Source organism: Triticum urartu, chromosome 2A (assembly GCF_056163025.1).
Source record: "Triticum urartu cultivar PI428250 chromosome 2A, HENAU_Tu73, whole genome shotgun sequence".
NCBI classification, from domain to species: Eukaryota; Viridiplantae; Streptophyta; class Magnoliopsida; order Poales; family Poaceae; genus Triticum; species Triticum urartu.
The window spans coordinates 742869483-743013661 of record NC_141874.1 but is presented as its reverse complement, the minus strand read 5'-3'; the positions used below and the strand labels follow the sequence as shown (position 1 = coordinate 743013661).

The following is a 144179-nucleotide window of genomic DNA, read 5'->3' as shown; positions in this document are numbered from 1 at the left end:
GTGTCGCGCTTTGACGATGGCGATCATGACGGTGCTTCGGAGATGGAGATCACTGGCACAAGATGATGATGGCCATATCATATCACTTATATTGATTGCATGTGATGTTTATCTTTTATGCATCTTATCTTGCTTTGATTGACGGTAGCATTATAAGATGATCTCTCACTAAAATTATCAAGAAGTGTTCTCCCTGAGTATGCACCGTTGCGAAAGTTCTTCGTGCTGAGACACCACGTGATGATCGGGTGTGATAGGCTCTACGTTCAAATACAACGGGTGCAAAACAGTTGCACACGCGGAATACTCAGGTTATACTTGACGAGCCAAGCATATGCAGATATGGCCTCGGAACACGGAGACCGAAAGGTCGAGCGTGAATCATATAGTAGATATGATCAACATAGTGATGTTCACAAATGAAACTAATCCATCTCACGTGATGATCGGACATGGTTTAGTTGATTTGGATCACGTGATCACTTAGAGGATTAGAGGGATGTCTATCTAAGTGGGAGTTCTTTAAGTAATTTGATTAATTGAACTTAAATTTATCATGAACTTAGTACCTGATAGTATCTTGCTTATGTATGTTTGATTGTAGATAGATGGCCTGTGCTGTTGTTCCGTTGAATTTTAATGCGTTCCTTGAGAAAGCAAAGTTGAAAGATGATGGTAGCAATTACACGGACTGGGTCCGTAACTTGAGGATTATCCTCATTGCTGCACAGAAGAATTATGTCCTGGAAGCACCACTGGGTGCCAGGCCTGCTGCTGGAGCAACACCAGATGTTATGAACGTCTGGCAGAGCAAAGCTGATGACTACTCGATAGTTCAGTGTGCCATGCTTTACAGCTTAGAATCGGGACTTCAACGACGTTTTGAACGTCATGGATCATATGAGATGTTCCAGGAGTTGAAGTTAATATTTCAAGCAAATGCCCGGATTGAGAGATATGAAGTCTCCAATAAGTTCTATAGCTGCAAGATGGAGGAGAACAGTTCTGTCAGTGAGCATATACTCAAAATGTCTGGGTATAATAATCACTTGATTCAGATGGGAGTTAATCTTCCAGATGATTGCGTCATTGTCAGAATTCTCCAATCACTGCCACCAAGCTACAAGAGCTTCATGATGAACTATAATATGCAAGGGATGAATAAGACTATTCCCGAGCTCTTCGCAATGCTGAAAGCTGCGGAGGTAGAAATCAAGAAGGAGCATCAAGTGTTGATGGTCAACAAGACCACTAGTTTTAAGAAAAAGGGCAAAGGGAAGAAGAAGGGGAACTTCAAGAAGAACAGCAAGCAATTTGCTGCTCAAGAGAAGAAACCCAAGTCTGGACCTAAGCCTGAAACTGAGTGCTTCTACTGCAAGCAGACTGGTCACTGGAAGCGGAACTGCCCCAAGTATTTGGCGGATAAAAAGGATGGCAAGGTGAACAAAGGTATATGTGATATACATGTTATTGATGTGTACCTTACTAATGCTTGCAGTAGCACCTGGGTATTTGATACTGGTTCTGTTGCTAATATTTGCAACTCGAAACAGGGACTACGGATTAAGCGAAGATTGGCTAAGGACGAGGTGACGATGCGCGTGGGAAATGGTTCCAAAGTCGATGTGATCGCAGTCGGCACGCTACTTCTACATCTATCTTCGGGATTAATATTAGACCTAAATAATTGTTATTTGGTGCCAGCGTTGAGCATGAACATTATATCTGGATCTTGTTTAATGCGAGACGGTTATTCATTTAAATCAGAGAATAATGGTTGTTCTATTTATATGAGTAATATCTTTTATGGTCATGCACCCTTGAAGAGTGGTCTATTCTTATTGAATCTCGATAGTAGTGATACACATATTCATAATGTTGAAGCCAAAAGATGCAGAGTTGATAATGATGGTGCAACTTATTTGTGGCACTGCCGTTTAGGTCATATCGGTGTAAAGCGCATGAAGAAACTCCATACTGATGGACTTTTGGAACCACTTGATTATGAATCACTTGGTACTTGCGAACCGTGCCTCATGGGCAAGATGACTAAAACACCGTTCCCCGGTACTATGGAGAGAGCAACAGATTTTTTGGAAATCATACATACAGATGTATGTGGTCCGATGAATATTGAGGCTCGTGGCGGATATCGTTATTTTCTCACCTTCACAGATGACTTAAGCAGATATGGGTATATCTACTTAATGAAACATAAGTCTGAAACATTTGAAAAGTTCAAAGAATTTCAGAGTGAAGTTGAAAATCATCGTAACAAGAAAATAAAGTTTCTACGATCTGATCGTGGAGGAGAATATTTGAGTTACGAGTTTGGTGTACATTTGAAGCAATGCGGAATAGTTTCGCAACTCACGCCACCCGGAACACCACAGCGTAATGGTGTGTCCGAACGTCGTAATCGTACTTTACTAGATATGGTGCGATCTATGATGTCTCTTACTGATTTACCGCTATCGTTTTGGGGTTATGCTTTAGAGATGGCCGCATTCACGTTGAATAGGGCACCATCGAAATCCGTTGAGACGACGCCTTATGAACTATGGTTTGGCAAGAAACCAAAGTTGTCATTTCTGAAAGTTTGGGGCTGCGATGCTTATGTGAAAAAGCTTCAACCTGATAAGCTCGAACCCAAATCGGAGAAATGTGTCTTCATAGGATATCCAAAGGAAACTATTGGATACACCTTCTATCATAGATCCGAAGGCAAGACTTTTGTTGCTAAATTCGGAAACTTTCTGGAGAAGGAGTTTCTCTCGAAAGATGTAAGTGGGAGGAAAGTAGAACTTGATGAGGTAACTGTACCTGCTCCCTTATTGGAAAGTAGTACATCACAGAAAACTATTTCTGCGACACCTACACCAATTAGTGAGGAAGCTAATGATAATGATCATGAAACTTCAGGACAAGATACTACTGAACCTCGTAGATCAACCAGAGTGAGAACCGCGCCAGAGTGGTACGGTAATCCTGTTCTGGAAATCATGCTGCTAGATCATGATGAACCTACGAACTATGAAGAAGCGATGGTGAGCCCAGATTCCACAAAATGGCTTGAAGCCATGAAATCTGAGATGGGATCCATGTATGAGAACAAAGTATGGACTTTGGTTAACTTGCCCGATGATCGGCAAGCAATTGAGAATAAATGGATCTTCAAGAAGAAGACTGACGCTGACGGTAATATTACTGTCTACAAAGCTCGACTTGTCGCAAAAGGTTTTCGACAAGTTCAAGGGGTTGACTACGATGAGACCTTCTCACCCGTAGCGATGCTTAAGTCTGTCCGAATCATGTTAGCAATTGCCGCATTTTATGATTATGAAATTTGGCAGATGGATGTCAAAACTGCATTCCTGAATGGATTTCTAGAAGAAGAGTTGTATATGATGCAACCGGAAGGTTTTGTCGATCCAAAGGGAGCTAACAAAGTGTGCAAGCTCCAGCGATCCATTTATGGACTGGTGCAAGCCTCTCGGAGTTGGAATAAACGCTTTGATAGTGTGATCAAAGCATTTGGTTTTATACAGACTTTCGGAGAAGCCTGTATTTACAAGAAAGTGAGTGGGAGCTCTGTAGCATTTCTGATATTATATGTGGATGACATATTACTGATTGGAAATGATATAGAATTTCTGGATAGCATAAAGGGATACTTGAATAAGAGTTTTTCAATGAAAGACCTCGGTGAAGCTGCTTACATATTAGGCATAAAGATCTATAGAGATAGATCAAGACGCTTAATTGGACTTTCACAAAGCACATACCTTGACAAGATTTTGAAGAAGTTCAAAATGGATCAAGCAAAGAAAGGGTTCTTGCCTGTGTTACAAGGTGTGAAGTTGAGTCAGACTCAATGCCCGACCACTGCAGAAGATAGAGAGAAAATGAAAGATGTTCCCTATGCTTCAGCCATAGGCTCTATCATGTATGCAATGCTGTGTACCAGACCTGATGTGTGCCTTGCTATAAGTTTAGCAGGGAGGTACCAAAGTAATCCAGGAGTGGATCACTGGACAGCGGTCAAGAACATCTTGAAATACCTGAAAAGGACTAAGGATATGTTTCTCGTATATGGAGGTGACAAAGAGCTCATCGTAAACGGTTACGTTGATGCAAGCTTTAACACTGATCCGGATGATTCTAAATCGCAAACCGGATACGTGTTTACATTAAACGGTGGAGCTGTCAGTTGGTGCAGTTCTAAACAAAGCGTCGTGGCAGGATCTACATGTGAAGCGGAGTACATAGCTGCTTCGGAAGCAGCAAACGAAGGAGTCTGGATGAAGGAGTTCATATCCGATCTAGGTGTCATACCTAGTGCATCGGGTCCAATGAAAATCTTTTGTGACAATACTGGTGCAATTGCCTTGGCAAAGGAATCCAGATTTCACAAGAGTACCAAACACATCAAGAGACGCTTCAATTCCATCCGGGATCTAGTCCAGGTGGGAGACATAGAGATTTGCAAGATACATACGGAGCTGAATGTAGCAGACCCGTTGACTAAGCCTCTTCCACGAGCAAAACATGATCAGCACCAAAGCTCCATGGGTATTAGAATCATTACTGTGTAATCTAGATTATTGACTCTAGTGCAAGTGGGAGACTGAAGGAAATATGCCCTAGAGGCAATAATAAAGTTATTATTTATTTCCTTATATCATGATAAATGTTTATTATTCATGCTAGAATTGTATTAACCGGAAACATAATACATGTGTGAATACATAGACAAACAAAGTGTCACTAGTATGCCTCTACTTGACTAGCTCGTTAATCAAAGATGGTTGTGTTTCCTAACCATAAACAAAGAGTTGTTATTTGATTAACGGGATCACATCATTAGTTGAATGATCTGATTGACATGACCCATTCCATTAGCTTAGCACCCAATCGTTTAGTATGTTGCTATTGCTTTCTTCATGACTTATACATGTTCCTATGACTATGAGATTATGCAACTCCCGTTTACCGGAGGAACACTTTGTGTGCTACCAAACGTCACAACGTAACTGGGTGATTATAAAGGATCTCTACAGGTGTCTCCAAAGGTACATGTTGGGTTGGCGTATTTCGAGATTAGGATTTGTCACTCCGTCTGACGGAGAGGTATCTCTGGGCCCTCTCGGTAATACACATCACATAAGCCTTGCAAGCATTGCAACTAATGTGTTAGTTGTGAGATGATGTATTACGGAACGAGTAAAGAGACTTGCCGGTAACGAGATTGAACTAGGTATTGGATACTGACGATCGAATCTCGGGCAAGTAACATACCGATGACAAAGGGAACAACGTATGTAGTTATGCAATCTGACCGATAAAGATCTTCGTAGTATATGTAGGAGCCAATATGGGCATCCAGGTCCCGCTATTGGTTATTGACCGGAGACGTGTCTCGGTCATGTCTACATTGTTCTTGAACCGTAGGGTCCGCACGCTTAAAGTTACGATGACAGTTTCATTATGAGTTTATGTATTTTGATGTACCGAAGGTTGTTCGGAGTCCCGGATATGATCACGGACATAACGAGGAGTCTCGAAATGGTCGAGACATAAAGATTGATATATTGGACGGCTATATTTGGACATCGGAAGTGTTCCGGGGAAGTTTCGGATAAAACCGGAGAATCGGGGGGTTACCGGAACCCCCCGGGGGGTTAATGGGCCTCATGGGCCTAAAGTGGAGAAGAGGAAAGGCAGCCAGGGCAGGCCGCGCGCCCCCTCTCCCCCTAGTCCGAATTGGACAAGGAGGGAGGGGCGCCCCCCCCCTTTCCTTCCTCTCCTCTCTTCCTTCCTTCCCCCTCTCCTACTTGGACAAGGAAAGGGAGGGGAGTCCTACTCCCGGAAGGAGTAGGACACCTCCTACGCGCCTCCTACTAGGGCCGGCCGCACCCCCCCTTGGCTCCTTTATATACGGGGGCAGGGGGGCACCCTAGGAGACAGAAGTTGATCTTCGTGATCGTTCCTTAGCCGTGTGCGGTGCCCCCCTCCACAATATTACACCTCGATCATATTGTAGCGGTGCTTAGGCGAAGCCCTGCGACGGTTAAACATCAAGATCGTCACCACGCCGTCGTGCTGACGAAACTCCTCCCCGAAGCTTTGCTGGATCGGAGCCCGGGGTGCGTCATCGAGCTGTACGTGTGTCAAGAACTCGGAGGTGCCGGCGTAACGGTGCTTGGATCGGTTGGACCGGGAAGACGTACGACTACTTCCTCTATGTTGCGTCAACGCTTCCGCTTCGGTCTACGAGGGTACGTAGACAACACTCTCCCCTCTCGTTGCTATGCGTCACCATGATCTTGCGTGTGCGTAGGAATTTTTTTGAAATTACTACGTTTCCCAACATAAAGCGCATGAAGAAACTCCATACTGATGGACTTTTGGAACCACTTGATTATGAATCACTTGGTACTTGCGAACCGTGCCTCATGGGCAAGATGACTAAAACACCGTTCTCCGGTACTATGGAGAGAGCAACAGATTTGTTGGAAATCATACATACAGATGTATGTGGTCCGATGAATATTGAGGCTCGTGGCGGATATCGTTATTTTCTCACCTTCACAGATGACTTAAGCAGATATGGGTATATCTACTTAATGAAACATAAGTCTGAAACATTTGAAAAGTTCAAAGAATTTCAGAGTGAAGTTGAAAATCATCGTAACAAGAAAATAAAGTTTCTACGATCTGATCGTGGAGGAGAATATTTGAGTTACGAGTTTGGTATACATTTGAAACAATGCGGAATAGTTTCGCAACTCACGCCACCCGGAACACCACAACGTAATGGTGTGTCCGAACGTCGTAATCGTACTTTACTAGATATGGTGCGATCTATGATGTCTCTTACTGATTTACCGCTATCATTTTGGGGTTATGCTTTAGAGACGGCCGCATTCACGTTAAATAGGGCACCATCAAAATCCGTTGAGACGACGCCTTATGAACTATGGTTTGGCAAGAAACCAAAGTTGTCCTTTCTGAAAGTTTGGGGCTGCGATGCTTATGTGAAAAAGCTTCAACCTGATAAGCTCGAACCCAAATCGGAGAAATGTGTCTTCATAGGATATCCAAAGGAAACTATTGGATACACCTTCTATCACAGATCCGAAGGCAAGACTTTTGTTGCTAAATTCGGAAACTTTCTGGAGAAGGAGTTTCTCTCGAAAGATGTGAGTGGGAGGTAAGTAGAACTTGATGAGGTAATTGTACCTGCTCCCTTATTGGAAAGTAGTACATCATAGAAAACTGTTTCTGCGACACCTACACCAATTAGTGAGGAAGCTAATGATAATGATCATGAAACTTCAGGACAAGATACTACTGAACCTCGTAGATCAACCAGAGTGAGATCCGCGCCAGAGTGGTACGGTAATCCTGTTCTGGAAATCATGCTGTTAGATCATGATGAACCTACGAACTATGAAGAAGCGATGGTGAGCCCAGATTCCGCAAAATGGCTTGAAGCCATGAAATCTGAGATGGGATCCATGTATGAGAACAAAGTATGGACTTTGGTTGACTTGCCCGATGATCGGCAAGCAATTGAGCATAAATGGATCTTCAAGAAGAAGACTGACGCTGACGGTAATATTACTGTCTACAAAGCTCGACTTGTCGCAAAATGTTTTCGACAAGTTCAAGGGGTTGACTACGATGAGACCTTCTCACCCGTAGCGATGCTTAAGTCTGTCCGAATCATGTTAGCAATTGCCGCATTTTATGATTATGAAATTTGGCAGATGGATGTCAAAACTGCATTCCTGAATGGATTTCTAGAAGAAGAGTTGTATATGATGCAACCGGAAGGTTTTGTCGATCCAAAGGGAGCTAACAAAGTGTGCAAGCTCCAGCGATCCATTTATGGACTGGTGCAAGCCTCTCGGAGTTGGAATAAACGCTTTGATAGTGTGATCAAAGCATTTGGTTTTATACAGACTTTCGGAGAAGCCTGTATTTACAAGAAAGTGAGTGGGAGCTCTGTAGCATTTCTGATATTATATGTGGATGACATATTACTGATTGGAAATGATATAGAATTTCTGGATAGCATAAACGGATACTTGAATAAAGAGTTTTTCAATGAAAGACCTCGGTGAAGCTGCTTACATATTAGGCATAAAGATCTATAGAGATAGATCAAGACGCTTAATTGGACTTTCACAAAGCACATACCTTGACAAGATTTTGAAGAAGTTCAAAATGGATCAGGCAAAGAAAGGGTTCTTGCCTGTGTTACAAGGTGTGAAGTTGAGTCAGACTCAATGCCCGACCACTGCAGAAGATAGAGAGAAAATGAAAGATGTTCCCTATGCTTCAGCCATAGGCTCTATCATGTATGCAATGCTGTGTACCAGACCTGATGTGTGCCTTGCTATAAGTTTAGCAGGGAGGTACCAAAGTAATCCAGGAGTGGATCACTGGACAGCGGTCAAGAACATCTTGAAATACCTGAAAAGGACTAAGGATATGTTTCTCGTATATGGAGGTGACAAAGAGCTCATCGTAAACGGTTACGTTGATGCAAGCTTTAACACTGATCCGGATGATTCTAAATCGCAAACCGGATACGTGTTTACATTAAACGGTGGAGCTGTCAGTTGGTGCAGTTCTAAACAAAGCGTCGTGGCAGGATCTACATGTGAAGCGGAGTACATAGCTGCTTCGGAAGCAGCAAACGAAGGAGTCTGGATGAAGGAGTTCATATCCGATCTAGGTGTCATACCTAGTGCATCGGGTCCAATGAAAATCTTTTGTGACAATACTGGTGCAATTGCCTTGGCAAAGGAATCCAGATTTCACAAGAGTACCAAACACATCAAGAGACGCTTCAATTCCATCCGGGATCTAGTCCAGGTGGGAGACATAGAGATTTGCAAGATACATACGGAGCTGAATGTAGCAGACCCGTTGACTAAGCCTCTTCCACGAGCAAAACATGATCAGCACCAAAGCTCCATGGGTATTAGAATCATTACTGTGTAATCTAGATTATTGACTCTAGTGCAAGTGGGAGACTGAAGGAAATATGCCCTAGAGGCAATAATAAAGTTATTATTTATTTCCTTATATCATGATAAAGGTTTATTATTCATGCTAGAATTGTATTAACCGGAAACATAATACATGTGTGAATACATAGACAAACAGAGTGTCACTAGTATGCCTCTACTTGACTAGCTCGTTAATCAAAGATGGTTGTGTTTCCTAACCATGGACAAAGAGTTGTCATTTGATTAACGGGATCACATCATTAGTTGAATGATCTAATTGACATGACCCATTCCATTAGCTTAGCACCCGATCGTTTAGTATGTTGCTATTGCTTTCTTCATGACTTATACATGTTCCTATGACTATGAGATTATGTAACTCCCGTGTGCCGGAGGAACACTTTGTGTGCTACCAAACGTCACAACGTAACTGGGTGATTATAAAGGTGCTCTACAGGTGTATCCAAAGGTACATGTTGGGTTGACGTATTTCGAGATTAGGATTTGTCACTCCGATCGTCGGAGAGGTATCTCTGGGCCCTCTCGGTAATGCACATCACTTAAGCCTTGCAAGCAATGCAACTAACGAGTTAGTTGCGGGATGGTGTATTACGGAACGAGTAAAGAGACTTGCCGGTAACGAGATTGAACTAGGTATTGGATACCGACGATCGAATCTCGGGCAAGTAACATACCGATGACAAAGGGAACAACGTATGTTGTTATGCGGTCTGACCGATAAAGATCTTCGTAGAATATGTAGGAGCCAATATGGGCATCCAGGTCCCGCTATTGGTTATTGACCGGAGACGTGTCTCGGTCATGTCTACATTGTTCTCGAACCCGTAGGGTCCGCGCGCTTAAGGTTTCGATGACAATTATATTATGAGTTTATACGTTTTGATGTACCGAAGGTTGTTTGGAGTCCCGGATGTGATCACGGACATGACGAGGAGTCTCGAAATGGTCGAGACATAAAGATTGATATATTGGAAGCCTATGTTTGGATGTCGGAAGTGTTCCGGGTGAAATCGGGATTTTACCGGAGTACCGGGAGGTTACCGGAACCCCCCGGGAGATATATGGGCCTTAGTGGGCCTTAGTGGAAAAGAGAAGAGGCAGCCAAAGATGGGCCGCGCGCCCCTCCCCTCCCTTGGTCCGAATAGGACAAGGAGAGGGGGCCGGCCCCCCTTCCTCTTTTCCCCCCTCCGCGAATCCTATTCCAACTAGGATTGGGGGGGGGGATCCTACTCCCAGAGGGAGTAGGACTCCTCCTGGCGCGCCTCTCCTAGGCCGGCCGCACCCCCCCTTGAGCCTTTATATACGGAGGCAGGGGCACCCCAGAGGAACACAAGTTGATCCACGTGATCATATTCTTAGCCGTGTGCGGCGCCCCCTGCCACCATAGTCCTCGATAATATTGTAGCGGTGCTTAGGCGAAGCCCTGCGACAGTAGTACATCAAGATCGTCACCACGCCATCGTGCTGACGGAACTCTTCCCCGACACTTTGCTGGATCGGAGTCCGGGGATCGTCATCGAGCTGAACGTGTGCTAGAACTCGGAGGTGCCGTAGTTTCGGTGCTTGATCGGTCGGGCCGTGGAGACGTACGACTACATCAACCAAACGCTTCCGTTGTCGATCTACAAGGGTACGTAGATCACACTCTCCCCTCTCGTTGCTATGCATCACCATGATCTTGCGTGTGCATTGGAATTGTTTTGAAATTACTACGTTCCCCAACACTTTTAGCCACCTGCCGGAGTACCCAACATGCTCTAAGGCTGTGTGTTGGTATGGTATCCGCTGTACTATGAATTTTGCAGGGTCCGTTGAGCCATCCCTCCAATACGGTTCCACGCCCTGTAGAGGGTTTTTGCTTCTTTGTAATTAACTCGGGTGTCTTATGATAGTGCACTCTTTTACTTCGGACTGGGTGTATATTCGGAGCCGGATTATCCCAAAATTTCGTTTTGGTTTTCCAGGCGCTTTCCATCGCACAGTACTTTCGTACTATGGACGCCAAGTCAGCGAAGCATGATATGTCACGGCGACTTATGGCGTTAAGGATTCCGTTGTCCGTGCAATTATTGCAGAAAAATGTGACTGCGTCTGCCTCGCGACAGTCCTTAACCTTGTTCATCACAAGGAGGAATCTGGCCCAATAATGATGTACTATTTCCTGGGGCTCTTGCCTGATGTGGGAAAGATCGTTTATGTTGGGTGGGTGGGTGGATTTGAGTCCGAACCCTTACCCGATCTGAGACCCAGGGGCCGAGGAGTTTCCAATCTTGGAAGTTCGGGTTCCAGGATGTTGCCCGATAAGTCTGGCCCGCTGCTTGACTCTAGGTTCAGGGCTTGGGTAATGTCCTCCTGTAAACGGGTATCCGGCTCGGAGAGCTCAGGAATCCGGACATAGTTAGTCCTCAAGATAGAGGAAGAATCGCCGCATTGTTCCTCCACCACCGCAATATGATGGGTGACCGGTGGAGAGTTAATCTCCCTTTGATCGGGTTTAAGCCCAATCCGATCATAGTCCGTAGCGACTCCCAAGGCGGCAATGCGATCCAAGAGCTTGTTTAGGGAAGAGAGCTCCATTGGATCCATATGCTCGGCAAATTCCGAGCCGACGTGGAGGCTATTTTCGATGACCCGAGAAGTCATCATCGGTGCAGCAGCCGAACGGGCGATCATGATGAAACTGCCTACCCGGAGAGTTTGGCCGACAGTCAGGGCTCCCCCGGAGGTAATGTTGTTTTTGACGACAAGACGAGGCATCCTCCCTTACGGTGACGGCACAGTGGAACTCTCAATGAAAGCACCAATGTCGGTGTTAAAACCGGCGGATCTCGGGTAGGGGGTCCCGAACTGTGCGTCTAGGCGGATGGTAACAGGAGACGGGGGACACGATGTTTTTACCCAGGTTCGGGCCCTCTCGATGGAGGTAAAACCCTACTCCTGCTTGATTGATCTTGATGATATGAGTATTACAAGAGTTGATCTACCACGAGATCGAAGAGGCTAAACCCTAGAAGCTAGCCTATGGTATGACTGTTGTTCTTGGTCCTACGGACTAAACCCTCCGGTTTATATAGACACCGGAGGGGGTTAGGGTTACACAGAGTCGGTTACAAGGAAGGAGATCTACATATCCGTATTGCCAAGCTTGCCTTCCACGCCAAGGAGAGTCCCATCCGGGCACGGGACGAAGTCTTCAATCTTGTATCTTCATAGTCCAACAGTCCGGCCAAAGGATATAATCCGGTTGTCCGGATACCCCCTAATCCAGGACTCCCTCAACCACCGTCTCTCCTCCCATCTTCCAAAGCTAGCACCGGACCACTCAGAAGGACATCTATGGAGAGGATGCAGCAGCGAATCAGGCAGATCGCCGGCGGCGACCAGGCAAAGTTAGCCAGGTTGAAGGAGATCATTAGTTGGTTTGACAATGAGTGGGAGATTTTGAGGACGGTGTGGGCCATGTGGCAATGTATGCGAAAGAGCGAGACGGTGGCGATGAGGGCGGCGATGTACATGTACTCCTCGGCTGCAGTCACGCCGCAGTCCTCCGAGTTCATCGAGTATCTCCTCTGGGCGATGGAGCAGACAGATTCGCCCGAGGCGACAGTCAGGCGGAGGTGGTGGGCATACAGGTCGAAGGTCGAGCACCCAGAGGATAACGAATCGATCGAGTATGGTGTGCCGTTCGTGAGGGTGCAGAGCCAGCTGGAGCCACAGGAGTATTCGTTCTCCCACCGCAAGAGGAGGCCGGATGGCGCGACGTCGCTTACCCGCCGTTCTCCACGGTTCCCTCGATGCTCGCCTTGTTTCAACGGCGGCGGTAGGGTTTAAGGTAAGCTTCGCACTAACCTAATCTTTCACCTGCTCATGCTTACAATCAGTGTGACAGCTAATGAAAATCATGCTTACAATCAGTCTCCGAGTACTACGCCAATTACCCTAAAATAGCTCTGGACCTTTGGGTCAAAGTTGTGACACAGTGTACAAATAAAGAAAAATAGATTGGTGCTTCTTTCAGAAAAGAGTACTCCCTAGAAAACCGCCAATATAAGCTACTAGTATTTGGCTAGATGATTTGTTTCCGAGAAAGATCCGTCCACAGAGAGCGCCACACATCCCACTGGTGGTGGTGGATGCCAATGCGTGCATGCAGCATGGTTGGTGTCGGTAATTTTTTACTTGGCACACCTCGCACTCTGCATATATGCCGGTTCCATACGTACATTTGTGCAGTTCCACCAAAATGCAGTTGAATAACCCTGTTTGCACATATAATGAAAAAGCATGATTACATTATAGTGGCACTAGTTGATGAAACACACAAAATAAATAGAAGAAAAATATTGCGATAGTATCATAGTATGCCATGCTGCGAGGGCGAGATGGGCCCTGTGACGCCTCATACGGTACGCCTCATACTAGACATCGTCCCAAGTCTCCCAGATACACCTTCTGCCAGTGATGAACATCAGTGTATAGCGGTAGTACAAGGAGGCGCCTTGAGACATTCAAATCTCTATTTTTGTACATATCAACTAAAATTAAGCACCCAGTTTGCAGAAACGCTTAAACATTAACAATTGGACTAGTTGATGAAACATACATTAACAAAGATAAGCACTTTCTTTATCTACATTGGAAATGAAATGATAGAGATGACACTCGCTCTATTTTAACTGTATTATTACTTCATTTTATCAGTGACACTAGGGTCGAGCAGGTGGCAAACGAGGTGTACCGTGCGTCGCAAGGATGGAGGCCGGGGGTGCTTAGACTGGGATGCTGAAGCTGGCTCTTTCAGTCACCAACATGGATGATTCAATTCATGGGACCTTTTGGTGTAGTTCAACTAAAATGAAGCAATGTCCCGTGAGCTAGCAGCTTCTTCTTCAAATTTTTTTAAGAAAAGGGCTCCAGCCCCGGTTTCATTTCCATCAGAAAACAAAACCCGCAGAGCTCCTTCTTCATTAGTTGCAATAAAATTGAGCAACATCAAGGTTGATTGTGAAGCTCCTAGAATGGTCAACTATAATTTGGATATCATTTGTGCAGTTCAACTAAGATCGAGCGTGAAATGTATATCTCTGTTTGCACAAAAAAGGTGGAAAGGAGGGTGACTAACAAGTGATGAAACATGCATCAAATGAAAAGAAGCATGTTCCTTATCGGAATGGCAATCCTACAAGGACCGTAGCAATTTCTAAAGCACTGGCATTGCTAGATATTAGTGTGGGCATTAGGATTAACTATGACAACCGTTAAATACGACATTACTTTGGGCACGGGAGAGTAGGCGGACGAGGACAGTTGCATTTCTAACGAAAAGAACCAACTTATCTTAATGGGAAATTTTAGCAGGACATGTAAAGAAGTGCCATTGATTCATATTACTGGAGGCATTACACTGAAAACAACATTGGTTTAATGTGTCCTTACTTTTAACAGTGCGACTGCTACATTTTACCAGTGGCATTACATAGAGTGGCTCGGGGCAACAAACATCAGAACAGGATATCTGGGTTGGTCCCATTTTTGTTCGGTATAGCCACCTTATACTGTGTGAGGCTAGCAAATCTAGTGCTAGACTTACTCTGTTGACTTATCCCCCAGTCCCCACTTTCTTTCGTTTTTCAACCAATAGATCGGGTTTATATTGAGTTTGTACTGTGTTTCCCTTTATTTCCCCATTGGACCTAGAGACCAGTTGGATAGCCAATCTCTGCTACTTTTCGCCCCCATTATTTCCTCTTTCGACCAAGTCCTAGATTCAGGTAACAAATCCTCCCCCACCCCCTCCCCCTTTCTTCCTTGTTTGAACCAAGTAGTACTAGATTCGAGTGCATGAACTAGTTTTACCTCTTAAACATAGAAAATTAGGTGGTTTTCGAACAACTGATCGATCCTATCTACGAGAACGGCAAGGCAGGCTGATCGGGACGCGCCCAGCAGTGGGTAAGAGCCGTCGCCGAGGACGACCGCGTGAACGTTGCACCTTCTCACCTTCCCCGGCGGAGAGGATCCAGCTGGATCTGTGACCAGCGGTGAGCAGAGAGAGAGAGAGAGAGAGAGAGAGAGAGAGAGTGGCCACCGCTGTCGTGTTTAGATCTGGAGAGTCCGAGACAGTGTGAAGAGAGCAACACTAGCAAGCAAGCGCGGAGGCTCCTGCCTATATAGTGGAGTAGTACTAGTTTTCTTTTGTCTACCGGAGCCGGCTTGACCTCGTCAATGACTGTCGAGAAGTCTTCATGCACGTGGCCCGGAGGCGCAATTGTCGTCATTTAGATCTGAAGCGTCGGATTATAAAATATAACACGAAAAAATGCCACATGACAAGAAATCATAACCTCACTACCCAAAGGAGACAACCTGAATCCCGACGGACAAACTAGACGAGGAACAAATCTCAAATTAAAGATAAACTCGTAAGAAAGGGGTCCGTCGATAGATGTCCTAATTAACATAGCCGGCTTGACCTAGATGGCAGCCGAGTAGTCACTGTTCATGCATGTGCCCCCAATGACCAGCCCAACTTAGTTGTCGCTGTTTAACCCTCGCAGTGATCCGAAGCACATGGCACCTAATTTTGCGAGATGACAAGAAACCTTTTTTTAGATTTCTCACCACAACTACAGCCATGTACAGCACAGCCTGCACGATATGTAGACGATAGCCAATCCAGGCGTGTCTGCTGGAGTCTGGTCACATGCATGGACGAACTGATCTTCCGTGTCTTGCAGGGATCGTCCAGGCACCAATGTAGTACAACACTTCTCTAGTACTATCGCTCGTCTCCCTCTTCTATTAAGTCACCCAACTTGCGGGGCCGGGGAGTGTGCCTATGGTCGGTTCTCAATTGCCGTCCCACATGTGTGTGCAAACGTAATATGACGCGCGTTCCATTCGGAGAGCAGCGTGCCAGACCGACCGACCGTCCGGGGTGCGACGCGAACGCGACGGGCGTGCCGTATACTCCGTACATGCGTACTGCCGTTTTCTAGATGCTTTGCTCCATGGCGCGGGCGCAATCCATGGATACAAAATTAGTATACTGTATACTATATAAAAGTCGAGGGCGGGGCTTTTCCTGCGCGGTAGGCGGCGGGGCAGTTCCGCCTAGTCGGTTCGACAAAGACGTGAGAAGACGAGGGAGTAGACTGCTGCAAACGTAGGGCTATGTGATTTGACAGCGAGTTACTGCTGGACAGGTGCCCCCCGTGATTTGACTTTCCATTATCATTTTAACTGCGGCGCTACGACCGACGTGAGTCTCCCGATTCCTGACCACCTCCATACAGGTGCCTCTCCCAATGCTCCACCATGTAGTAGAGGTTGGCTCTTGCATGAGAGCCCACTTCTCCACTTTTTCCTTGCCTCTCTTTCCTCCACATATGCAAAAATGCCATGTAAAGCGCACTATTGTACTTACTTTTACTTGCTCCTACAGGTGCTTAAGCTTGCCACATAGGCATAAAGTCTGATGTGGCAAGTTAATCAAGAAGATATCCTAATGCACCGTGTTAAATCTCCAAGGGCGCGACCGCACGAGCGACGCGACGGTCGTGGTAGGCGCCGCCACGATACGGGCTGCTCGCAGCCCTTGGATCTGAGATCAAACGGTCGCATGCTAAGTTGCTGAAAATTTGCAGAATAACCCTCCAGGATACGATATTCACCCATAGGTCTAGAATCACGCCATGCAACCGTTCGATCTTAGATCCAAGGGCTCTCGGAAGCCCGTATCGTGGGAGAATGGAAAACCACTACCCTGCCGTTCGCACGCTGGCAGTTCGCTCCTACTCGTCCCCGCACGTCCTTCAATACTACGACGGTTCGCTCCTAGTCGTCCCGTCCATTCACATTACGGTAGTTCCACTAATCCTAACCCTCCTCCCAAATCCATGGCGTCCCAAATCTCCCCGATCGGCGGTGAGTACAAGGTTAGAACCATCACCGGCGATGAGTTCGACGTCATCTACACCCGTTCTTCCGCGACGGTGAAAGGATGCCTTTCTCGCTTCAGACGCATGTTCGAAGACTCAGATGATGAGTGGGTCGCTGGGCTAGATGTTGAGTACACCACAGTCCTAGGACGAGAGAAGGATCTAAAGGACGAAGAGAGGAAGAAGCCCGCTGCTACCTCTTGAGCTTGCGTTGGATTTCCCCGAAGAGGAAGGGATGATGCAGCAGAGTAGCGTAAGTATTTCCCTCAGTTTTTGAGAACCAAGGTATCAATCCAGTAGGAGGCCACGCTCAAGTCCCTCGTACCTGCACAAAACGATAGCTACTCACAACCAACGCGATTAGGGGTTGTCAATCCCTTCACGGTCACTTACGAGAGTGAGATCTGATAGATATAATATTTTTGGTATTTTTGGTATAAAGATGCAAAGTGAAAAGTAAAAGGCAAAGTAAAAAGCAAAGCAAGATTAAAGTGATGGAGATTGATATGATGAGAATAGACCCGGGGGCCATAGGTTTCACTAGTGGCTTCTCTCAAGAGCATAAGTATTCTACGGTGGGTGAACAAATTACTGTTGAGCAATTGACATAATTGAGCATAGTTATGAGAATATCTAGGTATGATCATGTATATAGGCATCACGTCCGAGACAAGTAGACCGATTCCTGCCTGCATCTACTACTATTACTCCATTCATCGACCACTATCGAGCATGCATCTAGAGTATTAAGTTAAAAACAGAGTAATGCCTTAAGCAAGATGATATGATGTAGAGGGATAGTTTCATGCAAAGATAACCAAAGCTAGGCACTTCTCCCATGGCAAGAACTACCAATCTAGTTGGCCAAACCAAACGGATAATTCGAAGAGACTTGCAAAGATAACCAATCATACATAAAAGAATTCAGAGAAGATTCAAATATTATTCATAGATAGACTTGATCATAAACCCACAATTCATCGGTCTCAACAAACACACCGCAAAAAGAAGATTACATCGAATAGATCTCCACGAGAGAGGGGAGAACTTTGTATTGAGATCCAAAAAGAGAGAAGAAGCCATCTAGCTACTAACTATGGACCCGAAGGTCTGAGGTAAACTACTCACACTTCATTGGAGGGGCTATGATGATGTAGAAGCCCTCCGTGATAACGGCCCTCTCCGGCGGAGCTCCAGAACAAGCCCCAAGATGGGATCTTGTGGATACAGAAAGTTGCGGCGGTGGAATTAAGTTTTTGGCTCCTGTTCTGATCGTTTGGGGGTACGTAGGTATATATAGGAGGAAGAAGTACGTCGGTGGAGCTCCGAGGGGCCCACGAGGCAGAGGGCACGCGCTAGGGGGGGGGGCGCCCCCCACCCTCATGACCGCCTCTTTGATGCCTTGGTGTAGGGTCCAAGTCTCCTGGATCACGTTCGGTGAGAAAATCACGTTCCTGAAGGTTTCATTCCGTTTGGACTCCGTTTGATATTCCGTTTCTTCGAAACACTGAAATAGGCAAAAAAAAGCAATTCTGGGCTGGGCCTCCGGTTAATAGGTTAGTCCCAAAAATAATATAAAAGTGGAAAATAAAGCCCAATATAGTCCAAAACAGTAGATAATATAGCATGGAGCAATCAAAAATTATAGATACGTTGGAGACGTATCAGGCATCCCCAAGCTTAATTCCTGCTCATCCTCGAGTAGGTAAATGATAAAAAGAGAATTTTTGATGCAGAGTGCTACTTGGCATAATTTCAATGGAAATCTTCTTAATTGTCGTATGAATATTCAGATTAGGAAGATTCAAGACAAAAGTTCATATTGACATAAAAATAATAATACTTCAAGCAAACCAACAAAGCAATTATGTTTTCTTAAAGTAACATGGCCAAAGAAAGTTCATCCCTACACAATCATATAGTTTAGTCATGCTCCATTTTCGTCACACAAGAATGCTCTCATCATGCACAACCCCGATGACAAGCCAAGCAATTGTTTCATACCTTAATAATTTCAAACTCATAAAATTTCACGCAATACATGAGCGTGAGCCATGGATATAGCACTATGGGTGGAATAGAATATAATGATGGGGGTTATGTGGAGAAGACAAAAAGGAGAAAGTCTCACATCAACGAGGCTAATCAATGGGCTATGGAGATGCCCATCGATTGATGTTAATGCAAGGAGTAGGGATTGCCATGCAACGGATGCACTAGAGCTATAAATGTATGAAAGCTCAACAAAAGAAACTAAGTGGGTGTGCATCCAACTTGCTTGCTCACGAAGACCTAGGGCACTTGAGGAGGCCCATTGTTGGAATATACAAGCCAAGTTCTATAATGAAAATTCCCACTAGTATATGAAAGTGATAACTCAAGAGATTCTCTATATGAAGAACATGGTGCTACTTTGAAGCACAAGTGTGGAAAAAGGAATAGTAGCATTGCCCCTTTTTATTTATTTTCTTTTTTTGGGCCTTCTTTTTTAGCCTTTGTTTTGTTTTTGTTTTTGTTTTTTTGGGACAATTCTCTATTGAATGATGATCATCACACTTCTATTTATTTACAACTCAATGATTACAACTCGATACTAGAACAAGGTATGACTCTATATGGATGCCTCCGGCGGTGTACCGGGATATGCAATGAATCAAGAGTGACAAGTATGAAAAAATTATGAACGGTGGCTTTGCCACAAATACTATGTCGACTACATGATCATGCTAAGCAATATGACAATGATGAATGTGTCATGATAAACTGGATGGTGGAAAGTTGCATGGCAATATATCTCGGAATGGCTATGGAAATGCCATAATAGGTAGGTATGGTGGCTGTTTTGAGGAAGATATAAGGAGGTTTATGTGTGAAAGAGCGTATCATATCACGGGGTTTGGATGCACCGGCGAAGTTTGCACCAACTCTCAATGTGAGAAAGGGCAATGCACGGTACCGAAGAGGCTAGCAAGGATGGAAGGATGAGAGTGCGTATAATCCATGGACTCAACATTAGTCATAAAGAACTCACATACTTATTGCAAAAATCTACAAGCCATCAAAAACCAAAGTATTACGCGCATGCTACTAGGGGGATAGATTGGTAGGAAAAGACCATCGATCGTCCCCGACCGCCACTCATAAGGAGGACAATCAAGTAACACCTCATGTTTCAAATTTGTTGCATAACGTTTACCATACGTGCATGCTACGGGACTTGCAAACTTTAACTCAAACACTTCTCAAATTCAAAATTACTCTACTAGCATGAATTTGATATTACTACCTCCACATCTCAAAACAATTATCAAGCATCCAACTTTTCTTAGTATTCAACACACTCAAAAGAAAGTTTCACAAATCTTGAATACCAAGCATGTTATTATTAAGAAAATTACCATGCTATTAAGACTCTCAAAATAATTTAAGTGAAGCATGAGATATCAATAGTTTCTTTAAAACAAATCCACCACTGTGCTCTAAAAGATCTAAGTGAAGCACATAGAGCAAAAATTATAGCTCAAGAAGATATAAGTGAAGCACATAGAGTATTCTATCAAATTCTAATTCATGTATGGCTCTCTCGAAAGGTGTGTACAGCAAGGATGATTGTGGCACACTAACAACCAAAGACACAAATAATACAAGACGCTCCAAGCAAAACACATATCATGTTGGTGAATAAAAATATAGCTCCAAGTAAATTACCGATGGAAGTGGACGAAACAGGGGATGCCTTCCGGAGCATCCCCAAGCTTTGACTTTTTGGTGTCCTTGGATTATCTTGGGGGTGCCATGGGAATCCCCAAGCTTAGGCTCTTGCCACTCCTTGTTCCATAATCCATCACAAGAATTCACCCAAAACTTGAAAACTTCACAACACAAAACTTAAAGTAGAAAACTCATGAGCTCCGTTAGCGAAAGAAAACAAAAAACCACTTCAAGGTACTGTAATGAACTCATTCTTTATTTATATTGGTGTTAAACCTACTGTATTACAACTTCTCTATGGATTATAAACTATTTTACTAACCATAGATTCATCAAAATAAGCAAACAACACACGAAAAACAGAATCCGTCAAAACAGAACAGTCTGTAGTAATCTGTAGCTAGCGCAATATCTGGAACCCCATAAATTCTAAAATAAATTTCTGGACGTGAGGAATTTATCTATTAATCATCTGCAAAAAGAATTGACTAAATATCACTCTCCAAATAAAAATGACAGCAGTTCTCGTGAGCGCTAAAGTTTCTGTTTTTTACAGCAAGTTCAACAAGACTTTCCCCAAGTCTTCCCAACGGTTCTACTTGGCACAAACACTAATTAAACACAAAAAAACACAACCAAAACAGAGGCTAAATAATTTATTTATTACTAAACAGGAGCAAAAAGCAAGGAATAAAAATAAAATTGGGTTGCCTCCCAACAAGTGCTATCGTTTAACGCCCCTAGTTAGGCATAAAAGAGAAGATAGATCAAGGTATTGCCATCTTTGGTAGGCAATCCATAAGTGGCTCTCATGATAGTTTCATATGGAAATTTTATTCTCTTTCTTGGAAAGTGTTCCATGCCCTTTTTTAATGTAAATTGAAATCTAATATTCCCTTCCTTCATATCAATAATCGCACCAACCGTTCTAAGGAATGGTCTACCAAGAATAATAGGGCAAGAAGGATTGCAATCTATATCAAGAACAATGAAATCTACGGGCACATAATTTCTATTTGCAACAATAAGAACATCATTAATCCTTCCCATAGGTTTCTTAATATTAGAATCCGCAAGATGCAAGTTTAGAGAGCAATCATCAAAATTACGGAAATCTAGCAAATCACACAAAGTTTTGGGGATAGTGGAGACACTAGCACCCAAATCACACAAAGCATAAAACTCATGATTTTTAATTTTAATTTTAATAGTTAGTTCCCACTCATCATAGAGTTTTCCAGGGATAGAAACTTTTAACTCAAGTTTTTCTTCATAAGATTGCATCAAGGCATCAACAATATGTTCGGTGAAGGCTTTCTTTTGACTATAAGCATGTGGAGAATTTAGCACGGATTGCAACAAGGAAATACAATCAATTAAAGAACAACTTTAATAATTAAATTCCTTGAAATCCAATATAGTGGGTTTAGCAACATCTAGATTTTTATTTCTTTCAATCCCACTTTCATCAATTTCATCATAAAGATCTAAATACTCCAAATTTTTAGAACGCCTTCTAGGTAAAGGAAGATCATATTCAGTTTCATATTGCAAAACAAAGGTTTAATAGGAGACACATCAATAACTTTTAGATCTTCATCTTGATTTTCATAGGAATTGGAAGAACACGCTTTAATAAAGGCATCTTTAGAAGCACGCATCCTAGCGGTTCTTTCCTTGCACTCATCAATGGAAATTCTCATGGCTTTGAGAGACTCATTGATATCATGCTTAGGAGGAGATCTAAGCTTTAAAGAATCAACCTCAAGAGAAATTCTATCAACGTTCCTAGCCAAATCATCAACTTTAAGCAATTTCTCTTCAAGCAAAGCATTAAAATTCTTTTGTGAAATCATAAACTCTTTAACACTATTCTCAAATTCAGAGGGCATCTTATTATAATTTCCATAAGAGTTGTTGTAGGAATTCCCATAATTATTAGAAGGATTACTAGGATATGGCCTAGGATTAAAATTCCCTCTATAATCGTTGTTACCAAAATTATTCCTACCAACAAAATTCACATCCATATATTCATTGTTATTCTCAATCAAAGTAGACAAAGGCATATCATTAGAATCAGAAGAAACACTCTTAGTAGCAAATAATTTCATAAGTTCATCCATCTTTCCACTCAAAACATTGATTTCTTCTATCGCATGCACTTTTTTATTAGAAGATCTTTCAGTATGCCATTGAGAATAATTAACCATAATATTATCTAGGAGTTTAGTAGCATCTCCTAAAGTGATTTCCATAAAAGTGCCTCCCGCGGCCGAATCTAAAAGATTTCTAGAAGCAAAATTCAATCCGGCATAAAATTTTTGTATAATCATCCACAAATTCAAACCATGAGTAGGGCAATTACGTATCATTAATTTCATTCTCTCCCAAGCTTGTGCAACATGTTCATGATCAAGTTGTTTAAAGTTCATAATATCGTTTCTAAGAGAGATGATCTTAGCGGGAGGGAAATACTTAGAGATAAAAGCATCTTTGCACTTGTTCCAAGAATCAATACTATTTTTAGGCAAAGACGAAAACCAAGCTTTAGCACGATCTCTAAGCGAAAAAGGAAATAGCTTCAATTTAACGATATCATTATTGACATCTTTTTTCTTTTGTATATCACATAAATCAATGAAGCTATTCAGATGAGTAGCGGCATCTTCACTAGGAAGGCCGGCGAATTGATCTTTCATAACAAGATTCAACAAAGCAGTATTGATTTCACAAGATTCAGTATTGGCAAGAGGAGCAATCTGAGTGCTAAGGAAATCATTATTATTGGTATTGGTGAAGTCACACAATTTGGTAGTATCTTGAGCCATCGCGACAAACAAGCAATCCAACACACGGGCAAACAAAAGCAAACGGGCAAAAGAGGCAAATAGAGAGGGAGGATAGAGAGAGAGGGCGAACAAAACGGCAAGGGTGAAGTGGGGGAGAGAAAAACGAGAGGCAAATGGCAAATAATGTAATGCGAGAGATAGGGATTGTGATGGGTACTTGGTATGTTGACTTTTTGCGTAGACTCCCCGGCAACGGCGCCAGAAATTCTTATTGCTACCTCTTGAGCTTGCGTTGGATTTCCCCGAAGAGGAAGGGATGATGCAGCAGAGTAGCGTAAGTATTTCCCTCAGTTTTTGAGAACCAAGGTATCAATCCAGTAGGAGGCCACGCTCAAGTCCCTCGTACCTGCACAAAACGATAGCTACTCGCAAGCAACGCGATTAGGGGTTGTCAATCCCTTCACGGTCACTTACGAGAGTGAGATCTGATAGATATAATATTTTTGGTATTTTTGGTATAAAGATGCAAAGTGAAAAGTAAAAGGCAAAGTAAAAAGCAAAGCAAGATTAAAGTGATGGAGATTGATATGATGAGAATAGACCCGGGGGCCATAGGTTTCACTAGTGGCTTCCCTCAAGAGCATAAGTATTCTACGGTGGGTGAACACATTACTGTTGAGCAATTAAAAGAATTGAGCATAGTTATGAGAATATCTAGGCATGATCATGTATATAGGCATCACGTCCGTGACAAGTAGACCGAAACGATTCTGCATCTACTACTATTACTCCACTCATCGACCGCTATCCAGCATGCATCTAGAGTATTAAGTTAAAAACAGAGTAATGCCTTAAGCAAGATGACATGATGTAGAGAGATAAATTCATGCAATATGAAATAAACCCCATCTTGTTATCCTCGATGGCAACGATGCAATACGTGCCTTGCTGCCCCTTCTGTCACTGGGAAAGGCCACCGCAAGATCGAACCCAAAGCTAAGCACTTCTCCCATGGCAAGAACTACCAATCTAGTTGGCCAAACCAAACGGATAATTCGAAGAGACTTGCAAAGATAACCAATCATACATAAAAGAATTCAGAGAAGATTCAAATATTATTCATAGATAGACTTGATCATAAACCCACAATTCATCGGTCTCAACAAACACACCGCAAAAAGAAGATTACATCGAATAGATCTCCACGAGAGAGGGGGAGAACTTTGTATTGAGATCCAAAAAGAGAGAAGAAGCCATCTAGCTACTAACTATGGACCCGAAGGTCTGAGGTAAACTACTCACACTTCATCGGAGGGGCTATGATGATGTAGAAGCCCTCCGTGATAACGGCCCTCTCGGGCAGAGCTCCGAAACAGGCCCCAAGATGGGATTTCGTGGATACAGAAAGTTGCGGCGGTGGAATTAAGTTTTTGGCTCCTGTTCTGATCGTTTGGGGGTACGTAGGTATATATAGGAGGAAGAAGTACGTCGGTGGAGCTCCGAGGGGCCCACGAGGCAGGGGGCGCGCCCTAGGGGGGGCGCCCCCTACCCTCGTGACCGCCTCTCTTATGCCTTGGCGTAGGGTCCAAGTCTCCTGGATCACGTTCGGTGAGAAAATCACGTTCCCGAAGGTTTCATTCCGTTTGGACTCCGTTTGATATTCCGTTTCTTCGAAACACTGAAATAGGCAAAAAAACAGCAATTCTGGGTTGGGCCTCCGGTTAATAGGTTAGTCCCAAAAATAATATAAAAGTGGAAAATAAATCCCAATATAGTCCAAAACAGTAGATAATATAGCATGGAGCAATCAAAAATTATAGATACGTTGGAGACGTATCACCCCCCGTGATCCAGGTTTGCGTGCATGACTTGTGCTTGGTCTACCACATATGCCATGCCGACATTGAGTGCCAGGATTTTAAGGACTTCCTCGAGAGAAACCTAGTCAAATTCGTTACTGTAGACTTTGGTAACGACAAAGAAGTCCTGCGCCGGATAGGCCTCGTTGTAGGCAACACCTTCGACCTCCAGAAGAATCGACTGGTGTCCTCTCGTCAGCCTTCAATGCTGACCCTGGCAGGAGCCATGGTTCATCCTTCATACGGTAAACTGGAGAAACCTCCATACACGTTTCATCGTTATGCATGGCAGCGGAATGTACTAGATATAGACCACATCCACTACGCTGCAATGGATGGCTACCTTTGCTTCAATATCTACAAGGGTTGGATGAAGAGCAACAGCCAAGTGTGCGGTTCAAGCAAAGAAGTATCGGCCAAGAGGAAGAGGGACAAGGACGAAGTCGAGGACGTGGACGAGGACTCCGAGTAAGGTGGCAGTGTCGTTGCTCATGGTGGTTCTAATGCAGTGTCTACCAGAATAGTTGCAAAGTTTAATTTCGGGTGTGCTTAATTTAATTTGAGGGGTGTGTTGTGCTGAGCCCCCAGCAGAACTATGTTATGTTTCTTCTCGTTACTTTAACTCTTCAGTACGTACATACTAGTATTTCTTACATTTCATCATTTAGTTGGTATAGTACTACCACTCGTTTCTTCACATTATATACGTACAATATATATGGCCAACATCATATAGCCAGCAGTTTAGTTGTCAAAGAATTTTAGGGTGATTAGTTTTGTCAAAGAATTCCAGGATGCTTAGAGGGTGATTGGATCCAAGGGACTTATTTTAGTCTGACTAAAAATAGTCTCCTTAAGAGGCTAAAGTTCCAAGCACCCCTCACTAAAAAGGGCTAAAACTAGTCTTGAGACTAAATTTTTTTAGTCAGGGGTACCCCTACTAAAATGTGGATTAGTCCTCTCTCTACTCATTTAACTCCTCTCCTTTAACACATGCGAGTTCTGGATTGGAGGGTTTGGAGGATAATAAATGCTCATTAACTTGATTTTAGCCTTTTTAGTATTTGGATCCAAGCATGGGTGAGGCTAGCATGTTTTAGTCCCGTTACTTTTAGTCATGGGACTAAAACGTATCCAAGCACCCTCTTAGTTTTATTTTAGGGGTGTGTTGTGCTGGACACCATTATTGTGACTAGCCTTTTTAATAGTACTATATGCATAATTTGGCGACGAGCGCTCTCTATATGTACCACCGTTTTTAATTTCAAGTTTTGCTCCATGGCGCAATCCATCGATACTACTGTTGTACAAAAGTATACATTTTTTAAAAGGCTAGAGGGCGGGGCAATCTAGCTTGGTCGGTTTCACGAGAGGCGAGGGCCTTTGTGATTTGACGGCTCATTACTGCTGGAAGGCGGGGCCTTGTGATTTGACTGCTTGTATAAAAGCGCCGGCGACCTGATCGAGGAGGAGCAAAGAATCGTGCGGTATACTCAAGTTTTCCACTGGAGTAGTACTACGACGGAGGAGCATGAAACACGGCAGCCCAGTGCCATATGGTGATAAAAATGATCTAATTTGCTAGTCATCTCATTGTTAGCATTGTTCTATTCATTCCCTAAAAAAACCATTGTTCTGTTCATGCCTCGCACAGAATGTGACACGTGCGGCGAAACACCCGAAGCAAAAGATGAAACACAGGAGCAAAAGAAGAAGGAAGATTATCACCCCAAATGATCTAATTCACCGCGGAGTCGTAACTGCTTCTTCATCGCCTCCACGACCTCCATCTCCTTGCGCGTCACCTCCGCCATCTTCTTCATTCTGTCCATGACGCGGGATTTCTCGACGCAAGCCTTCATCATCTGTTCCACGGCCGCATTACGTACCTTGACAGCAGTCGGGTGCTCGATGCGGCTTCGCCAACTCCTCCTTCTGTTCCATGACGAGGGCCTGCAGCATCTTCATCGAGGAACTACTATTCTCATGCAGCTTCTTCTAGCCGGCGTTCTTTGTTGGAAATATGCCCTAGAGGCAATAATAAATTGGTTATTATTATATTTCCTTGTTCATGATAATCTTTTATTATCCATGCTAGAATTGTATTGATAGGAAACTCAGATACATGTGTGGATACATAGACAACACCATGTCCCTAGTAAGCCTCTAGTTGACTAGCTTGTTGATCAATAGATGGTTACGGTTTCCTGACCATGGACATTGGATGTCGTTGATAACGGGATCACATCATTAGGAGAATGATGTGATGGACAAGACCCAATCCTAAGCCTAGCACAAGATCGTGTAGTTCGTATGTTAAAGCTTTTCTAATGTCAAGTATCATTTCCTTAGACCATGAGATTGTGCAACTCCCGGATGCCGTAGGAATGCTTTGGGTGTACCAAACGTCACAACGTAACTGGGTGGCTATAAAGGTGCACTATGGGTATCTCCAAAAGTGTTTGTTGGGTTAGCACGAATCGAGACTGGGATTTGTCACTCCGTGTAACGGAGAGGTATCTCTGGGCCCACTCGGTAGGACATCATCATAATGCGCACAATGTGACCAAGGAGTTGATCACGGGATGATGTGTTATGGAACGAGTAAAGAGACTTGCCGGTAACGAGATTGAACAAGGTATCGGGATACCGACGATCGAATCTCGGGCAAGTACTATACCGGTAGACAAAGGGAATTGTATACGGGATTGACTGAATCCTTGACATCGTGGTTCATCCGATGAGATCATCGTGGAATATGTGGGAGCCAACATGGGTATCCAGATCCCGCTGTTGGTTATTGACCAGAGAGATGTCTCGGTCATGTCTGCATGATTCCCGAGCCCGTAGGGTCTACACACTTAAGGTTCGATGACGCTAGGGTTATAGGGAAAGTATGTATGCGGTTACTGAATGTTGTTCAGAGTCCCGGATGAGATCCCGGACGTCACGAGGAGTTCTGGAATGGTCCGGAGGTAAAGATTGATATATAGGAAGTGTGGATTTGGCCACCGGAAGTGTTCCGGGCATCACCAGTAATGTACCGGGACCACCGGAAGGGTTCCGGGGGTCCATCGGGAGGTGCCACCAGCCCCGGAGGCTTTCGTGGGCCAAGAGTGGGAAGGGACCAGCCCCTAGCTGGGCTGGGGCGCCTCCCACCAAGGCCCAAGGCGCCCTCAAGAGGAGAGGGGGCAAACCCTAGGGGCAGATGGGCCCTAAGGCCCACCCTAGGTGCGCCCCCTCTCTCTCCCCCTTGGCCGCCACCCAGATGGTATCTGGGGGCTGCCGCCACCCCTAGGTGGGGGCGCAGCCCCTCCCCTCCCCCTATATATAGTGGAGGTTTTGGGTCTGCCCGACACGCGAGTCTCTCTCCCCAAGGCGTAGCCCTACCTCTCTCCCTCCTCGTCTCTCGTAGTGCTTGGCAAAGCCCTACAGGAGTACCGCGCTCCTCCACCACCACAACACCGTCGTGCTGCTGCTGGATGGAGTCTTACCCAACCTCTCCCTCTCTCCTTGCTGGGTCAAGGCATGGGAGACATCACCGGGCTGCACGTGTGTTGAACGCGGAGGCGCCGTTGTTCGGCGCTTAGATCAGAATTGACCGTGATCTGAATCGCCACGAGTACGACTACCTCATCCGCGTTCTTGCAACGCTTCCGCTTAGCGATCTACAAGGGTATGTAGATGCACTCCCCTTCCCTTCACTGCTAGATTACTCCATAGATTGATCTTGGTGATGCATAGAAAATTTTAAATTTCTGCTATGATCCCCAACAGTGGTATCAGAGCTAGGTCTATGCGTAGTTTCTATGCACGAGTAGAAAACAACTTGTTGTGGGCGTCAATTTTGTCAATGTACTTGCCGTTACTAGTCTTATCTTGATTCGGCGGCATCGTGGGATGAAGCAGCCCGGACCAACCTTACATGTACTCTTACGTGAGACAGGTTCCACCGACTGACATGCACTAGTTGCATAAGGTGGCTAGCGGGTGTCTGTCTCTCCCACTTTAGTCGGATCGGATTCGATGAAAAGGGTCCTTATGAAGGGTAAATAGAAATTGGCATATCACGTTGTGGTTTTGGCGTAGGTAAGAAATGTTCTTGCTAAGAAACCTGTAGCAGCCACGTAAAATTTGCAACAACAATTAGAGGACGTCTAACTTGTTTTTGCAGAATATGCTGTGTGATGTGATATGGCCAAAAGGATGTGATGAATGATATATGTGATGTATGAGATTGATCATGTTCTTGTAATAGGAATCATGACTTGCATGTCGATGAGTATGACAACCGGCAGGAGCCATAGGAGTTGTCTTAATTTATTTATGACCTGCTTGTCAACATAAACGTCATGAATTACTTTACTTTATTGCTAACCGTTAGCCGTAGTAGTAGAAGTAATAGTTGGCGAGACAACTTCACGAAGACACGATGATGGAGATCATGGTGTCATGCCGGTGACGACGATGATCATGGCGCCCAAAAGATGGAGATCAAAAGGAGCAAAATGATATTGGCCATATCATGTCACTATTTGATTGCATGTGATGTTTATCATGTTTTACATCTTATTTGCTTAGAACGACAGTAGCATAAATAAGATGATCTCTCGCAATAATTTCAAGAAAGTGTTCCCCCTAACTGTGCACCGTTGCGAAGGTTCGTTGTTTCGAAGCACCACGTGAAGATCGGGTGTGATAGATTCTAACGTTCGAATACAACGGGTGTAAGCCAGATTTACACACGCAATACACTTAGGTTGACTTGACGAGCCTAGCATGTACAGACATAGCCTCGGAACACGGAAGACCGAAAGGTCGAACATGAGTCGTATAGAAGATACGATCAACATGAAGATGTTCACCGATGATGACTAGTCCGTCTGACGTGATGATCGGACACGGCCTAGTTGACTCAGATCATGTATCACTTAGATGCCTAGAGGGATGTCTGTCTGAGTGGGAGTTCATTAAATAATTTGATTAGATGAACTTAATTATCATGAACAATAGTCTAAGTTGTCTTTGCAAAAGGGTTGTAGATCAATAGCTCGCGTTGTAGCTCCCTGTTTCAATATGTTCCTAGAGAAAGATTAAGTTGAAAGATATTGTAAGCAATGATGCGGACTAGGTCCGTTGCCTGAGGAGTGTCCTCACTGCTACACAGAAGGCTTATGTCTTTGATGCACCGCTCGGTGTGCCAACCCCTCCAGCGTCGTCTGTGGATGTTATGAACATCTGACAGATACGTCCTGATGACTACTTGATAGTTAAGTGCATCATACTTTACGGCTTAGAATCGGGATTCCAATGACGTTTTGAACGCCATAGAACATATGAGATGTTCCAAGAGCTGAAATTGGGATTTCAGGCTCATGCCCGTGTTGAGAGGTATGAGACCTCTGACAAGTTCTTTGCCTACAAGATGGAGGAGAATAGCTCAGCTAGTGAGCATGTGCTCAGAATGTCTGGGTGCTACAATCACTTAAATCAAGTGGGAGTTAAACTTCCAAATAAGATAGTGATTGATAGAGTTCTCTAGTCACTATCACTAAGCTACTAGATCTTCATGATGAACTATGACATGCAAGGGATGGAGATGATCCCGGAGCTGTTCGCAGTGCTTAAGACCGCAAAAGGTAGAAATCAAGAAGGAGCATCAAGTGTTGATGGTTTAACAAGACCACTGGTTTCAAGAAGGGCAAGGGCTAGAAGGGAAACTTCATGAATGGAAAACCAGTTGTCGCTCCAGTAAAGGAACCCAAGGTTGAACCCAAACCCGAGACTAAGTGCTTCTATTGTAAGGGGAACGGTCACTGGTAGCGGAACTACCCCAAATGCATGGTAGATAAGAAGGCTCGCAACTTCAACAAAGTATATACGTGTTATTAATGTGTACCTTACTAGTACTCCTGGTAGCACCTGGGTATTGGATACCGGTTCAGTTGCTATTATTGGTGACTTAAAGCAAAAGCTACGGACTAAACGGAGACTGGCTAAGGGCGAGGTGACGATGTGTGTTGGAAGTGTTTCCAAGGTTGATGAGATCACCATCGCACACTCCATCTGCCTTCGGGATTAGTATTGAACCTAGATAAATATTATCAGGTGTCTACGTTGAGCATGAATATGATTAGATCATGTTCATTGCAATATGGTTATTCATTTAAGTTAGAGAATAATGGTTATTTTGTTTACATGAATAATACCTTTCATGGTCATGCACCCTATGTGAATGGTTCATTGAATCTCGGTCGTGGTAATACACATGTTCACGCCAAAAGATGTAGAGTTAATAATGATAGTACCACTTTCTTGTGGCACAGCCGCTTAGGTCATATTGGCGTAAGATGCATGAAGAAACTCCATGTCGATGGATGTTTGGAGTCACTTGATTTTGAATCGCTTGACACATGCGAGCCATGCCTCATGGGCAGGATGACTAAGACCCCGTTTTCAGGTACAATGAAACGAGCAAGTGACTTGTTGGAAATCGTACATGCTGATGTGTGTGATCCAATAAGAATTGAGGCGTGCGGTGGACATCGCTATTTTCTCATCTTCACTGACGATTTGAGTAGATATGGGTATATTTACTTAATGAAGCACAAGTCTAAAACGTTTGAAAAGTTCAAGCAATTTCAGAGTGAAGTTAAGAACCATCATAACAAGAAGATCAATTCCTACGATCTGATCAATGGAGAATTTCTAAGTTATGAGTTTGGCAATCACTTAACACATTGTGAAATTGTTTCACAGTTGACACCACCTCGAACACCACAGCGTAATGGCGTGTCCGGACATCGTAATCGAACCTTATGAGATATGGTGCGAGCTATGATGTCTCTTACCGATCTACCGCTATCATCTTGAGGTTATGCATTAGAGACAGCTGCATTAACTTTAGATAGGGCACCATCTAAGTCCGTTGAGACGACGTCGTATGTACATTGGTTTGGCAAGAAACCAAAGTTGTCGTTTCTTAATATTTGGTGCTGCGATGCTTAAGGCTTCAGCCAAAAAAGCTCGAACCCAAAGCGGACAAATAGATCTTCATAGGATACCCAAAGGTAATAGTTGGGTATACCTTCTATCTCAGATCCGAGGGCAAAGTGTTTATCGCTAAGAACGGGTCCTTTCTCGAGAAGGAGTTTCTCTCGAAAGAATTGAGTGGGAGGAAGATAGAACTTGATGAGGTTGTTGAACCTCTACTTAAACCGGAAAGTGGTGCAACACAGAAAGATGTTTCTGTGGCGCCTACGTCTGTTGGAGAGGAAGTTAGTGATAGTGATCATGAAGCTTCGGATCAAGTTGCTATCGAACCTCGTAGGTCGACAAGGATATGTACTACTCCTGAGTGGTACGGTAATCCTGTCTTAGATATCATGTTGTTAGACAACAATGAACCTACGAGCTATGGAGAAGCGATGGTGGGCCCGTATTCCGACAAATGGTTAGAAGCCATGAAATCCGAGATAGGATCCATGTATCAGAACAAAGTATGGACTTTGGTGTACTTGCTCGTTGATCGGCAAGCCATTGAGATAAATGGATCTTTAAGAAGAAGATGGACGTGGACGGTAATGTTACCATCTATGAAGCTCGACTTGTGGCAAAGAGTCTTTTCACAAGTTCAAGGAGTTGACTACGATGAGATTTTCTCACCTGTAGCGATGCTTAAGTCCGTCGGAATCATGTTAGCATTAGCTGTATTTTTCGATTATGAAATCTGACAGATGGATGTCAAAACAAGTTTTCTTACCATTTTTCGTAAGAAAAAGTTGTATGTGATACAATAAAAGGTTTTGTCGATCCTAAGGATGCTAAAAGGTATGTTGGCTCCAGCAATCCTTCAATGGACTAGAGCAAGCATCTCGGAGTCGGAATATATGTTGTGCTGGAGTGATCAAAGCTTTTAGGTTTATACAATGTTTGCTAGAAACTTGTATTTACAAGAAAGTGAGTGGGAGCACTACAACATTTCTGATAAGTATATGTGGATGACATATTGTTGATCTGAAATAATGTAGAATTTCTGGAAAGCATAAACGGTTGTTTGAAGAGTGATTTTCAAAGGAAGACCTGGATAAAGCTGCTTACATATTGGGCATCAAGATCTATAGAGATAGATCAAAACGCCTGATGATACTTTCAAAGAACGCACACCTTGACATGATTCTGAAGGAGTTCAAAATAGATCAGTCAAAGAAGGGATTCTTACCTGAGTTGTAAGGTGTGAAGTTGAGTAAGACTCAAAGCTTGACCACGGCAGAAGAAAGAGGAAGGGGGAAGGTCGTCCCCTATGCTTTTTTCATAGGCTCTATATGGCATGCCATGCTGAGTACCGCACCTGATTTGTGCCTTGCCACATGTCTGGCAAGAGGGCACAAAGGTAATCCAGGAGTGGATAACTGGATAGTGGTCAAAATTATCCTTAGAGGAATAAGGAAATATTTCTCGGTTATGGAGGTGATAAAGAGTTCGACGTTAAGAGTTACGTCGATGCAAGCTTTAACACCTATCTGGATGACTATGAGTAGAAAAACCGGATATGTATAATGGAGCAACCATTTGGAATAGCTCCAAGTGGAACGTGGTAGCAGCATCTATGATATGACATAAAGTTTTGTGAAGTACATGCGGATCTGATTGTTGCAGACCCGTTGACTATAACCTCTCTCACAAGCATAACATGATCAAACCCAGAACTCATTGAGTGTTAATCACATAATGATGTGAACTGGATTATTGACTCTAGTAAACTCTTGGGTGTTAGTCACATGGCGATGTGACCTATGAGTGTTAATCACATAGCGATGTGAACTAGATTATTGACTCTAGTGCAAGTGGGAGACTGTTGGAAATATTCCCTAGAGGCAATAATAAATTGGTTATTATTATATTTCCTTGTTCATGATAATTGTTTATTATCCATGCTAGAATTGTATTGATAGGAAACTCAGATACATGTGTGGATACATAGACAACACCATGTCCCTAGTAAGCCTCTAGTTGACTAGCTCGTTGATCAATAGATGGTTACAGTTTCCTGACCATGGACATCGGATGTCGTTGATAACGGGATCACATCATTAGGAGAATGATGTGATGGACAAGACCCAATCCTAAGCCTAGCACAAGATCGTGTAGTTCGTATGCTAAAGCTTTTCTAATGTCAAGTATCATTTCCTTAGACCATGAGATTGTGCAACTCCCGGATGCCGTAGGAATGCTTTGGGTGTACCAAATGTCACAACGTAACTGGGTGGCTATAAAGGTGCACTACGGGTATCTCTGAAAGTGTCTGTTGGGTTAGCACGAATCGACACTGGGATTTGTCACTCCGTGTAATGGAGAGGTATCTCTGGGACCACTCGGTAGGACATCATCATAATGCGCACAATGTGACCAAGGAGTTGATCACGGGATGATGTGTTATGGAATGAGTAAAGAGACTTGCCGGTAACGAGATTGAACAAGGTATCGGGATACCGACGATCGAATCTCGGGCAAGTACTATACCGGTAGACAAAGGGAATTGTATACGGGATTGACTGAATCCTTGACATCGTGGTTCATCCGATGAGATCATCGTGGAATATGTGGGAGCCAACATGGGTATCCAGATCCCGCTGTTGGTTATTGACCAGAGAGATGTCTCGGTCATGTCTGCATGATTCCCGAGCCCGTAGGGTCTACACACTTAGGGTTCGATGACGCTAGGGTTATAGGGAAAGTATGTATGCGGTTACTGAATATTGTCCAGAGTCCCGGATGAGATCCCGAACATCACGAGGAGTTTCGGAATGGTCCATAGGTAAATATTGATATATAGGAAGTGTGGATTTGGCCACCGGAAGTGTTCCGGGCATCACCGGTAATGTACCGGGACCACCAGAAGAGTTCCGGGGGTCCACCGGGAGGTGCCACCAGCCCCGGAGGCTTTCGTGGGCCAAGAGTGGGAAGGGACCAGCCCCTAGCTGGGCTGGGGCGCCTCCCACCAAGGCCCAAGGTGCCCTCAAGAGGAGAGGGGGCAAACCCTAGGGGCAGATGGGCCCTAAGGCCCACCCTAGGTGCGCACCCCTCTCTCTCCCCCTTGGCCGCCACCCAGATGGGATCTGGGGGCTGCCGCCACCCCTAGGTGGGGGCGCAGCCCCTCCCCTCCCCCTATATATAGTGGAGGTTTTGGGGCTGCCCGACACGCGAGTCTCTCTCCCCAAGGCGCAGCCCTACCTTTCTCCCTCCTCGTCTCTCGTAGTGCTTGGCAAAGCCCTGCAGGAGTACCGCGCTCCTCCACCACCACAACGCCGTCGTGCTACTGCTGGACGGAGTCTTCCCCAACCTCTCCCTCTCTCCTTGCTGGATCAAGGCATGGGAGACGTCACCGGGCTGCACGTGTGTTGAACGCGGAGGCACCGTTGTTCGGCGCTTAGATCGGAATCGACCGCGATCTGAATCGCCACGAGTACGACTACCTCATCCGTGTTCTTGCAACGCTTCCGCTTAGCGATCTAGAAGGGTATGTAGATGCACTCCCCTTCCCTTCGTTGCTAGATTACTCCATAGATTGATCTTGGTGATGCGTAGAAAATTTTAAATTTCTGCTACGATCCCCAACATTCTTCTCCTTCAACAGGTCGATCTCGTGGTAGAGCTTCGCCTTGTCCTCCTGAAGTCGCAGGATTTCACCGGTCGCCTTCTTCTCCAAGGCATTGCTCTTCTTCAGCAGCATCACCAAGCCGGCGGTCAACTCCCCCTGCTGATTGAGCTCAGCGGGCATGTCGTCGAGGCTCTCCTTCAGCAACTCCATCAAGCCTTGGATGAACTATTTTTGCTTATTGAGGAGCTTATTGAGCTGATCGGGCATGTCGTCGAGGGATAACGACTCCAGCTCCGCCGGCTCGGCATGTTCGCCTCCGCAACTAGGGCGCTCCTGGGAGCCATCGCCTGCCCGTGAGAGATTTTTCGAGGTCTCTGCGTGGCGGCGAGCCCTCTTTTTTTTCCACAGCCTTGGTTGCCGCTCCCTTGTTACGAGTAGTTCTCGACCTAGAGCTCTGCTCACCGACCATGGCAACGACGGACGAAGAAGATGCACTTATGAGGAGGAAAGGTAGAGTAATTTTCGGTTAGGTAGTTCCCCTTTTTATAACCTAAGTACTAGCACTAGTACTAATACCTGCATAGTGGGAACATGTTCAGGTTTGGTACGTACTAGTAGGTGTGAGCAGGCTTTTGAATGTGATGGGAACAAGGTAAAGATTAATTGATAGTTTTAGTTTCGAGGCCCGAAACGGCTCCCGATGAGTTTAGCGGAACATAAATTTCAAGTACTACACTGCTCAAATGCGTAAATATTATGTTACTGTCAAAAATTGGCACAAAATACGAAGGAGACCAATGGAAGTACTACTAGCAACCCACGATTTAACTACTCGCATGCGTGCTATATTAATTGACCATCAATGAAGTGAACGACTTTACACGCGTCAAATTATCACATGGGGTGGATCTTGGTACAAAATTGCGTCTACCCATGTACCCGCGTGTGCGTGCGAGGGAATGAGTGCGTGCATGCACATCTTCACTTCGTGCATGTACCGCCAGTATGGCTCAGAGAGGACGAGTACATTCTTCTGGAACCAGTAGCACGTCACTGTGATCAATCCACGCAAGGAGGTTGCGACAACGCCTCCACATGTGCCACATGGCTTCATGAACTGTAAGAGAGACACTATGTAGCATGCCATTGGTATTCTAATTTACGTGTTCTGCACATACTCAAAGTACTAGTAAGGTACACGTGCATTGCACGCATCAGATTTTGCAACCAAATTATGAATAAATACCACACTATAGCATGTAAGCTCTGAGTCATATATGCCTGATGTAGCCCTTCGTTTAATTCTTATAGTTCATCTCATTCAAAATCAATTAGTTTTTATAAAAAAACTAAGAACGCGGGAATAGGAAAAACATGGGATTATAGTGGAATGTCGTCTTGAATCCTACAGGATTGTACGAGTGTTTGATTGTGCATAGAAAAAACGCAGAATTCTTTCAAAGAGGTTTGAGTGGATGGGATGTTTCCTAGGAAATCTAGTGCAAATGAATCATATGGAAAAATTCCTATGGTTTACAATCCTACGAATCAAACAACCAAGATAGGAAAAATTCCTAATGATTAGAATCCTGTAAAATTCCTTTGAGAATCCTTTGAATCAAAGAAGCCCTTAATCTATTTTATGATACATGGAATTGTGCGTTGTAAAGCATAAAGTAAAAAACAAATAATGGCAATTCAACTAGAAAAAAAGTTTGAGCAGTTATGATACGGAAGATTCTAGAACAAAAGAGAACCACTGTTGTTTTGAGATTTGTGCATTATGCTTAAGTTCAACCATGGAGTCTGCTAGATTGTACATGTGGCAAAATCCGGTGGGGAGCTAGAAGATGGTGCGAGGGGCTGAGTGGAGGGAGACTATGAAGGAATGCACAAGTGCGAGATCGATATTTAGAGAGATGGGGCGAACACGTGCGCTGTTGCGCGCAGTGGCGGAACCATGAAAAATAAATGAGCTAGGGGCCAAGCATTGCTAATCCTTTACGAGGAGGGTCAATTCATGAACTTAAACCATTTTTAGCAGCAATTGTCTAATGATCACATTCATATTAGCCTCGATATATAGTGATGTTAGGGGGAGGGGGGCAGGGCCCTTACTGCCCCCTGTCTTCGCCATTGCGCACGCGTCTGAGAGATGAAGCGGAAGGCATGGATGATGAGAGAGGGACATTGGATATATAATTAATGTGGGTGTATTAGCTATATATGTTAATCCTATATAGAGAGGTATAGATTGATCGATGTGGACGTGGGAAAGAGGGTGAGACCTCACTGGATATATCGATTGATCGGTTTGTGTGGAAAACTATGAAAGACCTAGATATATACACACATACATAGAGGAACATCGATCGTTGCGCATGCACGCGTAAGAGATAAAGAATGCCCGATATGATAGAGAGGGGGATGTGTGTGGGTGTGTGCCTTCATGGGAGACCGACCTGAAGAAAAAGATTGCATGCGTGCGATGAATAATGCCGACTGGTAGTGTGTGTGTGCATGCATGCACGAGAGAAAGTTAGTGGTACAATTATAAAGAGAAGGCTACTTTGTGGGTGTAAAAGAATATGTGAGGTCATAATCAATGTAAACTTGAATTCAAATATTTGAATAAGAGATCTTGATGTTTGAAACCCATGCATGCATGAATATAACTGAGATCTACGCGGTGTGGTTTGGAAACGAGCATGTTGTAATGTATACACATTGAACAAGGTCAGACTGATTTGAATTTGAGATATCGATGGCAGACATCATTTGGCCACGTCGCATTCGTGCATGGACACACTATTCTAATTGGAGATGATGGGCGGCTTTCGCATCACATATCTATATCTATACCCCTATATACATATATATTATATATTATATTTTTTTATATTGTGTGCGGGTAAATTTAACTTTGAAAGATGGTCGTTGGATGAGGCCAATCCGATGGTTCAAAGATGACAAATTTGAGCACTACTGGCCGTTGGATATCATCTAGATTCCACCAGATTTCGCCACATGTATAATCTAGAAAACTCCATGGTTGAATTTAAGCATAATGCACAAACATCAAAACACAAGCACTTCTTATTTGTTCTAGAATCCTCCATATCATAATTGTCCAAATGTTTTCCTACATGATTTGCCATTATTTGTTTTTACTTTATGTCTTACGACGCACAATTCCATGAATCTTAAAATAGATTAGCTTTCTTATAAAAACTAGATGATTTTGAATGAAATGAACTATAAGAATTAAACGAACATCTACATCATGCATATATGACTCTAAGCTTGAATGCTATAATGTGGTATTTATTCATAATTTTGTTGCCAAATCTTATGCGTGCAATGCACGTGTACCTTACTCTAGTCTAAATGGTGTTTGTGTGTGTGTTGTGCGTGTTGAGGCCCAAATTGTCTTTTTTGGGGTACACGTTAAGCTTGTTTTTCCGAAATTTCAAGCCGCGCCTTGTTATGCCGAAAATTTCAACACGCGCCTTGTTAGCCCGAAATATTTAAGATATACCATCTTTGTCTCGTTGTGCTCCGACAACTCCCTCCATCTCAACCCGCGCCTTGCTATTCCGAAATTACAACGCGCGTGAAAACTCCCACCTCCTGTGAAATCCCGGCACGCGAAATGCCAGTGGTACCCCTGAACCGAAAGAACCGCCTCAAATCGGTGGGGGTACTTTCGTAACTTACCCCACATTTCGTACAATCGCGTCTCTAAGCCATGGTTCCCCACTGCCATCCCATCCGCCCACCCATTCATACACCGAGGCCGCGAAAACCCGCGACGAAACCCCACACCCTGCTCCGTCCGCCACCCAGCCGGAGCCTCTTCCCCGATGACGTCGTCCACAGCAACACCTCGACGTCCCTCATCCACTGTACCGGATGAGGATCCATCGTCCATCTCGTCGTCCCACCGGTTCAGCCACCCCGTCCTCCACCTCCAAGGAGCTGCCTCGACGTTCCCCTCGTCTTTCGCACCACCTCCATTCCCACACCGCCGTCTTCACCTGCACCACCGGAAGAGCATCATCATCACCGTTTCCTCAGATGAAGCTGCGGCCTAATCGGCGCCACCAAAGAGGTTGTACACTAATTGCCGCATTTTCTTCTTGATTCGATCTCACGGTGCTGCCGGCGCTCGGTCCCGAGCCGACACGGCGCGGCTCCATCCACGACGGCGTCGCCGGCCACTTCCTCCACGGCGTCGCTCCCTCGGCGGTGATGTCCACATCAGTAGGAGTTGCTGCTTGTTTAGCTCTCGCTCGCGCTGCTGCTCTGCTCTTGCTCTCGGTCCCCTACTTGGTCTGCTCTTGCTATTGCTCTTGCTCGCGCTGCTGCTCCAATTTAGCTACACTTCAGTCGACTGAATCGACTTTTGGGTCAGTCGATTTTCAGGGGGGGGGGGCTCGCCGGGGTGAAGGAAGAACTAGCCGCAGCGGGGAGGGGGGCTCGCCGGAGAGGTACCCCACTATCTATCTTAGAGTTCAGGATGGGGGCGGTGGTCGCCGGCGGTGGCGGGGCGGTGGCGTGGGGATCACCGGAGAAAAAGCTCGGCACGAGGGGGCCTAGAGGGATGGCCGGGGCGGCGACGGACCGGCGGTTGGGAGTGTTTTCGAGGCGGGTGGGGCGGCGCACCGCCGACCGCGGGCGGCGGGGGGCTGCTGTTTGGCCGGTGGTGGCTGGCGGCTCAGGGGGGTGGAGGTTGAAGATGAACCGCAAGCCCTTGATTTCGTATCCAATGGCTGCAAAATCGACTGACCAGAGATGAAAAAGTCAGTCGACCGACGTGTAGCCTCACCTTGCTAGTGCGTTCAGTTTCGACAGCAAAATTCAGTTTCGACAGTTAAGTTCAGTTTCGACAGTTAAGTTCAGTTTTGACAGTTAAGTTTAGAGATGAGCGGCTGATGTATTTTACATCTAGCACTTTGTGGTTATGTATTTTACGTCATGTATTGGAGATGCTATTAGAATTCCACTCAGGTTAACGTTGTTCGTTGTCTCTCTTGTCCTGCTTCAGCCTCGGCGTCGTACAACTCACCGGAGCTGCTCCAACGATGAAACCCTCCATCACAGCGGAGCAGTACCTCGGGCTCCATCTCCAGACGCCTAAGATCTTCTTCCCCTCCTCCGACAGCAAAGTCATCCGGAGCATCCTCACCAGCCAACCCAATCACGCTGAGATCGACATGGCTTTGCCAAAGAGGTTGTACACTTGTTGCATCTCTTTTTTTACTCTACATGTTATATATATTGTCCACTGAGCACACGGATTTGTTCCTTTAGTGTCTCCTTGAAAGAAAAAACGTAGGAATTTTAATTTTCACTTGTCCTTCTTTTCAAATTCCTATTCATGAAGCACAAGACTAAGAGATAGTAGCATAATAGCATTATAACCGTAAATTTTCTTGTGGTTTGACTTAATCTCACCATGCTTCTTTGCATCATGTGATCTTCCAATTGTTGTGAATCAAACACCCAGATTGGAAGAAATCATGTGTTTTTAAATTCTCTGTTTTGCACGTGCATTCCTATCCTATTCCTGTCTATTTCCTATCCCTGCATTGTTGGAATCCTCCAATTCAAACGAGCCCCTACATAATTACTTCTCTTACAGATAGTTGTCAAAGAAAACCTTGCGTGGTTTGTCCCACTCCTGCTGTGCTGTCGTCCACCCCAGCTCAGCTGCTCCAACGACAGAAGGGTCCAGCACAACAGGGATCCGGCCTCTAGACTATCTTTCACCGCCTCAGATCTTCTTCCCCGCCGCTGGCAGTCATGAAAACTGCATTACCATCATCAATTGAGCAGATGACCTCGAGGACTACACGGGTCCGCAAGAGAGGTTGCACTCTTTCATGTCTGCTTACGTTATGCATCGCTTAATATTACATGCTACTTTATCTTCCTGTTCACCGATTAGACTCTGAGTCAGCTCCAAACTAATGGTCAAACTTGAGTTTTTAAATGGTTGTGGGGTACATATCGGGGCCGCTATCAATAGTATCTATCTACTATCTGGTTAATCTCCGGTGTCTACTATGAGTTTCATGTTGGGTGGGAAACAAACAACAGAGTAGCCATTATTTGTATTTTTTAACTGAAGCCATTATCTGCCTGCTATTATTGGTTTTGGGTCTATCCACAGGTTGCTACCATCACTCTGAATTTCTGCATGCACTCCTTACATAATCTCACTATGTTTTATTCCTATGCATGACAGTTATTGTAAAACAATGGAACTGAACATGTAGAGCAAAAGAGATGAGCCTTGCGTGGCAATAAAATTTCATGCAGACGTCGCTCCATGGTAGGCCCAAAGGCAGCCCCCTCCACGCATTTCGGATTGTAATCGAGAGGAAGATATCTATTTTGAGGGGGATTCAGAAGGAGAAGACAACTCCTATTTACCCCCTAAGGTCTTCGCTCTAACTTGGCATGCTGATGTTGGTTATATCATGCATATGGTGTCTTGCATTGCTTACTTTATACATCAAATATGTCATCTGCTTAGTTTAGACATCCTTTGTGCGAATGCCATCTGTTTAGTTTATTCACCGTTTATGTGAATTATGCAACGCCATCTTGTTTAGCCAGGCATCATATATGTGAATTTTGCAATGCCATCCTGCTTAGCCAGCCATCTTATATATAAATTATATCAGGCCATCCTTTTTTCTCGTTACATATTACATTTGTCAACAATGTTAGTATATTCAACTGCTCTTCGTGTGCATCAGCCATTTGACATGGTGATGGCAAATTCTGGAGTGAAAACAAGGTCTTTAGAGCAGACTATGCTATCTGACGAAGCGCATATCTCGCTGGTTACGGATAGCTCCTCAGAGGAGGATTCAGAGACAGATGACCAGTCCTATCCCCCCCCGAGGTGTATGCTCTAACTTGGCAGGGTTATGTTGCTCATATCGTGCGTATGGTGTCTCGCATTGCTATGTCATTTGATTACTTTAGACATGCTTTGTGTGAATGCCACCTGTTCAGTGTCTAATTACCATATATGTGAATTATGCATTGCCATCTTGTTGCAAGACATTATATATGTGAATTATACAATGCTATCTTGTTGCAAAGGCATTATATATGTGAATTATGCAATGTCATGCTGTTTAGCCAATTATCATGTATGTGAATTATATCATGCTATAATTTTTTTGTATTACGTGTTCCATTTGTCGACAACGTTTCTATATTCAACTACTCTTCCTTTGCATCAGTCATTTGAAGCGGTGATGGAAGTATCTGGAGTGAAAACAAGGTATTCAGAGCAGACAATGCTACTTGCTGAAGTAGACATCTTGCTGGTTACAGAGAGCTCCTCAGAGGAGGATTCAGAGACTGATGACCAGTCCTATTTCCCCCCTGAGGTCTATGCTCAAACTTGGCAGGGTTATATTACCCATGTCATGCATGTTGTCTTGCATTGCTTAGTTTTTACATCATATATGGATTGTCATTTGCTTAGTTGCTTACTATATAAATCATATATTTGAATTATACCATGCCATCATGTTTACATAGTACATACACATCATCTATCTGAATTATGGCATGGCAACCCATTTAATAAAGACATCATATAGTTATATCATCTCATCCTGTTTAGTGTTTACAGTCATCATATTTTGAATTATGACATTCTATCCATGAATGTATGTGAATTATGGCATGGCAACCTATTTAATAAACACATTATATAGTTATGTCATGTCATCCTGTTTACATAGTCTCATATTTTGAACTATGTCTTTCTATCTTTTTTAGTTAGCCATCATAATGTGAAATTGTGTCATGCTATCCTGTTTAGTTAGCCATCATATATGTGAAATTGTGTCATGCTATCCTGTTTGGTTAGACAACATAAATATGAAGTATTTCATGCCCTCTTTTATTCCCCACTATCCATTGCACCTGTCTATCATACAATGTCTATACTTTCAATTACTTTTCTTGTTTACTAGCCATTTGAATTAGAGAGCGTGATGGCAGTATCTAAGGGAGTAACAACATGGTCTTCAGAAAAGATAGTGCTACCAGTTGATGCAGATAGAACACGGTTGTACTTGCCCAAGGACCAGATCCACCACACATAACCCAGACTCTCGCAGATTGTACCCCTACCCAGTTGGACAGAGAACCAGCTACACCCCTTCTAACCCCAACCCCGGTAGATAGTAACCCAGTTCCACTTGACACAGCACCGTCTCCACCATAGAGCACCCAAACACGAGCAGTTAGTAAGGGAACCGCAGTGCCCAAAGCACGAGGACCACCACTCCGAATCCCAACTCAACGCTTAAAGGAGAAGAAGATTTGTTCTCAGCTCAGGTTCTGTAGCTATGGTTCATACTCCTTTGCTCTTGCATTACTGTATTTACTCATACCAACTATTTTCAAATTTGAAGGATGGAATTGAAACTCCAATGGCGCAACAGGTATGTTTTAAACCTGTTTCTTTAACTGGTTTGCTGTTGTAACCTGCTCTATGTTGATTTCAGTTTCAATTGAATAAACAGTTATGTTCTCATGTCATGCACATTACAAGTGTTGTTATTGCTCTATAGTTACCCACACTTATATTCTGTCTATTCTGCTTTGTCTTGAACAAATATTATTTGAACTGTGTCTCTATCTTGATTTGGCAACAAAAACTAGAATGATATAGACCATAAAGTGACCATGGTACATAGATATATGTTTGTTTCATGCTGTTATCCTGTCCACTTTACTACTGAACTCATTTACCAAAATGAGTTTCATATACAACATGGTAAACATGTGATGTGTCTGCTTGTTTCTCTTTTAGAATGCGGACAAAATATTGGAGAACAGTACCGCGTTATCCAATGGTAAAGGAAGTAATGCAGATAAGGTTCAAGATAGTGAGACATCCCTGTTGGTCTCCAAGAAAGCTGATAAAAATTATCTTGATGACAGTGAGGGAACCCAAAAGTCCTATCTTGATGTAGTGTTCGAGTTACTGGCCACTACTGCTGGCACAAGCTCTTCGAACTTGCTGCCTGAATCAGTTCGTCTTCTTGAGTCTCAACTTCAAGTTGAAAGACATCGATCAGTTGTGCTGCGACAGGAAGCTAAAGGACTGAGGAAGTCCCTGCAGAATTCAGATGCATATTTTCTGGTGCAACAGCAAGCGCTGGAGGATTTAAGCGCCAAACAAGAGAAAGTTAATAAGCTTGCTAAGCATCTTGCCAGCATTATGGGTACCCAAGATATTGTTTCTTGAGATCTTCTGAAGTGGTTTCAGTTCTGGATTTGTTTTGCTGCGGTGTTTATTTGCGCTGGTCGCCAACTTTGACAACCAGTGTATATGATATGCTGCTTTGTTCCCTATATTTGCACTGGTGGCGAACTTTGATGCCTATTGGATGTAATGTGTGTAATAGCCGTGATAGCCTAGCGTTAGTTGCTTGCTTATTTATTTCCTTGTTGTCTTGTTTATTTGTTTGCTTGTAGTCATTGCAGTTCTTTTTCCGCGGTTAGCTAGTGGCTGCAATAACCTATTTTTTAAAACTAGGCCACAATAACTATGGGCTAATATTTACTGTAGTGACACTGGGCCTCCTACTGGCCGTAGAAACAGTGGGCCTTCTACGGGTCGTAGAACCAATGGGCCTTCTACGGGCCGTAGAAAACAATGGGCCTTCTGCTGGCCGTATCATCAATGGGCCTTATACGGGCCGTATGATCGATTGGCCAAATATGGGCCAAATAGACCGCATTATGGCCGTAAACGGGCTAGAATTGGAATCGTCCGTTTATGGGCCGACCATAACGGGCTATCGTTAATAGGCCGTATTTGATGACGCTATGAAAACGACCCAACGTATTAACGGACCACAAACGGGCCGACTGTAACCACGGGCTGAATTTGGCCCACAAGCAGAAAATGACAGTAACGGGTCGTAAGTAAACGAATGCTGGAAATGAGCCCAAGAATAAATGGGCTCTGAGAAGGCCGAAAGATAACATGGGCTGGAAACGGCACAACGGAATAACGGGCCGTTAATGGGTATAAAGTGATACACTGTTCATTACGGGCCAGTTTCACCACGGGCCGTTAATGGGTGGAAAGTGATACACTGTTCATTACGGGCCAGTTTCATCACGGGCCGTTAATAGGCCAAGAGTTACATAGGGCCTCATATGGGCCGAAAGACGTCATGAGCCATACATGGGCCAGAAGTGAAAACGGCTGGAATCATATTGGGTGACCCAGATGATGCTACTGGGCCTAATTCGGATAGGGCATAACGGGCCTTGGGTTAGCGGGCTGTAAATGGGCTATATGCGAACAAGCCGTTAACATGCTTTACATGGGCGGACCCGCCACCTTTTGACCAAGTCAAACGGGCCAACATTTTCACAGGAATGAGCCTCTGTTGGGCCGTGCCACGTGTCGACGTATCATAGGCGCCTTCTGTCCAATGAGTGGATGACATCTGTCCCAACGATGAGCCGACACGTGTTTCCTCCAGCCAATGATGATTTTACACGTAGAAAATTCCCATTGGTTGGGGCTGTTAACGGGTTATCGGATCCAAAACCCGACCCGATAGCTTAACGACGTTCCGTTACGGCGGATGCCACGTGTCGGTCACCCTTGACGAAAGCACTTCTGTAACGCGGGATTTATCGTCATGGAACTGTACACTTTCGTGATGATAATTTTGGTAATGTCATGGAACACTTCTACGACAGCACATGTATGACTGTCTTGATTTCTATCATAAAATCGTCATGGATTTACATGCATGACAGAAAATGCGACCTACTGTGACAAACATGTATCATCACGAAAGTGTATTTTTTTTTGTAGTGATGAAGGCCTCTGCTCGAGCACCCTCCATCGCCTCCACAACAAGCCTCCTCGATCTAGACCTCCCCGCCGCCGCAGGCTCCATGCGGGCTTTGCCCGATGACGTGCCCCGGTGGCGGCGAGAGGGGCAAAGTACAGGTGGCTGCTAGGGTCGTGTATTCTTCTCATGAAAACGATTCGATCTCGCGTGAATATGCTAGAACTTGGTCATGCTTGTATGCGAATTTTGAATACGCTAAAACTAATTTGAATTTAAGTTAGGAACCACGCCATGTTATTAATTCAATCTTGATATATAAGTTCGAAATCTTTAGCATGGTTTGCTCTTTGCTGCAGTCGAGTAGAACTTCTCTACGGTGCGACCGGTCGCTATGCTACGAAATGAAACGCGCGACCCCGCCACCGCTCCACCAATGCCGCCGCCGCCGCACCCGTCGCGCCTCGGCTTCCACCCGCTGGAGCCGGCGCTCTCCGCCGCGGCCGACGCGCTGCACCGCTCCTGCCCGAGCTCCCCGCGCCGAGCCGTCCTCCGCCGCGCGCGCGCGCTGCACGCGCTCCTCGTGGTCTCCTCCACGCCCTCCGCGCACACGCCCGGCACCTTCCTCGTCAACCAGCTCCTCGCGCTCTACGCCCGCCTCTCCGCGCTCCCCGACGCGCTCGCGCTCCTCCGCTCCGCGCCGCGCCCCAACGTCGTCTCCTTCAACACCGTCCTCTCGGCCCTCTCCCGCGGGGCCCCGCGCCACGCGCCGCAGGCCTTCCGGCTCTTCGGCCAGCTATGCGTCTCCGGGCTCCGCCCCACCGCGCCCAGCCTCTGCGCCGTCCTTCGCGCCGCCGGAGCGCTGCGAGACGGCCGCGCGGGAGCCCTGGCGCACGCGCAGGCCGCGGCGCTCGGCTTCCTCGCCAGCGACATCGTGCCCACCGCCCTGCTGCAGATGTACTCCGAGTGCGGGGCGCCGCGGGACGCCAACCGGGTGTTCGACGAAATGGCGACGCCGGACGTGGTCGCGTGGAACTGCGCGATGCACTGCAGCGTGCGGTACGGCTACCTCGGGCGTGCTCTTGGGCAGTTCTGCAGCATGGTGAGGGCTGGGCTGGCACCCACTGAGAGCACGCTCTCGTCGGTCCTCAGCGGGTGTGCGCGCGCTGGGGATGGCCGCGGAGGGCGCGTGCTACATGGCTGGGTGGTGAAGTCGGAGGAGCTTGACCCTGACACGCCGCTGCAGAATGCGCTGCTCGGCATGTACTCCGGCTGCGGTGATCTGGACACTGCGTTACATGTGTTTGACAGGATTGAGACGCCTGACTTGGTGTCATGGAATACTCTGATTGCTGGGTTTTCTGCTGCTGGGGATGGATGGAGTGCTATGGATGCTTTTGTACGGCTCAAGGATGTGCAGTTCGGCGAGCCGGTTGTCCCTGATGAGTATACATTTGCAGCTGTGGTGTCTGCTGCTGCTGCTTTACCTGCAATGCGTAGTGGAATGCCACTTCATGCTGAAGTGGTCAAAGCTGGGTTGGAGACCAGTGTCTTTGTAGGTAATACATTGATCAATATGTATTTTACAAACGGGGAGCCAGGCTCAGCACGAATTTTGTTCGATTCCCTTCCCGAGAAAGATGTAATTATGTGGACCGAGATGGTTGCGGGCCATTCTTCGTCGGGTGAAGCTGAATTAGCCTTGAAGTATTTCATTAGCATGCTTCAGGAAGGGTACAAGGTCGACAGCTTCTCTCTCAGCAGTGCTTTGAACTCCACAGCAGAGTTTGCAGGTCTTAAGCAAGGAGAGATGCTCCATGCTCAAGTGGTAAAAAGTGGTTATGAGGGGAATATCTGTGCCTCCGGAAGCCTGCTTGATATGTATGCTAAAAATGGTGCTCTCCAAGGTGCCCATTTGGTGTTCTACACCATACCAAAGCGAGATTTGAAGTGTTGGAATTCAATGATAGGGGGATATGGCAATTATGGCAATTCAGAAATGGCATTTAAGTTATTTGGTGAGATGATTCGTGATGAGCTGCAACCTGACCATGTAACTTACATATCCCTCCTTTCAGCATGCAGCCACTGTGGACTAGTTGAGAAAGGAAAGTTCTACTGGTTTTGTATGATGACGGATGATATTATGCCAGGATTCAAGCACTATACTAGCATGGTGAGTTTGTTAGGTAGGGCAGGTTTATTGGAGGAAGCAGTTGATTTACTGCAGAAATCCCCATTTGCCAAGAAATGTCCTGAACTATGGAGAATTCTGCTAAGTTGCTGTGTTGCATTAAATGATTTGTCCGTTGGTGTTCATGCTGCTGAACAGGCACTAGCGCAAGACCCAGATGATATGTCAACACATGTATTGCTTTCAAACCTTTATGCTGCTGCAGGAAAATGGGATGTTGTAGCTGAAATTAGGAAAAAAATCAGAGGGATGATGGTTGAGAAGGAACCTGGGCTGAGTTGGGTTGAGATAAAAAGTACGATTCATGTGTTCTCAGCAGATGATGAATGCCACTCACAGATCGATGACTGTCGTGCCGAGTTGCTTCGACTTAAGGGGAACATGGAATTGTTGTATAGTTCTGAAAATGAATTGCTTTCAAGTGGCTAAGTTCCATGAATAGATTTCAGTGAAAGAGCATTTGACTTGCTTTCCATTGAGGATTGATTATCGATAAGGACCCTCTGGTGAGTTTATTAAGATTAACAATATGGTGCATGTCTTCTCTGCAGTGCTGAAGTTTAAACCCTAACTGGTTTAAAATATAGTTGTGAAAATGATCTGCTGCCAAGTGGCTAAGTTGCCATGAACGGATTTTTCTTAGAACTTAAAAGCGGTTTTGACTGCTTTCCCCTGTCACGGCTACTAAACTGGCTTATATGATAAGATATCGAGTGTAATAGCTTAGCAGAAGAAATGAGAAATTATCAAGGGACAATCTATCAATTTAAGGTTCACACTTAGTACTGTTAGCACCATTGGATCAAAGAAGGTTTACAGTCAAGCTGCATCAAACAAGTTATTGAGGTGGAAGTAACTCACAGTAACTGATCATAAGTTTGACTTATGTTTGGTTCCGACAGAGACTAGGTACATACTAAACATTGGATTGACCAGCTGACAATTGCTCAAGTCTGCTTATAAAAAGGGAGAGAGAAGTTTGAGCGAATGGTACCGTGTCTCTTATATCGACATATCTGTGTGATTCTGTTTCAGTCTGTCTATGATCAGCAGCAGAATTTCAAACTATAATTTTATACTTACCTAAATGTCCCGTCTTGCCATCTTTCAGCATTTCAGAGAAATTGTTGTTGTTTGTTGAGTCGTTTGTTTTGATTAAGGCTTCTTGAAATTTACAGGTTAAGCATTTTAGGGGTGTGCTGTTTGCTTCTGTGAATGACATGAACTGATGAATTTTGAAGATTACAGGGGAAGATATCCCAGAGCTTACATTGGAATTGCTTTAACAGAACAAACAAATTGGTCAGCATTAACTAAGGGCGTGAAGTTCCAGAGTTACCTGTCCCAATCAAGCCCTTCCAATCATGTAAGCTGCCTGAGGCCTGAATATTTGTTCCTTTGTGGATGAAAACATGGCATTTAGATTTGATGCATTAATATTCTTTGGTTTCAGAACTTAATACATGTATGATTTTACATGTCACATCAAGGTAACTAATAATTCTGAAGTTTTAATTGTGGAATTCTTCTAATTGGAGCCTTATCAATGCATCATTGCTCTGTTAACACAGTATGCAAAGTTTGGTTGTGCTCATGTTGCACCAAGGAATTATAATGTGAATCACAGGTCAGTCACTAGCTGATGGATTGCTTAAAATAGTAAGATGATAAGTAAATTTCAAGGAATCGCATTTGTATGGATCTTACATAATTCTTGAGCCCCCATTCATATATCCATTAGATATATATTCAGCAGGCGGAGGAAATTAGGAAATTGATATGACCTGCATTGAAGTACCAGGATATACTTATTTACATGACGATTATTTTTTAAATTTAACTCTGACTATTTTTAGAAAAGACACCCAAAGGGCATCTTATAACTGAATATTATCAAGGAAAACAGTGGACGGTACAATGGAAAGACAACAAGACACAGAACGACCAGTTTCACTATTGAGCTTATAGTTAGCCAATGCTGATATGTAACTTGCACTATTCAGTTTATTGTTCAGCCCAAATATTCCAAGGACTTCCTGAGTTTACACATTAATCATTTTTCAGGTGTGCTGTTTGCTTCTAGGAAAGACATGCACTAAAAAATGTTCAAGAATACGGGGCAAGATTTCCCAGAGCTTATACTGGATTTTTTTTAACAGAAGCAATTTTTGTTCAGCATAACTAACGGATGACCATATGAATGTCAGAGTCAAGCCCTTACAATCATGTAAGCTGCCTGAGGTCCAGATGTTCCTTCCTCAGAATTCAAGAAAAAAAAAATCCTTCATCCGTGAAATCATGTCGTTTTGACTTTGATTCATTAATTAATTTTCTTTGGTTCAGAACTTAATACATATGATTTTACATGCCCTTATCTAGATTGCGGAATCCAAAGTTTTAATTTAGCGTGTTCTTATAAATTGGGTATCCATAGCGATCCATCATTGCTCTCTTAATACAGTTTCGTAGTTTGCTTATGCTCATGTTGGACCAAGGAATGATAACTTTGACATGAATCACGGCTTAATTGCTAGCTGATGGATTGCTTAAAAACAGTAAGGTGGTAAGTAAAATTCAAGGAATGTTGTTGTTAGGAACTGTCATGTTGAGGGCATGACAAGTCAGCTCAGGAGGAGGGCCACAGCTGCAGCACTGGGCCCAGGAAGGGACATTAGTTCTTCCAAGGAACAAAGATAGGAAGTTATGATTTGGGTAGCTTCGGCGCCGATCCAGGCGCACTGAGATTACGAACCTCGCCCCCCTGTTGACCACCCCTACAACCTGTGATCCAGTCAACCAAATCCCAAAGAACATGACAGACACTTTATGCAGTTCCAGCATGATAGGGCAACATAACTGCCTAGAAACTTAAAAAATCATATGTGAAAGATCTTACACAATTCTTTATCCCCACACATGTACAAAAATTGCCTTTGGAGCTCGGCCTCCATGGAGGCCTCCAAATTCAAATTTCGAATTTCATCAAATTTCATATTTTTACATTTCAAAAAATTCTGAAAAAATACAGATATACATGAAGGCATAACACATGTGTGTAAATTTTCAGGGCAAAATATGTTGAAATGAGGGCTGTGCAAAAAAGACAAATCTGGGCCTTTTTTAACACATGATACTATTCATCCTCCCAGGCCATGAATTTGTCTTTTTTGTATAGGTCGCATTTCAACGCATTTCATTTTGAATTTTTACACACATACACATAACATCCTTGTTTACTTGCACAATTTTTTTCAGATTTTTTTGAAAGCAAAAAGTTTGAATTTTGATTTTTTCAGAAAAAGGCCTCCATGGAGGCAGAGAGCCAAACGTCCGTTCTCCACACATGTAATGCTATATACTCCCTCCGTTCCTAAATATAAAACGTTTTATATTTAGAACTACCAAAACGTTTTATATTTAGGAACGGAGGGTTTTGAACTACCAAAACGTCTTATATTTAGGAATGGAAAGGGAGTTCACCAGGTGGAGGGAATTAGGAATTAGACATGGTCAGTAGCAGAATATACATTTTTACGTGCCAATTATTCTCAAAGTTATTCAACATTAGTTTCACTATTTGACTTAGTTTAGCTAATAATGTGGATATGTAACTTGCATTTCTTTAAATTATTGTTCAGCCAAAATAACCGAAGTGTAGTTTTTGGTACCCAAATTTGTAGAAATAGTCAAACCCTCCTGAGTCAATTGTTAGGGAAGCTCGGGGGTGGGTGGGGGCTTATATGAAAATGTTTTGAGAGAAGATTCTCTGGACCATGGTCCAGCTGCACCTATGGTCCACATCGTTAGATCTAAGGACATGGGCATCTATGTATGGGCCAGATTAGTAGAGATGGTGAGCATTTATGCTAATATGGATCACTGACTGTCCTTGGAGTTTGGACCATAAGGGCTGCCCATTAAAATTCATGCCAAAGACGTCTCGATACATGCCAATTTGCTATGTGGATGGGTTTGCACTGCTGCCAAACAGCCAAAGCACACTGCATGCATGGCAGCATGCTAATGTGAGAAAATGCGGTACCTACTTTTGATTAGATGGCGCTATATACTTATACTTTGTTTACGTTGGCACTATAACAGAAACCATATTTTTTATTAGTGTCCATATTTCCTCTCATGTTCCAGTGAATATATTACTCATGTGTTTTCGCTTTTCAGAAAATTACAAAAAGGTGTCATGGGAGAGAAAATCAAACATATACAGTAAATTTTTAGGAGCAGAATCTACAATTTCCTATTTGTGTTCCAGTGAATATCGCTGATAATTTTACAATCTTAAAGTACATCTATGTGGTATGTCTATCCTACATTTTTGGCAATTGTCAAGGGAAAATCCAGAGATATAAAAGTTTTTAATTTCTAGAATAGCAGGTGGATCATCAAAAACATATATTTCTGCCCATTAGAGGCATTCATCTTGTAATTAGTAGTAACTTCTCCATAGTTATGACAATAAAAATGAATGCGACCACAGTAGCTATATGCGATGACCTTGGTCGAGTTAGTGCTAGATACATCCATTTGAGCGACAAGTAATTAGGGACGGAGGGAGTACTGCCTATGTGATTAAGGTCTTATGAGCTTACTACCCACTAGCATGCCCATTATGCAACATGGTCCAGTAGAACACTGTTGTATGTTTTTACTAAGTTTTTTTTGGGAGGTGGGTGGGGTTTATATTTGGTCCTCAAGCGGGACAGGAGAGTGAAGCTGTCTTTATTAAAAGAAATGTTTACATGGAAATGATTCTTTAAATTGAACTTCAACTTTAGTTCCACTATTTAACAAAGCTAACAATGATGATATATAACTTGCATTTTTGATTTATTGTTCACCCCAGATAATCCAGGCGTAGTCTTACGGTATCTAAAGCTGTAGAAATAATCAAACCGTTCCAGAGTATTTTAGGACTTACATTGGGTCGCTGAGTCAATTGTTGGGGAAACTCGTGGAAAACACTAGTAAGGGATGACTTATATTAAAATGATGTGGTTTGACTATATCAGTTTTCTGGGTGGGTGAGTGGGTGGGTTGGTGGGGGTATTCATATTTTTTCCATGAAAGGGGGACAGCTGGGCAGGAGGCTGAAGCTATCTTTAAGTACAGAAGAATACACTGTCCATCCCTTGATGTTGAGAACAGCAACTCAGAGAGTTTGTGGTACAGCTTCAAACTGAACTATTTTCTGCCGGCCCTTTTGTTTTCCAGTTATAAGCCCCAGACCACCTTCTTGGTTTATGTTCCTTTATTAGGCTTTCTGGACAAGTATAGCGCCAAGGTAACAGGTTTGTCTTTTCCTTCTTTTGGACTGCTCTCACAATTCCTATTTGACATTTTCGTGTGTTCTTGATGCTTGAATTTCATGCAGATTCGCAAGAAAGGTGCGAGTTTAGCCCAGAATTCTGTTCCAAGCCCTTCCAGTTTGTTCATGACCTTCAGGATCATCTTATAGTTTCGCCACCACCTCTCGCCAAAAGATGGGAGGCTACTACTGCTTGTTTCCCTGCTTGCTCGTCTGCTTTCTGCTCCACACACTTGGCAGCCACTCCCTGAATCAGACATGCAATCCCACTGACCTGGAGGCGCTTCTCTCCTTTTCCAGCAGCTTGGATAGGAAGGGCAGCAGGCTTGTCGGGTGGGGTCCCAACGACACAGCGTGCTGTTCTTGGACCGGCGTCTCTTGTGATCTTGGGAGGGTTGTTGGGTTGGATCTCTCCAACAAGAGCCTTCATGGCGGCATCTCCTCAGCAATCAGCTTGCTTGATGGCCTTGTGACTCTAAACCTCTCTGGCAACTCTCTCCATGGTCAGCCACCGGTTGGGCTTGGCCGGTTAGCAAGGATGCGGATTCTCGACCTCAGCATGAACATGCTCTCCGGCACGTTCCCGACGAGTGAACACGGCTTCCCAGCGATTGAGGTGGTGAATGTCTCCTTCAACCAATTCAAGGGACCACATCCTGTGTTCCCTGGCGCAATGAACCTGACGGTTCTTGATATCTCGAGCAATGCCTTTTCTGGTGGCATCAACATCATGGTCCTCTGTGTTGCGCCGGTCAAGGCCCTGCGATTTTCCAGGAATAAGTTCACCGGTCAGGTCCTCACCGGCTTCGGCCAGTGCAAGATGCTTACTGAGCTCTCTATTGACGGCAGTGGCCTTACCGGAAACCTCCCCAGCGACCTTTACACTATATCAGAGTTGAGGAGGCTGAGCTTACGAGATAACCTGCTCTCTGGTAATCTCGGCGAGAACCTGGGTAACTTCTCTCAGCTTATCCATATTGACCTGTCATATAACATGTTCCGTGGCATCATCCCTGACATGTTTGGAGGTTTGAGGAGGCTGGAGTTCTTAAACTTGGGCTCAAATTTGTTAACTGGCACATTGCCTGCTTCCCTGTCGAGCTGCCCAATGCTGCGAGTGATCAACCTAAGGAACAACTCGCTGTCGGGCAAGATTACCATTGACTTCCGTTTATTACCAAGGCTGATCGTTTTGGATGCAGGGGCCAACATGCTGAGTGGTCCTATACCTCCAGATCTCATGTGGTGCACTGAGTCGAGGACACTGAACCTTGGAAAGAACATGCTTGATGGGGACATAACAGAGAGCTTTAAGAATTTGCGATCCTTGTCGCACCTTTCGCTTGATCGTAATGGCTTCACCAACTTGTCATCCGCATTACGAGTCTTGCAGCACCTGCCCAAACTGACAACTTTGGTGCTCACCAAGAACTTCCATGGTGGTGAGACCCTGCCTATGGATGGCATCAATGGGTTTAAGAGCATGCAGGTGTTTGTTTTGGCAAACTGTGCGCTCTCCGGCATGATTCCGCCTTGGCTGAAAAGTATGGAGAGCCTCAGAGCGCTGGATCTTTCATGGAATAAGTTGAATGGAAAGATCCCACTATGGTTGGGCAATCTCAATGATCTCTTCTACATCGACCTGTCAAACAATTTGTTCAGTGGGGAGCTGCCTGAGAGCTTTACACAGATGAAGGGTTTAATTTCAAGTAATAGTTCGAGTGAGCATGCATCAATGGAGGATTTCCCATTATTTATCAAGAAGAATTCATGTAATAAAGGTTTGCAGTACAACCATGTCAGCAGCTTCCCGCCGTCGCTGATCCTGTCCAATAACTTGCTTGTTGGGCCAGTCTTGTGGGGCCTTGGCAATCTTGTGAAGCTTCATGTGTTGGACTTGGGCTGGAATAACTTATCGGGGTCAATTCCTGATGAGTTGTCAACCATTTCAAGCTTGGAAGAGCTAAATTTAACCCACAATGGCCTCAGTGGGAGCATACCAGAATCTCTAGCAAAGTTGACATTTCTCTCCACGTTTGATGTCTCGTACAACAACCTGACTGGACTAATCCCAGCAGGGGGTCAATTTTCCACATTCACAAATGAGAATTTCGTGGGCAATGCTGGACTATGCCTTCGTTGGAATGGCCCCTGCTTTGGAAAGGCTCCATTTGAAGAAGGAAGTGATGGCACCGATACCATATCCGCAATGCTCACGATGACATACATCACTGTGGAAGTGGGATTCGCTTTCGGGCTTTTGACTGTCTGTAACATACTGTTCTTCGCAAGGGCTTGGAGGGCCGCATATTTTCTGGCAGTCGACAGGTTCTTTGATAAGCTCTATGTAATGACAATGGTGAAGGTGAACAAGCTCACAAGAATTTGGGAGGATAAAGATCATCTTTAGAACAAGTCAGACATTGCTCTTTGCAGGTCCTATCTAGGGGGCTTGTGTGCAAATGTTCTTTTTTACTTTATATATGCCGTCTCCTTTTTCTCAGCTTATTATAGTGTCTTCCTTGCTACCACCTCAGGTGTCATTAGGTGGATAGATTCAGTAGCAGGGGTCATATGGTTAGATCTTGAATTCCTCTTCATGCTGAGGGCAATATTGTTTGTGATATGTGTTGATACAACAAAATTTATGAACTGTGTGGTGGGTGCTAATCTGAAGACTGTTTGCTGTTCTCTGTGTGCAGCAGTACAATGTGCTGCCCCTTTCTCTGTTTGTTTAGCTAATTGAAGGTAGCGCTTGTAGATTTCGGTTTCTTCCGCTTAAACCTTTTTTTTTTCAGTTTCTCTTGATTACTTCTGAATTCTGGTTTGTTTTACTGTTTGTGCTACTATTGTCTAGGCTAGTTCTAGTTTTTAGCTAGGATTTTGGTCCTCGTGAGGAGGAGAAAGAAAAGGAAATGTTGTGTCAACTTCTGCAGGAAAATATGTGTCAGACATAAACATTGCTTTAAAACATTTATGCTTCTGCCGGGAAACAGGCCGTTGCGGCAGAAACTAGGAAAAGAGCCAGAGGGATGATGGCAAATGAACCTGGGCTGAGCTGGATTGAGTAAAAATGCAATTCATTTGTTGTCTGCAGATGGTGAGTGCCACTCTCACATAGATAGCTGTCATGGCGAGTTGCTTAGACTCAAGGGAAACACGGAATCTGAAAATGAATTGCTGTCAAGTGGCTAAGTTGCCATGAATAGATTTCAGTTAAAGAGCATTTGAGCTGCTTTCCATTGGAGACTGGTGGTCGATAAGGGCCCTGGGTGTGCTGTATTCAGATATAAAATATGATTGGTGCCTGCAGTGCTGGTGGTTGGAAAGGACCGTAATGGTTGAAAGTGTAGTTGCCATGAACAAAACCCAGTTAAAAGTGGATCAATGAGGCCTATATATATTTCTTCCTTTGTTGATGAAAGCATGGCATTTAGACTTTGATTCATTAAGTAATTAGTTCTCTTTAGTTTCAGGACTTATTACAGACTGTATGATTTTACGTGTCCCCGCCAGGGCAACTAATAATTCTGAAGTTTTAATTAGTGAGTTCTTCTAATTGAGTAATCATATCAATGCATCATTGCTCTCTTAATACAGTATGCGTAGTTTGGTTGTGCTCATGTTGCACAGAGGAATAACAGTTTGAGCTATGACTCACGGGTTAATCGCTATCTGATGGATTGCTTAAAAGCTGGAAGGTGACAAGTAAAATTCAAGGAGTCTTGTTGCCAGTTAGAATTTGTACAGTTCCATTGTGACAGGGCAATAAAACTGCCTACTTATCTTGTTTTCATATTTGTATCGATCTTACATAATTCTTTAGCCCTCATTGATGTATCATTAGCTACATATTCACCAGGTGGAGGAATTATGAATTTGATATAGTCCGCATTGAAGTAGCAGGTTATACTTATTTACATGGCGATTATTCTCTAAATGATCTTTGACATTAGTTTCTATTGAACGTTAAGCCAATGCTGACATGTAACTTGCATTACTGAGTTTTGTTGAAATATATTGCAGCAGACTTGTATATGAGCAGCAGACTTGTTGGGTGGGGTTCCAGTGATGCAGCATGCTGTTCCTGGACCGGCGTCTCTTGTGATCTTGGGAGGGTTGTTGGGTTGGACTCTCCAACAAGAGCCTTCATGGCGGCATCTCCCCTGCGATCACCTTGCTTGATGGCCTTGTGACTCTAAACCTCTCTCGCAACTCTCTCCGCGGCCAGCCACCAGAGGGGCTTGGCGGGTTAGCAAGGTTGCGGAAGCTTGACCTCAGTGTGAACATGCTCTTTGGTGTTTTCCCGGTGAGTGAAGGTGGCTACTTGGCGATTGAGGTGGTGAATGTCTCCTTCAACAAATTCACCGGATCTCACCCTGTGTTCCCTGCCGCAATGAACCTGACAGTTCTTGATATTTCTAGCAATGCCTTCTCTGGTGGATTCAACACCATGGGGCTCTGTATTACGCCGGTAAAGGCCCTGCGATTTTCCAGGAATGGGTTCAATGGTGAGATCCTTGCAGGCTTTGGCCGGTGCAGGATGCTCGCTGAGCTGTCTATTGATGGCAGTGGCCTCACTGGGAATTTCCCCAGCGACCTGTACACTTTATCAGAGTTGAGGAGGCTGAGCTTATGGGAAAATCAGCTCTCTGGTAGCCTCAGCGAGCACCTGGGTAACTTCTCTCAGCTTATGCATATCGACCTGTCATATAACATATTCACTGGCATCATCCCTGATGTGTTTGGGGGTTTGAGGAGGCTGGAGTTCTTAAATTTGGCCTCAAATTTGTTCAGCAGCACATTACCTGCTTCCCTGTCGAGCTGCCTAGTGCTGAGGCCTGAGGGTTATCAACCTAAGGAACAACTCGCTGTCGGGTAAGATTGCCATTGACTTTAACTTACTGCCAAGGCTGAACATTCTGGATGTAGGGAGCAACATGCTGAGTGGTGTTGTACCTCCCAGTCTCATGTGGTGCACTGAGTTGAAGACGCCGAACTTTGCAACGAACAAGCTTGAGGGGAAGATACCAGAGAGTTATAAGAATTTGCGGTCCCTGTCGCACCTCTCGCTTGTTGACAATTGCTTCACCAACTTGTCATCGGCATTACGAGTCTTGCAGTACCTGCCCAAACTGACGAGCTTGGTGCTCACCAAAAACTTACGTGGTGGTGAGACCTTGCCAATGGATGGCATCAATGGGTTCAAGAGCATCCAGGTGCTTGTCTTGGCAAACTGTGCGCTCTCTGGCATGATCCCGCCTTGGCTGCAAAGCTTGGAGAGCCTCAGAGTTCTAGACCTTTCATGGAACAAGTTGAACGGAAAGATCCCGCTATGGTTGGGCAATATGAATAGTCTCTTCTATGTCGATCTGTCAAACAACTCATTTAGTGGGGAGCTTCCTGAGAGCTTTACACAGATAAAGAGTTTAATTTCAAGTAATATTTCGAGTGAGCCTGCATCAATAGAGGACTTCCCGTTATTATTCAAGAAGAATTCAGCTGACAAAGGTTTGCAGTACAAACATGTCAGCAGCTTCCCGCCGTCGCTGATCCTCTCCAATAACTTGCTTTTTGGGCCTGTGTTGCGTGGGCTTGGCCATCTTGTGAATCTTCATGTACTGGACTTGAGCTGGAACAACTTCTCAGGGGGCATCCCTGATGAGTTGTCAAACATGTCGAGCCTGGAAGCTCTAAATTTGTCCCACAATGATCTCAGTGGGAGCATACCAGCATCTCTAACAAAGTTGACATTTCTGTCCAAGTTTGATGTCTCTTACAACAAGTTGGCTGGAGATATACCAACAGGGGGCAATTTTCCACATTCGCGAATGAGGACTTTGTGGGCAATTCTGCACTCTGCCTTCTTCGGAATGCCTCCTGCACTGAAGAGGCTCCATTTGTGGAAACTAGAAATGAGCAGCATCGTGGTACGGATACTGAAATGCCTGCGATGACATACATCACCGTGGAAGTGGGATTCACTTTTGGGCTTTTAATGGTCTGGAACGAACTGTTCTTCATAAGGGCTTGGAGGGTTGCGTATTTTCTGACGATTGATAGGTTCTTTGATATGATTTATGTCATGATAGTGGTGAAGGTGAACAAGCTCAGAAGAAAATGGGAGTATAAAGTTCATCCTTAAAGAAAGTCAGACACGGCTGTGTGCAGATGTTATTTACTTCATATGATGTTTCCTTTTCTCAGTTTGTGGTTTCTTCCTTGGTCCTTGCTTCCGCTTCAGGTGTCACTAGGTTGTTTGATTTAGCAGCAGGGCTCCCTGTGATTAGATTTTTAGTTTCCCTTAATGCCGTGGACAATATTGTTTGTGATATGTGTGATATATTAAAATTTAAGAACTGTATGTTGCATGCTAATCTAAAGACTGGTCGCTGTGTGGAGCAGTAAAATCTGCTTTCTCCTTTCTCAGTTTGTTTGGGCATCGATCAAAGATGATTCTCGCACTGTTTTTTCGTTTCCCCCCCTCAAAATCTCTCTTTCCACTTTCTCTTTACTATTCCTGGAATGATTGGCTTCGTTGGCTCCAAGAAACACATGAATCTTTTTTTCTCTCTGTAAAATTGTACAAGCCTTCCTTTACTTTGTTTTTGACTGTTGTCTTGGCTAATACTAGCATTTTTGAAGGTTACCTCATTGTATTTTAGCAAGGCTTTCGCTCCCAGCTTCTCAGAGTCTGCTCATAGAAAGGAGAGAAGTGTGAGCCAATGCTATCGTGTGTCTTGCATCAATGTATCTGTTTGATTCTGTTTCAGTCTGTCTGTGATAAACAACAGAATTTTAGCTACAGTTTTCTCTCTCTATGGAACAGAGACAGCTGAATGCCCCGTGTTGCCCTTTTTTTAGTGTATATATAAGAGAGCTATATATTTGCTTGTCGAATGCTATTATTTTGACAATGGCTTCTTGAGTTGCAGGCTAAGCATTTTCCAGGTGTGCTGGTTGCTTCTATGAAAGATATGAGCTGATGAATATTGAAGATTACAGGGAATGTTCTGATTTAACTAAGGGCATTATGTTGCAGAGTTACCTGTCCCCAATCATGTAAGCCGACTGATGTCTGGATATTCCTTTGTGGGTGGAAGCAACCAGCAAAGAACTTAATAAAATCTGAAGTTCTAACTTAGTGAGTTAATAAAGTGATGTAAGCAGTCAACTAAATAAATCTGAAGTTCTAACTTAGTGAGTTCGTCTAATTGGCTAGCCCTCTCGATCCATCGTTGCTCTCTTAATACAGATTGCTTACTTTGCTTATGCTCATGTTCCACCAAAGGATCATAATTCGCTATGAATCATGGTTTCAGTGGTAGATGATGGATTGCTTAAAAAAGTGAGGTGGTAAGTATACAGTTCTTGTTTTCGTATCATATGGATCTTACATAATACTTTAGCCCCATCCTTGTATCCAGTAGCTATATACAGGAACTTAGAAATTTGATATGACCTGCATTAAAGTAGCAGAATATACTTGTTTACATGACAATGCTAAATTCTCTAAATTTAACTTCGACACTCTGTTCACTGTTTAAATTAGCTAGCTAATGGTGATATTTAACTTACACTATTCATTTTATTGTTCGGCCCAAATAATCCAGGCCTACTCTTACAGTACCTAAATTAGTAGAAGTAGTCAGTCCCTCCTAAAATACTGTAAGATTTAAACTGGGGGCCTGAGCCGATTGTTAGGGAAACACAGGGAGATTACTAGGAAGGGATGACTTGTACTAAAATAATCTAGTTTGACTAAGTTTTTGCAGAGGGGGTGGGGGGTATCTTATTTGTTAATCAAATGAAGACAGGGGCCTGAAGCTGTCATTAAGTAAATAATACGTAGCCCAGGCCATTGACTTCGGGAACAGCATAAAAAAGGTTGGTGTTAAGCAAAGATTGATCTGTTTTCCTTCTTTTGGAATTCTCTTGAGATTGCTATTTATCATCTCCGCATGTTCTTGGTGCTTTAATTCACGCAGCTTTGCAAGAGAGGTGTGAGTTTTGCCTAGAACTCTTTCTGAAGTCCTTCGAAATTGTTCATGCCCTTCAGAAACACTTTCTGCTTCCGCCACAGCCTCTCGCCAAAGATGGGACTTCATGCTCCATGTACTGACGATAGGCAGACCCTCCCAAAGTGATGTAGGACTTGCATTGGGTCGCTGAGTTAATTGTTGGGGAAACTCATGGAAAGTACTAGGAAGGAGTCATTTGTATTAAAATAATGTTGTTTGACTAAGTCAGTTTCTTTGGGGTGGTGGTGCTATTCATATTTTTTTCATGACACGGGGACAGAGAACTGAAGCTGTCTTTATGTGAAGAACACACTGTCCATTGCCATTGACTTCGAGAACAGCAACCGAGAAAGTTTGTGGTTAAGCTTCAAACTGAACTATTTTTGGCCATCACTTTTGTTCCAGTTAGAGCTCCCAGAGGACCAGACCACCTTCTTGGTTTATGTTCTTTTATCAGGCTTTCTGGACAAGGATACCTCCAAGGTAACAGGTTTTTCCTTTCCTTATTTTGGAGTGCTCTCACAATTGCTATTTGTCATCTTTGTGAATTCTTGATGCTTAAATTATCATGCAGTTTCGCAATAAAGGTGTGAGTTTAGCCTGGGATTCTTTTCCAAGTCCTTCCAAATTCTTCATGCCATTCAGAATCATTTTCTAGTTTCGCCACCACCTCTCGCTAAAGATGGGAGGCTGCTACTGCTTGTTCCCCTGCTTGCTCATCTGCTTTCTGCTCCACACACATGGCAGCCACTCCCTGAACCAGACATGCAACTCCACTGACCTGGAGGCGCTTCTCGCTTTTTCCAGTGGCTTGGATAGGAAAGGCAGCAGGCTTGTTGGATGGGGTCCCAACGATGCCGCATGCTGTTCCTGGACCGGCGTCTCTTGTGATCTTGGGAGGGTTGTTGGGTTGGATCTCTCCAACAAGGGCCTTCATGGCGGCATTTCCTCGGCGATCTCCTTGCTTGATGGCCTTGTTACTCTAAACCTCTCCCACAACTCTCTCCGTGGCCAGCCATCAGAGGATCTAGGCCGGTTAGCAAGGATGCGGATTCTCGACCTCAGCATGAACGTGCTCTCCGGCGCGTTCCCGACGAGCGAACATGGCTTCCCGGCAATTGAGGTGGTGAATGTATCCTTCAACCAATTCAAGGGACCGCACCCTGTGTTCCCTGGCGCAATGTATCTGATGGTTCTTGATATCTCGAGCAATGCCTTCTCTGGTGGCATCAACACCACGGCACTCTGTGTTGCGCCGGTCAAGGCCTTGCGGTTTTCTGGGAATGAGTTCACCGGTGAGATCCGCGCAGGGTTCGGCCGGTGCAAGATGCTTACTGAGCTCTCTATTGACAGCAGTGGCCTTACTGGGAAACTCCCCAGGGATCTTTACACGATATCAGAGTTGAGGAGGCTGAGCTTACGAGATAATCAGTTCTCTGGTACTCTCGGTGAGGACCTGGGTAACTTCTCTCAGCTTATGCATATTGATCTGTCATATAACATGTTCTCTGGTGTCATCCCTGATGTGTTTGAAGGTCTGAGGAGGCTGGAGTTCTTAAGCTTGGCCTCAAATTTGTTGACTGGCACATTGCCTGCTTCCCTGTCAAGCTGCAAAATGCTACGAGTGATCAACCTAAGGAACAACTCGCTGTCGGGGAAGATTGCCATTGATTTCCGTTTACTGCCAAGGCTAAACATTCTGGATGCAGGGAGCAACAGGTTGAGTGGTCCTATACCTCGAGATCTCATGTGGTGCACTAAGTTGAGGACACTGAACCTTGGAAGGAACATGCTTGATGGGGAGATACCAGAGAGCTTCAAGAATTTGAGATCCCTGTTGATCCTCTCACTTGGTAGTAATGGCTTCACCAACCTGTCATCGGCATTGCGGGTTTTGCAGCACCTGCCCCAGCTGACGACTTTGGTGCTTACCCGGAGCTTCCGTGGTGGTCAGACAATGCCAATGGACAGCATCAGTGGGTTCAAGAGCTTGCAGGTGCTTGTTCTTGCAAACTGTGCACTCTCAGGCACGATCCAGCCTTGGCTGCAGAACTCAAAAAACCTGAGAGTGCTGGACATTTCGTGGAACAAGTTGAGTGGACCGATCCCACCATGGTTAGGCAATCTGAATAATCTCTTCTATATCGATCTGTCAAGCAACTCGTTTAGTGGGGAGCTTCCTGAGAGCTTTACACAGATGAAGAGTTTAATTTCGAGTGCATATTCAAGTGAGCATGCATCAATAGAAGACCTCCCATTATTCATCAAGAAGAATCCAGCTGGCAACAGTTTGCAGTACAACCGTGTGGTCAGCTTCCCACCATCGCTGATCCTCTCTAATAATTTGCTTGTTGGGCCAGTCTTGCCTGGCCTTGGCCATCTTGTGTATCTTCATGTACTGGACTTGAGCCGGAACAAGTTCTCAGGGGGCATTCCTGATGAGTTGTCAAGCTTGGAAAACTTGGAAGAGCTAAATTTAACCCACAATGATCTCAGTGGGAGCATACCAACATCTCTAACAGAGGTGACATTTCTCTCCAAGTTTGATGTCTCGTACAACAACCTGACTGGAGATATCCCAACAGGGGGCCAATTTTCCACATTCACAAATGAGAGTTTCGTGGGCAATGATGCACTATGCCTCCGTCGGAATGGCCCCTGCTTCGGAAAGGCTACATTTGAAGGAACAGAAAATGATACCATATCCACAATGCCCGCAATGACATACATCATCGCAGAAGCGGGATTCGCTTTCGGGCTTTTGACCGTCTGTAACATACTGTTCTTCGCAAGGGCTTGGAGGGCCGCTTATTTTCTGGCGGTTGACAGGTTCTTTGATATGCTCTACGTCATAATAATGGTGAAGGTGAACAAGCTCAGAAGAAAATGGGAGGATAAAGAGCATCCTTAGGACAAGTCAGGCACGGCTCCTCTCAGGTTCTATCTCAGGAACTTCTGTGCAAATGATCTTTTAACTTAAACCGTCTTCCTTGCTACCACCTGAGGTGTCATTAGGTGGATAGATTCAGTAGCAGGCGTCATATGGTTAGATCTTGAGTTCCTCTTCATGGTGAGGACAATATTGTTTGTGATGCATTGATACAACAAAATTTATGAACTGTATGGTGGATGCTAATCTAAAGACTGCCCACTGTTCTCTGCGTGGAGTTTTACAATCTGCTGTCCCTTCCTCTATTTGTTTGGCAAATTGAAAATGGCGCTCGTAAAATATTTCGGTTTCTTTATGTTAAATCTTTTTTTAGTTTGTCTGTAGTGCTGCTGGTATTTCGGTTTGTTTTACTGTAAGAGCGACTGTTGCTTAGGCTAGTTCTAGTTTTAGCAAGGCTTTTGGTCCTCGTGAGCAGGCAAAAGAAAAGGAAATGTTCTGTCAACTCCTGCAGGAAAATATAGGTGAGGCAGAAACATTACTTTAAAACCTTTATGCTTCTGCTGGAAAACGGGCTGCTGCAGCAGAAACTAGGAAAAGGGCCAGAGGGGCGATGGTTGAAAATGATGAGTGCAACTCCCACATAGATGGCTGTCGTGGCGAGTTGCTTAGACTTAAGGGAAACATGGAATTGCCATATAGTTCTGAAAATGAATTGCTGTCAAGTGGCTAAGTTGCCATAATAGATCTCAGCTAAAGAGCATTTGAGCTGCTTTCAACCGAGGACTGATGGTCGACAAGGACCCTGGGCCTGGGGTGAGCTGTAAAGGACCATAATATGGTTGAAGACGTAGTTGTGAAGATGACTTGCCGCGTTAAATGGCTAAGTTGCCTGTCCAAGTCGAGCCGTTCCAATCATGCAAGCTGCCCGAGGCCTGAATATTTCTTCCTTTTTTGATGAAAGCATTGCATTTAGACTTTGATTCATTAAGTAATTTCCTTTAGCTCCGGAACTTATTACATATGATCTTACATGTCCTCAACTTCAATGGTACCTAAGAGCTTGAAATGCAGTTCTCTTACCATGGTATGTTCTTATCTTTCTAATTTTCATCATGGCTCAATGGTACCTAAGTTGAATATCATCTAATGTTCCATATTTTTCTTCTTTGAATCATTGATATCATTTGAAGATTCTTTTCAGTTAGAAAATTACATAAAATGTGATCTTTAGTATTATATCTCGAACTAAACTCAAAATTTAGTTTAGACCGCCTCTCTGACTCTGTGAACTGTTGCTAAATCCTGACGATATATGATGGCTACATTGCAAAATAGCAAGAATACTACTACCCCACTACTAGCTGCTAATCACTTTCATTTGAATCGTAAGTGTAATTTTTTAAAGTCAAGTCCAATCCAAATGCAAGGCTAAGAATACAATACAAGTGGAAACAGACCCGATCCTGAAAGCTGGGCTACTGAAGCCTACTTAAACTGAACCCATGGGAATATGCATGCAAGAAACAGTACTCCCTCATATCCATATTAATTGTCACTCAAACGGATGTATCTAGCAGCGACAATTAATATGGTCAAAGGGTGTAGCAGAATTGATAAATGTAAATGTTGTCGTCTGGCTATAAGCAACAAGAGCAATGAGCAAGGAGCCTAGTAAGGGTTTTCATTAAGCATGCCAAGAAGGAAGAATATCGACCGAAGCCCTGAGCCACGCTTAACGATCACAATCCATTGTTACTAGTTACTACAGATCATCACATGCACTTTGATGGTAAAATAGACTAGTCTTCGTTATCTGCTCTGAATAAGTTAGACAGATGCTGACCGAAGAAGAGATTCTTACGCTAGCTAGGAGTGCTTAGGGATATCGGTGGGATTGGCTGAGACCTTAGGTCTCCACAACGGAACGATCAGGAAGGTTAGGATGGCGCATAGGCCCTGAGGGCCTCCCCCATCGCGCGCCATGTACATGTACCCTCCATGACCCCATTTGGTGCCCCACGAGTTCTTCAAGATCCAGTATCTTCGTAGGAATGCGTCCGTGCCATAGCCGACCACCAAGACGGTGTGGGTGATGGTGTTGTTGCACGGACCAGTGTACACGCCAATGTCCTCATGTATACCTGGCCAAACCTCGGGCCGGGCTAAGCCCGAGCCAAGAAAACCTGGGCCCGAGCCCGGCCTGGCCCGGCCATTGGGCCTAGTTTTTGGGCCCAAGCCCGGCCCGAACATGCAAAAGCCCATCGGGCCTCGGACCGGGCCCCTTCAGAAAACTGCAAAAATGATGGGCCCGGCCCGGCCAGGCCACCGGGCTCAAAATCTAGGCCCGAGCCCAGCCCGGGAGCAGCGTCGGGCTGGGCCGGGTTGGGCTTTTTTGGGCCAGGTCGGGCCGGGCTGGCCGGGCCGGGCAGCCCATGGCCAGGTCTATCCTCACGTAATAGTGGAAATATATGTCGAGCCCGATTTCCACTATGACGGGCTGGACCGCCACCGCTGCCATCAAGGCCCTCTCGCCGCTATATACTGTTGGGACAAACCTGGTCCGGCGACGAACGCCGAGTAGCCTCAAGCGGCACGACCGTCGGACGAACCTCTTGCTGTCTCTCTCGCTCGAACAGAGATAGAAGAAGAAGTGCTAGACATAGATTTTCAGACGACGTACGCCTCGCTGCACAAACGGCGCCACGCCGACGAACGGCGCAACGGCCGCACGCACGACCTTTCTTTTTCTCTTAACCGGGCACAATACCCCCACATCTACAATGGACTGGATTACATGGCTTAAATAGCCTGACTCACCAGCCACCCCGCAGCCTGAACGCACACATAGCTAACTACCCTGGAGTCTGGAGTCTAACAAACTCTATCCATGCACACACACGGACGCCCACCTCCTAGAATATCTCAACCAGATGCAACCATATCCATCCGATGCATGCACGTAGCTAACAACTCTGGAGTCTAACCAACATACGTGCATGACACACACAACCTAATCAACTGACTCAATCATGATTATCCTAACATATACTACATGGAACCCTTCTATGGAAGCAAAGCGGGAAAGGCCATCCGCCCTCATGTGGCACCGACGCTGAATGCCATCGTACGGGTAAGCCCTGTCTGTCGCTATACGGTTCTTTTTTATGAAATCCAAGGCTCGCCACGACTCGCCACATCTACAACCAAGGTTAGCTTTGTCGCAGTCGACGAGCATCTGCGGCGACAGATCCTCCAGCTTGCCGGTCTTGATAGCAGTTATGCCCTCCACAGCGCCAGCGGCTACGAAGGCCCAACATGCGCCGCAATGCCCTTGATTCTTGACGCTTGTCACCGCGTGGTGGTCCCGCCAATCAACGCGGTCAGGGAGGTCCTCGTTGGTGATTGCGGTATGAGGCTGGTTGTAATGGGGAGTATCATATACTAGTATCATGCATATGATATTAGTCTATGATACTACATCCCTAATGCATAGTATCATATGTTGGTATCACAGAGGACTATTTATTGCCATGCATGACACAAAGTAGCACATCATTTAATATGATACAGTATCATGATATAATACTTAAACCTCTCTTTTTTTATTTAATTCTATGCCACTTCATCAAAATTGCTTAGTTGGCATGCATGATACTACCTATGATACTTCCATTACGGGCAGGCTGAGGCATGTAATCGAAGTGGTACGGGAGGTGGCCCGCCGAGGTGCAATCAGCTTCGACGTTGGGTAGCTCTGCATGGGTCCTGTCGGCGAAAATGTTGAGTCCGAGCTTGGAGCGCGCGTCGCCCCGGTTATTCTCATGAATGAAGCGCACATTCTGTTTGAAGATGCTAAAGCGCATCAACTTCTCATCGGGCTCACGCGCCACCTCATTGAACGCGCACCAGCGCTCATAGAGATCCCATAGTGACTCTTCCGACTCTAGGTCTTGATCGGTGATGCCCATGCTCGTGACTGGCACAACAGTTGCCATCGCGATGGCGGCCACGAGTAGTGCGGCCAGTCACCATGTTTAACCCACCCTGCACGGCCTCAATCAGTTTACTAGTTTATCTAATAGATATTAATTGAGCCGGTAAAAATTCAACTACAGCTTGCTTTGCAGGGTAACGAAAGGGAATTCCCTCCTCGAAACCCCATGGATGCAATCAAATGCCCTATAGGAGAAACAACGCAGGAAACCTCTAAGACAGAATGGTTAATAAGGAGAGAGAAAATAAGTATCTTCGATCACCATTGCTCATATGATTCTACTGATCCCCCAAAACAAGAAATCCACAAAATAAAACAGTGACAGAAAGTAGAAAACCAGCAGGAGGACGGATCCCTCTCATGACTAGGGTACACCTATATAGCAAACTAATACAGACCAACGGTGGCATCCAAACAAGTCTGGAGTCCCAGCCAACAACACACAAAGAATAGCGTCGCGGGGAAGATAGTTTACCGCATTCCTCCTGTTCTTGAGGCATGCTAGCTCCTAGAAGGGGAACCCGTGGTCCATGGCAAATAGCACACGTGGTATCGAAGAGGAGTGCTTTTGGTGGATGCAGTCGGAAGCAACTGCTTTTATAGATTACACAGCACTATTCTTTAGTGTAGAGCACTCCTAAAATCTTGGGTATATATCAAGCTATATCATATCTCAAAGTACTATGCACCATATCTCGAGCTATCATGTACATTAAATAAGGATTTAGATATACCTTCTCCAATGGCATTTCAAATGTATCATATCTTAAGCTATATCATATACATTAAATATTTTTTAGATAATAATTCTCTAAGGGCATTCCTAGTGCTTCATATCTTAACCTATACCATGTACAATGAATGTATATTTAGATACAACTTCTCCAAAGGCACTCCCAATGCATCATATCTTAAGACATATCACATACATTAAATATGTGTTTAGATACAACTTTTCTAAGGGCGGTCCCAACGCTTTGCCTTTGACCATATCTTAGTCATTACGCCTAAGCAAACCAATTATGTAGTGCTCTATTTAATGAGAAAAGAGAGAGATACCATATCTTATTCTAGATATAGTTCTTGGCATAAAAACCAATACAACTTTTACTTTTTGTCTCATAAAACACATTAAATGAGAGGATTTAGATACAATAATAAGATACAATATATTGGAGGGGTTATATCTAAGTTCACATTTAATGCATATGATATACTACCTCCGTCTCGGTGAATAAGTCATTCACGTAGTTCTAGGTCGACGATTTAACTATCTAAATGTGTATTACATGTGACAAAAATATATATTTAAAAACTACATCCGTGTAGAAATCTAGTGATATACTTTTCATGATATATAACACATATTTAATTACTCAAATCGATGACTAAGAACTATGTGAATGACTTATTCACATAGACGGAGGTAGTAGTCTAAGATATAATGCATTGGGAGTCCCCTAAGAACACTCTCAATGCATCATATCTTTAATGTATCATAAGATATAGGACAGCGATATTTGGCAACAGTGTGCCCGATAGAAAATTTACCTTACCTGTCGATCACCTGCCAGCTAACCAGGCCAATCACCCCGCCAGCTAACCAGGCCAATCACCCCGCCAGCTAACCAGGCCGCCCACCCCGCCAGCTAACCAGGCCGATCGCTGTACAAGGCCCAACAGAAAATGCCATCCCCCCACGACGCACTTTCCAGATCGCAACTTTCCGCCACCCCCCTTACCTTCCACGCAAGTATACCCTCTCTCACCCTCCCCACCACCCACACGCCCCTCCCCACCACCAACACGCCCCTCCCCACCACCAACACGCCCCTCCCCTGCACAGCTGCTCAAAATCAACACCAAAGACCTACCCCTCCTCCAGATCTGGATCAAACAAGAGCAGATCATCAAGGGAACGGTGGAAATTACCAGGGATACGGCGAAGAAATCACCAGGCAACATCACCTCACCCTGGTAAGAATCAAAGACTCATCCAAAAATCTCCAAAAAATTGTGCTTAATACAAAGACTTACCCCACCCCCACCAGACCCCCCCTCCCAATCTGTGCAAAAATTACCATCCTTTCAGCACTAGAAAACAGAATAAGCAGACTTCTCTCATAATTTTGCCTATTGCAGTGAGTTACCAATCAACTAAGTGCAAAATTACCAGCCCCCCGTAGTTTTTGTTACCAACTTCATGCAACAAAACAGAGTACCCAAAAAAAAATACCCCATTCCCCTGCTACACTAAACATAGATTTTGTGTTCTACCATGGAAACATAAAGACAAAATAAAAACATCATGGGGACAGGTAAAATTACCAACATTACTGTTTACATATCATCATGGAATGAAAAACCCAGTCTTATACTTTACTATTGAAGTGGGTTTGAAATTTACCAGCATTGGTGCACACATATTACCAGGTCCAGAAAATGCAAATTACCAGGGTTTTTTAGGCATAAAGAATAGTTTACTATTGAAGTGGGTTTGAAACTTACCAGCATTGGTGCACACATATTACCATGTCCATAGGATGCAAATTACTAGGGTTTTTTAGGCAGAAAAGAATGCTTTACTGTTGAAGTTGGTTTGTAAATTACCAGCATTGGTGCACTCATAATACCAGGTTCAGAGTATGCAAATTACCAGGGTTGTTTAGGCAGAAAAGAAAGATACATTCACCGAATCTTCAGAAAACTACCATGATGGAAAACTGTTATTTATCATGTAATATTCCACTAATCTACCAGGCCAAAATGCAGGTGCTCGGGCAATCAGCGCAAACAACAGCTTGCCCAGTGGTGGAACAAGTGCACATAGTGCTGGAACAAATGCAAGCACAGGAGCTGGGAGCCTTGGAGAGCAGACAATAAGCGAACCAGCAACTCCAGAATCTGCTGGGATCGATGCTGATATGGAAGGCAGCAACATGGAGGCATATTCCACACCTAAGCCACCTTTGCAAGGGACAAAATTTGACACCATGGAGAGCGCATGTGACCACTACAGCACCTACGCGCGCAGAACTGGCTTTGCAATTAGGCAGCAATTCAAGAAAGAGAGGGTTGATGGAACTATAAGCAGGGTGCTACTAGTTTGTACAAAATATGGCAAACGACGCAAGGACAGGGATGAGCTGCAAGATGTGGAAAACCCAGCCAGCATTGTCAAGAAGAGGAAAAAAAAGAAAATTGTTAGGACTGAATGTGAAGCGCACATGTACCTATCCCACGATGATGCATGGTGGACTGTTGATCGTTTCGAGGACACCCACAATCACCCCCTGATCAAAAAGCCTTCCCTAACAAAATTCTTATCATCACATCGGTACATTCCGAAGGAGGAGCAGGACTTCTTGAGGGTTCTGCACGGATGCAACATTGAGACTGCGAGGCAGATGCATCTGATGTCATGGTTCTACAGGAGTGCTAAAGACGTACCCTACACGACACAAGACATTGCTAATCAACGAGCTAAGTTCCGCTTAGAGCATCGCCACAAGGACGTTGGGAGCACAATTGCATACTTCCAAGAGATGAGGGCCAAAGATTCATATTTCTACTGGAGAATCAAACTTGATGATGAGGACAGGGTTGAGAACTTGTTCTGGATAGATGGCGCATCACGCAAGGCATATGCAAAGTATAATGACTGTTTGTCGTTTGACACGACATACATGACAAACATGTACAAGATGCCGTGTGCACCATTCATTGGAATTAATAACCATGGTCAATCCATCCAGTTTGGGTCTGGCTTCATTCGAAACGAACTAAAGGAAAACTTTGTATGGCTGTTTAACACATTCCTCCATGCAATGGGTGGTGTTGCCCCTAAAAACATCATCACAGACCAGAACTTTGCAATGAGGAGTGCGATTGACGAGGTTTTCTTGAACATAATACACAGAATTGCCGCTGGCATATAATGAAGAAGGCGAAGGAGAAACTTGGAAAACTTATGGCTGATGATAAACCACTAAACAGAGCGTTCAAAGACTGTGTCGACAACAGCTTGACTGGTACGTACCTAATCTGTTGACCCATTTTAATTACCATGCAGCAAACTTGAGAAGCCATATAAATATATGTGATGCACAAGTTACCATGTGTGGGTCTACACAAGTTACCATGATGTAGTTGGCTATATTACCAGGGGCAGTCACATATGTTGATACCAACTTGTGGTTTGGGAAAGTTACCAGATCTGGAAAAACTGTTCAATAAAATTACCATCTAACAACTAAGAAAAGTTACCAGCATACTTGTACTTTAATTACCAATGATTGTGTATGATATTGTAATTGTCTAATGTTTTGTGTATCACAGAGGAAGAGTTTGAAAACAAATGGTGGGAAATGATGGATGAACATGGCCAGATCAACAACGAACATTTTCAATGGCTGTGGGAAAATAGGAAATGTTGGGCCCAGTGTACTACATGAAGCATTTCTTTCCATTCTTGCAGACAACTTCAAGGAGCGAGGGATTCAATGCTGTGCTCAAGAAGTACGTGAACCCCAACAACTCATTAATTGAATTCGCAACTCAATACACTGCAATCCAGGAGAAAGTAATGGTGGCTGTGACGAAAGAGTAAGTGGACACAATTTACAAAGAGGCAGACATGTATTCATTGAACCCAATCGAGTTACAGATGCGAGGGATATACACACAAAATCTGTTCTCCAAGTTCCAGGTAGAGATGAAGCTAAAGACTGCTTACGGATGCGACACTTTGCAAGATGGAACCTTCAGGATGTGGTCGCTCCGAGGCATACTACCAAAGTATGGGGATAGGGACTACCATGTGCAGGCGAACAAGGATGAAGGGGTATACTCATGCACTTGCTGCAAGTTTGATCGCGATGGGCTATTATGCACACACATACTACGAGTAATGGAACAGATTGGAGTCTACGAGATACCAAGGAGGTATATCCTGGATAGGTGGACATGGGATTCAGAAGAGGATCTTGTTCAGCCTAATTACCAACAGCCAACAGTTAAGAAGGGTATGACAGAGGAAGGAAAAAATATCATGAGATATACATCTATTCTGAATGATTTCAAGGAACAAGCAAAAGACGCTTGCACTACTGATGAAGGGATGGCATTGGCAAGGAAACATATTAATGCTTTCAGAGACGACATGGATGCACTAAAAAAGAGGCAGCTAAAGAAAGCAAGAAAGGAAAAAGATGAGGGGAAAGAAGCACAAATGTTTTCTTCACCACCAGGGACTAGTGCCACTGAAGGTGTCCCAGTAGCGCATCAAGGAAGCATTCCTGTCACGCATGTGTCTGGCAATATTTTCCAGTTCCAGGGCTCACATGCCGAGGGATCCCAATCATCAAACACAAGAGTGATACTAGACCCACCAAAGTCTACTACGAAAGGGCGTCCAAGAGAGAAAAGATTCCAGCACCCATTTGACATTGCAAAGCCAAAAAAAGAGAGGAAGTGTAGAGTTTGCGGGTCGACAGAACAAGATAAACGCAAATGTACCTCACCTATCCCGCACTGAGAAATGCAAGTTAGATGGGCATTGAAATGCAAGTTAGAGATTTTACTTATCAATTTTACCCATTTTATTGTGTAAAACGGTGTCGAGACACCATTTAATGAAAAGTTATCAGCACTGAAACATGTAAGTTATCGTCCAGAATGTAATGGGGATTTTCAGAAATGAGAATGAGATTAGTTATCGTTCTTTGTTTGTGAGCAAAATGTTATGACACAATGAAAAAGAAAGTTATCAGCACCTGTTATAGTATGTTATCATGATTGACTATCATAATTATCAGCAAAAAATGTATAAAAAAGATAGTAATCGGCCCAGAAAAAAATGTATAAAACTATCATCGTTCTTCAACATAAAACTTATATTGGTGCAAATTTCTCACATCAATTACTCGTTATTGAACAAGTGATAGCGCCATTGCGTGCATTTGTTAAGAGGATGGTCCAGCCACATGCTTGTCAATATCTTCCTCAGCGCCGGGATCTGCTCCTTAGTTATTGTCGGGATATTTTTACCATCCCAGAACTCCAAGATCTTGAACGCGAAGAAACCACAATCAGTGCTGTAAGGAAAAAAAATAAAAAATGTGTTAAAAAGCAAAATAAGATAAGCAAAAAGCTGAACAAACTTTTAAAATGCTACACTGCTAAGTTACCGGGTATTTAGTTGAAAAAAAATGATGGAGTGCTAGCCAAAAAAACTAACCCATTGTCCTGTTTGAACACATCGATGTACACAAGATCATAGTCTTGGATCTGCTTACTCGAGTCCTTGTACGCAATCAACCAGGCTTTTTTAATGCCATTCATAAGCTTCGTCGCATGTGTGATGAGCGAAGGGCTATCTTGTGGACGAAGAGAATCAAGAACTTCAAATCGTTTTGCCTTGAGATTAAGGCACAAGACATACCAATGCCCGTCCTTTGGTAGAGGTCCCAACTTTTGCAGTGTTGGAAACAGTAGCTGTTAAAAAAATGTGAACACATGAACACAAGAAGTTATCAATGCATTTACAGTTAAAAAGGCAAAGTTATCAGGACACTGACAACATATGTTACCAGTAGGCATACATGGAAGTTACCACAGAAAGGAAAAATGTGAACACATGAACACAAGAAGTTATCAATGCATTTACAGTTAAAAAGGCAAAGTTATCAGGACACTGACAACATATGTTACCAGTAGGCATAGATGAAAGTTACCACAGAAAAGTAACATAACTAGGTACCAGCTAAAATTCTTTAATGGTACGATGTCTGACAAAACCAAAATAAGAGCCTGATAAAATTGCCTGTTAGACCAACAAAAAACAGCTTGTACGATTTAAAAGAAGAAAAGTATGTAGTTTACGTAAAAAATTGTACCAGATTTTGGTGACTGAGTATGTAGTTTGCATCACGACGGAAATGTTTGATTAGGAACTTGCTCGTCATATCATGTATGAGAAGATATACTGACAGCAACCATGGAAAAATGATCTTCCCTGGGGGTACAGAATGAGAAAGAGTTCGGATGTGGAGCTCTGCAATATTATTCGAAACTTGACCACCTTCTATCACACTATTAGCGAGCTCCTCCAATGTGACCCACCGCCCATCGATGTCAATAACCCTAATACTGAAAAGCAAACAAAGAAAAAAAATAGTATATAAGCAAATGTTTTGCCGGTGAGGGGTTAAAATACTAGAGAAAAGGAAAACAGTAAATGTCATTACTGTTTTATCTTGGAGTCAACTGAATCAGTGGTGTGCTTGATAACTTCTGCGTAAATAACCTCTTCGAGTGCAGATGTTGTGAGGCCACAATATGGAGGCAGAAGGAACTGCGATGGGCGGCTTACCGTAACTTTCCGAATGTAAGATTTAGGAGTCACACTGGCTGAATGATTACCATAGGGAGGTGAATAACTGGTGTAGCAAATTCAGGGCTAGTGGGGTAGTCTAGAAGAAAAGTGAGGGGAGTTATCAGAGTTGGGAATGGTGGAAAGAAATATTATGGGGAAACAAAAAGAAAAGAAGTTATCAGAGTTTAGAACAGTAAATTATCAACATGGAGATAATGATGTTATCAAGGTTGGCAGTAGGAAAGAGTTTGTTAAATAAAATCTTCCTATCAGTACCTTTTACAGAACCATAATTTACTTTTGCTCTAACAGTGGCACGTTCGACTTCTTCAACCCACATAATTACATCGTCGTCTTCAACATCCGCATCATAAACTCGAAATCGACGCTCTTCAAAAAGTTGCGATCAGGTCAGTTTGTGAACTGACAAAAGGAATGTCAAATATGTGGAAAAACAGCTAAAGAATAAAGTGATAGGAAGTACAGAATGATGATATAATTACTGTAGAGAGAAAAAGGGAAGAAAATGAGGGGGGTCAGGATAGTTAAAGGGGCATCATAAAATGTATTAGAATGGTTTGTCTGTGCATGCAGGGAAAGGAAGGGAGGGGTGTATTTACAACATCAATAAAGGAAACAAAAATGGTTGGAGTTATCAGCATGGTGATAGCAGAAGTTATCAGGGTATGATCACAAAAGTTACCATCTTAGTAACTAGTTAGCAAAAAAAATGAGAACATGTAGGTATCTACTTAGAACAAAAAAATACTAGCACAAAATTCGCAAAAAGTTATCATGGTGAAAGTTCCCATACGATAAAATGGTAAGCTGGAAAACAATGTACAAATATCTTTCATGTAGGGCGATGTATTTATCAGTTAAAAGTAGAGCGATACAATTATCAGTCATATGTTAGCATGGTGATAGCATAAGTTACCACACAAAAGGTTGACGTTATCAGCATGGTGATAGCAGAAGTTATCAGGATATGATCACAAATGTTACCATTTAATTAACTAGTTAGCAAATAATTATCAGTCGGATGTTAGTAAAAGTTACCAGGAAAAATGAACAATAATAATCACGTATAATACATCCACACACCAGACAACATAAAAAGTAAAAGAGCGCAAATGTGAAACGAAAACACATAGTTCATTACATAGCACACACGTAAAAGCATAAGTCATTACATGTGAGGGGGGGGGGAGGTTTTCCATACATAGGATAAAAAGAGCATGAATATACACACAAGGATCAAACTAAAAGCATAAAAAAGGTCTTCGAAAAGCAGACATCCATCCCATCACTCTTTTGTGATAAAGCAAAGACACGTATATGCCTTCACTTACCAAGGTCAGCGGGCTCAGATCCTGAAAACGGATTGGAGTCAATATGATTATTTTCTGCATTCTTTAAATCTCGTGGTGCTGTCGCCATATGATCAATTGGGGGTGCTGCTGCTCGGTCTTGGGGAGCATTGTTAACCGTTGGGGCCACTGCTGGTGCTTGAGTTGTCGAAACAACCGCTGGGGGCGGTGTTGGTACTGCAGCTGGAACTGCGGTCGTCGTAATAATATCTGGTCCGGGCGGTGTGGGGCCAAAATCTAGGCCAAGAGAGCAAGATGGTGGGGTGAAATCCCAGTAGGCCCTAACATCTTCTACATCTGCAATAATGCTGAATTCTTGGGCAGTGACTTGGTCATCCCCAGGTTGAGCTTCAACAAACACTGCATCTTCAGTTTCAACTGGTTCTGCCACATGGGATTGGGAAGATTCAACTTGAGCTTGAACAACACATGGTATTTTGACAGAATCTTGGTCATCTTCAGCTAGAACAGTGGTCATTGGAGGAGCAATTCCTTGAACTTGATCAGCAGAAGTTTCAGCTACGGCAGCGCTCGTTGAAGGAGCAATTCCTTGAGGTTGATCAGCAGAAGTTTCAGCTACAACAACGCTCATTGGAGGAGCAATTCCTTTAGGTTGATCAGCAGAAGTTTCAGCTTCAGTGCCAATAACAACATTGGCAATTTCTTCTACCACTTGAGTAATAGTGGCTGCTGCTGCAAGCTCATCCACAGCTCCAAAACCAGCATCTGGTGAATTCCTAGCAGGGGCATTATCTCGCACAACAGTTATTGGAGAACTGACCATGGGGGAGTCTTCAAAATCATCTTTCGCGTCCTTGGGAGCAAAACGAGGAGAAGACCTAGTTGCAACTGCAACTTTAGAAGACTTCGTAACCTTCCTCACAGTAATCTTGGTCTTCTTGCTGCACACAAAGAAAAATAAACATGGACATCACCAGCTTATAAAAACATTAGTCACCAGCTTATATTAACATTAGTTATAAGATTATATTTGCATACAACAGCTAAAAATAACATTAGTTACCAGCTTATATTGACAGAAGTTAACAGCTAAAAATTAACTTTAGTTACCAGCTTGTATTCAAATTATTTGACAGCTTATGGCCAACTTGGTTTTCCACATAGTGCAAAAAATCAACATCGTGACGAATCATTAATGAAGATGGTAACTATGAAGATAACAAAGTTACCAACAAAATTATCATGCTAAAAAAACAATAAATATTGTAAGAGCTTTGACTATAAAAACTATCAGTCATTCCCGTACAAATTATGATGCCACGCATAAAAGAGCTAAATTACCGGTATATATTCACCTAATTTACAAATGAAAAATAAACAAATAGAGAAAACCATTTAGATATCATATAGCAAGGAAAAAACATTCATAATCACCTGCGTGACGTGTCAGACGAGTCAACATCTGCCGAAGAACGCGCAGGATTACTAGGTATCTCCTCAGACGTGACACCCACACTTCTAGACCGCGTTTGCTGAAGGTCGGCAACACTAATAGATGGAGCATTCGAACACCCGACAAGTTATTATTTGAAAAAGGATATAGTGCATGTGAGAAAAATGTTACCGTAGACAAATAACACATGCTTACCAGTATATAACTACTAAAATTATCATGCAAACAAAGTTAAACTACATATTGTTCAAATAAAAAACTGAAGTTATTATCGTGAAAATAGCTACTGAAAGTTATGAGCCTTACCATGATATAATTACTATCCTTTCTATAAAAAAACACAAGCTTGATAAGGAATAGAAACTATCTAGACATATTTACTTCTAATTATCAGAAGCTAGGTGCTAGGAAAAGTGATAACACAAAAGAGTAACAACAAGTAAGTATGTACAGAAAGAAAAATAAACATGGACATCACCAGCTTATAAAAACATTAGTTACCAGCTCATATTAACATTAGTTATCAGATTATATTTGCACACAACAGCTAAAATATAACATTAGTTACCAGCTTATATTGACAGAAGTTACCAGCTAAGAAATGCAATATAACAAATGAAAATAAAAAGAAATCAACTAGCAGATGATAAGAAACTCACTTGCGAGGATGTTGCTTCTTCCGCGTGGGATTGGCAATTACTGAGTTAGTGCCCTTATCAGGGCCTACAATGCCAAGCTCATTGATGACTATTGCCTTGATAGAACGATGTGTATCATCCAACGACGGCTGGTCAGAAACAGTTGTACCAGTGGCCATGGACGGAGAAGGTAGGCGTAATTTCTTGCGACGCCTGGAATATTGCTTTTCCAAGTTACGGACGAGAGAAGAACCACACCTCTTCACAGGAGCATCAACAACAGCCTCGTTTTGAGTATCCGTCATATCTGGCTGGTTATGCAATCCATCACTAGATACATTCCCGGAACATGCAGTAAGCATAATTTGAGACTCGAGAGGCTGATCGGTTCCTGCAGTAGCAGTTGCATCAATTCCGGCTGACCTTACCGACACATTGGCAGTTACAAACATGGTTGCACCCACATCTGCATTCGCTACGCCACCACCTGAAGCATCATGGGCATTCGGTCCAGCACTACCCCCACTACCTGAAGCCTCATGGGCGTTCGGCCCACCTGAAGAACCATGGTAATGAACGTGAAAATCTAGATCTTCGTCAGAGTGACCATCACCGCCACCATCACTATCCTCATGATCAGAATCTGAAACTTCGATAGCTTGCTTCCCGGTATCTTTTACTTCACGCGAGCGGGATGCAGGACGGGTGCTTGCAGTCTTCCCGGCAGTCTTCTCGGCAGTAGAAGATAAACCCTTTAGTTGGTTCTCTAACACACGGGACATCCATGAGCTGTCTTCATCATCCAAGGACATGAACTCATTAACAAGACCACCCAGGAGGCCAACCATGCCAGACAAAAAGCGACCCACAATAGCAGAAGCTTTAGCAAGTTTCTGATAGAAAATCATGAATGAAAAAACAAATAATCAGGTTGTGAGAGACATTAAGTACCATGCAAAAACAACTAAAAATACCACACAAAGATAAGTTAAAATGAAGTTATTCCAAAGTGAAAATCTAAAAAAATAAAAAAGTTACCATCCTAAAAACAGAACAAGTTACCAGGTCTTTATAACAATATTTACCAGGAAAAGTAAAACAAAAATACCCAAACGCACTAAAAAGATTAAAAATACCTGTTCAGAACAGTTTTGCGGTGCATGAACACGCATGAATTTATCTAGACCTTGTAAACCACCAGATAAGCAATAGTCTTGACCATATTGGGGCTTAAGCTGAAAAAAATATGATAAAAACAAATTAAGATCTTGATAAAAAAGATGGCAATACATAGAAGGTAAGAAAAATGACGAATGGGAAATCACCGGTAATTTCCCATAAGAAAGCTTGTCCCTCTGGACATCCATCCGGAGAACTTTCGATGCCAACTCATTCGTCCACACATTAATTGCAAAAGGACCATTAGGCAATATGATATCAAGGCCAGTTAAGTCAATAGCATCTATATACAGAAGCTGGAAAAATAGAAAAGGTCGTTACAATCTAGCTGTTTGGCAGAATAAGACGTACAATCCAAATATCATGGGAACAAAAAAAGAATAGGGGGACTAACATTGTAGAATAGGAGGCAACCCGTCATAGGCTTTCCTTTTGAAAGGGCTTTGTGAAGCTGATCCGCAATAAATTTGCACCAGTTGAGGTTTTTTACATTGACAATATTTTGCTATGAAAAAAAAGAAATCACATGAAACCTAGAGGAATGTATGCACACAAGTTAGCAGGGGACATACGTAGATACTTATAACACTGTTAAAGCATTGAATCACCAAGTACATAAGCACACAATTACCACATTATTGAGAAGTAAGTCAAAATTACCATATTGCAAGGCATAAATAAATTATCAGGTGCATTACTAAATAATTACCATACTTTCAGAAAAAATTATCAGGCGCTTTACTACATAATTACCACACCATCAGAAAAAAGTTATCACATGCATCACTATGTAATTACTACACCTTCATAAAAAGTTATCCGGTGCATTACTATATAATTACTACACCTTCATATAAAGTTAGCAGGTGCATTACTACATAAATACCACACTTTAGATCACAGAAAAATCAAAGGGACAGAAGTTACCACACTCCAAAAATCAGGGAAAGTTATCAAAGTGCATATGTGCATAATCATCAGACTAAGAAGCAAAAAATTACCAGGTAGAAAAATAGAAAAGAAAAGCGATAAAAAGTATGAACTAGAAAGATAACCAGATGTTCTTACCAACACAGGATACCATCTGGTGCTGATCTTGTTCGAAGTCGTCGGCGCCATCACGGTGCTGGCAGCAAGCACAAGCCACAAGCGCTTGAAATTGTCGTCATGACGGTTAGTGCTCAAGATAAGGTTTAATACATCCACAGTTTTAGGAGCATGTCCAAGATCACCAAAAAGATCTCCCGCAAGCTCAAGCTGTGCATCTGTAGGAACCTTGAAATCCACCGCAATATCACCTCGGGGCACACCCATTATACGATGCACAGACTCTTCACTGACCGGTAACCTTCCGCGACCGGGTACAACAACCTCACGGGAATCAGGGTCGTATAGACCAGCAAGCCATTGAGAAAGCCGATTGAACAGATTATCACACTTGATATTCCGCAGACTAGTGAAATCCATGTCATCGATCGCGGCCATTCTCTCATCTGACATATCCTTACAGGCAGTCACAAGAGCACTAGGAGAAGCCCTATTCCGATCTACGGGAGGCTTATGCTTCTTTAAGGGGTTCACCTCCTCAAAGTCATCATCTAATTTGCACTTCCTTGGCATCTTGACCTGACACACAAGAATAACAAAGAGAAAAGGTGAGCATAAAGGATGCATAGCTGTTGAATTAATAGTCACACACCTATTCTTATGATACATTGGTAACTTGTGAACATACAACAAGATAACTCATCCACAACAGAGAAGGACGAAAATAAAAAAAGGACATGTCTGCTTCTACTAGATATTGAATACCTGATTTTTTTGCTTATGATACACCGATAAAATGTATGTATCAGGCAAGATAACTTATGCAAAATAGGGATGGCAACAACTTACACACAAACACATATATTGGACATCACATCACTAAGTATTAAAAAATCAGTGACATGATAAATTTTACAGTGGACTCCTGATAAATTATTCACACCACTGATGGTAATATTCACAATTAAAGTTCAGGTAAGTTAAATGATGGCACATCCATCAGTTAGAAACACAAAATGCATCATGAAACGAGACACCACTGGTAGTGCTAGAACAAACAATCCATCATGACAATCTAAACACAACGAGATGAACTGCATATAAAACACACAAACAGTATGGGATTCTCATCAGCAACCTAATTATACTGGTGGTAATTCAATGCCTTCACTGCAACCATAAGAGCATGATAAAACGGAGCCCAACATAGATACAGAGTGAGGAGAGTCGTTGTAAAATCCCCGCACCAAACCCTACCGGCAACCAAAATAACGGCAGAAATCATCATAGGATAACTGAAAGTGCAACTATCCCTAGGTGGTTTTGGTAATTCATAACAACATGTAGCTCATTGAGCTAATGCTATTCCAAGATGATCATTTCAGGAAAGCTCAATGATTGGCATGGCATGGATGGTGAAAGTGGAACCCTCAAAATGCTAAGGACAAAGGATTGGCTCTAGCTCATATGCTCAAGACTCTTCATTTTACATTTTAGTGGTCCAAGATCACATTGAGTCCATAGGAAAAGCCAATACTATCAAGGAGGGATGAGGTGTTGCTTAATGAGCCTCTTGCTTCATGTGCTTAATGATATGCTCCAAAATCCTCAGCTACTTTCCCATATCCACATTTGACCTAAACCCAAAGCCAAACTCGGCCCTACCGATTCTTTCAACCCGGCGCCACCGAGTTTCACTTGTCATAGCCATTGCCAAACCCTAAGCAAATCGGTTCTACCGATAGGGATCTCGGTCTCACCGAGATGGGATTGCAATTTCTCTGTTTCCTTTTCGTAACTTTTCGGTCTCACCGAAAGAGCGGATCGGTCCCACCGAGATTGCAATGTAAACTCACTGTTTCCTTTTCGTAACATTTTGGTCTCACCGAGAAGAGCGAATCGGTCCCACCGAGTTTTCCTGACCAACCCTCTGGTTAGCTTATTACCAAATTGGTCTCACCGAGTTTGTGTAATCGGTCTCACCGAGATTACGTTATGCCCTAACCCTAACCATATCGGTCCTACCGGGTTGCATGTCAGTCCCACCGAAAATCTCTAACGGTCACTAGGTTTACTATTTCGGTCTGACCGAGTTTGTTGATTCGGTCCCACCGAGATTGGTAAATTGTGTGTAACGGTTGGATTTTGTGTGGAGGTTATATATACCCCTCCACCTCCTCTTCACTCGTGGAGAGAGCCATCAGAACACATCTACACTTCCAACTCATATGTTCTGAGAGAGAACCACCTACTCATGTGTTGAGGCCAAGATATTCCATTCCTACCACATGAATCTTGATCTCTAGCCTTCCCCAAGTTGCTTTCCACTCAAATTTTCTTTCCACCAAATCCAAATCCTGTGAAAGAGAATTGAGTGTTGGGGAGACTATCATTTGAAGCACAAGAGCAAGGAGTTCATCATCAACACACCATTTGTTACTTCTTGGAGAGTGGTGTCTCCTAGATTGGCTAGGTGTCACTTGGGAGCCTCCAACAAGATTGTGGAGTTGAACCAAGAAGTTTGTAAGGGCAAGGAGATCGCCTACTTCGTGAAGATCTACCGCTAGTGAGGCAAGTCCTTCGTGGGCGATGGCCATGGTGGGATAGACAAGGTTGCTTCTTCGTGGACCCTTCGTGGGTGGAGCCCTCCGTGGACTCGCGCAACCGTTACCCTTCGTGGGTTGAAGTCTCCATCAACGTGGATGTAGGATAGCACCACCTATCTGAACCACGGGAAAAACATCCGTGTCTCCAATTGCGTTTGAATTCTCCAAACCCTTCCCTTTACATTCTTGCAAGTTGCATGCTTTACTTTCCGCTGCCAATATACTCTTTGCATGCTTGCTTGAATTGTGTGATGATTGCTTGACTTGTCCTAAAATAGCTAAAATCTGCCAAGAACTAAAATTGGGAAAAGGTTGAGTTTTTATTTGGTCAAGTATTCTAATCACCCCCCTCTAGACATACTTTCGATCCTACAAGTGGTATCAGAGCCTTGGTCTCCATTTGCTTTGATTTCCATAGCTTTTGGTGGTCATAGCCTTGGTTTCACAACCTAGGAGAGTATGGCGTCTAGCGAGGGAAATTATCACCATAGAGGTCCTTACTTTGATGGTACTAATTTTGCTAGTTGGAAGCATAAAATGAAAATGCATATTCTTGGACATAACCCCACCGTTTGGGCTATTGTGTGTGTTGGTTTGCAAGGTGACTTCTTTGATGGGAGAGAACCAAACCGTGAAGCTACCGCGGATGAGTTGAAGATGTTGCAATACAATGCTCAAGCTTGTGATATTCTCTTCAACGGATTGTGCCCCGAAGAATTCAACAAAATCAGCCGTCTTGAGAATGCAAAGGAAATTTGGGACACTTTGATTGATATGCACGAAGGTACCGACTCCGTCAAGGAATCCAAATTGGATGTGCTTCAAAGTCAACTTGACAAGTTCAAAATGAAGGATGGTGAAGGTGTCGCTGAAATGTACTCTAGGCTTGCTCTCATCACAAATGACATTGCCGGCTTAGGGAGTGAAGAGATGACCGATAGATTCATCATCAAGAAGATTCTAAGAGCCTTGGATGGAAAATATGATACCGTGTGCACATTGATCCAAATGATGCCCAATTACAAAGATCTCAAGCCAACGGAGGTAATTGGAAGAATTGTTGCTCATGAGATGTCACTTAAGGATAAAGAGGAACTTCACAACAAATCAAGTGGTGCCTACAAAGCCTCATGTGAAGCCCCTACATCATCAAGTGAGAAACAAAACTTCAATGAAGAATTGAGCTTAATGGTGAAAAACTTCAACAAGTTCTACAAGAGTAGAAGCAAAGGTAGAAGCTCCAAGTCAAGGTCCTACAATGACAAAAGATCTTCTAATCGAGAGCGAAACTGCTACAATTGTGGAAGACCCGGACACTATTCCAATGAGTGTACGGCTCCCTACAAGAGAAGAGAAGACTCTCCAAAAAGAAGAAGCAAAAGAGAAGAATCACCACCAAGAGGGAGAAGGAGTAGAGATGATCGTTATGAACGAAGACACTCACGGAGAAGCAAGGATTCGAAAAGGAAGGTATCCGGCTCCGACTCCGACAACCACTCCGAGAGAAGTTATCACTCCGATTCCGAATATACTCAAGATGAAGGTGTTGCCGGTCTAGCACTTGTGTCAACCAACTCCTACGATATATTTGACTCACCAAATGAAGGAATTGGAAGATGCTTCATGGCCAAAGGTCCTAAGGTAACACACCCCGAGTATGTTGATTTTAATAGTGATGAAGATGACTTGTTAGGTGATGATGATTTACTTGTTGACAACTCTAGTGATGAATACTATGATGAAACGTCAATTAATCATGCTAATCAAGATAAAACGAATGACAATGATAAGGAGAAGATTGAGGCTCTAACTAAAGAACTAAACATTCTTAAGTTAGCTCATGAAACTATCTTCGAAGATCATCGAGAACTTTTAAGAGCTCATGAGAAGTTACGCTTTGAAAAGCTCAATCTTGAGCAAGAGCATGAGTTTTTAAAGGCAATCAATGATGATCTCCGCAAGAAAAGTTCTTCTTACATTGCCAAGCGTTTACTCTTATCCACTTACATGCCTCAAGTCAAGTCTAATAACAAGAACAAGAAAGATTCTTCCTCTAGTAGTAACAATGATCATGCTAAATCCAATATTGTTGCTTCTAGTAGTTCTCTTGATTCCACTAATGATTCTCTTAGCCAAGTTACACTTGAGCAAGAAAATAGCTTATTGAAGGGAATTATAGAGAAAGGAGTGTACAAAAGCCTTGCCGGGAGTAAGCAATTCGAGGAAATTGTGCGCAAGCAAGGAAGGCACTGGAAGAATCAAGGTGTTGGTTTTGAACGAAAGTTCAATGCCAATGGAGTTGAGTGGGAAGAAGATCAATACCCCAAGACAAAGTTTGTTCCTCAACAAGAGAAGTATGATCCTACTTCCTTCAAAGGGACACAAGTTCAAGATGATCTTCCACCACAAGACTACAAGCAAAAAGGCAAGGACAAGCTTCAAGAGGAAATTGATGCATTTGAAGAAACTCCTAAGACCTTAGTCAAGTGGATTCCCAAGACCACTTCAAGTTCCACTTCATCAAGTACGACTACAACTCCAAGGATTCCCATCAAGATGGTGTGGATCCAAAAGAAGAGGAACTAGAGAGTTCTTGAGGATGACTCCGCCAACATACTTCACTCTTATCATTTTGGCAAGAACAAGTGCAATCAACTTCCACATCTTGCACTAGTTCAAGGAGTCACAAACCCTCTTGTTGGTAAGACAAGGGACAAGGTAACCTAAAAGTTTTCATGGACATCATCTTGTGTGTGCATCACTCTATGTCTATGGATATCCTTGTTTGTTCCTTGTGGGACTAACCCATGTACGTATTGAAAGTGCAATTCACTCAAATGGATAGCTCCAAGTGATCTACATCAACATTGAGCATCCACATCTTCAACATCTACATGAAGTCATCATCGACAAAACCCAAGGTTAGTTCATCCCTCTTAGGGGGGATATCACATCTAGGGGGAGCTTTACTCTAAGACTTGAGCTAAAGCAACTCTAAAGATGTGAACACAACAATGCTTTATGTAAAAGTGGTAACCCCACTTGAGCTTAAACGATGAGTATGACCTATGATCAAGTGTTCTCACTTGACTCCTAAGTCAATGTACTCATATATAGATGACCTAGTCATCGCCAATTGCTTGATAGATGCTAGAATTGGTTGTGCATGCTTTGTCACATATTTCAATTGCCATTTTATTGTGTGAGCATGTTGGTTGCATATTTTACTCATTCGAGGACATCCAGTTGTTGTTTTGATTGTTTGGTTTTATTTCCTTTTGCCAAGTGGATGGACAAGAATGCCTAAGAACCTCCTCTAGCTATCTATGCTTTTTCTCGTCTCAAACTCTATTCATGCTACATCACAAAATTTGATCAAGTCAGATTCGAACCACTCTGTGTGAGGAGCACTCGGAGTCCCCGATTCGTCATAGACTTAAACTTCCAAAACCTCTTTGTGATTCTCGGTCTGACCGATATCCTACTTTCGGTCCTACCGAGATCATTAAGTTGATCTGAATTTTCGATCTCGGTGCAACCGATTTGAACCATTCGGTCACACCGAGTTGCAATAACTGTATACAGTTTTGCATCTCGGTGCCACCGAGTTGTTCCACTCGGTCACACCGACAGGGTCGGGCTATATATAGGCACGGGCAAAAATTTGGAAATTTCTCCGAACCCCTTCGCCCGCGCGATAGCTCGCTCTGCCAACGTGGTCTCCAGATCGTCTCCTCGCCGCCAGCCGCCTTCAGTCGCTGGTCTCCATCGCCGTCAACAGAATTCAACCCCGCCGTTGCCGCCGTAGCGACTCTCCGCCGAACTAGGGTATGGACTCGATCTTTTTGCTATCCCCAATCTGATACCTAGCACATTGTGATCTTATTGTTTCTAGCCACGATTGAAACACTCCTATCCAGACAATGCGTTCGTAGAATAGGATTGATTCGAAAACTTTAGGGTTAGGTTTCCGCCGAAACCATCTCGGACCCACCGAGTTGAAAAACTCGGTCCCACCGATTTGGCTCATGCCATTGCACAAGTGAGACTCGGTCTGACCGAGAATTACTAATCGGTGTGACCGATTTTGGAACTTTGTGAAACCCTAGCAGTCTCGGTGCCACCGAACTGTGACTCGGTCTGACCGAGTTCACTAGTTTAGGTTCCAAAACTGCTTCGGTATCACCGAGTTTAAAAATTGGTAGATCCGAAATGATTTCTGTGGGAAACTAAAACTAAGATTTTGAATCATTCTTTTGCAAAAATCTCTGCATTTTGTGATGCTCATCCACTCTACCTCATCTATAAACTGTTCACAGGGTCAGCAGTCAGCTTGTTCATCATGTCAGATCAGAGTGATAGCCAAAACCTGTCAGAGCAGCAAGTGCACATGAGTGAGGGCACTAGTCCCTCCAGTTCCTCAGATGAAGGCAGCAGGAGTACTCCTAGTAACTTGTCAAAAGCTGCCACCAGACAAAGGAAGAAAAGAACTTCAGAATCAGAGGATGAGGACTATGTGGCAGAAGAAGAAGCCACTTCCAAGAAAGTGGTTAAGAAGGAATATAGCACTGCTGCTGCCACCAAGCCAGGCATGAAGCAAAAGGTTCCTGCAAAGAGAATTCCAATGTCTAAGGCCAGAGCATCTACTCAAGTCCCTTTGGGATCTGAACCCAAAGAGGCTGCTGCAGAAGGGAAGAAGAGGAAGGAGAGGATCAAAAAGACCATTGCTAGAGTGCTTGGGAGATCCTCAATCATGAGAGATTCTAAAGAGGAAGAGGAAGAAGAGGTTGCTGCACCAGCACCCAAGGCACAAAAGCTGATGGGTGATGCTATAAGATCAGGGGCTACTGCATCCAAGCCCAAGGAAGCACCCAAGGCTGCATCAAAGGCCAAGACAGCTCCAAAGAGGAACACAAGGAGCATACCAGCTGCTGAAAAGAACAAGGCCCCAGTGCCTGACACTGCAGAAGAAGAGGAAGGCCAAGTTCTCAGGAAGCTAAAGCCCAAGATCCCAGACCACAATGATGCTCATCCTGTGGCTGAGGACATGAAGATCAGAACAGACTCAGGGCTGAGAAAGTGGAGAGCAGAAGATCCATATGCTACAAGAAGACGTACTACTGTTGACTATAGGTTCCACACTAAGGAACAGCAGGACTTCTGTGAGACAGTCTTGTTGGATAAGAAGCCCATTGTTTGTGACATGAGATGGGTAGATTGGCAGTTCATCAAGGACAATGAAGAGCACTATCCTGGAGTGCAAGACAGCTTCAAGGCTTGTGGAGTAGCAGACTTTGTTGGGTAGAAGCTCACAAAGTGGAATGAAGAGCTGATCATGCAGTTCTACTCCACAGCACACTTCTATCCAGATGGAAGGATTGTGTGGATGTCTGAAGGTACGAGGTACCAATCAACAGTTGCTGAGTGGGCACAGCTCATCAATGCCCCAGAGGAGCATGAGGATGACTTAGACATATATGCCAAGAAGAAGATGGACCACAACTCTATGTCCAACATGTACAAGGAAATTCCAAACAAGGCACTTGATACTTTCAAGTTTGGGTCTGTACATTATCTTCTGTCAGGGTTGCCAACTATCAATTGGATTTTGAGGCGCACTCTGTTGCCCAAGTCAGGTGATCACAAGATGATCAGAGGCCATGCAATCAACTTGCTTCATATCTTTGATGTGCCACAGAAATTCAAAGTCATGAGCCTCATGGTAGAGACCATCAAAAGAACTGCAGCAGATCAGAAGAGGAGCTGTGGTTATGCCCCTCAGATCCAGGAGCTAATTAACTCCAAGATGGGCACAGTCATATACCTATTGGACAAGGAACATTTGCCTATTCATCCAGATTTTGAAGATAATGAAGTTGTGATGAACAAGGATGATCCATCATCAGTTCATGCTCAAGCACAGAAGGAGAAGGCAAGGAAGGAGAAAGCTGCCAAGATGCCAACTCAAGAGGAGGCATCTGAGTATTTCCTGAAAAACAAGCAAGAGCAGCTTAGTTACTTGATTGCATCCACACTGAGGATTGAGAAAGGACTGGCCACCCTCACTCAGAATCAGGTGAGCTTAGAGAGGATCATAGAACAAAAGTTCTATGACATGGATGTCAAAGTAACAGAGATTCAGTCTGTAGTGGAGCAACTTCAAGATGACATGCAGGAGAGGAGAGGGAAGACTACAACTGATGCATTTGCCAGAGTGCCACGAGCTCAAAGGTCGACTGCAGTGCCAGTTCCTGACACCAGAGCCACCACCTTAGCTACAGCCACAGCACCAGCCCAACCAGCTCCAATTGCATTTGAATTCTCCAAACCCTTCCCTTTACATTCTTGCAAGTTGCATGCTTTACTTTCCGCTGCCAATATACTCTTTGCATGCTTGCTTGAGTTGTGTGATGATTGCTTGACTTGTCCTAAAATAGCTAAAATCTGCCAAGAACTAAAATTGGGAAAAGGTTGAGTTTTTATTTGGTCAAGTAGTCTAATCACCCCCCTCTAGACATACTTTCGATCCTACAATAACGCCGTCGAATCATGAACAGAGACATAATGGTTATGCATCTAGAGAAAACCCTAGAAATCAGAATCGAGCCGCGTAGCAGAGGGGATCAGTTCAAAAATTACGGCAACTACCCACGAAATCGAAAACGGCAAATTAAGCATTAAAACGATGTGCATGCGAAACAGGGACTAACAAATAGCAAATGCACCACGAATTGAACGTATTGGGCGCATTCCTCGTCTGTTCTAACCTGCGACCAACACGACAAACATCCCGCCACTAATGGCGTCGAGAGACAGAGCATGAACTACTCGGGCGGATGTGGGGGGAGGGGGGATTGAGTCGAGACTAACCAGTGGAAAAGAACACTGGCGTCGAGAATCGGCCGGAGAAGGAGTCGCCGCTCGCCGTCGACAGAGAGAGAGAGCGCGGGCGGAGCGGCCGAGAACCAGAGAGCGGAGCAGAGCACGGTTGCCGAATGACTTGAGGGAGTGGTGGGGGAGGGAGGAGTTAAGTCAGCGCATCGGGGGGGGGGGGGGGGAGACGGTTCGAGCGACGCGGGCGCGGAGCGATGGCCCACACAACAGCGACAGAAAAAAAACGGCTCGCTGGAACGCGTAGCACGCGTTGGATTAAATTGGACGGCATCCAGGTGGTGTGGCGTTTTTGCAATCTGTCACAGATGTGCCAAATACATTTTTCGTAAGATATATCATATACGTTAAATATAGAGACTGGTTTTTAACACCCGGGTGTCTAGAGACCCATTATCTTCACTGTTCGCTATGGCTGTCCTGCCTCGTGATCCGGTCCCTGGTCTGCCACAGCGTTTGTGATTTGCAGTGCTAGTATTAGCCAACTGACGCACGTAGGGCCACCTTTTTGTTCCATCCCGTCACAGCAACCATATTTTTTCCTCCCAAGATTTGTCACTTTCACGTGTGAGAAAGTAGTGAGAGGGAGACAGGAGGAGAGAGGGGTAGCTTCTCTCTCTCTCACACAGACGTGCTATGACAGAGAAGGGAGTGACGCGTTGTGTGCGACTCTGTGAGATAAAAAAGAGGAGCAGAGAGAGGCGTGTGGATGAAAGAAAAAAAAGAGCAGAGAGAGAAAGGATACGAGCAGAGTCTTGTCTAATCTCTAGTCATCCGCTATCCATTAGTAGCAGCTACTTACGGATGAGGATGTTGTCTTGGTCAATCAACACTAAGACTATCCACAGTGGGAGTAATATAGATAGTAATATCATACATATCTAGATTAAATAGATGATGTGACATGTAATAAATGAAGAAAGAGATGAAAGTGGTAGCAAAGCTAGTTACTACTAGTATGAGTAACATCACACATATCAAGATAAGATGTGTCTATAGTCTAATAAATGAAGTGCTCCATGTTACCATACATATGTTATTCCCCACTATAGAGATAGTAACATAGACTAGTAACATGAACATGTTACTAGTTTATGTTAGGGCCTGTTTGGTTTCAATAAGTCACCTGACTTATAAGTCAGGTGACAGTCACTGATTTTAAGTCACCTGACCACATCTTTTTACCTTATTTTTTTATGTAAAGGTGGTGAGACCCACGTAAAAAAGGTGACTTATAAGTTTTAAGTTGGGGTGGAGCAATTTATGACTTATAAGTTGGGGTGACTTATAAGTTGGGTCTATTTGGCAAAATAAGTCATTTTTTTCACTTTTCGACTTATAAGTTGATGATTTATTTGGAACCAAACAGACCCTTACTACCCATTGTGACTAGTCTAAGGGTGCATCAGTGGTCATGTGACTACAGTGAATTTAACTGCCACATTTGTCGGGAACCGCTGTGGAGTACTAGCGCACAGCTGCCACTGCTCAGCCCTATACCCTACCCTACTAGGCGCCTACCGGCACAAATGGGCTGACAAAGTTGGCTGAATCTGCAAATGGTCTGATCCCAGTCAGATTCCAGCACAGATCTCAACGGGACTGCATGGTGTGATAAGGGGGTGCCGGGAGTCCCAGGAGCTCCCACACCTTTCCGTTAAATATATGTTCAAAAGAAGCCTATAAGAAGTGCCACATTTAGGAAATTAAAACCGAGCTCCTTCCAAGCCCTCCAGTGCCGTCTGTGTTCTCGACCGTTTGATTTCATGATCTAGGTGTCCTAGGCCATTAGATATGTTGTGCAATCCTGTTTTAATAATCGTTTACAATAAAAATTGCACCCAGTCATAAGTTGTAATTTATCTTTGTAATTTACCGCACTTATTAATTGTTGGACATAAAAAGTTGCCCATCTCTCCTTTTAAATGCCTATCTGTATAAACACCCAATAAATGGTTGTCATAAATGTCCTTCTATACACCTCTTGGATATGCATTCATGAATATGCATATTTTGATATCATCCAATTAATTTTCTAATGAAAGGTAATGCCCAATAAAATGTTTTCATAAATTTCATTCTATATGCCTATTTGGATATACACCCAATTAATGTCCCCTACGTCGCAGTGATATCTAGGTGCACTCATAGCGCATGTTTTCGATTGCACTCTGGATGACCCGTTGAGCCCTTGGCCCAAAGACCAATTGCAGCTTATGAACAACATGTTTACCAAAAAGTCTTTCGCCCCGCTTTATATATAAAGCAACCACCACACATTATAGATAAAGGAAAGAAAAAGAAAAGAAAAATGAAATCGATAAGATACAAACACTACGAAACAGCAAATGCTGGCCTTAGATCCTGCCAACAGTGCGACCGCGACAAGGGAGCAATTCGTCACCGGAGGAAAGCCATGCTCCATCAACTCCCAAGGTCCCCTGTTGTCCCACCTTCCGCCGCTCCCTCCGAAGAGGGCACCGCTGCCCTCTCGTCCTAGATCAAAGGACGCCATCCCTGTCAGGAGGCAGAACTGCTCACCCCTGAGAACGGATGGACTGGCCAACAAGAAGAAGCCAGGGAGAGGATGACAGCTCTGGCCACCTCACCTCTCACAGGAACCCATATGTCGCCACTGTCTCTGGCCAAGACCAAGAAGCCCACACCACTGCCGAGTAGGAACACTACCGAAGAATTGGCAGAGCACCACCGCGCCAAGCCCCTGACCCCCCTTGACTCCCAAGGTGGCGCCTTCATGAAGTAAACGATGCGGATGCGCCGTCGCCACCCAATCAAGAGATTTTAGGCTTTCGCCCAGGACCAGGTGGGCGGAGGACGGGGAGAAGGTCTCGATGTCGCCCACCAGAGGGAGAAACGGCGCCGAGAGCGTCGCCAACATCGTGACCAGCACCACCGGACAAGGGTTTCCCCCTACCCCGAGCCCGCACCTCCACTGCAGCGCCAACCATCCAAGAAGGATGCCCCGGGGAAGCCCACGGCCGGCTGACAGAGGAGAACAGGCGTTGGTGCAGCCACCATCTTCAGATCGGGACCACACCCGCCACCGCCTCGCCGCCCAGCACGGCCAAGATGGCGCACCGCAGCGCCGCCGCCACCGCCCATTGAGGAAGGGGAAGCACCCTCTCCATCAGTGACCACCGCCACCCGCATCCTCCACAAGCCTTAGGGATCCAGACGAGCCGCGTCGGGCTAGACACCTGCCGCGCCGCTGCGGAGCTGCACCTCCACCTCTCAGCGAAGCCGCCGTCGGATCCATGCGTCCCCGCCAGACCCAGCTCCCCCACGAGCGGTGGCCCGCGCTGCCGAGATCCCGACCAGGGGAGGAAGGAGAGAAACCCCACCGCTGCAAGCGCCGCAGGAGGAGGGGACACATGGATCATGCTTAACTATGGCTGCACCGCCAACCATAGAACCCAAACTATATATAGAGTAATTGAGTCACAGCATTGACAGTTGCGGAGCACCAGCTCATCACGCATGGACACAAGAACAGCAGGTTTATCTCATCTGGTGATGAGACTTCACTAGAACTTCTCGGATCAAAACGACAGTTTACACGGTAAATCATCAGTTACAAGCAACACGGCCATAAACTAACATGTCTCACATATATGATGCACGAACAAATTTCCAACAGAACATAGGATCAAACAATATCCCATATGAAACATTTGCAGCGAAGCAACATGGTTTTGCGTATATGCAGACAGAAGGCAAAACCTCCTATAAAAAGAAATGGTACTGACAGGTATTACACACAAGCAGCTCACCTACACTGATACATTAGATGGAGCGGTAACTCTCCACAACATGCAGAATCAAGCAGCGAATCTGTTCTCCAAACTAAAGCAAAAACTCCGCTAGACAAACATTGCAGAATGCCTGAATAGACACCCAAAGATAACTGCTGGAAATCACAGTAAATAATTGGATTTGATTTACTAATGTATATATATCAGCACACTCCAGTCCATGTTGATTTTACAGCTATTTATTTACAGAAGCAAATAACAGTACACATAAAAATACATAGACCTGCATTGGAAAATTTAATATATCAGCACACTCATATTTATTCAGGATAACCAGCACATCACAAAATATAAGAAAGACCTCAACAGAAGATTCAATTGCTAGACAGCAAAAAATGTTTGGTTTATCATGAATGGTGCAGTAAAATAGGGCTGTCCTCTGGCCTAAACCTTTCATCAAATCATTGAAAACTGGTACATACAAGATTCGGTGAACCATATTTAAAAGACAGATACTATAGCAACAATGCTTGGTGGGCGCTCGCGGCCGACACCTCGCCGAGCGGCCTGCGCAAAGGGCTCAACTCCATCGTCGCTCTGACCGCTTGGGCCATCTGGAAGCACCGCAACGCCGTCATCTTCGACGGCCTTCACCCCTCCACCGACGATCTTGTGCTTTCCATCCAGGATGACGCTCGCCTCTGGGCTAAGGCTAGCGCCAAGGGATTAGCCGCTATTATTCCTGTAACCTGATCATCTGTAATGAGGCTGAGCATCCTCCTCCCCCTGCTCGCCGCAACCTTCTAGACGCCTTCTTGTGTACGCCTGCAAGGATGTCACCTGTACTAACTTCATTCTCTCTCTTCTATCAATGAAATGATACGCTGCTAAACATATCCACCAAAAAAATAGCAACAATGTGCCTGTTGTTGTACTAAAAAGAACTGAGAAGCTACCATGAAATAGTTCAGAAGGGAGGCACTATTCAGGCACATAGAATCTACAGTAAGCAAAGACACTACAGTGAGAACAAGAAGCAAAGGGAACATGAAAAATTAATGATCATCGGAACATGAAACACTAATGCAGAGAAAATTCACATAGAAATTACCAGGAGAAAAACCATATGTAATTAGTTAACAATTAGTGCCTAATATTAGCTAACAATTAGTGCTTGAGACACACCAGAGTTGTAAAGCAATATTACTTGTCACAATTCAGCTCTGGTGAATTTTGAAGCTGTTTCTTTAAGACAAACAAAAACACCAGATCCAAAGAGTTCACAATTAGTATCTAAGGGACACCAGAGGTGCAAAGCAATACCACTGATCCAAATTCAGCTCGGTAAATTTTGAATCTATTTCTTTAAGAAAAGCAAAAACACCAGATCGAATTAGTACACAATTAGTATCTTAGAGACACCAGAGTTGCAAAGCAATATTGCTGATCCCAATTCAACTCTGGTGATTTTTGAATCTATTATTTTAAGACAAGCAAAAGTACTATGCATGCAAAACACAGAGACAACCTGCATTTTAGAACTTATTAAATAGAGAAATGATAAGTTGCAAAATCTACATTCATGGTATGTACCATTGTGAAATACTTGGCGCACTAAAGCTGTCCACTTCAAGTCAAGATTCACTTGCCAGGCAGGAAAAAAAATGACCAATCTGCATGAATGGTACACGGTAAAGCTGGGTTGCCCTCGCGCTTAAGTCTCTCATTGAACCATTGAGTGGCGTGTACATAAAACGATAAAGCCTGCAAAAATGATCTGTTTATGATCTAGCAATGCCAACAAGAATACAAGATAGAGTCAGCCATATTCGGAGTTCATTGAATTGCTTAGTTATATGCAACAACAAAGTTACAAAGAACTCAACAACAGAGCATTGTTCAACTGACTAGGCAAACACCAAAATGAGAGATCATTGTACGGTTTAACAAAACGGAAGGAGTTTGCTTGCTACAACCATAACCAGTGGAGATTTTGTCTCCCTTGACTCCCACCCTACCGAACATCTACTGCTGCTCCTTCTCCTCTGTCACCGCCACTGCTACTCCTCCCCTGCCCTCTCCGACTCCTCTTCATTCTCCTCCTCCACATGTTTCTTCACCGAGCTCATCTCCTCATACTGTTTCTCCTCCGAGCTCCTCACCTTTGTCATTGTGACTATTGTGCCACTGACCACCCCTTCTCCCTTGATTTCCATCCCTTCTGCCACAATCTCCTTCTCCCCTGGCATCCAACCCACTTTTGCCAGATTACGCTTGAAATCCTTGATTTCATATGCAATCCGAAGCAATTACTCGATTTGTGGAGTTTTGTCAACTGAGACCAGACCTAGGAGTTCTTCTACCTGCCTGCATATGTCCTCACAATACAAGGACACATTAAGGTTGAAACCTTCTATCTCATCATCTGTCTCATCATCCGACTCGTCCTTGATCTCATCACTCCTCTCAGCCTCCATCTTCTTGTACCACTGCAGGATGCGACCAAAGTATCTCTTGAAGATTTTAGTAGCGCCTGTCCTGATTGCATCCTCCATACTTGCTTCTGAGCATACGCCGTAATAATTGAACAACCGAAGCTCATTACCGTTGTCTTCCGTGTCGATGAGCTCGCCCACCTGCCTCTGCAGCTCTTTCTTGATGCGTGAGTACACGATGAGGGCGCTTCTGCACCCCCACCGTAGTACCACTCTCGGAAACACCGAGTCGACGTACGGTGATCCAGGCTTCAAAAACCCATCCTTTTGTGGCATCCCCAGCGTGGCCCTTAAACCATGGATGATTTCTGAAATCAAAGACAATTGCCGAATTTGTTCGTGTTGGCCTTCTCTTTCTTCATTGGAGATCAGAGTTGCGAGTTTTCCTAGAGGCACACATATCTGCCGGGCGAACACGGACACAGCACGGTCGAAATCACCAACCGTCCCATCATCAACCGTCTCATCATCTAGCTTCACCTTGAACCCTAACGGGACGGGACCAGAAAAGCGGCTAAAGATTTCATGTGCACGCCTCTTGATCTCACGGTCCATATCCATACTTTGCCCTCCTGGGCATACAAGTTCAACAAAAACCCGAATCACGACATCATCGTATTCCCTGTCGATGAGGAAGCTCGTCTGCCTCTGCAACTCTGCCTTGATGGGTAAGAAATCGCTTAGGGCGCTTCTGGGTGTCTCGTGTCTTGTTACCACTGCTGGCACCGGCGAGTCGTCCAACTTCTCCACCGTCGGGTCGTTGGGTGATCCGTACTCCATCACCGCCTCGATCGATCTCCCTCTCGCCGTCGCCGCCTAGTCTAACTCGCCGGCGCTCTTTTTAGAGCACGTCCAACACGGTGGCTTGGGCCGGGCTCTTAGGATCGATTTCCTGGTCGTTATGCCCTTTTCCCGTTCGATCCGGGGATCTAATCTTGCGTCGTGTTTGTCCCCTGGACTGGACTCCAGCACTAACACGTCACCGTTTCTGTTTTTTCTTTCCTTGCACGCACGATGCACACCACGCCATCCGTGGAGATCCACTGCCGTAGGCAGCAGTAGTAACCCGTGACCTTCCTTCTGTCGATCCGAGCCCTCGGAAAAAAGAACATCCGCCGCTAATCCCGCTTCGCCTTCTCTGACCTTTGTTTCTCGCCAGCGATCTGTACTGCCCTGTCGTCCGTGCCCATCGCACGTTAACCTTACGGTAACAGTCGTGCATCATCCGTGCACAAGCTGTACCGCACCCTGGCCACTCTGGTCGTCGACACAATCCGTGTATAGTGCGTGACGCCGCCTTTTGTACAACACTGAGCACATCATTTCGATGCTCTCACACTTCGATCTATTCGACCGTTCTCCACGTCTGACCGTCGGTCTGATCACGAGCCGAATTCGCCGTCTCCACCTCGACATCTTCAATAGCCACTACGCCGGTCCGATCGACATGTCTAACCAATCATTAACAACCGTAGCCCATCAAACGGTCCAGTCCTCCTGCCCGAAGTGTCCGACACCATCGACCGCGTCTTCGATCGTCGCCATGCTCCACCTTGCGCCAATCAGATGTTTCCTGGCACCCGTCGACCATGATCCTCAGGGCAATGACTATGGGCGTTCCTTCTCAAAAGACACCACAGCACCGGCCGCCCAGACACTGGCACATTGCCGCCGGCTCCCCCACGTACCTATTGCTACCAAGTTGTCATGGATAACACCGCGTTGAGCCCCTCAATATATAAGAGGCATATGATATAGAAATGTCCAACTCCTACATGACTCCTATCTATCCACACAAATTACAACTCCATATCCATGTAACCCCTTGCTACAAATATACGACATGTCCTTAGTTTAGTTAACTAGTAGAAGACCCGTGCGTTGCTACGGGCTTTAAAAATAATAAGATACTATTCACGAAGCTAAAATAATGTAGAACAATTTCATTTCAACTAATACGCATCTTTTTTTTATAATCAGCATAATAGCATTCCCTAACAGAAACCAACCGGTTCTCTCCACATTGTATCAAATATATTATTGACAAATAAAAAATGTTATTAAAACCAACCAGTAGTCGAATGGTTATGATACTGATGGTACCCATCCATGCAGGGACGGGGCCGCCTTCATAAAATGTCATAAAATGTCACATGTATAATGTATAGCCTCACGCCGCAGGCCTTGGCCCTGTCTCCGCCACTGCATCCATGTGTGAGTGCATGTGTGTTTCGGCGGTGTGCAGAGACTGTTATCTGTATTTCTTTAAATTTTTATCCAGACATAGAAGAATTTTAATTATCTCATCATTTCCTTAATTTAAATACAAACACATCACATAAATTTGGAATTCGTGCTGCTATTCTCATTCTCTAGCCGGACAATCCATGGGGAGAACTAATGCATGCTTCCTAATATATCAATGTTCCAACCTTCTAGACTGGAGACTGCCCAAAGAAATTAATTTTTTTTCTACCACCAACTTCTTCATATGGTAGAGAATGCCATCTTTTTTACAGAATTATGACATAAACTTTAAAACACATACAATGGTATTATTTTCATTTTTCATAATGCATTTGTATGTCAAGTCATACAAGTTTGATTGCACACTCGCGGACCATCCAATGAATTCTCTAAATTCAGTTAAAACCCAAGCATTACATGATTTCTTATTGTGCATCTTTCACCATGTAGTGACCCCTAAAAGAATCAAACAAATACCATGCCTATTTTGACATAATCTCACATGCTATTTGACCCACCTAAACTGGCAACCTTCAAATACTCCGGACGATGTTCCATCATGGAAATCCATGTGTTGCCACAGAACAACACAATATCACTCAAGTTGTATTTATCATGCTTACCGTCCTTAACTGGTTCTATATTTTATCTCTGAATATGCACCTATTTCACACCCCCACCAGACAAACATTGCTCTTCGTTCTTCATTATTTATCTCAGCACACCCTTTGACATGATAAGTTACTTCTTACAATACTTTTCATTGTTTTTTCATGGATTGGCAACACTCATGTTTAGGTGTATCTTTCTCCATACAATCCGGATTTTGGACTAATGGGATATTCAAATAAATGATTACCGTGATTTGCCCAATTTGTTTACTATGCTCTCTTGTGCTCCTCGTTGGCTTTACCTCAACTCATTGCCATCGTTTCTGATCAAATCACCTAGCAAAAGCAAACTAAGTTGTTAAGATAGAAACAAAAAAGGACAAAGTCTTTACTAAAATATAAATAGAATACAATTCGATCAGTACATGCTTGCTCACTTAACATAATTTGAACCACAAAGAGACATGTGAAAATAATTCAAGTGCATGATGGATGCTAACTTATTTGAATTACTTAATTTGAGGGCTGATATCAATGGACTAATTACTAATTAAACCTGCAAAACATATCGCACTAAAATGTATGTATAATATTTGATTTTACAAAAGAGGTATGGGAATATCTATAATCAATGTGTTTTCTAGCTAGACAGTGTCAATGCTTCAACCTAAACTAATGAAAAGGCACCAGCCTGGTCCTGGCTAGATTATTTAAGAGGTACTATCAACTGAGCTATGATACTAAGGCATTGCCACTGAAAATTGAAAATAAAATATTATCATGAGTACTCAAGGCTCAACACATATGGAGATGGAGATCGGAGGAGGCACACAGGTGGTGGGTGATGATGTGGCCCAGTGGAAGAACGGCCATGTCGTCGCCAGAGCAGGAACACGCGGAGGCTCCCATCCTGTTGGGCGGTTCTGGAGAAGGATCCGACCTCAAGCATCTTCTCGCGGTTGCAGCGAACGGCTCCACGATGAGGTCCGCAATGAAGGTGGTGGCGGCTCCTCTCGTACCTCCGCGGCGGCGAACGGCTCCACGATGAGGTCCGCAATGAAGGTGGCGGCGGCTCCTCTCGTACCTCCGCGGCGGCGAACGGCTCCTGGATGAGGTCTGGCGGCAGCTCCTCTCAGATGTCAGCGGCAGCGATCTCGTACCTCGGCGGCGGGCGAGTGGCTCCACAATCGACCTAGCAAATAGATAGATCGAGGGCAGTCGCGTTGTATACCTAGAATATTTTAATATTCACAAAAGAAGTGTCCTTTTAGGCCGGTAGCTGAGTCAATCTTGACCCTTTAATAAACTTAGTTATATTCTTCATTTACACCCAGTTTAGTTAGAAGTACTGGCAAACAATGCAGTATGCTATCGTCTGATAATATAGGGTAATGGATATGCTGAAATTGTAGATACGTGGGCTCCTAATGATTGAACTAATTTATTTATTTTTCCACACTACAGAGACAGGTGCTTGTAGAAATACCAAAGTATACGCCAAAAAAAATTCCTTTATGAAAACATTGGACAGCTATGCTGCAAGGTAGCAAGTAATCTCACGACAATTTCAGAAGCAAAACAAGGGAAAAGGATGTGCAAACCTCTTAAGGATTTGAGAAAGTTCATAACTCCTCAATCAAGTCAACCATTAATTTCACATAGCGCATAGGAATCAGCCGCCTCAGCAATCTCCTCCCCGTTGGATCTGGTACCAGCAAGGTCCTCGTGGCTAAAATAAACCATCGTCCATATGGGCAACTACAATGACTGAAAAATATGTGGTCATTAATATGGGCAGCAAGAAAAATATGGACAGAACTGGAAGGCTAACTCTAAAACCAAACTTAAAATGGGAGCTAATTATTTATGTGCTCTAAATCCATATAAAAACTAATAATCATTCTCTGTCTGAAAAGAAGTAACTTCCATGAATGGGGGAGGGGGTCTGTACCTAAATGAAATCATTGCACACAACAGAGCAAAGCTGATATTGTTATAAAAAAAAGTACTTCTTGCTACAAGGACAAAACCAGGAAAGACCATGTGCAAAATAAACTTTCTCGTCAATCTAGCTGGGGGCCTGTTCATATGAAGAAGAGAAGGATCAGCAAAGGAAATAACATATCAAGAAAACAAAACAAAAAATATTAGAATGTAAATATGTTTGCTCATCGATTACCTTCTACCTTTTTGATAAACATAATTATATTTTAATTTGCTCCGTTGTTTTCTTATTTTTTACCAAACTGCCATATATGGTACACGAAGAAACATTTACCTGAAGGCATTAATATATTTTCAGCTTTTTAGTCGTACTGAATACTCCTGAAGGAGTCAAGGACTTGTTTGCTACTGTATATTAATAGGAGTAGGTAAAAGGCCAGTGTAGGTGAAAATATTATAAGGACACATACATTAAATTCAATGACAAAATCAAGCTTTCAAATGATGCTTATGTGGTATTGCAACGAACTCCGACATCCAAATGTATTGTAAAATAAAACAATTTAACATCTGCTGTGAGCGAGCACAAGTATCGATCAATTTTACAATTGCTGATTTAGATCCCAAGAGGCTATATTTCTTTGTTCAACTACTATAAATAAACTAAATAAGATGAGAGTGAGACTACATACATAAAGCTGAATGTGCAAGATCGACATCATCCCCTAAGTGCTTCTCTTCTCAACTGCTTCCTTCTGGATGTTTTGATTGTTCAATGGAAAACAAAATTCAAAAATACATGGTTAGATAATTGCAACCTCAGTTTATTTATAGAAGAATGTTATTGAAAGAATTGCATCCAACCAAAAACAAACCTTAATCTGAGACATATAGTTTGATGCCTTACCTACAGTTGTAACCTTCTGAGCAAGTATGCCAATCTGCATGTTCGAACAGAATTTTCTATTGGAGAGCAAGCAGAGGTTTATACATCAGAATCTTCTATGAGAAGCAAGCATAGGTTATACATTATATAGAGGAGAGTAATAGAGAGTACCAACTCGATATTTCTTGCTGGTCCATACTTCAATTGTCGGCATGAAAATGAAGCACTGCCACCGTTGCCGGCTCCTCCAAATGCCCATCGGTGTAGGCATGCTAGAGAACATATAGTAGTGCACGAGTCAAACCGAAGAAGCAAAGAGCGTAGGAAAATAGACAATTGAATACTGAAAGAAAGGAGAAGATAACCACCATGTGCATAGTTCATTACATGAGTCAAATTACAATGGTTATATTCCAAGGCCATCTGACAGTCCCTATTTTACAAAGCTTGGCTTTGATGAACATACCAATCAACTACTCTTAACGTTCCACATCACCTAAGCTAGCACTGATTGCAGAAAACTTACAATATTATTTAGAGGTGCTAGTTCAAACTGTGACCAATTATTTGCATGGCTTATCATCAGCAGTTATGTTTTTACTGCCTTTAGTATTTTAATTAGGCTTCATTCAGAACTGTTGCTGCACATTAAGCATGAGAAGGTAACAACAGGCAAAATATCAATCTAGGCATTGGTCAAGTTTCAGTTGATAATTCACACATTATGTAAGAAGTATATGTGATGATAGATTTGAATCTGAAACGAGATCAGCATATGTATACCTTGTAAAAACATCGTCCGCCAAAGGGGCAAGTATCCCTTCTAAAGTCAAAGTACCTACAATCAGTCGACGTGAAATAACATATGTGTGGCTTAGACAAATGTTTCATGAATCAACCTCTACTCTGAAGAACATACAAATGAAATTCTCTCTGGAGTACTATTAACCTAACGATCATATAGTGAGATGCATGCAACCATCAGATTTATTGTTACTGACCTAAGAATTTATGTATTTCCATCTCAAAAAGTAAAAATCAAGTCCTGAATCCGCCCGCCGCCCACGCATCTATGACAAAACCTCTTCCCCTGCTGCTCCTTGATGGTGCACCTCCTCTCCTGCTGCTCCTCGATGCTGCAACTCCTCCCCTGCTGCTCCTCGATGGTGCACCTCCACCCACGACGGCGAAACCAGCGGCCCTTGCTCCATGACACCGGACCAACCAGTAATGATGGATATGGGTTTTGGTGACCTCTGACCTGAACTGCTGCGGCTCAAAAAATCAACAAAACAAGATTAGCATGTTGGAAAGAAAATCAAAGAAGAAGTCACACGCATCAGTACATACAGCCAGCGTAGTACAAGCAGCAAGCGCAGCTAGCAAGCCGGCCACCGTACGCGCAGCTTGCAAGCAGTCAGCGCAGCACCCGCGCACGGGGCGCACAGCATGCGCACCTGCCGTGGAGAAGCAGGGCCAGCGCAGCACGTGCAGCACCTGCGGACGGGGCGAACAGCACGCGCACCGGCCGGAGAAAAGCAGAGCCAGTGTTGGAGCTGATCGCCAGCTCCTCTTCTTCTTCCTCTAGCTACCTCTCAAAGCTCACGGAAGAACAAAAGAACACAGATATTTGGTGGCCGCTGTATCACACAGCCGACCCTTTTCTCTTCTCTGTATTTCTCTCCTCAAAGCAAATATGCATACAAGTGCTTAAGTAGACTCACGCTCACGTAGCCGGGCCACACACTCGCCCACTAACTGCATGCACGCACCCACGCACACCACTAACTAATGACTTGATCTTCTCCTAGAATCATTCTAGGAACCACACGACCCGGCCACTCATGCAGCAGCAGCTAACAACCTCGGACATGCATACACAGCAGCCTCTCGCCACCGTTCGGCATCTCGCCATGCGCCATATCTCACGGCGCCTCGCATCTCACCTCCTGCATGTTCTCCGAAGCTTCACCTGCTACAACTACCTATATGCATGGACAAGCAAACTAATATGCAGATACATGTGAATCAAGATTAAAAAAGCTAACAATCACCTCCCTAATCTTGATTCCCAATTTTTCATGGAGCTTCAAAGGAGAGCTGGCTCGTCGTCGACGTACTGTCCCAGCAGCGCCTTCTCCTCCTCGTTCTCCTTCTTCTTCTCGGGACACTCCCAAGCGAAGTGACCAAGTTTGCGGCAATTGTAACACTGTACCTCACTTTTGTCTCTGCGCCCTCCACCGCGTCCACGGCCACGACCCCGTCCTCGCGACGAGTCGTGTCCTCTCGCCATGAGGAGCTGCTCTTCTTCGCGTCCCGTCTCACGCCCCTTGACGAGTTCCTCGTGTGCCTTGAGTGAACCAATGGCCTCCTCCATGGCCATCTTGTTGGTGTCGCCGAACAACACAATTGACGACGCAACATGGATGAACTTGTTGGAGACGGCTCGGAGCAGCTTCTTCACGACGTACTTCTCCTCCATCGCATCACCAAGCTCACGGAAGCGCCCCACGAGCGTCATGAACCTCGCCGCGAAGTCATCCACGGACTCCGCATCACCCATCTTGAGGCCGTCAAACTCCGAGCGCAAGGACTGAATCCTCGCCTCTCGGACGCGCTCGACGCCCACGTGCATGGAGCGTAGCGCCGCCCACACGTCGGCGGCGGTCTCCTTCTCCGCAACTCGCAGCAGCGTTGTGTCGTCGATCGACTGGGAGATGATCGTCATGGCCATCTCCTTCTTACCCTTGTCGACCTCCGTGGACGACGCCTCGCGATCAACGGCAGCCCATGCGCCGTTGGCGCGCAGGAGGTACTTCATCCTCATCGCCCACACTGCGTAGTTCGTCCTCGTGAGCAGCGGGAACGGGAGTTTCCCCGCCGCCGCCATCGCGGCAGCCGCCATCGCCGCCGAGTCGCTCGGCACCAATGCTCCACTCGTTGAAGAGTCACGCGGCATCGTCTTCGTCATCACCTAGCTCCGATACCAAATGTTGGAGCTGATCGCCAGCTCCTCTTCTTCTTCCTCTAGCTACCTCTCAAAGCTCACAGAAGAACAAAAGAACACAGATATTTGGTGGCCGCTGTATCACACAGCCGACCCTTTTCTCTTCTCTGTATTTCTCTCCTCAAAGCAAATATGCATACAAGTGCTTAAGTAGACTCACGCTCACGTAGCCGGGCCACACACTCGCCCACTAACTGCATGCACGCACCCACGCACACCACTAACTAATGACTTGATCTTCTTCTAGAATCATTCTAGGAACCACACGACCCGGCCACTCATGCAGCAGCAGCTAACAACCTCGGACATGCATACACAGCAGCCTCTCGCCACCGTTCGGCATCTCGCCATGCGCCATATCTCACGGCGCCTCGCATCTCACCTCCTGCATGTTCTCCGAAGCTTCACCTGCTACAACTACCTATATGCATGGACAAGCAAACTAATATGCAGATACATGTGAATCAAGATTAAAAAAGCTAACAGCCAGCGCCGCCATCCACACGCCGCGACGCACTAGCACGGCGCCACGAAGGATGTTTTCCTTCTCCGCCCCTGCACGGCGCCACCGCTGCCCCTACTTCTCCACCCACGTCGCGACGCCCCAACCGCTCCACCCACTCAGCGACGCGCCCGCCTCGCTCCGCTCCTCATTGCCTGCAGGGACTTAACGACGAGGGTTAGCCGCAGGGGCGCGCGCAGGGACTTAACGACGAGGAGGTGCTCAAGGGTCGATGGGGGAGACAGGGCGGAGGCACGCCGGTGGCGGCCGACGCAAGAAGCGGGGCTGGTCGAGGAGATCCTGAGCGGCGGCGGCTTAGATGTGCGAGGGCGGCAGCGAAGGGATGGAGGGCGGCGGCGAACGAGGGCAGTGAGTCGTGCGTGTGAGTGGAGGCCAGGAGAGTCGTGCGTGCGTTTGGTTAGGGTTTTTTTTTGCTGGTTAATTTTTGTAGGTTTTATTTCGTTGGTTAATTTTCGCTTGTAGATGGGTGCGATGGGAGGTGCGGCCCTGGACTGCAGTGGCATCGCGACATGGTTTTTCTGGTTTTTCGCGGCTGAGCGGGAGATGGAAGCAAGTACCAAAGAAGTATTAAAAAAGACCATATTAGGTGGGACGAAAATAAAATCCGGAACGTGGACTACCAACTGAGACATTAGAAGTAGAGATTAGAGTAGTAATTAGGTGGTTAGTTAGAAGCTGCCTAACTAAAAATCGCTGATGTATTTAGAAGGAGTGGCATCTCTTTATTTGTTGGTTCAGAGGGGAATGCATAGATTGTTCACGAACTCTGGCAAAGTTAGTTGCAGCAAGGAAAACAGTCCACAGACCATGCATGCGATGAATTGAATAATTCGAGATCAACAATTCGATCATCGACATATGCAATTGGTGATGTTCATAATCCAAAGCAAAAAAGAAGAAAGGAAAGGATAACTAACTCAGACTGCAATAAAATTGCAGATAACACTGAATTCTGGTGTACATACATACTACTGTCCCCAATCATTCATTTAGCTTGTACATGCATGCCTCTTGTCTGAGTGATTCTTATGAAGATTCAGAATGCCTTTCAATGGAAAGAAAAGAAAGACCACGATCAATCTTTTTTCGACCATGCGGATGCACCAATCGCCCACATGAATAGATAAGATCTCCACCCCTAGCATTGCAATTCACAAAATAGTGACAATATGATGGAACTCCTCTGTGCCAAGATTTTGCTCCGCAAGCATCCTATTCTTATCGGCAAAGTATTGATCCCCCTCTGTAGAAGATGAAGTATAGGCTGTGCAAATACAATGCATTGATTGGTGCACCAGGCACATATATATGATGTACGGAGGGGGGCCACAACCCCAACTATACAGATGAACTAGGAGGGGGGCCCAAGACACAATATACACGTACACAATATACTCAACCCCCCCTCCCCCCCCCTCCCCCCCCCCCCCCCCCCCCCCCGCGCAGTCGAAGCGGCGCCGGAGACGCAGAGACTGGAACGAAACTCCTCGAAGGTGGAAGTCGGCGGTCCCTTAGTCATCACATCGATGAACTGTTGTGCGGTCGGAACATGGAGGAGCCGAATGCGTCCAAGGGCCACCTGCTCACGCACAAAGTGAATGTCCATCTCAGTATGCCTAGTCCGGCGATGATGAACGGGGTTGGCGGAAAGGTACACCGCAGAGACGTTGTCACAGTAGACAATTGTAGCCTGGGAGACATCATGATGCAACTCTTGAAGGTGTTGTCGTAGCCAGGTGCACTCGGCGACGGTGTTAGCCACTACTCGGTACTCCGCCTCCGCGCTAGAGCGCGAAACCATGGGTTGTCGCTTGGACAAGCACGAGACGAGTGAAGGACCGAGGTAGATGCAGTAGCCAGAGGTGGAGCGACGGGTGTCAGGGCAGCCGGCCCAGTCCGCATCAGAATAGGCCACCATCTCCAGAGAAGTGGACGCCGTGAGAGTGAGCCCAAGTGCCATCGTGCCACAGATGTAGCGGAGAATCCGCTTCACGAGGGTCCAATGGGAGTCACGAGGGGCGTGCATATGGAGAGTTGGAGACACACCTACTGAACAACATACCGTAGATCCGTCCGGGTGAGAGTCAGATACTGAAGAGCACCAACAATGGATAGGTAGAACGGAGCACCCGACGCGGGCGAGCCCTCGAGAGCAGAAACCTTGACCTTCATGTCAACAGGAGTAGCGACGGGGCGACAGTTGAGCATGCCACACGCTCAAGTAGCTCATGCACATACTTCTACTGATGAAGGAAGATGCCGCCGGGTCGCCGAACAACCCCAATGCCAAGGAAATAATGTAGAGCGCCCAGGTCCTTGATGGCAAACTCATCACGCAGCCGGAGAGTAATCTGCTGAAGAAGGGTTGCGGAGGAGGCCGTCAGGATGATGTCGTCGACGTACAGGAGCAAATATGTAGTCGTGTTGCGCGGCGATAGACAAACAACGAGGCATTCAAGCGAGTAACGCTGAAGCCTAGTGTCTGAAGGAACCCAGCGATACGCTGGTACCAGGCGCGAGGTGCTTGCTTGAGCCCGTACAAAGACCGGGACAACAAACACACATGCCCAGGAAGAGATGCGTCGATGTAACCGGTGGGCTGCTCACAGTAAACCTGCTCCTCAAGATGACCATGAAGGAAGGCGTTGGATACATCCATCTGATGAACCGGCTAGCCTCAGGAAACCGCCAGCTGGAGAATAGTGCGGATCGTGCCCGGTTTGACAACCGGTGCAAACGTCTCAGTGAAGTCGACACCAGCACGCTGCCAAAAACCACGAACCACCGAGCGAGCCTTGTAGCACTCAAGTGTACCATCCGAGCGGGTCTTATGGCGAAAGAACCACTTGCCCATGATGACATTGGCGCGAGAAGGCCAAGGAACCAGTGTCTAGGTACGGTTTTGCTGAAGAGCGTCAAACTCTTCCTACATCGTAGCAAGCCAGTGAGGATCACGAAGGGCTGCTCTGGCGGACGCAGGGATCAGTGACAGCTCGGCAGTGGAGACGGCGAGGAGATACTTGTCGCTGGAGTACCGCAGACTCGGGGGGTGAACGCCGGCTCGAGCCCAAGTGAGGGGGCGAGACGGCAACTTCGGGATGAGGCCCGAGGAGGCGGCCGGCGAGGCGGCCGATGATGGCCAGCGAAAGGGCAACACCCGAGGCACTCGAGGAAACCGGTGAGAGCGCGTTTCCCGAGGCACCCAAGGCGGGCGAGGCGCCTGAGGCAGCAGGGCCGGCCGAGACGCCTGAGGCAGCGGGAGAGGGCGCCAGTGGTGAAGCCGGCGGAGACGGCGACGATGGCGTGGGGGCGCAACTCGTCCCACGGCGCAAGGACCGCCAAAGCCCAGAGGTGGTCCGAGAGCCGAGCGAGGCCATCCACCTTACGGGGTCGCTGTAGGGCCGCCGGTGGCGGCGGCGATGGGGCGACGAGAGGTACCTCTGCTTTAACGGAAACACCTTCCCATCAAAGTAAACGTGTCGGGAGGTGAATACACGATGTGAGATAGGATCGTAGCAGCGGTAGCCTTTGGTGTTAGGTGGGTAGCCGAGAAAGATGCAGGCGACTGAGCAGGGTGCAAGCTTATGAGGCGCAGTGGCGGCGATGCTAGAGTAGCAGAGACAGCCGAAGATGCGAAGCTCATCATAAGAGGGTGGTGCACTGAAGAGAAGGTGATGAGGTGAAAAGTTCCCGCGAGTACGACAGGGGCGGATGTTAATGAGTGATGCGGTGGCGAGAGTGTTAGTCCAAAAGCGCGGAGGCACATTGGCATGAAAAAGAAGGGTCCAAACACAGTCATTAAGAGTGCGAAGGACACGCTCAGCGCGACCGTTCTGTTGCGAAGTGTACGGGCATGTGAGATGAAAAGTCGTGCCATGTGTGGTGTGGAGAGTGCGAACAACTAAGTTGTCGAACTCCTTCCCGTTATCTGTCTAAAACGCGAGAATGGGACGACCAAACTGCGTGAAAACATAGGAGTAGAAAGTGGCGAGAGTGGAGATGACATCCGACTTACGACGCAATGGGAAGGTCCACACATAGTGCGAAAAATCATCAAGTATAACAAGATAATAAAGCTACCTCGTATTACTTGCAACAGGAGAGGTCCAAACATCACTATGAATTAACTCAAACAGGTATGACACAACATGAGAAGATGCCCTAAACGAAAGACGAGCATGTTTGCCGAGACGACATGCATGACACGAGCGATCCTCGATCTTATTACACGTGAAAGAAAAACTCCAAAGTATATGACGAAGGGTGGCGGGGTTGGGATGACCCACGCGAGAGTGACAAAGATCCACTCCGGTGGCGAGAGCGACAGGGGTAGCGGAGGTGGTGGAGGCGGTGGAGTGGACCGGGTAGAGCTCGTCGGGGCTATCACATCGGTGGAGTACCATCCGGGTACGAGCGTCCTTAACAGAAAAACCACACTTGTCAAACACAACGGTAATAGGATTTCACGTGTAAAAGAACGAACAGAGACAAGATTTTTAATAAGATCAGGAGAAACTAAGATGTTAGATAATGACAATGGAGTAGAAGTAGATGTAAAAGATGCATGTCCTATGTGAGTAATGGGAAGGGAGGAACCGTCACCGACGATTATGCGAGAGAAAGTGTGGACGGGATAGGAGGGTGTGGTGGTTACCAGGACGAGCCGCCTTGTGCGCGGTAGCTCCAGTGTCCATATACCAGTCACCGCTGCCGGTGTAGGTGGACGGTGAGGGAGCGGAGTGTAGGGCCGCCAAGAGAGCCGGGTCCCACTATGCCGGTGGGAGGGCGGGCTGCTAGGGCGGGGCTGCCAGGGGTAGCAGCGGCAGCCCACCTGGCTGCAGCGGCTGGCCGTAGGAGAGGGGCCCGTAGGGCGCCGCATAGGGCTACGGTGCAGCGTTGAACGCCTGGTGGGACGAAGGCCGCGCGTCGAGGATACCCGGGACAGGGGCGTGGGGAACCGGCATGGAGTAGGCGTGCACAACACCAGTCCAATGGTTCTGGCCGGCATACCACGGGGCTGGCTGGTACTGCTGCTGCTGGGGGCGGGCCGCTCCTTCCTGAGCACCGGCGCCCAACTGCTACTTGCGGCCACCGCGGCAGCCCCCGTTAGCGGTCAGCTGGGGCGGCGGGAAGGGGGCGGCCGGCGCGAGTGGGAGGGCCAGCGCGGGACGCGCGGCGGTGACGCCTGGCGCCCACGGGTGCCGGCAACGAGAGCGGTGTGGGTCGCCCGAGTCCGGGCCATCCTCATCCGGCGCTCCTCCAGCTTGAGGTACGCCATCACCTTAGTGAAGGTTGGAGGCGGTGTTTCCAAAGTCCTCATTGAGGCCAGCGGTGAGGGTGCTGATGAGGAGCTCATCGTCGACCGTCTCGCCGAGATCGTGGAGCTCATCGGCAAGCTTTTTGAGGCGCATGCAAAAATCGTCGATGGACGAGTCAAGCTGCTGGCACCCGTAAAACTCGCCATGCTGAAGGACCTTGCGCTGCAGTTTGTTATCGATGAAGAGGCCGTTGAGCTTGGTCCAGACGGCATAGGCGTCGTCATCATCATCCACCATCGTGTGGAAGAGGTCGCTGGAGATGGCGAGGTAGAACCAACGGATGATGGTGGCGTCGAGGATCATCCACTCCTCGTCGTGAATCATGAGGCTCGAGTCCACGATGTCATTGACGTGGCCATGGAGTAGGTACTCGCCAAACACCAAGGAGAAGAACCGCTTCCAAGCGGAGTACGACGTGGTGGATTGATCAAGCACCACCGGTACACGCTCGAGGATGTTGAGATCGCGGACGAGGGTGACATCGGGACCGGCGAAGGGGTTGGAAACGGTGGAGGAAGAGGAGCTCATGGCGCGGTGTCGAAGGTGGAGGCGACGCGGGTTGGATGGAGGGGTGTTTGGGTTTGGGGCGGCTCGGGTGCGGGTGGCGCGGGTGGGAGGCGGCGCGGGTTGGGGTTGGGTGGAGGAGGGAGTGCGGAAGCGGGAGAGCAGCGGCGACCGGTGGCAGCGACGGCTAGAGGGAGGCCGCCGGCGGCGGCGTGAGTGGGTAGGGAAGCGGCGACCGGCAGCGGTGACGGGGGCGCGGAGGGTGCGTGGTGGCAGCAAGTCGGGAGGCGGCGGCGGCTAGGGTTAGGTCGACCAACCTGCGATAGATACCATATAGAAGATGAAGTATAGGCTGTGCAATCACAATGCATTGATCGGTGCACCAGGCACATATATATGATGTACAGAGGGAGGCCACAACCTCAATTATACAGATGAATTAGGAGATTGGCCCAAGACACAATATACATGTACACAATATATTCAACACCCTCGATACTACCAGCCTTGCTGACTCAATAGATGTCATCAGTGTGAAGAGGGTAGGAGTATGCCACTAGATCTACTACCATATGTTCAAGCATAAGAGCATCTCCAACAGCCGCGCTAAACAAGCGTCGCGTTGTAAATTTGGCCATTTTAGCGCGTGCGCAACCGGCAGAGTAGCTCCAGCGGACGCGCAATAACCGCGCGCGCGGCATATGAAGTTGGGCGCGCGGTCCGAATCACCATCTCGCGTTGTGTATTTGGGGCGCCCCCTTCCGCGCGCGGCACACACGAGCGCTCGCGCCGCACTCTCTCCTCCCCGCCACCTTCGCCCTGCGCGCGCCGGCGCCGGCGAACTTGACCCGGTGGAGGCACGCACCGACACACCGCTCACCCCATCCTACAGCTGCGACCCCTCCACCGCCGCAAACCCTAGCACGGGGAGCGTTGGCCTCGCCTCTGCCGGAGCTCCTCCGAGCATCGGCCTCGCGCGCGGCTTCTTCATGTCGCCGTGGATGACCTCGGCGGCAGGTGGCCTCGGAGGAGGAAGAATCGTCTTCCGAAGACGAGGACGAGGCTTGATGTGTCTTTCGTTTGTGTCATGAACTTCATTTGCATTTTGAACTTGATTGGATGAACTTGTGGGCATGAACTTTTATTCATTAACTTGTTTGCGTAAAATTTATATGCCATGTTCATTGTATTTTGAATGTTTGACATTCATTTTATGTCCAAAATACAATATATGACAATGCCCCGGCGAGTCGCGCGCGCTGTATTTTTTGCGCGCTGCTGGAGCGGTGCGCGCGCTGCATTTTAGCGCGGCTGTTGGAGCCAGCGCTACCAGCCACGCAAAACCAGGCTACGAACGTGCAGGAAAGTGGTTTTTAGCGTGCGGCGCGTTGGGCGGCTGTTGGAGATGCTCTAATAGCGTTCTCAAGGATGTAGAGCTCCAGTTCGACTAGCCCAGATACATCACAGAATCCAGACATGTGGACCCATTCTTAAGGTGGTGATGCATAGGCCCTTGCGCAGGCGTCACCAACCTCATACCAGGAGGGAAACACCTATCACGACCCACCTGCACACATATATCCCTTGATTTCACTATCCATCTTTGAGTAGGGGACTAAACAAAAAACACATACAGTTGTCATAATTAATGTGTTCAAAAAATTCATAACTAACGATTGAATCACCTACATTCAGTTCCAGTTCTTCTACGAGATTAAAAAAGCCCCATTGTGCAACCATCATCATATGGTCGAATCCGATCTCAAGGTTGACGTTCAGATGCTTCAAATTGATGAAGCTAGTCTGGTTTTCACTGAGTCTTAGCACCTAGAACAGAAACAACGCATGGGCACAAACATAATTATTAAATTCAGATCCAATATTCCGATAGAATTTTTTTAATAAAATAAAATGAAGTCCCACTTCTTTCCAGGGGAAGCCTGATCAACATTCAAAAGTAAAAATAGTTTTTGCACATGAGGAAGAGTGAGCTCAGTGAAGGTGAAGTCAAAACCATATTCATCAAACTCGCTCCTTCTCATGTTTGACACAAAGGTCGCCTCTGCCAACTTTGAAGATCCACTGAGCACAATTTGCATGAGAGAATCGTCGAACTCAAATTTGGTAAGATTCGGAACACGCAACTCTATCATTTTCAGTTTACAATCTCACACACACATGTACTGCAACCGACACAGCTCCTCATGTATGTGTAGACTTGATAAGGAGGAGCACCGCTCTATGTTTATACTCTCAAGAAGAGCATAACTTAGCAAAAGACACTGTAGAGTTCTTAAGGTTTGTGGAAACTAGGGAGGAGCGTTAAGCATACATAGCCAAGATCAAGATACTTGACCAAGAATCGTTTGGGCAGCTGAGATTGCACAACGGGAAAACATGCTTGTACTTGTCGAATCCAGAGCCAAAGCAAGTGATATCGAACTAAAATCAAGAACAATGTGCTTGGGCTTTGACGCAGTGGAAAAGTTGACCCACTTATCTATTCTATACTTATGCTTTTTGCGAAGGCCAAATTCGATAGCAAACTTGTCCAGCGTAGTCGTAGTTGTTATAGAAGTAGACTATAGTAGGCGCAATACACTGTCCGCATTGGCATTGAATTGAAGAGGCTTGGATGCCCGGCCGGTATCCATCGCAGTCACCCTATGCCCAGCTTCGAAGTGTGTGCCCCCCTTCACGGACTGCAGTACCACCTGCACATTGGGGGGAAACTACCATGTCAGGGAAACATGCTAAAAGAAGAATACGAAAAGTATAGTTCTACAACTCCGTTTGAGGTGTCATTTGGACAGTATCTTGGGATAGAAGTTGTCGAAGCTACAAAAAAAATTCACGAAATGAGTGAGCACAAATTTACCGGTCGAATGGGTAGCTTTTTCAGTCAAACGGGCCACCACAGTTAGGTGTCTGTACAGATTTCAAAGGTGTCTTTGGTGAAGACCAGGTCTGGGTGGCATATTGGTAGCTGTCTCCACGAGAAAGCATGCTCATCCTCACGACATCCTTGATTAACAACTCGGGACAATATGTCACGCAGAACATCATGTAATGACCATGAGGAGTCGAGTTGTGGCACGAGCTCAACAGTCACGCTCCTTCCTATGATATATAATGATTTTAATAAGAGCTGGTAATAACTGATATAAATAAGGCGGTTCGATCCTTACATATGGTAGAAAAATTGAAGAGGTTGATCTTGGCCACACATCTCACGTCTGATGTGGGCTATGTTCTCCCTAACACATGTTACTTTTCCTCGAGAATAAAAACATTATTTCTGAGTAATTATGATTTCAGGGGAGAGTTGGGTGCTCGAGGGAGGGTTGTTGTGGGCAAGTGGGCTCCGCGTGGCAAGGGCTACAGTGGCGACGATGGTGTGGAGGTTGGTAGGAGGAGCGGTGTCGCATTCACCGCCTCGACAATAGCGGATCTTGGCGGCATGATGCAGCTGAGTCTCAGCGAGCGACAGATGCATGGTGCTATTTGACGCCTGGCAAGGATGATATGGATCTCCTTTCTGGAGATGGGTCAGCGGTTCGATAGTGATGGCGGCTTCTAAAACATGTGCATGTGGTGTACGCTTTAAGTTTGCTGCACCGGATGTAGGCTCCTCATACATGCAGGCAGACCGGCGATGACCCCGGTTCTAGATGATGGGGAGGACACCCCACATTATCGAGTTTGTAGGTGTGAGTGATGATTTTGGATGGTTTGATGTATGCTCTTGTTAAGACCGTTGTTGAATAATTAATAAATATGGCTGCATGCATCGATTGATGCATAGGTTGGGGGTTTCAAACTCCTTTCGAAAATCAGAAAAAATATGCTATTATCACACATGCGAAGTGACGCCAAACAAAATTACAAAGATCCCAACAACATGGCATTGTTCAAATGACTCGGCAAACACCAAATGGAGAGATTATTGTAGGGTTTGATAAAATAGAAGTTTGTTTGCTACAACCACTATTACAAAAGCATGCATGGTGAGATAACCACCCCACAAGCCAAACCATACCTAGAAATTACCACGGCTCTAAGGCCATGATCACAACACGCTGCAGCTCGATGCCCAACATCATAGAGCATGTGGCAGAGTAGGGAGGAGACCAAGCAGTTACCTGAGCTAGTCAAAGGAGAGGCGTCTAAAGCGCCGTGAACACGCCACCATCGCATGGGGAGAGAACTGCTGCTACATAGTAGAAAACAGGGCTATGGTCACGGGGCAATATTCACATTAGTCCCGTTCAGTCACGAACCGGGACTAATGTGAGCATTGGTCCCGGTTCATGCGGCTAAGGCATTAGTCCCGGTTCACTCGGGCCCTTTAGTCCCGGTTTAAGACATGAACCGGGACTAAAGGGTGCGATGACCTTTAGTCCCGGTTCGTGCCTCAAACCGGGACTAAAGATTACACCTTTAGTCCCGGTTTGACGCACGAACCGGGACTAATGGGGTTGAGACCTTTAGTCCCGGTTCGTACCACGAACCGGGACTAAAGGTTCCATTTTCAAACTCTACCCCCCCCCTCCCCCCCGTGGATCGCCTTTTCAGTTTAAAAAAAATAAAAGAAAATGATGGAAATGTCAAAAAAATAAAAAAAATAAGTTTCCCATGTGATATGTGGTCTAATTGTTGGGAAAATTTGCAAATGTGAATTTTGACTATTTACAAAATCTCTCTGAAATTTGTAAAAATGGGCATAACTTTTGCATACTAATTCAGATGAAAAAGTTTTTTATATGAAAAATCATCTACTCGAAAAGTTACATCCGAATTTAACTGGGGGAACCCCGTTAAACATTTGCAAAATCCTCAAAAACCTAATAGAAAAAAGTTACGGGGCTTTTAAGATCTAGAGTGGAAAAAATCGAAAAATATTCAAACAGTGGGCAAACTGTGGTCAAACAATGGTCAAACTAATTATTCTAGAATATTAGTGTTACTGAATAATTATTTTAGTTATTTCAATTTTGATCAAATCTGGTCAAACTGTGGTCAAACAATGGTCAAACTAATTATTCAAGAAATATTAGTGTTACTAAATAATTATTGTTTTTTAAAACAATAGTTTCAAACTCAAACAGTGAAATGTGTCACTTCATGCTCAAGCAAAATTCCTGAAGGTTAATAGGATTGACATCTTACTATTGTCAGGAAAACAACAAGTGCAGACTTGGAGCGAGGGAGAATAGAACCCGGAAGTTAAGCGTGCTCAGGCTGGGGGAGTAGGAGGATGGGTGACCGTTCGGGAAGTTAGATGATTTGGAATGATGAGGGGTGATTAGAGGATAAATTGAGAAGTGATGAGGGGTGGTGATTATAGACTAGAGGTTAAAATAATTCAGAAATTTGAAAATCAAAAAAAATTCAAAAAAATCATAAAATTTCCTTTGAACAATGCCATGTTGTTGGGATCTTTGTAATTTTGGTTTTTATACTAAATAAATAAACAGTTCAAAGAAACGAACAGAACACACAAAAGTGCAATGAAGCTAGATTGTAATCAATAACCAAAAGTCTATGATGGTCTTGCACTCACACTCTATCTTCTCTTGTCAATCAAATGTAATATACTCGATCCGCAGCAAACTAGCATGCAAAAATTTATAATAGGTGCAAAGCAATAAGCATCCTAAAAACCAAATTAAGGCTGACGACACAGAGAAGAGCACACAAAAGTGCATACCTCTTGATGCAGAACTTGGCAGTCATCCATGGTGCTATGGTACAAACATTGTTCATATAGTTTAACAGTACATCAAACAGATAGGTCACGTTGTTCACATAGTTTTAACACTACATCAAACAGACAGATCGCATTGTTCGCATAGTTTTGACAGTATAGTGGTTCACAACACGGACATAACCAGTAGAGATGATACAACTTATTCCTTCAGATAGCCCTAGCTTCACAACATGGGCGGATTTGCCATTGCAGTGCTGCAGTAGTGCTGGATCCAGGGCGCCTCCAGAACTCCTGCTGCTCCTTCTCCTCTGTCACTGCCACTGCTACTCCTCCCCTGCCCTCCCCGAGTGACCTACCTCCTCTTCCGCATGTTTCATCACAGAGGTCATCTCCTTCCCTGCCCTCTTCGACTGCTCCTCCTCCTCATGTTTCTTCACAGAGCTCATCTCCTCCCCTGCCCTCTTCGACCGCTCCTCCTCCTCCTCCTCCTCCTCATGTTTCTTCACCAAGCCCATCTCCTCCTCCTGTTTCTTCACCAAGCTCATCTCCTCCTCCCGTTTCTCCTCCAAGATCCTCACCTTTGTGCGGCTGACCACCGCTTCTCCCTCAGTTTCCTTCCCTTCTGCCACGATGTCCTCCTCGTCCTCCCCTGGCATCGAACCCACTTTTTCCAGATAGCGCTTGAAATCCATGATGTGATGTGCAATCCAAATCAATTGGTGTATTTGTGGACTTTTGTCTTCTCCTTTTCCCACTGAGAATAGAACGAGGAGCTCTTCTACCTGCCTACATATATCCTCGCAGAACAAGGACACGTTGAGGTTCAAATCTTCCGTCTCATCTTCGGTCTCATCACGCTTCTCAGCTTCCTTGGCCTTGTACCACTGCGGGATGCAGCCAAAATAGCGGCTGAAGATATCGCGTGCACTTGTCCTGATTGCATCCTCCATACTCGCGGATCCTGAGCGTACACCGTAAATGAAAATCCGAAGCTCATCACAATTGTCTTCCCTGTTGATGAGCTCGCTCGCCTGCCTCTGTAGCTCTTTCTTGATGTGCGAGTAAACGATTAGAGCGCTTCTGCATCGCCACTGTGTTACCACTGTGGGAAACATAAAGTCAATGAAGTTTGATCCGGGTTCCAAAAACTCCTCCTTGGGTGGCATCCTCAGCGTGGCCCATAAACCTTGGATGGCATCAGAAATCGTAGACAATTGCCGAATTTGTTCATATCGGCCTTCTCTTTCTTCATTTGAGAGCAGAGCTGCGAGGTTTCCTAGAGGCACACACAGTGGCGGATGTACAGGGTGGCCAGGGTGGGCCGCGGCCCACCCAGGGATTCTGAGACAGGCCATATATATATATTGATTCTAAATGGGCCAGGAAAAAAAGGCGGCCCAATAGACAGACCAGTCCAGATCCCAATTGCTCATCCAGTCCCGCGACGCCCACTGCTCCGTCCGTCCCTCGCACCTGCTCGACCCCGATAGCCGCCTCACCTCGCCGCCGTTCGCGCCCGACGCCCCTGCCGCCGCGCAGCCGCCGAGGAAGCTCCCGGCTCCCGCCTCTTCTCCAGCCCACCCGCCCGGCCCTCGATCCAGGGCTCCAGGCGCATCTCCCTGCGCGCGCGGCGAGCCCCTGTCCCAGCGCGCGGCTGTGCCTTGGCCCTGCCGGAGTCCGGCTGCCTGTGCCCCTGCCGCCGCTCGTCGAGCGGCTGCCTGGCGGCCCTGGCGACATTGTTTCTCTTTTCCAAAGAGAAGCTATGAAGATAGGGAAAAAGAAGAAGGCAGAGAATATGTCGGATGTGGCTGAAGAGCAGACCCATAAAGTTGTGTATGCCGGTTGTGATCGAAGAGTAAGTTGATCTCTCGGTTAAGCTTGTCCAAACAGGGAGACATATAGTTCATCATTTGGTGTACTTGCTTTTAAAATTTGTATTGATTCTCCCGGTGGCAACGGCAAATGTTGAGAGAGCATTTTCTGCCATGAGTTTTGTCAAGAACAAGTTGAGAAATAAGATGGGTGATAGTCTTTTGGATGATTGCCTAGTCACATACATTGAGAGGGATGCTTTCTCCGAGGTGAATGAAGATGACATAATTGATACCTTCATGGCAATGCAAAAACGTAGGCCAGAAAGATAGTCTTTTTGAACTTCTCAAGGTATGTGCTATGGTTCATGCACTATTTACTATGTAGGCTTCTTTATGCAAAACTGAGATTTAATTGAGAATTTTAGTGTGTTCGTAAGACCATATTGATCTATTTCTATGTGCTATCAATAATTAGTTAGAATGTTCACATGTCATATTAGTTATCAAAAAAAATTTAGGCGGACCACCCTGATGTTAAATGCTAGCTCCGCCACTGGGCACACATATCTGCCGGGCGAACCCGAACACGGCGCGGTCTAAATCACTCGTCCCACCATCAACCGTCTCATCTACCTTCTCCTTGAACCACCACCGGATGGGGCCACAATAGCGGCTAAAGATATCGCGCGCACTTGTCTCGATCGCACACTCCATATGCCTACCTCCGCCTCCCGAGCACACAAGGTAAACAAAAGCCCGAAGCACAATATCATTGTATTCCCTGTCGATGAGCACGCCCGTCTGCCTCTGCAACTCTGCCTTGATGTGTAAGAAATCACTCAGGGCGCTTCTGGGTATCTCGTGTCTTGTTACCACTGCCGGCAATGAGGAGTCATCGAGCTTCCCCACTGTCGGAAACGATGGGTCGTCGTTGGGTGACCCGTACTCCATCACCACCTCGATCGATCTACCTCTCGCCGTCGCTGGTAGCAACAATTAGGTTCCTATATACGATGCGGGCTGACGGCGGGCGGGGTGTTTACACGGGGTCTCGCTCGGTGTGTTTATATGGCGGACGGGTGTTTGTACGTGATCGAAACAGATTCCTACGATGCGGGCTGATGGGGAGGCCATCTGTTTCAATCACGCCCACGCCAGCCCACGCAAAAATCGAGTCGTCAATTGTTGCAAAGAAAATATCGGGTCATCAATAACTTTCCTTTCCTTTCCTGTTTTTCGTTTTAAATAAATACCGGACCTCTCGGCGGCGCCGCCGGTCGAGCACAAGGTCAAGGTCAAGGAGGAGTCATCCATCCACTGCCTATTCCGACTGTAAACACCAGGGAGTCAAGGAGGAGTCATCCATCCGCTGGAGGAGCCTGGCCTGCGCCAAAGAATTCTCTTCCTCTGCGACCACTGCCACGGCCCTGGTATTAAAAAAGAGGTTGTGTACGTCGAGGTCTCGTTCCTGCTCTTCGACCCGCCGGACGTCTCCTCCTTCTCAGTCCGGTGCCACGGCCTGCGCGACGACGGCGTGCCGCACCACGCGTGCATCGTCGGCGTCGTCGACGACCTGGTCCTCCTCTACATCGTCCTGGAGAGCTGTAAACCAGGGCTCTACTTGGTGTACAGGGCGGACGGCACCGGCCATGGGAGCCCGTCGCTCGAGGTCCTGCCGTGCCCTTCGCGCTCTTTCCACCCCACCCTGTCGGTCGGCATCCTGCCCCTCGCCGCCGCCGGCGGGGAGGTCTCCGGCTACCTAGTGGTCGCCTACATCTGCCTCCGGGTTATCGAGGACGCCTTCAAGTGTGAGCTCTTCGTCTACTCCTCCATGACCGGAGCTTGGAGCATGAAGCTAGCCCCGCTGGCCCTCGACTGCGACACGGACTGGAACGCCATCAGGAACCATAGGACCGGCAAGGTGATCACCGTCGTCCGTCGGCCGAGACTCGCTGGGCTGGGTCGATCTCTAGTGGGGTATCCTGCTCTGCAGCTTCCACAACGAGGAGGAACCCGTCGTAGTAAGTCTGATCGAGCTGCCCGACCCTATGCCGGGCAACGAGGACCGCTTCGGGAAATCCTCGGCGCCGTCGTGCCGGGACATTATCTGCGTCGGCAATCAGATTAAGTTCGTCGAGGTGGACTACCATCGGAGTGCCCATGGTCTCAGCTTGGGCTATGCCAGCACGGATTTTGGCTGGAAGGCGAGATCCTGGAGCCAGACGCTCTCTTCAGAGGATTGGTACGACTGCTTTGAAGTAGACACGGATGAGATCCCCATGTGTGACGAGGTATAGTCCAGTTTGTTCCCTGGTCCGCGGGATGATGAGAAGGTGGAGAAGCCATCGTTGAGCCAGCTGATCTGCTACGCTCCCACCCTGAGCATTGAGGATCAGGATGTTCTCTACATAATGTCACTAGTAGAAAACAGGGTTTTGGTTCAGACTGGGTCAGCCCATTAGTCCCGGTTCAGTTTAGAACCACGTGGGCCATTGGTTCCGGTTCATCTGGACCTTTTGGTCCCGATTGGTGGGATGAACCGGGACCAATGGGCCTCGCTCCTGGCCCACCATCATTGGTCCCGGTTGGTGGCTTGAACCGGGACCAAAGGCTCCCCTTTAGTCCCGGCTCATATCACCAACCGGGACCAATGAGGTGCATATATATACCCCCTCGCGCAAGAGCAGAGCACAGTGCTCTGTTTTTTCTGGCCGAGGGGGAGAGGGCTTTGTGGTGCTCTAGCTCACCTCCTATGCACATGAAGTGTTCGATGGAATGCCCGAGCCACACTACTTAAGTTTTCTCCTCTCGAAGCTCGACCTCCAAACTCCATTTTCCTCGAGATTTGTCTAGATTTAGCGGTCCGTCACGCCCCGTCCCCGTCTTCACCGCCGTCGATCACCCGCGCCGATCTCATCACCGACACCACCGTGGTGAGCCTCTTGTTCTTATCTTCTTTCTGGAAGGAAAAATATTCTTACTTGTATGTTTAGGTAGATACTTGTATCATTTTCTTACATTTATTATTGCATCTTATATAGTGCGATGGTTTTGGTATCCGCCCCGGTCGGCCCTCGTCCTGTCTATGATTCGGATGTGGTATGTATATTATCTTTATAACTATTGGTTCATTTATTGTTTATGAAAATTATGCCGACCAACGTGACATAGATTTTATTTATCTAGGATGTATGTGAATCGGAAATGCCAACCGACCCTATTGTCGAGAGGTTAAATTTAGTTGAAGAAGAAAACAATTTGTTGAAGGAAAAAATAAAAAAAATTGAGGAGGAGAATATGATATTGGAGTTGCATGTTGCGGATGTCGTCGATGATCACAAGATCAAGATGGATGCAATGCGCTTGAAGATTAGAAAGATTAGAAAATATGCCATTCATACCGAGGCTTGGTATCATTATGCCGTTGGATCAATTGTTACCTTGGTTGCGATTATGATCGCATTTGTTTTCGCATTGAAATGTTTTACATAGTTTCAATGTATGGTTTAATTAATTAGATGCTCTGGAGAGCTATATGTTGTTAGATGAGAACTATGTATGCACTTTGGTTTTAATGTGATGATGAACTTCTATTAATTTGGACACTTAATTATATATAATGCACGCAGATGAACCGGCAATGGATGTACGGTGACAGACACACCCGCGAGTACATTAAGGGCGTGCATGAGTTTCTCGATGCGGCTGAGGCAAACAAGCAGAATGGTTTTATGTGTTGTCCATGCACTGAATGTGGGAATACGAGGTCTTACTCTAACCGGAAAATCCTTCACTCCCACCTGCTTTACAAGGGTTTCATGCCACACTATAATGTTTGGACGAAGCACGGAGAAATAGGGGTTATGATGGAAGACGGCGAAGAAGAAGACTATGATGACAACTATGTGCCCCCTGAATACGGTGATGCTGCAACGGGGGGAGCTGGTGAAAATCAAGAGGAACCAGACGATGTGCCCAATGATGCTGCAACGGGTGAAGCTGCTGAAGATCAAGAGGAACCAGACGATGTGCCCGATGATGATGATCTCCGCCGGGTCATTATCGATGCAAGGACGCAATGCATTAGTCAAAAGGAGAAGCTGAAGTTCGATCGCATGTTAGAGGATCACAAAAAAGGGTTATACCCCAATTGCGAAGATGGCAACACAAAGCTCGGTACCGTACTGGAATTGCTGCAGTGGAAGGCAGAGAATGCTGTGGCTGACAAAGGATTTGAGAAGCTACTGAAAATATTGAAGAAGAAGCTTCCAAAGGATAACGAATTGCCCGACAGTACATACGCAGCAAAGAAGGTCGTATGCCCTCTAGGATTGGAGGTGGAGAAGATACATGCATGCCCTAATGACTACATCCTCTACCGCGGTGCATACAAGGATCTGAACGCATGCCCGGTATGCGGTGCATTGCGGTATAAGATCAGACGAGATGACCCTGGTGATGTTGACGGCGAGCCCCCCAGGAAGAGGGTTCCTGCGAAGGTGATGTGGTATGCTCCTATAATACCACGGTTGAAACGTCTGTTCAAAAACGAAGAGCATGCCAAGTTGATGCGATGGCACAGTGAGAACCGAAAGAAAGATGGGAAGTTGAGAGCACCCGCTGACGGGTCGCAGTGGAGAAAAATCGAGAGAAAGTACTGGGATGAGTTTGCAAAGTACCCAAGGAATGTATGGTTTGCTTTAAGCGCGGATGGCATTAATCCTTTCGGGGAGCAGAGCAGCAATCACAGCACCTGGCCCGTGACTCTATGTATGTATAACCTTCCTCATTGGATGTGCATGAAGCGGAAGTACATTATGATGCCAGTTCTCATCCAAGGCCCTAAGCAACCCGGTAACGAAATTGATGTGTACCTAAGGCCATTAGTTGAAGAACTTTTACAGCTGTGGAATGAAAACGGTGTACGTACGTGGGATCAGCACAGACAGGAGGAATTTAACCTTAAGGCATTGCTGTTCGTGACCATCAACGATTGGCCCACTCTCAGTAACCTTTCAGGACAGACAAACAAAGGATACCACGCATGCACGTACTGTTTAGATGACACTGAAAGTATATACCTGGACAAATGCAGGAAGAATGTGTACCTGGGCCATCGTCGATTTCTTCCGACCAACCATCAATGTCCAAAGAAAGGCAAGCATTTCAAAGGCGAGGCAGATCACCGGAAGAAGCCCGCCATGCGCACTGGTGATCACGTGCTTGCTATGGTCAATGATTTACACTACGTAATCTTTGGAAAGGGTCCCGATGGACTAGCTGTTCTGAATGACGCTGAGGGACACGCACCCATGTGGAAGAAGAAATCTATATTTTGGGACCTACCCTACTGGAAAGACCTAGAGGTCCGCTCCTCAATCGACGTGATGCACGTGACGAAGAACCTTTGCGTGAACCTGCTAGGCTTCTTGGGTGTGTATGGGAAGACAAAAGATACACCTGAGGCACGGGAGGACCTGTAATATTTGCACGAAAAAGACGGCATGCCTCCGAAGCAGTATAAAGGTCCTGCCAGCTACGCTCTTACGAAAGAAGAGAAAGAAATCTTCTTTGAATGCCTGCTCAGTATGAAGGTCACGACTGGCTTCTCGTCGAATATAAAGGGAATAATAAATATGCCAGAGAAAAAGTTTCAGAACCTAATGTCTCATGACTGCCACATGATTATGACGCAACTGCTTCCGGATGCATTGAGGGGGCTTCTACCGGAAAACGTCCGATTAGCCATTGTGAAGCTATGTGCATTCCTCAATGCAATCTCTCAGAAGGTGATCGATCCAGAAATCGTACCAAGGCTAAGGAGTGATGTGGTGCAATGTCTTGTCAGTTTCGAGCTGGTGTTCCCACCATCCTTCTTCAATATCATGACGCACGTCCTAGTTCATCTAGTCGACGAGATTGTCATCCTGGGGCCCGTATTTCTACACAATATGTTCCCCTTTGAGAGGTTCATGGGAGTCCTAAAGAAATATGTCCGTAATCGCACTAGGCCAGAAGGAAGCATCTCCATGGGCCATCAAACAGAGGATGTTATCGGGTTTTGTGTTGACTTCATTCCTGCCTTAACAAGATAGGTCTCCCTAAATCGCGGTATGAGGGGAGACTGACTGGAAAAGGCACTCTTGGAAGAGACTCAATAATATGCAGGGACGGATATTCTTGGTCTCAAGCACACTACACAGTTCTACAGAACTCTACCTTGGTGACCCCGTATGTCGATGAACACAAGAACAGTCTGCGCTCCAAACACCCGGAGCAGTGCGACGACTGGATTACATGTGAACACATCAGGACTTTCAGCAGTTGGTTGGAAACACGTCTCAGAGGTGACAACACTGTTTGTGATGAGTTGTACTTGTTGTCCAGGGGACCATCTTTGACTGTATTGACTTACAAAGGATACGAGATAAATGGGAATACATTTTACACGATCGCCCAAGATCAAAAGTGCACCAACCAAAACAGCGGTGTCCGCTTTGATGCAGCAACCGAGAGCAGAAAGGATATATATTATGGTTACATAGTGGACATATGGGAACTTGACTACGGACCTAATTTTAAGGTCCCTTTGTTTAAGTGCAAATGGGTCAATCTGTTAGGCAGCGGGGTACAGGTAGACCCACAGTACGGAATGACAACAGTGGATCTGAAAAATCTTGGGTACACTGACGAACCGTTCGTCCTAGCCAATGATGTGGCACAGGTTATCTATGTGAAGGACATGTCTACCAAACCGAGAAAAAGAAAAGATAAGGAAGCGAATACATCATACGATGAGCCAAAGCGCCACATAGTTCTTTCAGGAAAAAGGGACATCCTGGGAGTGGGCGGCAAGACAGACATGTCTGAAGATTATGAAAAGTTTCATGAAATTCCTCACTTCAATGTCAAGGCTGACCCAAGCATCCTGATAAACAATGAAGATTATCCATGGTTACGGGGCAATAAGCAAATGACACAAGCGAAGAAAAAGTGAAGACTTTCTCCCGCAACTTTGTAACACACGAACATGCTACCATTGTCCGTTTTGTACATGCACATGCTATGTGGGTGAAATTATGATACCATCCCAACTTTCAACTTTTTCAGAGTTCATTTGAAATGCTTTCATGTCTTATGGTTCGGCCCTCGTAATACCATGACCATTAGTCCCTGGCCCATGCCAACTTTCAACTTTCAACTTTCAACTTTCTAAAACTAATGGCACTAACAGAAAATTTCAACTTTCATCTATTCTCATTTTTTAGTAAGTTAATCACAAACTTGTGATTCAAACAATTTTCAAAGAATTCAAATTTTAACTATTCAAATTTGAAAACTAATGGCACTAACAGAAAGTTTATAATTTTTCTAAAACTAATGGCACTAACAGAAAGTTTATAATTTTGCTAACCTAAAAGCAAACAGAATTAAAAATTAAAGCAAAAAACAAAAGAAAATAAATAATGCAAAAAACAAATCAAAAAAACAGGAAAAAAACTATTTTTATAGTAAAGTTAACCACAAAATAAAATAAATAAAGCAACAAAGAAAACAAAAAACTAAAAAATTGTTTTCAAATTTGAAAACTAATGGCATTAACAAAAAGTTTATAATTTTTCTAAAACTAAAAGCATAAAGAATTCAAAAATAAAGCAAAAAACAAAAGAAAATAAATAAAGCAACAAAAAAACAAAAAAAAATGCCACCTACTAGGCCACCACGGCCTGAATACAACTAGAAACCCTACCATGGGCCAGGATTCAGGCCCGCAGCGGGCCCAGTAGGCCCATAGGCATTGCAGTGACAGATTAGGCCCGAAAGCCTGCAGTTGAGAGGAGCTCGGGAGGGTGGGCGCAGCAGCGCTTATAAACCACTCCCGAGCCCTCTCAACTAGCGAGGTGGGACTAAACTTTTGGGCGCGGGGTAGCACAAGGCCATTGGTCCCGGTTGGTGGCACCAACCGGGACTAAAGGGGGCATTGGTCATGGTTGGTGCCACGAACCGTGACCAATGCCCCCCTTTAGTCCCGGTTTGTGCCACCAACCGGGACCAAAGGCCGCCGCTTCCCGCCCTTTGGGCTGCTGAAAATTGGCATTTGGTCCCGGTTGGTGGCACCAACCGGGACCAAAGGGGGGCATTGGTCACGGTTCGTGCCATGAACCGGGACCATTGCTCTGGGTATATAAGGTAGCACTTGTGAAAATTTTGCCAACCGCTCCCATTCGCCCCCGACGCCCCCAGGCCGTTCGTCGTCGTCGTCGCCGCCCCGAGCCCATCGTAGCCCGCTCCCCGTCGCCGTCGCCCCGCGCCGCCGCAGGCCTTGTCCCCGTCGCCGGCCTCCTCCTCGTCGCTGCGTGCGCCATCTCCGGCCCCCTCCCCGTCGCCCCGCGCCGTCGCCGGCCTCCTCCCCGTCCCCGACCTCCTCCCCGTCGCGCCCCCAGTGAGCTCCCCCCTTCCCATCGATCCCTATCGCTCTGACCATCGCCGCCGAGAGGCTCATATGTATGGCTATGTATGTATGTATGTATGTATGTATGGCTATGTATGTATGTATATGCTCATATGTATGTATGTATGTATGTATGTATGTATGTATGTATGTATGTATGTATGTATATGCTCTCTGTATATGGATTTGGCTATGTATATGCTCTCTGTATATGCTCATATGTATGTATGTTCATATAGCATCTTTTCTATATATGAATTATTATTTTGTTCATGGATATATGCTAAAGAAAACGAGGGGGTGATAGATGATGATGAGGGGTCGAGAGTGGGACGAGAGGTCGAGAGGTGTCGAGGGGAGAAAAAAAATGTTATCAGGGACGAGGGTCGTCGAGGGGTCGAGAGAGGGACGAGGGGTCGAGAGAACTAAATAAGAAGAAGAGGAGAAATAAATAAGAAGAAGAAAAAAGAAGAAAAAGAAGAGGAGAAGAAGAAAGGAATAGTGGAGAAGAAGAGAAAATAAAATATATTCTATTTTTTCTTCTTCTCCACTATTCCTTTCTTCTTCTCCTCTTTTTTTTCTTCTTTTTTTTCTTCGATCTTCTACTCTTTCTTCTTCTTCTTCTTCTTCTTCTTCTTCTTCTTAATTTTTATCGGGAACGAGGGTGTCAAGGATCGCCGAGGGGTCGAGGGTCGGGAACTAGGGTAGAGGGTGGAGGGTCGTTAAGGGGTCAAGGGTCGAGGGTTTCAGGGTCGAGGGTTCGAGGGTTCTATAGGGTCGAGGGTCGAGGGTTCGAGGGGTCGAGGATCGCCGAGGGGTCGAGAGAGGTTTCCTAGTGTCAAAGTATTGAAGAAATCCATGGCTTCATCATTAGCTGGAAGTAACCAGGGCATGACGAAGTCCTCCAAAATTATTTTGGAATAGTGTCCCGGATAGGATAATTTGCCTTTTTGTATGAATTTCAGCAAAGGCCTTCCAAATAACGATATTTGGAAGGTTCTTGCTGAACTTTGTACCAAAAAGCGAATTATCCTATCTAGGACTCCATTCCAAAATAACTTTGGAGAGCTTCGTACCATCATGCACATGTTACTTTCGCCTAATGATGAAGACATGGTTTTGTTGAATCCTTTGACACTACGCAACCTACCGACCCCTCTGTTGGGGAACGTAGCAGAAATTCAAAATTTTCCTACGTATCACCAAGATCTATCTATGGAGAAACCAGCAACGAGGGGAAGGAGAGTGCATCTACATACCCTTGTAGATCGTTAAGCGGAAGCGTTCAAGTGAATGGGGTTGATGGAGTCGTACTCGTCGTGATTCAAATCACCGATGATCAAGTGCAGAACGGACGGCACCTCCGCGTTCAACACACGTACGGAATGGAGACGTCTCCCATGCCTTGATCCAGCAAGGAGGAGGGAGAGGTTGATGGAGATCCAGCAGCACGACGCCGTGGTGGAAGTAGCGGGATTCCAACAGGGCTTCGCTAAGCGCTGCGGGAGGAGGAAGATGTGTCACGGGAGGGAGAGGGAGGCGCCAGGCCTTAGATTGGTTTGCTCCTCCTTTTCCCCACTATATATAGGGCCAAGGGAGAGGGGGAGGCGCAGCCCTTGCCCCTTCCTCCAAGGAAGGGTGCGGCCAAGGGTGGGGAGGAGTCCATCCTCCCCAAGGCACCTCGGAGGTGCCTTCCCCTTGTAGGACTCTCCCCTTTTTTTCTCTCTTGGCGCATGGGCCTCTTGGGGCTGGTGCCCTTGGCCCATATAGGCCAAGGCACACCCCCTACAGCCCATGTGGCCCCCCGGGGCAGGTGGACCCACCCGGTGGACCCCGGGACCCTTCCGGTGGTCCCGGTACAATACCGATGACCCCGAAACTTGTCCCGATGGCCGAAATAGCACTTCCTATATATAATTCTTTACCTCCGGACCATTCCGGAACTCCTCGTGACGTCGGGATCTCATCCGGGACTCCGAACAACATTCGGGTTACCGCATACTAATATCTCTACAACCCTAGCGTCACCGAACCTTAAGTGTGTAGACCCTACGGGTTCGGGAGACATGCAGACATGACCGGGACGTTCTCCGGTCAATAACCAACAGCGGGATCTGGATACCCATGATGGCTCCCACATGTTCCATGATGATCTCATCGGATGAACCACGATGTCAAGGACTTAATCAATCCCGTATACAATTCCCTTTGTCTAGCGGTATGTTACTTGCCCGAGATTTGATCGTCGGTATCCAATACCTAGTTCAATCTCGTTACCGGCAAGTCTCTTTACTCGTTCCGTAACACATCATCCCATGATCAACTCTTTGGTCACATTGCGCATATGATGATGTCCTACCGAGTGGGCCCAAAGATACCTCTCCGTTTACACGGAGTGACAAATCCCAGTCTCGATTCGTGCCAACCCAACAGACACTTTCAGGGATACCTGTAATGCACCTTTATAGTCACCCAGTTATGTTGTGACGTTTGATACACCCAAAGCATTCCTACGGTATCCGGGAGTTGCACAATCTCATGGTCTAAGGAAATGATACTTGACATTAGAAAAGCTATAGCATATGAACTACACGATCTAGTGCTATGCTTAGGATTGGGTCTTGTCCATCACATGATTCTCCTAATGATGTGATCCCATTATCAACGACATCCAATGTCCATGGTCAGGAAACCGTAACCATCTATTGATCAACGAGCTAGTCAACTAGAGGCTTACTAGGGACATGGTGTTGTCTATGTATCCACACATGTATCTGAGTTTCCTATCAATACAATTATAGCATGGATAATAAACGATTATCATGAACAAGGAAATATAATAATAACCAATTTATTATTGCCTCTAGGGCATATTTCCAACAGTCTCCCACTTGCACTAGAGTCAATAATCTAGTTCACATCGCCATGTGATTAACACTCACAGGTCACATCGCCATGTGACCAACACCCAAGAGTTTACTAGAGTCAGTAGTCTAGTTCACATCACTATGTGATTAACACTCAATGAGTTCTAGGTTTGATCATGTTGCTTGTGAGAGAGGTTTTAGTCAACGGGTCCGAACCTTTCAGATCCGTGTGTGCTTTACAAATCTCTATGTCATCTCCTAGATGTAGCTACCATGCTCTATTTGGAGCTATTCCAAATAACTGTTCTACTTGGAGCTATTCTAAATTGTTGCTCCATTATATGCATCCGGTATCTCTACTCAGAGCTATCCGGATAGGTGTTAAGCTTGCATCGACGTAACCCTTTACGACGAACTCTTTTACCACCTCCATAATCGAGAAAATTCCTTAGTCCACTAGTTACTAAGGATAACTTTGACCGCTGTCCTATGACCCATTCTTGGATCACACTTGTACCCCTTGACTGACTCATGGCAAGGCACACTTCAGGTGCGGTACACAGCATAGCATACTGTAGAGCCTATGTCTTAAGCATAGGGGACGACCTTCGTCCTTTCTCTCTATTCTGCCGTGGTCGAGCTTTAAGTCTTAACTTCATACCTTACAACTCAGGCAAGAACTCCTTCTTTGACTGATCCATCTTGAACAGCTTCAAGATCATGTCAAGGTATGTGCTCATTTGAAAGTACCATTAAGCGTTTTGATCTATCCTTATAGATCTTGATGCTCAATGTTCAAGTAGCTTAATCCTGGCTTTCCATTGAAAAACACTTTCCAAATAACCCTATATGCTTTCCAGAAATTCTACGTCATTTCCGATCAACAATATGTTAAAACATATACTCATCAGAAATTCTATAGTGCTCCCACTCACTTCTTTGGAATTACAAGTTTCTCATAAACTTTGTATACACCCAAAATCTTTGATCATCTCATCAAAGCATACATTCCAACTCCGAGATGCTTACTCCAGTCCTTAGAAGGATTGCTGGAGCTTTGCATACTTATTAGCATCTTTCAGGATTGACAAAACCTTCCGGTTGTATCACATACAACCTTTCCTCAAGAAAATCGTCGAGGAAACAATGTTTTGACATCCTATCTGCAAGATTTCATAAATAATGCAGTAATTGCTAATATAATTCCAACAGACTCTTAGCATCGCTACGAGTGAGAAAATCTCACCGTAGCCAACTCCTTGAACTTGTCAGAAAACATCTTAACGACAAGTCGAGCTTTCTTAATGGTGACATTTACCATCATTGTCCGTCTTCCTTTTAAAATCCATCTGTGCTCAATAGCCTTACGACCATCAAGTAGTTCTTCCAAAGTCTACACTTTGTTTTCATGTATGGATCCTCTCTCGGATTATATGGCCTCGAGCCATTTATTGGAATCCAGGCCCACCATCGCTTCTCCATAGCTCGTAGGTTCATTGTTGTCTAGCAACATGACTTCCAAGACAGGATTACGTACCACTCTGAAGTAGTACACATCCTTGTCATCCCACGAGGTTTGGTAGTGACTTGATCTGAAGTTTCATGATCACTATCATAAGCTTCCACTTCAATTGGTGTAGTTGCCACAGGAACAACTCCCTGTGCCCTGCCACACACTAGTTGAAGAGACGGTTCAATAACCTCATCAAGTCTCCACCATCCTCCCACTCAATTCTTTCGAGAGAAACTTTTCCTCGAGAAAGGACCCGATTCTAGAAGCAATCCTTTATTGCTTTCGGATCTGAGACAGGAGGTATACCCAACTGTTTTTGGGTTGTCCTATGAAGATGCATTTATCCGCTTTGGGTTCGAGCTTATCGGCCTGAAACTTTTCCACATAAGCGTCGCAGCCCCAAACTTTTAAGAAATGACAGCTTAGGTTTCTCTAAACCATAGTTCATATGGTGTCATCTTATCGGAATTACGTGGTGCCCTATTTAAAGTGAATGTGGTTGTCTCTAATGCCTAACCCATAAACTATCGTGGTAATTCGATAAGAAACATCATGGTATGCATCATATCCAATAGGGTGCAGTTATGATGTTCGGACACACCATCACACTATGGTGTTCCAGGCTGTATCAGTTGTGAAACAATTTCCACAATGTCTTAATTCTGTGCCAAACTCGTAATTCAGATATTCATCTCTATGATCATATCATAGATATTTTATCCTCTTGTCACGACGATCTTTCAACTTCACCCTGAAATTACTTGAACCTTTCAATAATTCAGACTCGTGATTCATCAAGTAAATATACTCAACATCTACTCAAATCATCTGTGAAGTAAGAACATAACGATATCCACTACATGCCTCAGCACTCATTTGACTGCACACATCAAAATGTATTACTTCCAACAGGTTGCTTTCTTGTTCCATTTTACTGAAAATGAGGCTTTCAGTCATCTTGCCCATGTAGTGTGATTTGCATGTCTCAAGTGATTCAAAATCAAGCGAGTACAAAACGGTCCATTTGCATGGAGTTTCTTCATGCATACACACCAATAGACATGGTTCGCATGTCTCAAACTTTTCAAAAAAGAGTGAGTCCAAAGATCCATCAACATGGAGCTTCTTCATGCGTTTTATACTGATATGACTTACGTGGCAGTGCCACAAGTAGGTGGTACTATCATTACTATCTTTTGGCATGAACATGTGTATCACTACGATCGAGATTCAATAAACCATTCATTTTAGGTGTAAGACCATTGAGGGTATTATTCAAATAAACAGAGTAACCATTATTCTCCTTAAATGAATAACCGTATTGCGATAGACATAATCCAATCATGTCTATGCTCAACGCAAACACCAATCTCGATGGTAGAGGGAGCGTGCGATGCTTGATCATATCAACATTGGAAATACTTCCAACACATATCGTCAGCTCACCTTTAGCTAGTCTCCGTTTTTCCGTAGCTTTTATTTCGAGTTACTAACACTTAGCAACCGAACCGGTATCTAATACCCTGGTGCTACTAGGAGTACTAGTAAAGTACACATTAACATAATGTATATCCAATATACTTCTATCGACCTTGCCAGCCTTCTAATCTACCAAGTATCTAGGGTAATTCTGCTCCAGTGGTTGTTCCCCTTTTTTACAGAAGCACTCAGTCTCGGGTTTGGGTTCAACCTTGGGTTTCTTCACTAGAGCAGCAGCTGAATTGCCGTTTCACGAAGTATCCCTTCTTGCCCTTGCCCTTCTTCAAACTAGCGGTTTCACAAACCATCAACAACTGATGCTCCTTCTTGATTTCTACTTTTGTGGTGTCTAACATCGCGAATATCTCAAGGATCATCATATATGTCCCTGATATATTATAGTTCATCACGAAGCTCTAGAAGCTTGGTGGTAATGACTTCGGAGATCCATCACTATTTCATCTGGAAGATCAACTCCCACTTGATTCAAGCGATTGTTGTACTCAGACAATCTGAGCACTAGCTCAACAATTGAGCTTTTCTCCTTAGTTTGCAGGCTAAGAAAATCATCGGAGGTCTTATACCTCTTGACGTGGGCACGAGCCTGAAATCCCAATTTCAGCCCTCAAAACATCTTATATGTTTCGCGACGTTTCAAAAACGTCTTCGGTGCCTCAACTCTAAACCGTTTAACTGCACTATCACGTAGTTATCAAAACGTGTATGTCAGATGTTCACAACATCCACAGACAACGTTCGAGGTTCAGCACACTGAGCGGTGCATTAAGGACATAAGCCTTCTAAGAAGCATTGAGGACAATCCTCAGTTTACGGACCTAGTCCACATAATTGCTACTATCAACTTTCAACTAATTTTTCTCTAGGAACATATCTAAACAGTAGAACTATAGCGTAAGCTACGACATAATTTGCAAAAATCCTTTTTGACTATGTTCAGGGTAATTAAGTTCATCTTATGAACTCCCACTTAGATAGACATCCCTCTAGTCATCTAAGTGATTACATGATCCGAGTGAGCTAGGCCGTGTCCGATCAACACGTGAGACGGACTAGTCAACGTCGGTGAACATCTTCATGTTGATCGTATCTTCTATACGACTCATGCTCGACCTTTCGGTCTCTGTGTTCCGAGGCCATGTCTTCACATGCTTAGGCTCGTCAAGTTAACCCTAAGTGTTTTTGCATGTGTAAAACTTCTTACACCCGTTGTATGTGAACGAAAGGATCTATCACACCCGATTAACACGTGGTGCTTCGAAGCGACGAACTGTAGCAACGGTGCACAGTTAGGGGAGAACACTTCTTGAAATTTTAATGAGGGATCATCTTATTTACTACCGTCGTACTAAGTAAACAAGATGCATAACATGATAAACATCATATGCAATCAAATAGTGACATGATATGGCCAATATCATGTAGCTCCTTTGATCTCCATCTTGGGGCTCCATGATCATCTTGTCACCGGTATGACACCATGATCTCCATCATCATGATCTCCATCATTGTGTCTTCTTGAAGTTGTCTCGTCATCGACATGCAAGTCGTGATTCCCTTGACAAGAACATGGTCAATCTCATACATCACATATATCATTCATCACATCCATTTGGCCATATCACATCACATAGCATACCCTGCAAAAACAAGTTAGACGTCCTCTAGTTGTTGTTTGCATGTTTTACGTGGCTGCTATGGGTTTCTAGCAAGAACGTTTCTTACCTACGCAAAACCACAACGTGATATGCCAATTGCTATTTACCCTTCATAAGGACCCTTTTCATCGAATCCGATCCGACTAAAGTAGGAGAGACAGACACCCGCTAGCCACCTTATGCAACTAGTGCATGTTTGTCGGTGGAACCGGTCTCACGTAAGAGTACGTGTAAGGTTGGTCCGGGCCGCTTCATCCCACGATGCCGCCGAATCAAGATAAGACTAGTAACGGCAAGCATATTGAACAAAATCAACGCCCACAACTACTTTGTGTTCTACTCGTGCATGGAATCTACGCAATAGACCTAGCTCATGATGCCACTGTTGGGGAACGTAGCAGAAATTCAAAATTTTCCTACGTATCACCAAGATCTATCTATGGAGAAACCAGCAACGAGGGGAAGGAGAGTGCATCTACATACCCTTGTAGATCGTTAAGCGGAAGCGTTCAAGTGAACGGGGTTGATGGAGTCGTACTCATCGTGATTCAAATCACCGATGATCAAGTGCAGAACGGACGGCACCTCCGCGTTCAACACACGTACGGAACGGAGACGTCTCCCATGCCTTGATCCAGCAAGGAGGAGGGAGAGGTTGATGGAGATCCAGCAGCACGACGGCGTGGTGGAAGTAGCGGGATTCCAACAGGGCTTCGTTAAGCGCTGCGGGAGGAGGAAGATGTGTCACGGGAGGGAGAGGGAGGCGCCAGGCCTTAGATTGGTTTGCTCCTCCTTTTCCCCACTATATATAGGGCCAAGGGAGAGGGGGAGGCGCAGCCCTTGCCCCTTCCTCCAAGGAAGGGTGCGGCCAAGGGTGGGGAGGAGTCCATCCTCCCCAAGGCACCTCGGAGGTGCCTTCCTCTTGTAGGACTCTCCCCTTTTTTTCTCTCTTGGCGCATGGGCCTCTTGGGGCTGGTGCCCTTGGCCCATATAGGCCAAGGCACACCCCCTACAGCCCATGTGGCCCCCCGGGGCAGGTGGACCCACCCGGTGGACCCCCGGGACCCTTCCGGTGGTCCCGGTACAATACCGATGACCCTGAAACTTGTCCCGATGGCCGAAATAGCACTTCCTATATATAATTCTTTACCTCCGGACCATTCCGGAACTCCTCGTGACGTCCGGGGTCTCATCCGGGACTCCGAAAAACATTCGGGTTACCGCATACTAATATCTCTACAACCCTAGCGTCACCGAACCTTAAGTGTGTAGACCCTACGGGTTCGGGAGACATGCAGACATGACCGGGACGTTCTCCGGTCAATAACCAACAGCGGGATCTAGATACCCATGATGGCTCCCACATGTTCCACGATGATCTCATCGGATGAACCACGATGTCAAGGACTTAATCAATCCCGTATACAATTCCCTTTGTCTAGCGGTATGTTACTTGCCCGAGATTCGATCGTCGGTATCCAATACCTAGTTCAATCTCGTTACCGGCAAGTCTCTTTACTCGTTCCGTAACACATCATCCCGTGATCAACTCTTTGGTCACATTGCGCATATGATGATGTCCTACCGAGTGGGCCCAGAGATACCTCTCCGTTTACACGGAGTGACAAATCCCAGTCTCGATTCGTGCCAACCCAACAGACACTTTCAGGGATACCTATAATGCACCTTTATAGTCACCCAGTTACGTTGTGACGTTTGATACACCCAAAGCATTCCTACGGTATCCGGGAGTTGCACAATCTCATGGTCTAAGGAAATGATACTTGACATTAGAAAAGCTATAGCATATGAACTACACGATCTAGTGCTATGCTTAGGATTGGGTCTTGTCCATCACATGATTCTCCTAATGATGTGATCCCGTTATCAACGACATCCAATGTCCATGGTCAGGAAACCGTAACCATCTATTGATCAACGAGCTAGTCAACTAGAGGCTTACTAGGGACATGGTGTTGTCTATGTATCCACACATGTATCTGAGTTTCCTATCAATACAATTATAGCATGGATAATAAACGATTATCATGAACAAGGAAATATAATAATAACCAATTTATTATTGCCTCTAGGGCATATTTCCAACACCCTCGGCGATCCTCTCGAACATGAGAGGAAGAAGAGGATCGTCGAGGGGTCGAGGGTTCGAGGGGTCGAGGATCGCTGAGGGGTTGAGAGAGGTTTCCTAGTGTCAAAGTATTGAAGAAATCCATGGCTTCATCATTAGCCAGAAGTAACCAGGGCATGACGAAGTCCTCCAAAATTATTTTGGAATGGTGTCCCGGATAGGATAATTTGCCTTTTTGTATGAATTTCAGCAAAGGCCTTCCAAATAACGATATTTGGAAGGTTCTTGCTGAACTTTGTACCAAAAAGCGAATTATCGTATCTAGGACTCCGTTCCAAAATAACTTTGGAGAGCTTCGTACCATCATGCACATGTTACTTTCTCCTAATGATGAAGACATGGTTTTGTTGAATCCTTTGACACTACGCAACCTCCTGACCCCTCGGCGATCCTCTCGAACATGAGAGGAAGAAGAGGATCGCCGAGGGGTCGAGGGTTCCAGGGTCGTCGAGGGTTCGAGGGGTCGAGGATCGCCGAGGGGTCGAGAGAGGTTTCCTATTGTCGAAGTATTGAAGAAATCCATGGCTTCATCATTAGCCAGAAGTAACCAGGGCATGACGAAGTCCTCCAAAATTATTTTGGAATGGTGTCCCGGATAGGATAATTTGCCTTCTTGTATGAATTTCAGCAAAGGCCTTCCAAATAACGACATTTGGAAGGTTCTTGCTGAACTTTGTACCAAAAAGCGAATTATCCTATCTAGGACTCCGTTCGAAAATAACTTTGGAGAGCTTCGTACCATCATGCACATGTTACTTTCGCCTAATGATGAAGACATGATTTTGTTGAATCCTTTGACACTAGGTAACCTCCCGACCCCTCGGCGATGCTCTCGAACATGAGAGGAAGAAGAGGATAAAAAAAGAAGAGGAAGAAGAAAAAAAGAGGAGAAGAAAGAATAGAGGAGATCTCCTCTATTCTTTCTTCTCCTCTTTTTTTTCTTCTTCTTCCTCTTTTTTTTATCGGGAACGAGGGTCGTCGAGGGACATAGATGTAGTGTCATCGTTGTCGATATATACCCCCTCCCGATAGCTTACTATGATTAGGTAGCTAGTTCTATGTTTGGCACTAATATATCCATCTGTCATGTTTGAATAATAATTGCCATGTTGTAAATATTTGTAGAAACTATGGACACTGCCCTAGACGAAGCAAAATAAGCGTTGTTGAGGGACATAATCGCAGAAGGAAGTGATGCCGTCTCGTTGTTTCTCAACGACACCGATGGTCTGGAAGGAGAGGGTGAACAAGCTGGCTACGGTGACCTAATGCCGGTGCAAGAAGAAGAACATGAGGACGGCTCCGGTGACCCAATGCCGGTGCAAGAAGGAGACCGTGATGACGGCTCCGGTGACCGAACCGAGTCCGGCCAGGTATATATATTAGTTAAGCCTGTGCTGACTAGCTGATTGATGCATTCATTGTTTTGGTATGTACACATATTAATTAAGTCTTTGTTCTTTTTTCTAGCCCTCCGGATCGAGCACAACTTCGGTAAAGAGACGTGGCCCGAAGAAAAAGTTGAGCTCGGATGAAAAGTTTGAGATCATAGCAATCGCGCCCGACGGCCAACCGATTGAACCCCTCCGGACAAAGAGCGCATTTGTTGCTCAGTGCGGGGTTCTGGTTAGGGACAAGATCCCGATAAGCATCCAGCAACGGTTTAAGCCGGCTATAGAAGACCCTGAGGTGTCTTATGTCAATGATATGCAGAAAAATGATCTTTGGACTGAGCTGAAGTCAAATTTCACCCTACCGCCAGAGGATAATCCAGAGAACCCAGTTAAAGAGCAATTAATCAAGTCTTTTGCTCTTAAGAGGATGGCAGAACTATTCAGGAGGTGGAAGAAAGAGCTGAATAAGTTTGTCGAAAATAATGAGACACCAGAATTCAAGGGCAGATATGAGAATATCAGAGATCACTGGCCCGCATTTGTGGCCCACAAGACATCGGAAAAGAGTAAGAAGATGTCGGCGACAAACAAGCAAAATGCTGCGAAGAAGATGCTTCACCATCGCACGGGGTCAGGTGGCTACCTCGTAGCCCGGCCTAAGTGGGCCAAGACTGAGAATGATCTGGTTGATAAAGGGATCGAACCAGAGACAATTAGCTGGCCAGACCGTTGCCGGACTTGGTTCTTCGGGGCTGGCGGAACCTTGGACCCTGTAACAGGGAAGTGCATTTAGACGAACGATCAAATGGACATACCAGTCAGGAAGCTTAAGCAGTATATCGGAGCAGCGCAGCAAGGGAAGTTCTTTCCAGACAGAGAGAACGACGAGCTCACAATGGCCCTCGGGAATCCTGAGCACCCTGGACGGACACGAGGCACGCCAGGCTCCATTCCGTGGAAGGTTGGGTTTCCGGACGCAGGCGGTTACAAATCCCATGAGAGGAGGAAAAAAGTGCAGCAGACCCAAATGCAGGCGCTGCAAGCAAGGGTAGACGCGATAGAGGAACGAGAAGCAAATCGCAGCAAACGTACTGCCGAAGCCTCCCCCAAAGCTCCCCCGCCATCTCAGCGCAGAAGCAGCGTGGCTTTCACCGAGCTGCTTCAGCCGGAGCATGCCTTGATGGCTCCTGCCAGCTATCACGTGGATGCTATCACGAAGTCTCAAAATTGCCACCTTATGACGCAATGGATGAATTTGAAGGTCAAGGCGGCTGTTGGCTCTGTTTATCCTACTGAACCCGGCGCAACTTTTCACTGCCGGCCGATTCCAAAAGGATATGCTAGGGTGATGGTGGATGAAATAACGGAGGGATTTGAGGACCTCCAGCTTGACCACCCTACCAGTGAAGGGGAGACTCGGCTGGGGTCTGCTTTGAAGACTCCATGCCTATGGCGGAAGGAGCTCATCAACCTTCCGAACTGGACGCCTCCTCCTCCTCCTCCGGCGAGTCAGGGCACTCCGCCTCCTCCTCCGGCGAGTGACGATCAGGGCGCTGGGCCGGCTCCTTCTCCGGCGCGTGGCGGCACTCCACCTCCTTCTCCGCCTGCGCCGACGCGCCCGAGCAGCCAGCCTCCTCCTTCTCCGCCTCGTCAGCAAGGGCGGAAGAGACCTGCCGCCGCTCCAGCTTCTCCGGCGTGTCGTAGTCCTTCTCCTCCACCTCGTAAGCAAGTAAAGAAGACAACCGCTCCGTCTGCTCGGTCGGCGTCTAGTAGTACAACCAGAGGTGGGAGGACATACAGATTCGGTCCTTCTCTGAAGACTCCAGAGAAGTTACCATATGAGAGGACCCCGGAGGAGAACGCCGAGATCGCGCAAACCGAAGTGGATGACTGGTTTCAAGGGTTGAGAGCAAATAGACATCCACCTCCGGAGGAGAAGGTAGATCCGGTGAAAGTGAAGCGCACTCTGGCTGCCCTGGCAAAACCACCCAAGTCTCCGCCGAAAGGCAACTATGAGCGCATTATTGCAAAGACATGGGCCGAAGCGGAGCGGTCGGGAAGTATAGTTAGTGATCAAAGGCTGAAAGAACGATGAGCAGCTGGGAAACAAATTGCCCAGCTCGGCGAACAAGCGAAGCAATCGTGCCCCCCCCCCTCAAGGTGCCTAGCGACATCGTCGATCCGGGGATGATGCCCGGTTATGGCAATGTTGACGATTACCTGCCCGATGATGTACATTATGATCCCATGGAGGTGCAGATACACAGATACGAGTACGGGAAGCCTCTCGTCAAAGATGAAAAATCTTTAACAACGATGATGCGAAGATTACATGATTGGTACTTGAAAATCTGCAGAGAGTCTGGGGGGAGGAGTACTTTGTATGCGAGAGTTAAACCGGAGCATGACCTCGTTGGGATTGAACTGTTGCCTATTCCATTTGAGGAGTTCTATCAGTTTTTCAATCAATTGGCCCTCGATAAAACAACGATCACCTGCTACTGTCTGTAAGTACTACTACTTCTGTCATTAAGTCTCTCTATATAGCTCATCTCTTTCATTGCATGTATTTATAATTATCCTCACTATATTATGCAGAATGAAGATCGCTGAATTGAAGAAAAGACAAATCGGTGATATTGGGTTCGTTAACACATATCTCATAGATGCAACTGAGGTTCAACATCGTCCCGGAGATACCGAGGCCAACTTGCTACGATCATTCAAAAAAATGAAAACAAAGATATAATACTCTTTCCTTACAACTTCAAGTGAGTGTTACTGTCTTGTGCATATTCGGTTTCCCTTATATATTAGTCCAGGTTATAGTAATGTAATTGATGAGTTATGCATGCGTGTGCAGTTTCCACTATATTCTCCTAGAGATTAGGCTTGAGCAGGGAGTAGTAACCGTCTTGGACTCTAAACGAAAAGATCCCCAGGAGTATGCGGACATGACTGAAATCCTCAAGAAGTAAGTTAAATCGATCATTATCCACCATATCAGCAACTTTGTTCATTTCCTGATATCAAGTAATTGTTTTCTTTGTCCGGCAGGGTTTGGAGAAAATTCACCAGAAAAGTTCCGGGACTGCCGAAGGAGCTGGAATTTAGACACCCGAAAGTAAGTACTATAGTAGCATGTTCCGCGCATCTCCTAGTGATTCAAGCGCTAGTTTCATCAATACCATTTAGCATTCTTGCTTATCAGTTTGATTGACCTCTATTTCTTGTAAAGTGGTTGTGGCAGGAAAAAAGGGAATGATTTCTGTGGATACTACGTCTGCGAGTCCATCCGCCACACGACCTGTGAGCGGGGCGGGTACTCTGACGAACAATATGAAGTACGTAAATAACAACATTCACAATTTTATTTTATTACCATCATTTGTATTGAGTTTCATTCATTCATATATATATATATATATATATATATATATATATATATATATTGACCCCCTTCTTCAAATTAGATGTTTCGGAAGCGGGATGAACTCCTAGCACCAGCTCGCATGCGAGCAATTCAAGAGGAATTGGCGGCATTCTTTCTTGACCAAGTGATCGCTGAAGACGGAGAATACTATGTGGACCATGAGTCCGTATGATTATATTTGTAAGAGATAATTATTGTATATATGTAGCCGGTAGTATCGGATAGATATACGATAACTTGTTGTTCGACCAATCTCTCGGAGAAGGAGAGGTGGTCGATATCACTTCTCTCTGTATGCATATATGTTCATGACGATCTTCTGTTTCCTTCGTTTGCTTACTAGCTAACTAGCGTGTCTAGTCCTCTCTATACGTATGTATAGTACGTAGCGTCGACCAAGCACGGACGTAAGAGAGGACACTTCTCTCTATTAATTATAGCTAGCTAACACAATATATGAAACACCTAAATTAACCCCCCAAAACCCCCAAACCCCTCCCCCCTTTAAAAAAACAAAAACCCTAGCCACAGAAATGCTGACGCGTGGATGCCTATTGGTCCCGGTTGGTGCCACCAACCGGGACCAAAGGGTCTCCTGCCTGGGCTCTGCGCACTGCCCACGTGGAGGCCCATCAGT

The 144179-nt window shown here is 45.2% G+C and overlaps 7 protein-coding genes and 4 pseudogenes across 7 annotated transcripts; 5 read left to right on the top strand and 6 right to left on the bottom strand.

Annotated features, from left to right (window-relative positions):
• Positions 1–47169: 47169 nt before the first annotated feature.
• Positions 47170–49430, top strand: LOC125540264 (Pentatricopeptide repeat (PPR) superfamily protein). The gene has a single exon (XM_087545371.1). It carries the CDS (start codon positions 47200–47202, stop codon positions 49426–49428), a length of 2229 nt encoding a protein of 742 aa, XP_087401497.1. The 5' UTR covers positions 47170–47199; the 3' UTR covers positions 49429–49430.
• A 5061-nt stretch (positions 49431–54491) lies between these two features.
• LOC125540267 (phytosulfokine receptor 1-like) lies at positions 54492–56948 on the top strand. The gene has a single exon (XM_048703856.2). The coding sequence runs from the start codon at positions 54498–54500 to the stop codon at positions 56730–56732; it is 2235 nt and encodes a 744-aa protein (XP_048559813.2). The 5' UTR covers positions 54492–54497; the 3' UTR covers positions 56733–56948.
• Positions 56949–57082: 134 nt separating this feature from the next.
• Positions 57083–60469, top strand: LOC125540266 (uncharacterized; annotated as a pseudogene).
• Positions 60470–62689: 2220 nt separating this feature from the next.
• Positions 62690–65582, top strand: LOC125540265 (uncharacterized). The gene is made up of 2 exons (XM_048703855.2): positions 62690–62826; positions 62918–65582. Exon 2 carries the CDS (start codon positions 63026–63028, stop codon positions 65252–65254), a length of 2229 nt encoding a protein of 742 aa, XP_048559812.1. The 5' UTR covers positions 62690–62826; positions 62918–63025; the 3' UTR covers positions 65255–65582.
• Positions 65583–66756: 1174 nt separating this feature from the next.
• LOC147987554 (thiol protease SEN102-like) lies at positions 66757–69836 on the bottom strand. The gene is made up of 6 exons (XM_087540372.1): positions 69703–69836; positions 68926–69277; positions 68283–68651; position 68090; positions 67686–67774; positions 66757–67384 (listed from the first exon to the last, which is right to left on the bottom strand). The coding sequence occupies exons 2-6, from the start codon at positions 69226–69228 to the stop codon at positions 67100–67102; spliced, it is 1047 nt and encodes a 348-aa protein (XP_087396498.1). The 5' UTR covers positions 69229–69277; positions 69703–69836; the 3' UTR covers positions 66757–67099.
• A 27744-nt stretch (positions 69837–97580) lies between these two features.
• LOC147987553 (uncharacterized) lies at positions 97581–98795 on the bottom strand (annotated as a pseudogene).
• Positions 98796–105825: 7030 nt separating this feature from the next.
• Positions 105826–106530, bottom strand: LOC147987552 (uncharacterized; annotated as a pseudogene).
• Positions 106531–112515: 5985 nt separating this feature from the next.
• On the bottom strand, positions 112516–113079 carry LOC147987551 (uncharacterized). The gene has a single exon (XM_087542428.1). It carries the CDS (start codon positions 113077–113079, stop codon positions 112516–112518), a length of 564 nt encoding a protein of 187 aa, XP_087398554.1.
• Positions 113080–113242: 163 nt separating this feature from the next.
• Positions 113243–115709, bottom strand: LOC147987550 (uncharacterized; annotated as a pseudogene).
• A 3379-nt stretch (positions 115710–119088) lies between these two features.
• Positions 119089–121530, bottom strand: LOC147987549 (uncharacterized). The gene is made up of 3 exons (XM_087542427.1): positions 121160–121530; positions 120265–120525; positions 119089–120106 (listed from the first exon to the last, which is right to left on the bottom strand). Exons 1-3 carry the CDS (start codon positions 121528–121530, stop codon positions 119089–119091), a joined length of 1650 nt encoding a protein of 549 aa, XP_087398553.1.
• A 385-nt stretch (positions 121531–121915) lies between these two features.
• LOC147987548 (uncharacterized) lies at positions 121916–123510 on the top strand (the record flags this gene model as incomplete). Its single annotated transcript, XM_087542426.1, has 1 exon — positions 121916–123510. A coding segment is annotated over one exon (792 nt), but the record flags the coding sequence as incomplete, so codon positions are not given.
• Positions 123511–144179: the final 20669 nt, after the last annotated feature.

What these genes read in the sequence shown, in the direction of transcription:
- LOC147987549 (XM_087542427.1), bottom strand. Translation starts at nt 121,530, where the DNA reads ATGGAGTACGGGTCACCCAACGACGACCCATCGTTTCCGACAGTGGGG. An exon ending in TTAGACCGCGCCGTGTTCGG is followed by an intron (nt 120,526 to 121,159) that starts GTTCGCCCGGCA and finishes CTATCTTCATAG; the next exon opens with CTTCTCTTTGGAAAAGAGAA. An exon ending in CGGGCGCGAACGGCGGCGAG is followed by an intron (nt 120,107 to 120,264) that starts GTGAGGCGGCTA and finishes GGCCTGTCTCAG; the next exon opens with AATCCCTGGGTGGGCCGCGG.
- LOC125540267 (XM_048703856.2), top strand. Translation starts at nt 54,498, where the DNA reads ATGGGAGGCTACTACTGCTTGTTTCCCTGCTTGCTCGTCTGCTTTCTG.
- LOC125540264 (XM_087545371.1), top strand. Translation starts at nt 47,200, where the DNA reads ATGCTACGAAATGAAACGCGCGACCCCGCCACCGCTCCACCAATGCCG.
- LOC147987554 (XM_087540372.1), bottom strand. Translation starts at nt 69,228, where the DNA reads ATGGCAACTGTTGTGCCAGTCACGAGCATGGGCATCACCGATCAAGAC. An exon ending in TCCCGTACCACTTCGATTAC is followed by an intron (nt 68,652 to 68,925) that starts ATGCCTCAGCCT and finishes CCCCATTACAAC; the next exon opens with CAGCCTCATACCGCAATCAC. An exon ending in ACATATATTTCCACTATTAC is followed by an intron (nt 67,385 to 67,685) that starts GTGAGGATAGAC and finishes GCCCGGCCCGAG; the next exon opens with GTTTGGCCAGGTATACATGA.
- LOC147987551 (XM_087542428.1), bottom strand. Translation starts at nt 113,079, where the DNA reads ATGAGCTCCTCTTCCTCCACCGTTTCCAACCCCTTCGCCGGTCCCGAT.
- LOC125540265 (XM_048703855.2), top strand. Translation starts at nt 63,026, where the DNA reads ATGGGAGGCTGCTACTGCTTGTTCCCCTGCTTGCTCATCTGCTTTCTG.